Source organism: Ailuropoda melanoleuca, chromosome 14 (assembly GCF_002007445.2).
Source record: "Ailuropoda melanoleuca isolate Jingjing chromosome 14, ASM200744v2, whole genome shotgun sequence".
Classification (NCBI taxonomy): domain Eukaryota; kingdom Metazoa; phylum Chordata; class Mammalia; order Carnivora; family Ursidae; genus Ailuropoda; species Ailuropoda melanoleuca.
Genome location: NC_048231.1, coordinates 30762767 through 30884662, shown reverse-complemented (window position 1 = coordinate 30884662; position 121896 = coordinate 30762767). Strand labels below are relative to the sequence as shown.

Genomic DNA, 121896 nt, shown 5'->3' with positions numbered 1-121896 from the left:
AGGAGTCCGACCAGGCAATGATTACAGGGAGCAGTATTCCTGGAATAAGCAGCAGAAGCAGGAAGGTGTGAGAGTGTTCTTGAAAGGATACAGAGGTGGGAATGACGAGAACCAAGGGTGGTGGGGAGGCAGCAGACGAGCAGGCCAAGGGGCTGATGACACTGCAGATTCTGTCAAAAGACAGGGACCTCAGCAGAAAGGGGGGGGCGGTCTTCTGAGCCCACCTGGGAAGGGAGTTAGGCATTAATGGAGGGTCTGGCAGGCTGAGCAGAGCTCTAGTCTCTTGAGGAAAAGACAAGACATTTTTTAAAGGGCTTTTATTAAATTCGCCCCACACAGCGTCCCTTGCCCCATTGCCAGAGCCCCCGGGGTGTGCCTGCCAGGGAAACGGCTCCATGGGTGTTCTCTGGTGGCTGAAGCTAGGCTTGTCCATGTAGATGCGGAGCTGGCCCTGCTGGGTGGTCCTGGTGTCGGAGGGGCTCAGAAACTGCAGGGGTGGAAGGGAGGGCGATTGTGGGCACTGGTAGCTGAGGGCAGGCTCCGGTGTCGGGATGGCGGGCTTGTCTCCTCAACACACACCCTGAGAGATGGTCCTGAGATGCTGGGAGGGTCCAAAACATCCCAGCTCCGACCCGGGGGCGCGGTGGGCAGCTGTGGCCAGGCCGCTCCCCCCAAGGACGGTCCTGGGGAAAGTGCGCCCTTCCTGGGGAAATACCGAGGAGTGGGTGGCATGGGGGCGGGGCAGAAGGCCCGGCCTGCAGGATGTGGGGGAACAGGGGCCAGACCGGCGCTCTGTCTGCTGCAGCTGGCGGGAGAGTCCCTTCCCTCTCTGAGCCTCATTTCCTTTTCTAACGAAGAACTTGGCCTCTGGAGGCTCTGACTATCCGTGAAGCACGCTCAGCCTTCATGCTTCATAATCTCTTCTCGATTGTTCTGCCGGGTTGGCCTAGGCACACTCAGGATGTTGCAAGCGTGACACGTGGGCGTCCCATCCACCTCGAGAGAGTGTGTGTGTGTGTGTTCAGATGGGGGGGCCCCTGCATGCGTGCGCCTGGGGGTTGGTGAGCGAGCGGGAGCCAGTCTTTACATGCTGCCCCCCTTTACAAACAGGGGCCGGGGGAGCCCGGGGCCTCACAGGAAGTTGGGCTCCCGCACCACGAGGCAGGGCGGGCCCCCGCTGCCCCCGCCGCCGTCCACGGGCCGGTACACGAAGTGGAAGTCGCGCTTGGGCTCGCTTCGCAGCAGGTAGCCCTTGATGCGGTGCGGCAGCGCCTCGTCGGCCAACTGGAAGCAGCGCCCGTCCACCAGCACGAAGAGCCGGTGGTCCTGGGGCTGCAGCACCTCGAACTTCTCGGCGCACTGTGCGCACAGCGCCTCGGCCAGTGTGTCGGCCCGCGACGCCAGCGTCCGCGACTGTTGCTCGGGCTCCAGGTACGACACGCAGATGAAGTCCTGCGGGGCGAGGCAGAGGGGGCTGGCGTCATCCGCGGGGCCCAGTGGGCGTCTCGCCTCACCCCCACCCCGACCCTGGGCGCTGGAACGGCGCGGAGGAGCCTAGTGGCGTTGGACAAGTCCATTGCCTTCTCTGGGCCCGGGCTCTTCTCTGTGCACACAGGGGACTGCAAGAGCGGCCGTGGGGTTGGAAGTCGGGGCCGCTGCGGCTGACCCGGCTGTGTGACCCATGGCCCAGATCCTTCTGTCTCTGAGCCTTACCTCTCCACCGGCGGAGCCCGCCTTGCCGGGTGAGTCAGCGGGGGATGGCTTTCGGCAATGAGGAGTGAGCGCGCCCCCTGGTGGCCAGCCGGCGGCGGCCTCGCCGTCATTATTCATCCGAAACCCGCTTCCTCAACAATTCCTCCCCACGTTCCCCCCGCACCCCCACCCCAGGCCCAGTGCTGGGGCACCGAGGCTGGCATAAATAAAATCGAATGGGCGGACCCCAGGCCCAGCAGCCCACGGTGCAGCTAAGGCTAAGGCTGGCGGAACTAATTCAGCCCTCCGGGCTGGAGAAGCCTGGGGATGGGGGCAGGGCGCTCCGAGGAGGAGCAGAGGGGCAGGAGGGGCAGGAGGGGCAGGAGGGGCAGGAGGGGCAGGAGGGGCAAGAGGCTTAGCGAAAGGGGCAGGGGCGCTGGGCCCGAAGGCGGGTTTAGGATGGATGGAGAGGGGCACCGCAGAAGCTAGGTGGGCAAGGGTGACGCGATGCCTGCGGGGCTGGGGCTGGGAACGCACGCACAAACCTGAACAGCATCCACACCTTCTTCCACCAGCCCCAGAGGGAGGGCCGTATGGTGGAAGGAGGGGCCCTCGAGTCCCGGCCCGGCTTTAATCGGCTCCCCCTGCGTGACCTTGACCTCCCTGAGCCTCGGCTTCCTCAACTGTGAACTGGGATAACACCCGCCCTTACACCTGAGCTGTGAGGAAGCCGACAGACTAGCTCAGGGCCTTTAGAGTCCCTCGTCCCCAGCACCCCGAGGGCAGGTAGGAAGCAGTGTGCGGGGCTGCCCCCTTGTGGAAGGCTGTTAACAGCACAGCTGTCTGATATCACTGCCACTTCAGGGTGATTTTAATTAGGGGTGCCCGGGTGGCTCAGTGGGTTAAGCGAGTCTGCCTTCCACTCAGGTCATGATCTCAGGGTCCTGGGATCGAGCCTCACGTCGGGCTCTCTGCTCAGTGGGGAGTCTGCTCCTTCCTCTGCCCCTCCCCCTGCTCATGCTCTCTCCCAAATAAATAAATAAATATAAAATTTTTAAAAGAGTGATTATAATTATGGCTACAGAGTGGTGAGTGCATATGAGGCACTGGAAGGAAGCAGAGGGTCGTGCCCCGCCCCCGACCCCAGACATAATGCTGAGGGGGTTCCTCATCCCCCATCCCGGGCCTCTCTCCTAAGCTTTGCCCCAGTGAGAGGCACCGATGCTCTGCCTGGCTTAGCACTGGGAACCTACAAAGTAGAAGCAAGAAGTAAGGAGTCCCGTGGTCACGCTTGGATCAAGACTGCCCATATTGTCAGAGTTGGTGGAGAGACATGTGTCCCCGGAGGGGATGAGGAGCAGTGGTGGGGTGGAGCCCGCCCCTACTGACTTATGCTTGCTCATCACCAGCTTCAGATCTCTTCCCAGTCTCAAGTTCAGTGATGCTAAGTTGGTAGCTTGAAATTGGCCGTGGTGGGAATATTTATACCACGGAAATTGACGGGAGATCAGAGCTGCTTTTTATCTCCCCAGAGAGCCAGTTACTAAACATTATCAAGACACCATCGATTAGAGGAGGCTCTTGGTAGCCTAGAACATGTACTGGGGAGACAAAGCACATCTGGTCCCCAGCCCATGTATGCTGATAGGAAAACTAAGTTCCAGAGAGGGGCAGGGACTGCTCAGGGTCACATAGCCAGCTAGTACAGAGCTGGGTCCAGACCTTTAGCCTTTTGCCTCCCAGACCTGGGTTCTGCCTGTTACAGAGGGGCCATCCTGAAAGCCAGGGGTGGAGTTCAGGTCCAGTGTGCTCTGGGTGCCAAGGGAGCGAGACTACAGAACTACTTACAGCTCTGAATTGTTGCCTGGCTCAATGTGTTTTTTTGTGTTTTTTAAAAGATTTTATTTATTATTTATTTGACAGAGAGAGAGACAGCCAGCGAGAGAGAGAACACAAGCAGGGGGAGCAGGAGAGGAAGAAGCAGGCTCCCAGCAGAGCTGGGAGCCTGATGAGGGGCTCGATCCCAGGACCCTGGGATCATGCCCTGAGCCGAATGCAGATGCTTAACGACTGAGCCACCAGGCGCCCCCTGGCTCGATGTTTTCACTCTCTCCATTCTGCACACACCCCAGTCCCACTCTGTCCCAGGCGCTGGGCATGGGACACCTGGGACATGTGAGCCATGGGCCTTCCCTTCCAGAACAGCTTCATATTTAGATGATCACGATATGGTGCGACATGTGCTATAATGGGGGAAGCAGCAGCGAGAAGCACAGAGGAGGGCATCTAACCTGGGCCGTGAGGAGTGGGGGACAGGTGGGGAGGTGGTTCGAAGAAGGCTTCTCAGAGGAGGACCTGTCAGAGAAACTGAGGCTGGGCAGTGGCAGCCAGTGCAGGAAGGGAGACTGACCAGCATGGGCAGAGGCTGAGCACCAAGAACTTGAGCTCGGCATGTTCAGGGAACGGGGGGGGGTGGTTAGATTGACTGAATGCAGGGTAGGGGTGTGGGGGATGACGAGCATGTAGGAGGCAGGAGTCCGGCCATGTGTGGCTTGAATACTGAGTGTGTCTAGAGAGAGCCGGCGGGAATGCTGGCTGGACTGGAGGGGCAGGCTAAGGGCAGACGACCCTGGCAGCAGCTGCTTTTGTCCAGGGACAAAAGCGGCAAGGTTGTAGATCAGCTCATGGGCTCCCCAAAGGGGGCCTGGCAAGACTAGATCCACATCTCCGGGCACAGCAGGGCACTGAGGAATGTAGGATAAAAGTCTCCTCTCAAGCCCCCCCCCACATCTGGTCTTGTCTGCTCACCTCAAACACCCATGGTGCCTGTGATACTCTTCTAAAGCCCTGTCCCCCCACCCCCCCAACCGGCTGGCGTCAGGCTCACGGAGCTGGGGGGGCACGCTACTGGTGTCTGCGGCATGGTCCCGCCGGCCCCCTCCCGCCCCGCCAGCCCGCACCGGCGTCACCTGCACGGAGGAGCGCGAGGCCCCTCCCACCCCGCCAGCCCGCACCCAGCGTCACCTGCACCGAGGAGCGGGAGGCCCGGGCCTTGTTGAGCGTGCGCCTGCGCTCCCAGCGGTGGATGGAGTCCTGCACCTCCATGCTGAGCTGCCGGGTCACCGTGATCTTGTCGTAGTTCTTGATGTGCTCCAGCGCCCCGTAGGTGGTGGTCAGGTAGTAGGATCCTGCCGAGACAAGGGTGTGGAAGCTGAGCGGGCTGCCAGTTCCACAAGCTTCCTGAAGTCCAGCACCCCTCCCCGCATCAGAGATGGTCTTTGGCTCCCCATCAGGGTGGAACTTATTTTTCTTTTTTTTTTTTCCCAAAGATTTTATGTATTTATTTGACAGAGAGAGAGAGAGACAGTCAATGACAGAGGGGGAGTGGGAGAGGAAGAAGCAGGCTCCCAGCAGAGGAGCCTGATGTGGGGCTCGATCCCAGGACCCTGGGATCACGCCCTGAGCCAAAGGCAGACGCTTAACGACTGAGCCACCCAGGCGCCCTAGGACTTATTTTTCAAATGAGTTTTGGCATGTTTTAAAATTTAAAGGACACAAAAGAAACTGATAATCCTGGATGTCTTTAGGGTGGGGGAAAGGGGTGGCCGGGAGACATCTCACCATAGAGTGATACGTGTGTGTATAGACAGACACACACATATATATGTCCTAGTCTAAAAAATACTTTTGAAAAGATGTAGAAAAGTTTCAGTTATGGTTATATTTTTACCCACGATTTTTAAAAATTTAAGGGGAGTAAAAAATACCAATTCTTCATTTCTCCATTCCTTTTTACTTCTTAAGTTAATTCACATGTGTTTCCTAAGGTAATTTAAGCATTGAGATACTTCGGATGGCAAAATTTACCTGAAGTTTTAAGATAAAAGACAATCATTTGCACAGTGCTTCCAAGTTCACTCTTCTCAGCTTCCTAGAGGTTTGAGTTAAAACTGTTAGCGAAGCACTGACCTCCCTGAGCCCTGTCACTTTAGAGAGAGAGAGGGTGGCTTAGTCAAGGTCGTGATGGGCCTGCCTCCCACTTCTCAGGCCTCCCTCCCAAGCCTTTTAGGGGCCAGGACAAGAATTTCTCTTCTTGGTTTTGTTTGTTTGTTTGTTTGTTTGTTTGCAAGGCAGGGGGAGGGGCAGAGGGGGAGGGAGAGGGACAAGCAGACTCGAGTTGAGCGGAAGAGTTTGATCTCACCACCCACCCTGAGATCACGAGCTGAGCCAAAATCAAGAGTTGGACACTTAACCAACTGAGCCACCCAGCCGCCCCCAGGACAAAGATTTCTGACACGAGGCTGATTCTCTTAGTGACCCATGCAAATTCCATCTTCTCTTTTTTTTTTAATGAATAAATGAAATCGACTTTTGTGGGGAAGGAACAATTAACTAAAAACACTCACTTCCCAGACTCTCTTGTAGCTCGGAGTAGAGGGCAGGAGACCCCATTCTGGCTACTTAGATGTAAGTGGAAATCCTTGGTGGTGGGGGGACCTTCATGGAAAGCCCTTTGAAAGGGTTGACAGAGCCTTGGGTTTTTGCCTGTCCTCCTTCCTCCTGCCTGGAACCCAGAGGTGAGGCTGGAGGCACAGCAGCAGTCTGCAGATCAGAGGTGACGGGCACAAAGACAAAGGCTCACATCCTCCAGAACAACGGAAAGAGCTGGGTCCGGGATTTCCTGACGACAGGACTAAAAACTGCCGTTATCATCAGTTGCTTATCCTAGGACTTTTCTTTTTTAAAAAGATTTTTATTTATTTATTTGAGAGAGAGTGAGAGCAAGAGAGATCACAGAGGGAGAGGGAGAAGCAGACTCGCCGCTGAGCTGGAAGCCTGGTGTGGGACTCGATCCCAGGACCCTGAGATCATGACCTGAGCCGAAGGCAGACCCTTCACTGACTGAGCCACCCAGGCGGTCCCCCATCACTCTGATTTTTAAACCATTATTAGTTACATCGTGAATTATCTGCAGCCCCATACATTCTTGTTACATTGGATGCAGCTCCCTCCATATGCCTACAAATTCCACACCAATATGGAAAAAGTTCACAGCCTGTCTGGGGAGGGTGTGCTGCTCATGTCAAAGCTAACATAGGACTTGGGTTGGCATCCCTTATCGGAGAAGAGCCAGCCACTAAACCACTCACGTGTCTCCCCTTCCAGTGGAGCTTGAAGCCAGCTGTGCCAGGAGCCCATCCCTGGGGCCAACAGCCCTGGCTGTCCCGAGACCCCTCTCCTCGGGCTGACATGCCTCCTAGGCCCTGCGTCCCATCCGTGATCGCGTCTCCCTGGCGGCTGACAGAGAGCGTTCAGTTTTGGAGTCGGAGACAACAGGCCGGGTCTGTGCCCTTCAGCACCCAGCCCTGTCATCTCCAGGGAGTTACCATCCTCTCTACGCCTGTTTCCTCACTTACTTTTCCCAGGATGTTGTGAAAATTCATCAATGAGATGAATACTGTTAAGTGCAGGGCTTAGTAACATGTGAGTAATGCAGGTGGTTAGTGACCTAAGGCAGAAGATGCCCCGGGGGAATGTCACCCTCTTGCAGCCAACTTCCCTTTGACTCCAGGCCGTCATGCCATGCAGTGCCTGCCAGGACCACTAGGTGGCAGGTGCCCCTCCCACCATGAGTTTGGGAGCTGGTTGGTCCCTTTGGGGGGAGTGTTGTCCTTTGATGGACAAAATTCACTACCCCTATTAAGATATTTGTACAGCATGGGCAGCCATCAGCCAGACTGCAGAGGGGACGTGGGCAAAGATGTCCAGGAGGGTGCTTCTAGGACAGGTTTGGATTTTCTGCTGGCTCCAGCCAGGCGTCCAGAGCGGCCTGGGTCTCCCCGTCTAGCTTTAACTGCCCAGAGTGGTGGAAGCTGCAGAGAGAGGCTAGAAGGGGGCCTGGGTCCCATCCGCCCAGCGTTCAGGCCCCGTCTACTTCTTATAGGAAGTCCCTGATCTCCCATGCCTGGTAAGCCCCCTGCAAAGCAAGCAGGCCCCGATCACTGGTCTTTCACCAAATCAGCAGCACTGGGGGACCCGCTGAAAGAACATGAAGGTCTCGGAGGGCACAGAGGCAGACTGGCAGGCCTTTCGTCCAATGCAGAATGCTAGAGCGCCCAGTCGGTTTGAAAACCCCAAATCCAGCCCAGCACGTGCACTTTCTCAAGCCAGAGAAGTTAAGTGACTTGTCCAAGGTCTCCAGCCGATCAGAGGCAGAACCAGGACGGAAATCCAGCCTGCAAAGCGCTCTTTCTATTACACCTGGGTTAGTTCTGCCCTTAGAACGGAGCAACTGAAGTTCTCACGAGTGAGGACTCCCCGAGGGCCGGCCCTTGCCCCAGGCATCTCTGAGCTCCTCAGAGCACGGAGGGCAGGGGCTTTGCCTCCTCTTCCCCTCTAGGCAGCCTCTTGTTTTTACCCGAGCCCCAAGGGCTTTGGGAGAGGAGCATCCTGGGTGCCACGAGCCAGCCAGGACAGGAGGCAAAGCTGGGGGAACTCAGGAACATTGTCCCCCCCGTACCTTGTGCTCTGTCCCTCTGCCCCTAAGCCCAGATACTTCAAGATAGAGGTCTACTGGCTGTCAGACTTGACAGGTGGAAGCCCCTTCCCAAGCTGGAGACCCCCACGTCCTCTCATTCCCCGGGGCCAACATCTGTGAAGCCGGGCCTGTGCTGGGTGCTGTGACTTCCCACTCTGGCTCTCAGAGCAGGAACAGAGACGGGTGCAGGGAGGCCTCCTGGTTTGTGCAGCATGACATAAAGTGTTCTCTGGCCCTCAGAGCTTCTATGGGCAGGGTCTGTCACCGCTGGGGGTGGGGGAGTGGGGCAGGGCTGCTGGGAGGGGCCAAGTGCAGTGCCTTGCAAGACCCTGCCCTGCCTGTGTCTTTACTCCCAGCAAACACCTCATGGATTCTTTAGACTCTTCCCATGGGGCCAGAGACTGACTTCTTTGGTTTGAAAGAGGCTGCACGGTATTCAGGGAGCCTTGAGTCAGAAACCATTAAGACCTTTACATTATTTACTTGTACTTGGCTTGTCTCAAAAACACTCAACATAGCCCAGAATAGACCAGCACTCCTGCCTGAAGGACCTTGGCTTTCCCACCCCAAACCCTGTGTAGGCTTCAGGAGCAGGAGGAAGATCCTAGAAGGCCATGGCAGGGTGGGGGTGGGGAGTGCAGGTCCATAAGGAGAGGGTAACTGGGCCCAGGATGTCCTTGCCCTGTCCCCGCTCAGTCACTGTACCTGGCCCAGAGCCCCATCTGGCCACAAGGATTCAGGCTGAGGATGGAGTAGCAGTCACCGTGACCAGGGCGTGGCTGACCACCACTGGGAACACGCCGGCTCGGACCATGGCAGAGCCCCATGGTCTCGCTCCGTCCCTCAAAGGGCTTTGGTGGACATTGTTTCTAGGGCCCTATGATGACCTGTGGGGGGTGGAGCCAGTCCTTTAACAGGATTTGTTAGTGATTTCTTCCCAGGGAGATCAACAGCAGTGTCCACTGTGGAAAATTTGAAAATCAGATAAAAAGTAAAGAGAAGGCACTCTGTGCTCTGGCCCTTCCACGGTCGTCTGAGCCATATCCTGCCCCACTGCGATATCCCACCAGCCTATTGCATTTCTTCTCAACATCCATCAGATGTGTCAGATGTGAAATATTTTCATTTGCTTATTTGTTTAATTTAAAGATTGAAAGTCTGACATCCTCCCTCTGCCAACTGGAATAAAATTTCGCAAGAAAGGGGACCTGTTGTCACCTGGCATAAATTAGAACCTCAGTCAATCTGTTGAATGAATGAATATATGGCCTTTTCCAGGTAACTACTGAGTCTTAAGTGCTTTTCTTATTGACTTATAAGAACTTTTTACATATTAAGGCTATTAATTTCTGGTGTGCTAGTTTGTAGAACACTTTTCCCTGGTTTACTGTTAGTGTCTTATTCTATTATGGTAATTTTTGACTCATAGAAGTTTTCCCTTTAGAGGTTACATGTATGGTAGCCAGAAGACAACAGCTAATACTCCTGCTGAGAGCTCTGGGCAGGCTGCTTACTACTCAAGGGCCAGTCCTAGGAAATGGGGTGCTCAGGGTTTGGGGCAATTCTGCTCACAGCCCTCTGACCCTCCTTGCCTCTCATTCCTTCTATTTTTTCCCCGTAGACTGTAGGAAACAGATCAGTGTCGTCTGGAGGCCTCTGCCCAGCCCTCAGCCTTGTGGTGCTTTCATGTGCGTGGTCGGGACTGGAGAAGTCAAGGAGGGAGGCTCATGAAGGCCTGAGGTAGAGACTCCAGAGCGTGGAGTTCAGAATGAAGCATTCATTCACTCTCATGAGACTATGTGCCTCGCCTGCCTTGCCCTGCACTGCGGACAAATGCCTGGCACACAGTGGGGACTCACTGAGTAGCTGCTGAATGGACAGATGAATGGGTGGGTGGATGGATAAATGGGTGGGTAGTTATGTGGGTAGATGGATGGAAGGGTGGGTGGGTGAGTAGGGGGATGGGTGGGTGGATGGATGGTTGGAGAGATAGATGGGTGGATGGGTGACGGGTGGGTGGACGACAGGTGGATGGACAGATGGACGGATACCCTGGGCAGCAAATAATTACTGCTGAAGGAAGCCTGGCTTCCACTGAATTCCTACATTCCCTGGAAGACAGGCTGTTCCAACTGCAGAAAACTTTTAATGGGGAGAAAAAAACAGTTCCAGACGTCCCAGAGCCCAGTCACAGTTCTACGTGACAGCTTTACATGCTCCTCTGAGTTTCCAGGAACTCACAGGACCAGCCTCGTCACACTATCACCCCAGAGACTGATAGATGCTAAAAATGCAAACAGATGCAAAGAAGAGCAGCTTATCTCAAGAACCACAAGGCCCAAGGGGAACACTGGAGCCCTGAGAGTCTCGCCCCGTCCTTTGGGGCTGACATCTCAACCCCTGACACCTCAGGGCTGCCTCAGAGCTGAGATCTGGGCGGGCCTGCCTCAGGGATTCGCGGTGGAGGAGTGGCCACGGCTAAGTGGGTGGGTGGAAGTGGTGGGAAGGACGAAAGGGGAAGGGAAACTGAGCGTGGGGTGGAGCAAACCACACGTCTGCCATCATCCTATTGGGGAGTGAGGGGCTCCTTGTCCATAGCGTCAAGCTTCGCTCGCTGACAGGGGACCTGGCCAGGGCTGAACGAGCAGGGGGCTGACAGTTCCCAGGGCCACCCCTGTCTAGGAACTTATCATCATTCCCTGCTCGGACTCCTTCCCATGCGTTTACCCACTGCTTCAGCCTTATCTTTCGTGCTGTTCCCTCTGTGAAGTAATGCCTTTCCCACTTCTTTAACTGGCTGGCTCCTAGCCATCCTTCAACACTCAGCTCGGGTATCGCCTCCTCCTGGAAGCCTTCCCTGACTGCGGAGCCTGAGCAATGGCTCCCATACACTCTGGGCTTCCCATCATTCCAACATTTGTCAAATAGTGGTGACAGGGTCTCTTTCCTGGCCCAGCTCCCCTGCTAGTCCTTGAGCTCCCCCTGAACAGGGCCCCTGTGTCTTGTCCCCAGGGCTCAGTGGACTCTGGCATCCAGGAAGTGCTTATTGGGCTGTGCCCTGGTGTGGCCCTGGTGTGGCTGAGGCCTGTGATATGCAAGGGGCCCCGGAGGCACGCACCCGGCCCCCGGGGGCCCAGAGATGGGCCGGGCTGGTGACTCACCCTCCCCCAGCTGCAGGGCGGGGTCCATGAGCTCCATCATGTACTCCACGTTGAGCAGCATCTCCGTGAGGTTGCTGCGGGCCAGCACATACATGAGCACCGGCAGGAAGTCGTCTGCCCCGTACGGCTTCCCTGGAAGGAGAAAGGACGCAGAAGGTAGTGAGCATACGGTTCCAGGTGTGAGCCATTCCCTGCCCTGGGGAAGAGCACGGTGGTTTGCTGGGTGGGGGATGGTCACCCCTGGAAGAGAAACCTTGCCGCTTTCTCATGACTCAGGACAGGGGCGACCTGGGATCAGCCTCCTCAGGGAGGTCTGAGGCACAGTCCAGGTTTAGGAAGAAGGAACCGAGAGAGACACCCTCCCTTGGAGTGGGCAGGAGCCAACCCCTCCCTCTTCCCCAGCTCTTTCCCCTCAATGCCCCCCCCTTTTTTTTAAGATTTTATTTTTAAGTAATCTCAACACCCAGCGTGGGGCTTGAACTCACAACCCTGAGATCAAGCATCGCACGCTCCAGCAACTGAGCCCGCCAGGCGCCGCTACCCCTCCTAGCTGCTTATTTGACAGTCAAGTTCATATCACACTTATTCACGGAGCCACCCAGACACAGCTGTCTTTCTAACAGTGATGTATTCTGGGAAGTTTCCCTGTCCCTTTTAACCATACGTCTCCCTCTCCACCTGCAAAACAGAAAGCCCTCCCTCAACCAGCACTATGTGGTTTTAAATTCCACCATTCAACCTAAGCAGGGCCCTTTCCTGAAGGGTTCTTTTAAAATGTAAATACCTCTGAAAGGAATAACCCATCACTGGGCACCTGGGCGGTTAAGCGGCTAAGTGGATAAGTGTCTGCCTTCAGCTCAGGTCATGATCCTGGGGTTCTGGGATGGAGCCCCACGTGGGCTCAGTGGGGAGCCTGCGTCTCCCTCTCCCCACCTCCTGCTTGTGCTCTAGCTCTTTCTCTCAAATAAATGAACAAAATCTTAAAAAAAAGGAATAGCCCATCACTTCTGCTTTTGTGGGACATGTTCACGTGGTTTAGGGCATCTCGACAGTAACAGATGCCTTGGGGAAGAGAGGAGGGTGGAGGGTAGACATCCAGGAGAGATGCCTTCCCAGCGTGGCTCTGGGCTGGCTCTGGAGACTGACCGTCTGGCAACACAAAGTCAAAGTCAAAGGCTGGCCATGGAGGGGAAGAATTCCTGCAAGGACAGAATTCCCTGGAGTCCTTCAGTTGGCATCTTGGCATGCCTCTGAGTGCACTGGGGAGAAGGAAAGCTTGGCTGAGCAGCTTTGCATGGTAGGGAATGGCCATGTGGGGTCCCCAGACTCAGCTGGAGGTGACAGAAGGAGAACTCCAGAAGGTTCCACACCATGGCTGTTGCCCTTTGTGTCCTGGATGAGATTTAATAATCAGTCCAAATACATGCCAAATAATTACAGTTCTTTCAAAAGGTGAATTTCTACTCGACACGTTTTACAAAGAAGTTGGGTGACCGTCGGAAAACACAGGATAAAACAGTAAAATCTGAATAAAAATGCAAACGTTAGGAGAACTCTAAATTACAAGAAGAATTGTATGCCACAGGTAAAACAGAGAAATGAATAAGCAAGGACCCATTCAACTGCACTTTTAGTGCCACGAGTTTGGCTTTGAGTTTCCCAGTGGCCAAAGTGAAGAGGAAAACCCAGTTACACCATTCTCGTTGTCCATGAAAAGAAAACACGCCAGTTTCTCGGGGGCACCAAGTCATTTCTCTAATGCTTAGGGTTAACACAAACATTTCCCATGTGGCTTCACAAGGGGGACGCGATCGGCAAGTTCCTTTGGTGCACGCGGGGGGCTTAAGTTGACTTCTCAATTTTCATTGCGTTGCCTCAAGATGCGGCTTAGGGCGAGCGCTTCCAGGACAGGAACGTGAATTTCGTAGCTCACCCGTGCGAGTTCCCCTCCAGTCCTTTTAACTATTATGTGAAGTCAGCGTTGTTTTGCCCGTGCAGAGGAAAAAGCCCTGAGGGTGATGAAGGGACAAGAGAGGAGCGGAGTCGCACCAGGCTGCAGGTACCCGAGAGGGGAAGGAACCCCGTTTTGTTTAGATCACTGGTGGGAATGTGTGTGGACAGCAGTCTGGGCTGTGTCCTCACGTCTACAGAATGTGAGCAGCAAATCCCGGTGGAAAGTGCTCCCAGTGAGTGGTCAGAACGACTTGGCCGCGGCCCACCTGATAGTTTGTTCATTCGTTCGTTCATTCATTCATTCACTTAAACCCTTTTACTAACCACCCTATTCCTTGGGTGTTACCTGCCCAGGTAATAAGATCTGATTTTTCTGGATTCCTGTGGGGACCAGAAAGATGTGAGTAAGAAAAATGCATGAAAGAGGTTTTGAAAGGCGTGGGAGAGCTCTGTATTGAATTTAGCAGCCCCTCGGGTGGCATTCTGTCCTGATGCCCAAGCCCGCGGGGGCCTCTGATAAGGTCTGTCCAAGAGGTGCCCCATCTTGGTTTTCCAGAGAACAGTGTGCCTTGTGGCCTTCCTGGCCACACTCAGTTCCTACATCTGCAAAATGGGGCCAGTAACACCAACCCTGATGGCCTTGCAGGGTTTTCAAGAGAATAAGATGAGAAAACACAAACGTGTTCCGTAGCTGTAAAGTGCTATGGAAAAGTGAGCTATTACGGACATCTCTGTTCTGCTTTCTCAAGTGGCCTCAGTTTTTCCATCTGTGAAATCAACAGGGTGGAGGGGCTGGTAATACACAGCCCTGAAAAGCAGAGTCACACCCACAGTACGAGCCTCAGCGCACTTCTTACCAGCTGTGTGACCTGGGGCTAAGCACTTCACCTCTCCGAGCCCATGTTTCTAGTCATGCATGATGGGACACAGATCGCATGACATGCTACAGGATTCCGGTGAGAACTGTATACGCAGATTTACCCAAGGCTCCCCCCCCACTCGCATGGAAAATGCCTGGCTAAAAGACACCCATTCTTTCCATTCTAGCTCTGTGTTCTGAGGCTCTCTGGATTACTTGTTTCAAGGTTTCCTGTCCCCTCCCTGCACCAAATGAGTCTGTTTTGGAGAAAGAAAGCTTTGCCCTCAATCCTTATAAGCCTGAGATACACCTTAAGGGTTCCCAGGGAAAGATCTTGTGCCGGGAGTTGTTTTTCATGTTGATAATTTGATTATCAGAATCCCGGCCCGCAGGAGAGCCTTCTCTTGCTTGAGTTATGAGTTGGGAACTGATGGGACACAGTCCTGTGGCTTTCGGAATGCCCCTATAACTCACATGCTGGCAGAGAGCTGATTAAACTTCCCTGGGTTCTTAGAACACCCATTTCTTCTTGCTGTTGTGTTAATAACTCAGCAAGGAATACAATCGGCGAGCTCATGTGCTTTTGAGCAGCGGTTCGCCACCAGGGTGATGTCGCCCTTCACGGGTCACTGGGCCGTGTCTGGAGTTGCTGTTTGGCTGTCACACTAGAACAGGGTGCTATGGACCCCAAGGCCAGGGATGCCGCCGAGCAGCCTATGATGGCCAGGACAGCCCTCCATGCTCAAGATGTATTCGGCCCCAGATGTCTACAGTTCCAAGGGTGACAAGCTCTGCTTGAGGGGACAGTGACTTTCAATAAGAGGTAGGGTCCAGCTCTGGCCCTAGGTTTGGGACTCAGAGGCCCTCTGGACGTGGCTCTGGACCCCGTGGGGTTGCAAAGTTGTTCCTTCTTCTTCTTGCCACGCTCTCCCTGAGAATCCTGGCCGACGCTCAGGAAGGGTTTTGGGGCCCATCTCCATGGTTCGCACCACGTTCTGTTTAGCCGGCCCGCTGCCAGGGCTCCCGTGATCCCATGACTGTCCCTCCAACTACCCGTGAGCCTCCCCTCTTTGTTTCCACAGTACGCAGCGCAGGCCATAGCAAAGGTGAGCAGGAAGCTGAGCTCCCACCAAGGTTCCCCGGCTCCAGTGGACCCTTACAAAGACCACTGGAGTCCTTCCCCACCAGGCTCGAGCCAAGTGTTTCATCATTTCTTAGAAACCAGCCCTTGCTGGGAACCCTCCCATTTCTGTCAAGGAGCCCCCGCACCCAGTCCCAGGATGCAACGCCTGGAAGTACCCCCTTCCTCTGGGGCTCTCAGTTCTCTGCCTCTCCCCAGGCAGAGCCCCAGGGGAATCTTCCTTCTGACTGCTTCCTGTGCTCACCCTTTGTGTTTTTCTGCCCTACTCCCTTACTCCCCTACCCTGCCCTCCCAGCAGGGTCTCTGTCCTTTGATCCACTCTGTCCCCGAACTCATCTCCTGAGAGTACGGCTCTGATCATGCTATTTCTCTTCTCAAGAACCATCAATGGCTCTCCACTGCTTAGAGAATCAAGTCCAGACCGCTTAGCCTGACGTTCCACAATTGGGCCCATAGACACCTGTCCAATATGACTGCCTGTACTCTCTTCCAGCCAGACCATTCAGTTGATGGCCTCAGAATGGGTCACCTGCATTCCAGGCCCTTGGGATTGGCCACGGTCACCTGGCGGCATGGCTTCTCCTTGCCTTCCACAGACCTGAGCCTTCCATCTCCCACCAAGCACTAACCTTTGTGGGACGTGCTAAAAATGCAAAGCATATTTTATAAACCTATCAGCAAGTGCCTAAAACAAGTCTGTGAGGTGGGTTAGATTCATTGTGCCCACTTTACAGACGAAGGAAGTAAGCCCCAGAGAAGGTAAGCTACTTACCTAAGGTCACACAGCTAGGATGCAGTGAACCAGGACCTGAATCCAGCTTTTGCTTACCCACAATCCCATGTTCCTGCTACTTCAACATTCTTTCTTCAAGTTCTGCCTCCTCCACGAAGCCCTCCTGGGCTGCCCCAGCTACTGGTGCTTATTCTACACTCTACTTTCCAACTTCCAACTCAGAATGGCGTTCTGCCTTCATCACCTTCCCACATGATATTCCTCTGTGCTGAATCATGGACCACATTCCCGGAACTCCAAAGGTACTTTCAATCCTCATGCCTTTGCACACCCACAGTATGAGCCTCAGCACACTTCTTACCAGCTGTGTGACCTGGGGCTAAGTGCTTTACCTCTCCAAGCCCGTGTTTCTAGTCATGCATGATGGGACACAGATTGCACGACATGCTATGGGATTCCGGTGAGAACTGTATATGCAGATTTACCCAGGGTGCTCCCACACACTCCCATGGAAAATGCCTGGCTAAAAGACACCCATTCTTTCTATTCTAGCTGTGTTCTGAGGCTCTCTGGATTACTTGTTTCAAGGTTCCCTGTCCTCTCCCTGCACCAAATGAGTCTGTTTTGGCGAAAGAAAGCTTTGCCCTCAACCTTTATAAGCCTGAGATACACCTTAAGGGTTCCCAGGGAAAGATCTTGTGCCAGGAGTTGTTTTTCATGTTGATAATTTCATTATCAGAATCCTGGCCCGCAGGAGAGTCCCTCTGCCAGGGACACCCTCCCTAGCTTTCCCTTACAAACTTCTCCTTGCCCTCTCCCACGTCCTCCCACACAGTTGGTCACTTCCTGCTACAGCTCCCAGACACCTTGACTAGTTCAGAGCCTGCCCTTTTTCTTGGACTGTGAGCTCCCTGAGGGAAGGGATGGAGGCTGGGTGAGCTTGGGCAAGTCTCTTAACCTCTCTGAGCCTCTGCCCCATCACTGCCTTTCTAGTCCCCAGAACAGGGCTTGGGTTGTTAGCCATTGACAGCGGACTGAACTGAACCACACGTGTGTTCTCGCTGGCATCCACTCTGCCCTGCCCGGGGTTGGGGCCATGGTCAAGAACACTAGGATCCGCCGTGAGTCTTAGTGGTATGCTGGGAAATGCCCAACTACTGGCTCTCCGAAGGAAAAAGTAAGCTCTGATCTGCAGGGTTTGCCAATTCCCATGGTCTAAATATTTCCACCGTGGCCCGTTTCGAGCTATCAGCGTGAACATGGAGGGGGAGAGATGCACATGAGTAGCTCTCGTGACATGCCCAGCTGACTCAGCTCACCACCGGCCTTGGATTCACCAAGCCCAATCTCACTGCGAGCAAACCGAGGTCCAGAGAAATTCCTCAAAGCCCTGAAGCCGGAGTCCTAGTAGTGGAGCTGTGACGAGAATCTGGGTCTCTCTTCCCTGATGTAGGTGAGAAATGTCCACACGGGCTCACGGGCTCTCTGACCTGATAGCAACTTGCGGACAAACAGAAGCTTCAAGCATTGCTGAAAGGCACCAGCTCCTCTCTGATATTCCAGGGGCTTGTTAGGGCTGCATTCTCCTTCCCATGAAGCCAGGAGCCCGAGGCATGAACTCAGCCCTGTGCACGGCGGGCGTCAGGCAGCACCCCTGGGATGCAGAGGCAAAGTTCCAAAACGATTGCCCGGGGCTCAGAACAACTGGCTTGCGTGGATCAGAGACCTCGTCCATTAGGCCCTGCTCCACCCAAAAGCCCTATGGGGCCGCAGCCAGCACTTCCTGCTTTCTTTTCTGCCAAAATCACATCTGTTTTCCACCTGGAGGAATGGGGGGAGCCGAGCACACTTTCAAGAGCTGGCTGGGCGCCTTAGGCCCATTTCATTGGCGGGCAGGTTTTGGAGGGGAGTTCTGATAAGAAATAAGCTGAATGTGCTCAGCGGGGTCACGCAGTCCGCAAGGAGCACTGCATTAGGACGCCCCCAACTGTGTCAGCTGCGTGATCTGGGGCCACTCACTCTGAGCCTCAGTGTTCTCATCTGAAAACTGGGAATAATAATAAAACTCCCTCAGACCATCACGCGGGGCTGTGGTGAGCATCAAGTGAGCGGCTGAATTAAAAATTAGATTTTGTCATCTAGGAAGAATCACCTAAAAGAGGAGCTGGCATATGTTTCTGGAAGGGACTAGGTCGCAACGATTTTTTTTTGTTTTTTTGAGGGCCACTCCATCTCTGTCCCCACTACTCAAGTTGGTGGTTATAACAAAAGCAGCCACAGACACTGTGTAAATGAGTGCGGGTGGCTGTTTCAATGACGTTATTTACAAAATCAAGTTGGGGGCCTGAGTTGGCCTGCAGGCTCCTGATCCAGATAGAGGAAAGGTGCCCCCTCTTACTGTAATTGCCCCTCCAAATCTGTTGACTGGCTCTAAGTGAAAGCGGTGGCTGATGCAACAGTCCTGGGGCAGACAAGGCTCATGACTGTGATGTGCTTTGGCTCGTATCCTCCTCCATGATTCCCACTTAAAGCCACTTCCTTCCTCCAGGAAGTATTAACCAAAGACCCCCTGCTGCCCACCAACCAGGTTAATGCCCCGATGATGGGTTTCCTCCACCCTGTCACTGCAGAATGGAAAAACAGACACTTTCCATTAACTCAGAGAGGACTCCCCTGACCTCCCACCGCAGAACGGTGAGCTCCTCTGACACTCCCAGCCCCTTCACCCGGTCTGATTCAGCCCGCCTGCTGGCCGGTTTCAGCATCTGATGACAGAGGTTAGCCTTCTGTCTCCTGATTTATTACCCGCCTGTCCTCACCAGAATGAAAGCTTTGTGAGGGCAGGGGCCCCCTCGTGAACACAGTTCACCTGCTGTGCTTCCCTAGTGCCCAGCACGCAGTTGGTGTTTAATAAATGTATCTGCTAAGTGAATGCGTGGATATCATTTGCCACCCTGCATGACTGACACTTGCTTCATGCTCCGTGTTCCCACTCAAATTGTGACCATCTTAAAAACGGGGACTGGGTTTTCCTGTTAACATCCATGTTGTCCAGCAAGGTTAGTCGGGATTGTTGAATGAATGCATTTATTTGCGAGAAACACAGGATGGGAGGAAGTAGAGAGCATCTCTAACAGGAAGTTTTCAATGTACATTTCCAGTGCGAGCCTTTCATGCAGGGGTATTTGATACAGAAATTGGCTTCTCTGCTTGATTCCCAGGGCAGGCAGCAGGGCTGGCCTGCAAATGGCCCCCAGGTAGGCCTGTGGCCTCTAGAGTGTTCTCTGCAACCGGTTTGCAACCCACTGGTCTGTTCTAACCTTGACGCTGTGCAGTTAAAAGGGCTGGAGACCAGGGAGCAGGGCCAATTGGGTNGGGGGGGCCCCCCCCCCCCCCCAAGTGTATGGCTGACATGAAGTGAGAAGCCAGTCGCCCACCCACGGAGCCCCCACAAAGCTACCCTGTTGGGTCATTTGGGCTTTCTGCAGATGCTGCCTGAGCGTCAGTTCTGCTTTGAGCAACACCGCATACTGGAGGAAATCACTCCAGCTCCCCAGGTTCCTCTTTGGGGAGCTCAGCCCACAAGCCAGTCCAGCCACACGGGGCCGTGGGCTTGGAGCCCTGCAGCCAAAAGTCCCAGCCTGGCTGGAAAAGGCATGAGGCCACCTGTGACTTAGGCTTGACTTCCCTGAGGTCGTCTCTGCCCCCGGACGCCCCGGAGAGGCCCAACAGTGCAGGGGTTCAGCCCAGGACCTGAATCCAAATCCCAGCTCTATACCACTCACCAGCTCGGGTATGACCCTGGGTGTGCTGCCTGATCTCACTGAGCCTCAGTTTCCTCGACTGTAAAATGGGGACAACAATAGCGTCCACACCTCGTGAAGTGGTTGGGAGGACTTAGTGTCAAGACAGGTGGAAAGAGATGCTCATAAGCTGGGCTCCCGGCATATGAGAAATGTCTGTGACATGGCTATGATGCGAGACAGGAGGGTAACGGGTCTCATCACCCTCATAGCACGACATCTCAGAGGGCCTGAACCCCATTTCAGGTGTGAGGTGTAACAGCAAGGTTATGCGGGGCACCTGGGTGGCTCAGTCGGTTAAGTGTCTGACTCTTGATTTCGGCTCAGGTCGTGATTTCAGGGCCGTAAGATCGAGTCCCACATTGGGCCCCGTGCTTGGTGGGGAATCTGCTTGGGATTCTCCCTCTTCCTCTGCCCCTCTCCCCACTTGTGTGTTCTCTGTCTCTCTCTGTCAAATAAATAAATAAATCTTAAAAAAAATAAATAAAAAAATTTAAAAAGCAAGGTTATGCTTTGCATCCAGGCCTGGCCCTTTCGTTTTCTCTCTCTCTCTCTCTCTCTCTCTCTCTCTCTCTGTCACCTGGACGTCAGTGCCCAGGAAGATTTACAAAGCCTCCCTCAGCCTGGATCCCTGAATGACTAATGGAGCAGAGCCCAGCCCCACCCCCACCCTCCTGCATTCGACTGGACTGACACGAGAGAGAAACTTTTATTGGATAAGATTGTAGAGTTTATCTGTTCGAGCAGCAAGTATTTTCCTTAACTAATTACCTACACACCCACCTATCTATAGCTATTTCAAAAAGACCAGAAAGAAATCCACCAAAATACTGTCTTTTTCAACATCAGCGACCTCTGTCATCAGAAATCACGTTAGATTTTTTTAACATTTTTTTTTTTTTTTTTAAATACCAACAGCCTGAACTCCCTCTCCGTCCTCCTGACCCCTGGTCAATGTCGTAGGCTCCTCCAGGTCCATCCTCCACCCATTCAACTCCCAGCCCCTGCTACCACCTGCTCCAGGAGCAGATTCCCAGCTGGCTCTGGCCAGGGAGGTGAACTGCCACGCAGGTGAACGGTGAGGGTCCCTGGAGGGTCCAGGACCCTGAGCCCACCAATTTGGCCCTCAGTTCTAACCACCTGGCTGCTGGGTACCCTGGCTCCAAAGTCTGGAGCCAGGTGCCGTCTCGTCAGGTGTGGTATCACGGTGTTCACACAGACTCTTGAAGGCACAGAAAAAAGGCGGCCTGTTGGCCCTCACTGGCCTCCTCCTATTGCCTGCTCTTTATCAAAAGAAGGTTCTTTATGTTCTTGTAGAGAGAACCCCGTATGCGTACACACCACACTCCTCCTTCCTTCCTCCCTCTTGCATTTTAGGGCGGGGCTCCTGCCTGGGCTTGACTCTTTTTCTCCCCAACAGCAGGGCCAGCCCTGAATGTCTGTTCTTGGACACTGAGAACGTGGGAATGACTTGTTTGTGAAAGCAGCAAGAGAAATGATTCTAGAAGTTCTGACTACTGTCCTCAAGCCTCATGAAGTCCATGAGGAACCCAGTCTGCTCCGTGCTGCAGGAGGGAGGGCCAAGCTTACCCAAAGCCACCTGTCTCCGCGAACACCCGCCCTGCCTGATGCAGGCCCCTGAACTTGCTATCCGTGGAGGAGGCACCTGATTGGGATTCATCAGGAACCTTGAGACCTGTCCCCAGGCTGGCTGCTGGGTACGATGATAAAAGCACAGGCTTCGGAGTGAGGAAATCCTAGCTTCAAATCCTGGCCCTTTTGTATCCGGGGCATGGAGAGCAATCGCCCTTCTGGGAAAGACGGCCTGGCCGGTGAACTCGGGCCTGTGTCTCCAAGCTGAGTGGTTTTCTGAGTGTTCCAGCAGGGTCTGCCAGCAGCCAGGCCACGGGGACACCACAGGCTACTTCTGCCAGTGTCATGTAATGGCTAAGAGGCACGCAGGTGGGACTTCTTCCCTGGAGAGGAGGGGGCTCATAGCGTTAGGAATGGGAGGAAAGGGCTGTTTTTTGCTTTAGGTGGGTCAGTGGTAGAGGGAGGCAGGACCTACGCCCCAGTTCTGCCCCTCCACGGGGGTGCTGATAGTTCCCAGGGCTTCAGTGCAGGGCTGCTGGTCTGCGGACCACACTTGGAATAGCAAGTCGCTAGAAGCGTCTGGCAGAAGGGAGGTGTGAGCTGAAGGCCTGGGGTAGGGAGGCCTGGTCCCCAGGTCACCGAACATCAAAGTCAGAAGCCAATTTTAAGAGTCAGTCAGGATCGGGTTGAAATGCATAACCTCAATCTAATCACGAGGAAACATCTGACAAACACAAAATGAGGAACTTTCATTAAAAAGAACCAAGGGTGGGGGTGGGGAGGGAAACCTGTATTCCTTTAAGATATCAACGCCATAAAAAAAACAAAAGCCACGGGAATGTTTCGGGTTAAAAGAGGTAAAAGACACCTGACAACTAATTGCAACACCTGACCCTAGCCTGTTTCCTGAACGGGAGGAGGAAATGCCAGCAAGGACCTTATTAGCTCCAGTGACAGCCTGGAATAAAGATGGCGGCTTAGGTAAAAACATCGTATCAACGTCAATTTACCAAGTGGCCAATGTTCCCGTGCTTATGCAAGAGAATATCCCCATTCTTAGAAAAATGTTTAGGGGTAAAGGGCCAAGATGTATGTCATTCCCCCTCAGATGATTCAGGAAAAACATTCTGTATGCAGAGAGAGTGTGTCAGTGATAGAGCAAAACAAGGTATTAACAATCCACAAAGGGCATGTGGACGTTCCTATTTTAATGCGGTATTTCTGTTCTTAAAGTTTGTGATGTCTGAAGTTACTTCCAAATGTAAGGCTTAAAAGCTAAACTATTTATGGGCGCCTGGGTGGCTCAGGTGGTTAAGCGTCCGACTCTTGGGTCTTGCTAAGGTCGTGATCTCGGGGTCATGACATCGAGCCCTCTGCCCGGCTCTGCGCTGGGGGTGGAGCCTGCTTTAGATTCTCTCTCTGCCTCTGCCCCTGCCCCACCATGCACTCTCAATTAATTAATTAAAAGCTAAAATATTTAGCAGCAGAACTAGTTATTTCAAACAAAATCCCACATTGAACTCCATGTGTAAAAAGGGACAAGGAGCCTCCCTCCCTCCCGCAAGGACAGGGAAACTATGAGCGCCCTTGTTCATTTCTGTTCTTTCCTGGGCTTCGCTTGCACACGTCCACTATAGCGACTGCCTTGCTTTCCTTTCCTTCTCCCTCAAAATTAGTCATTCCCTCCCCCATTCCTTACTCTCTGCTAAGTTTTTAGTAAGTCAATTCACCATCAGCAAAAATCATGGCGTTTGAAGTCCCTGCCAAGGGACTGAGCATTTAAAAGAACTGCAGGGGCCCCTGGGAGGCTCAGTGGGTTAAGCATCTGACTCTTGATTTTGATTCAGGGTCTCAGGTTTGGTTCAGTGTCTTTGGTTTTGGTTCCGGATCAAGCCTCGTGCCGGGTTCCTCATTCAGCGTGGAGTCTGCTTGAGGTTCTCTCTCCCTCTGCCCACCCCCTACCCCAAGCACACACTCTCTCTTTAATAAAAATAAATAAAACTTAAAAAAAAAAAAAAGAATTGCAGGAAGCCCAAGGCTTCTGAGTAACCTAGGACTTACTGAGAATGGAATTGTCCTTTTAGGCCCCAACTGTCTCCCTGATAATGCCTCAGGGTCTGTACAGCCCTTGGCGCTGATTTTACCCCAGACCCAGCACCGCCCCAGAAGAAAAGATTCCCCCAATTATAAGTTTAGATAGGGAAGGTAACTTCCCTGATTAACTACCAGACGCAGGGCTAGATGCAAATTTGCAGATTCAATAAAATCTCAACAGTAGCCCTATAAGGCGGGTATGGCTGTGCCCATTTAACAGGGGGGGAAACTGAGGCTTCAAGCACCTAAGTGACCAGAATATAGTCACATAGCTGGGAAGGAAACCTGGATCTTTCCCTTCTACAGCCCTTCGAGGTCCCAGGCCAGCCTGTCTGTCGTCTCTCTGAGGCTGCTTGCAGCAAAGGGTCCTTCGGGGCTCTGTCTCCTCTCTGGCTCGACCTGGCTGTATTGCTACTCCCTCCCCACACTGTCCAGGACGCCCCGAGCTCCCCCACCCAGCGGCCACAGATCTGGCTTGCTTCTCACTCTGAGAAGGTCTGGGAAGGTCCTGGCCAGCTCTTTGCCATACTGTGATGGGGTCTTAACCTTGAGCTTCCCACTGCTGCTGGGAGGCACGCCGGGCACAGCTCCCAGGCTCCACACCTCTGGGACCGAGCAGGTCGAACTCCAGAGCTTAGGGTTCTACAGGCTGCTTGCTGCCCCTCATCTTACTTCTTTGGGGGTTTTTAAGGAATTTACTTGGCCGTGGAGTTCACGTGCTGGATGGTTCTCGGGTGTCCAGATGGCACAAGACCCCCGGTATTGAAGCCTGACATCTGCCCATGATAATGAAATCTCCACTTCCCCATCCGGTCTCCACTATAAGGCTCTCTCTCTCTCAACCCGTTTCCACCATTCTGCTGAACGGTGAATGGGAAGTTATACCTTAACATGGGATCTGCTTTCAGGGAATAATGTTCCTTCTAAGACTGCAATCGAACACAGGTCTGTGTAACCCAAAAGAGTGACTCCAACCTGGAATTGTGGCCAGTAGGAGGCCTGGGAGGGAGCTTTCCTGGGGGAGGGGGACTTGCACCATCCCTCAATTGCTTTTTGTTGGCCTATGGCCAAACAGACCTGCTCTTCTCCAAGGCAGATGGAGAGAAGCCCTCGCCTAAGACAGCCAGCATCGGTTGGGCCTGCTATGTACTATGCATTGAGGTTGACGTTTTACATATGTTGCTTCTAATATTTACAAGTGACTGAGTATGGCTTCTGAACCATTAGGGGTCTGAGCGTCCCCTTTGTAAAACAGCTTCCTTGGGTGAGGAAACTGGGCTTTAAGGGGTTAAGTAAATCATTCAAGGTCACGCAGATAGTAAGTGACAGATCAGGAATTGAAACCCAAGTCCGTGTGACAACAGACGTCACAATCCTTCCACTCTCCATTACTATGGTTGTCATGTACAGTCACACAGGTTGCTCACTACACAAGGGCATCCAGCTGAAGAGGAGATCCGGGCATGAAATCCAGCCACCATGCTGTTCACTAAGGTGTGCCCCATGGTGTGGTCATGCCTATTCTTGTCTGTCTAGAGGAGTGCTGTGGTAAACTGATTATAAACGGTCCCAACAATCCCCTTCCCTACATCTGTGCCCCTTGCGACGTTACTTTGCAGCTCTTCCCATCAAGCAACTTGAGTTCTGTGCCCCTTGAATCTGGGCTGGTCTTGTGAGTAAATACGCCAGTGAAATATGTCCGAGTGGCATTGTGCCAATTCAGACCCAGGCCTGAGGAGGCCTTCCCGGCTTCACTTGCTCTCTTGGACCTCAACTACAGGCTAACCTGCCGAAGAAAGAGAAATGTGTGGCCCCGTAACCTTCATTCCTGACCAGTCAATAGCCAAGCAACCACCCAACATGCGAGCAAGGCCCTCCTAGCCCAGCCAGCCTCCAAACAAGCCCCTCTGGCCACTGCCCCACAAGGCAGTCCAGGCCAGCTCTGGCGCAGACAAGCTCAGGCGTGCCCGCCCAGATCAGCGTCACTGCCACACCTCCTGGTGGGCACTGATAAATGCAAACAGATTGGAGTGGCCGTTATGCGCTGAATTGTGTCCCTCTGACATTCATAAGTTGAAGTCCAAGGCCTTGGTTCCTGGGAATGTGACCTTATTTGGAAATAGGGTCATTGCAGATGTCATCAGTTAGGATGAAGTCACACCGGAGTAGGGAGGGGGCCCCTAATCCAATGTGTCTGACGGCCTCAAAAAATGGGAAGTTTGGACATAGACACCCACAGGCAGACAGCCACAGTGTTGCCACAAGCCAAGGAACTACCAGAAGCTGGGAGAAAGGTCTGGAACACAGCCTTCCCTCGAGCCTTCAGAGGAAGCATGACCCTGTGACACCCTGATCTCCAACTTCCAGCCTCCAGAAGCGTGAGACGATCGACGTGTGCTGTTTCAGCCCCTGCTTGTGACGCTTTGCTACAAGCAGCCCTAAGACACTAAGAGAGAACCTTCTCCTGGTCAACACGAACGCACACTGTGCTTGGCTTCCTGGCCTTCCTCCAGAAAGCTAATCATGGCCCTCCATCTGACCCCCAGGGAACCCCTGAGAGGTGCCCAGGAATTCCATCCCCCCACGCCCGGTCCTGCCCCAACAGGCCTCGGAACCTGGAAAGCCTTCTCTAGTGCCCTCCAAGGGCTCCGGGGTCCTTGCCGGGGAGCGGTCACAGGCCCACAGAGTATTGCTGCTCGTCGAGAGAGCCCTCAGCCCAGGCTCCTCTGGCTGCCCACCTACCTGGGTTGCCGAGGGCCATGGAGTCGTAGATGAGCTTACAGGTCTTGAGCAGGATGGAGATCTTCTTCTCGGGCGAGTAGGCCTTGTGCATGCTGGCAAACTTCTGCAGGATTTTCTCCATGACGGGCACCTCCGGCACGCTGGTGGTCACCCCCAGGTCAGTGGTGGTGGTGGCCAGGACCACCAGCTGGTTTTCCTTGAGCTGCTGCAGAGAGCCATCCTTGCTGTGGATCTCACGCAGGCACGAGTTGATGGCTTCTTTTAAGGGCTTTAAGACACACTTGTACAAGGCCGACTCCACAATCGCTTCTGTGGGGGGGCAAGAGCGGGAGGGTGAGAGACCCAGCCAGCAGGCTTTGGTGCCCAACGGTGTGGCTGTCCCCATGTCCCAGCCCCTGGAAGGACACGTTCAGTGCCCCAGCAGCTACACCTCGCAGGGGGCAGTGTAGTACATTCAGCAAAAGCCACGCTGCGAAGACACCCATACGGGAGCCCTCTGGGACTGAAACATTGTATCCTAATGCTTTTCACAGGGCCTGGAACGGATGACACTCTCACAGGGCTGCCTACCAATGCACAACTTCGAAGGGCACTATTTACATGGAAGTTGTGCAGTATACAACCTGTGCAATTGTACATGGAGGGCCCGGGTGCCCAGTAAATGTTTGGTAGAATTGTTCTTGATGTTGCTCTTTGAATTCTCAAATTCACTTGCCTCGAGGCTCAAGAATACAGTATATCCAGAATCTGACTTCTCCCCACTTCCACGGCCACCACCTCGAGCTGGGCTGCCATCATTTTTCCTTGAGTTACACGAGTAGTCTCTTGCCCTGGCCCCTTTTCATCTATTCTCAACTCAGCAACCAGCATAATCCTGTTATGGTATGTTCGAGTATGACATTCCTGTGCTCAAAAGTCTCCAGTGGCTCCCACACCACGCACAGTAAAAGCCAGAGTCTTCCCCCATGACTTACTAGGCACCCCCGCCCCCCGGCCTTGTAGTCTGTTCTCACGTATCACCTTGCCTGCTCCCCTGTGTTCACGCTGCTCCAGCCACCCTGGCCTCCTTGCTGCTCTGCTCCTGCCTCAGGGCCTTTGTGCCTGCTACTCCCTTTGCCTGGAGAAGTCACTCCACAGCTATATACTTGACCTCTTCCTTCGCTGCTCAAATGTCGTCTTATCCAAGAGGCATCCTGCTCAGCTAATGGAAGGGGATTTAGTCGGCTTTGATCTCACGGCAACTCTGCAACATATACGCTATTATCCCCTTCTATAGATGGACCAACTCGGGCTCCGACGGTGTGGGTCACAGCTAGGTGGGGGCGCAACAAGAATTTGACCCTATGTCTGACACCATGGTGATGCTTGTCTGCTTTGGCTGACAGTAGGGAAATGTTCTTGGGAAGTCTTTTTGGCTCTATCCCATCCCCAGGGGAGAGCCCAAGTCCTGTCTGCATAGGGAGACACCGGAGCTGCCCTATCCCTGGGGGGTAAGAGAGGGGCCCACACTCCTATGGTTGAGTCTCAGTAGATAACGCTCCCTTGCCACGCAGGCCTGGGCTTGGCCCCCATCCGGGTTTGGGGCTGGCCCTTGCTGTCCGGGGTCCTCATCCTACCACCTCCTTCTTCCCCTTGGCTTCTCCAGCTCCTGCAACAGGAGGACATGCGGCAGCCTTAGTCTGCCTCAGCCCACTCCTGCCCATCCTTCCAGGCCCGTAGTGTGACCCCACTGCCTCTGCGGCTAGAGGTGCGGGGACCCGAAGGCAGGGACTCACGGGGGGCGTCCCCAGTGCCTCTGGTTCCTGCGTGACCTTGGCCAAGTCCCTTCCCCTGGCAGAGCTGTTTCCTCATCTCCAAAGTGAGGGGGTTGTGGCCCGTGCCCCCGGGGGGGGGTGGTTTGCATCTCGGAGGGCCCCAGGAGCTGCAGAGACGGGCCGGCCCTCCGCAGCCAAGCCCGGTGGTACATCTTTTGCCTCTAATTGCTCCTTGTGATTCGTCTCCCTCCTGAAATCAGGAGCATCCCGGGCAGGACGGGGGCCCCGCCGGCCTCGCCTGAGCCTGAGGCTCCTGCGCCGTCTCCCCGGCACCGGGGCAGAACCCTGCAGTGAGAAGCAGCGCAGCACAGGGGTCACTCAGTTCGCGGCACGGGGGGACAGTCTGGATCAGCCCTCCCTCCCGCCCGCTCCCAGCCCCCGGCCCAGGACTGACCTAGCTCCTCCTCGGGGTGCAGGGCGGGGTCCACCAGGGCCTTGAGCTCGGTGCTCTGCAGCAGGTAGCTTTTGAGCTGGGTCATCATGGTGCGGATCTCCTGCAGCATCTCCGTGCTCGAGGTCTGGCGCGCCATCATTTCCAGGCTGTACACTTTGTAGTCCTGCACCAGGTTGCCGAAGTACGAGGCCTTGTCCTGCGCCAGCTCCACCACCTTCTTGTACAGCTTGCGGTTGTTGGACAGGAACGCGTGGAAGACATTGGTGAAGCTCGCGAGGCTCAGGCGGTGGCGCGCCTTGCCCAGGATCACCGAGGGCTTCTTCTTCCCGCCGGAGCCGCTGATCGGCTCCAGCTCCTCCTCCGTGCTGCTGGTGGAGTAGGAGTCCTGGTCTGTGGCCGAGGCGGACACTCCCAAGCTGTCCGAGAGGGAGGCCAGGGAGCCCTTGAACTCTGCCGTGCTCTGGGGCCGGGCGCCGGCCGGGGCGTGCGGGCTCTGAGTCCTGGCTTGGGAGACAGGGCTCTGGCCTTCTCTGGGTGGACCAGGCGTGGGTTTCTCGGGGGCTTCCTCCTTTGCGGAGGACTCGGTGCTCTCCAAGGGGCTTGGAAGGCCTGAGGCCAGCTGCCGGGAGATCCGTTTCCTCCTGGGGGGCGGGATTGGGGGTTGTCGGATCTTCCTCGGCGGCTCTGGCATGCTGCCCGGATCACTGGCTTTGGCCGCTGCTTCCTGACCTTGCTCTGCGGTCCTCTGAGGCCTGTCCCCGGGACTGCCTGAGGTCCCCTGGGGAGGCAGGCTGAGTGGGGATGCCCTGGAGAGACCTGGCTGGTCCCCCTCTGCGGGCATCCCCCTGTCCACCTTCCCTGCGCTCGGGTCCTCCAGGGAGACCTTCTCAGAGATGCGGCGTCTGGGAGGGGCAGCAGGGAGAGTCTTCTTCGCGGGGACTGGAGGCGCGGGGGTCTGCTGCAAGGGGCTAGGGGCTGCCCCTGGCTTTATCTCTTCCTCCCTGAGGGGGCCCAGGCCTGTGGGGGGGCGTGAAAGCCTCTCACAGGCTGCCATGGGTGGCTGGCTTGAATGGTCGGGGGGGCCTGGGGCATGGGGTGCAGGGTGGGGCAGACGCCGGGGGTGCTCGAGGAAGGGCCTCTGGAGGCGGGGGAGCAGCCACTGGGGGGGAACTGGGCAATGGACAGGCCAGAACAGGAGCGGGGAGTGGAGGAGGCCGGTGGGGGCCAGAGGCTTGGAGCGGGGCTCCCGGGGGAGGGGGTGCTGGGCGGCGAGGGGCCCACTTGGAGGTGGGTGAGGTAGCAAAGGAGGTGGGAGGCAACGGGCGCGAGGGGCAGCTTCCCGGGGGTGGCTGGTCGGCAGGCAGGGCACTGCCGCCACAGTCCTCGATGAAAATCGGATTCACAAACCACAGGCGGTCATTTCCTATGGACAGCTCAATTTCACACGAACAGTTCTCGTAATGGGCGGTGGACTTGAGGCTGGAGGCTGGGGGCGCTCCGGGGGCTGGGTCTCTTGGGGGCTCCGCGGGGCTCCCACCGCCTCGCCGGGGGTTCAGCGAGGAGTCCCAGAAGCCTGTAGAGACAAGAGAGGGAGAGGCTGATCAGTCCTGAAGCCAGGCGCTGGGGGTGGCGTTTTTGGGCGTGGTGGGGGCAGGGCTGGTCCCAGCGTTTGCTTCACTGCTCTGAGGGTTGTTTCCCCTCTTGGGCTGTTTTAAACCTCTCCCACCACTTCCTGCCTCGAGAGGGGAAGCCCCGTTTGATGTCCCAGGCTCTCGGGGGTGGGGCTTGGACCTGGTGGTGATAGGCTCAGCTCTGGCTCTGCCCCTTGGCATGTGAGAGCCCACCAGGAGAGCACCGATGGCACGGGTGCAGGCCCACGTCGGGGGCAGGGGGACAGAAGGCAAGGGGTTCCGCAGCCGACTGGCTGGGTGCCCTGGGGCAGGTGACTTGACCTTTCCAGGCCTCGGTCTCTGGTCATCTCTAGAATGCGGGACCCCCCAGGGAAGGTGCTTTGGGCCTGTTTTGGCTAGCAGGGTGGCCGTGTGCAGGAGGGACGAAGTACGCACTGTGGCCAGTGAGCTCAGACCTGACCATCCAAACGGGGAACACTGGCCCCACTGCAAAATGGCTCGGACTGTCAATCTCTATGTTAAAATAGGCAAATGTCCCATGCCCTCCGTGTGTGTGTGTCTGTGTGGTGTGAAGGGGGGTGGGTCAGAAAGTGGGGGGCCCTGCACTGCTGGCTCTCGGTTCCAGCACAGGCCTTTCTCCTGACTCATCCCTCACAGACGGCCCGTGGCTGTGGCCACCAACGCAGGCCTGTCCCTCTCCAGACAAGGCTGGTCAGCACCAGGCTTGCACTGGGTAAGGGGCATGGGACATCCCAGCGGAAAGGGCACGGGCGGTTGGCGAACTCAGGAATTCTTGAGTTCCTGACCTCTGGGTACCAGCTTCTATCGAGGGTCTAGCTCGGGATCCTCCAGAAAGGGTGCAGAGTTTTGGGAGTCACTTCAAATGGGTCCAGGCCACCCTGGGCTCACTCCAGCCGCTCCTCAGGAGAGCAGCAGGGACGCCAGTCTCTTCAGCCTCTTAATTTTAGAGCCTGAGGGTGCAGAGTCCCTTGTTAACAATGGGGCCAGGCCTCCAGCCTCTCACCCCAAGCTCCTTACTTCTCAGAGGGATTCATCACTAAGAAAACTGCCAAAAATAATATCAGGAGCAAACACGCATTGGATTCTGGCTGTGTAGGCAACTTGCTTTACGTGGGTCATCTCATCCACCCCTGACCACAGGCCTTTGGTGTAAGTCCTAACATTGTCCCCAGAGGACATGAAGATCAGAGACCCAGACAGATGAAACAATTTGCCCAAGGTCACAGGTTGGTGAGTGGAGGAACCGGGATTTGAACCCGGTCAGACTAGTTCTAAAGCCTGTGTGCTCAGCGCCCAGGTTCTGTGTCTTCCTTCATAGGAACTTGCAACACTTCCCATCTGAGTTGCTCTCCCAGGGTCGGAGTTGACAGCGTGGTGTGCGCCCCAGAACTGGGGATGTGGTAAGAACACAACAGGCTCTAGACATCGAAAGAAAGGGAACATCACAAGATGGCCTTCGGCAGCCATTGTGCGCCTGTCCTGAGACAGGCACTCCCAGGATGTGGGCACTTGCTGCCTTGCTGGCCTGGGGGTGGCAACTCCAGTCACGGGGAGCAGGGGACAACCCAGGACAGTGGGGCTGCTGGGACACTGACTGAAAGTGAGCATGTGCCTCTCCCGGGAAGGAGAGTGGGGCTCACCGTTCAGCCCTGTCCTGGGCAGAGACCCATCTCTGGAGCAATAAGGATGACAAACTTTCACATGAACTGTTCCCCATTCACAAAGCTCTGCCTGAGGACATGGAGAGCCCGGGGTGGGAGGGGAGCCCCTGGGCTCTCGAGTCCAGGCTGTTTTTCAGATTGTCTGGGCTCTGCACTTTGCTCTCCATGACTGATCCACTCTCCTGGGTGCTTCAGGCCAAGCACACAAGATGCTCGGGCCCCAAGGGGCCAGCACCTGAGGCTCTGTGTACCCTGTCTACACAGCACCAGTACCAAGTTGTCTCCTTGGAAGTATGCCCAGCAAGGAGAAGCCAGTCCGACTCAAAGGTGAACTGGCAGCAGCTCCTCGTGTGAGCCGAGGCCCCTGATCCTCACCTCCAAGTTCTCTTAAGCCCTTCCTTTGGGGAAAGATGAAGTCATGGGGCAGATGAATGAACGGAACTGCCCACCTACGCCTGGACATTCTCATTGCTCACTTAGACCCTGGCCTTAGCCTGCCCACACCCCCATCTAGTCTCCTCCTTGAGACACGAAGCTGGGCGCAGAGTAGACCCTTGGCTGCTCTGTGCTTGGAATCGAATCACTGCCGACCTTTTAGCCTGGCATTCGAGGCCTGTGGGATCTGGCCCTGCACGTCTTTTCCAGCTTCACCTACTGCGTAGTTACCCCACTCACTCCTTCTTGAACATGTCACAGGGCTGTCCCACCTTAAGGTGTTGGCTAATGCTCTTCCCTCTGCTTGGACTCCTTTTCCTACCCTCGCTACCTGGCACACTCTCGCTGTCCTTCACGACCCAGGTCAAATGTTACCTGTTTGGTGGAGCCTTCCTGACACATTCAGACCTCCCGTATACTCCTCTGTGTTCCCCCCAGCTCTGGGGGTCACCCTGACCCTCGTGACTAGCACTGGGATTGGAGTTCTTGGGTTTTGTTGGACTCCCTCCCACCCCTTCCAGGCTACCAGTTTCCGCAAGGTAGCAACAATGCTTCATTCATCTAAGTATTCGCAGAGCCTAAGGCACTCTTGGCACAGAGGAGCAGAGGAGGAGCTCAGCCCCTTGGCTTAGCTTCGCCAGAGGGGACAGGCAGTCGGGGTTCTGAGGAGGGGCACGTAGGCAAGGTTCATTTTGATGGTAACACGGGGATGACCTGAAGGGGGGGGTGGAGGAAGTGGGGGGGTGGTGGCTGCAGGCAAGAAGACACAAGAAAATGGGAGGAGGTGGGCAAAAAGAAGGCCGAGGAGCTCCAGCCAGCCCCACAGCCTGCCTCAGCATAGCAAGGTGGGCCCATCACGCACAGAAAGAAAAAGAACACATTTTCCACTGCTTACATGTGGATTCTGGCAGGACCAGCACAGATAATGGGGTTCAGAGCAATGGGCCCGGGGCCTGGGTGACAAGGAACTGCTCCCCGGCCCCTAAGATAAGCCTGCTGGTTACGCTGTGGCAGGGCAGCCTCAAAGCCAACGCCACTCTGAGGGGTGGGGGACGCTGGGACCGAGGAGCTACATCCTAGGGTCTGGGGGCCTGTCAGGGAACCAGTGCAGGCCTTTATGCTAAAAAAAAAAAAAAAAAAAAAAAAAAAAGGGGGGAAGTAGGTAACTTTCTCTGCAGCCTGCAGAATGCCAAGGCCAGAGGAGAAGCGGAAACCAGTCATGCAATGCTAGTGGTTGGCAAAGCGGGGGGCACCCGGGCCCACTGGCACCATGCCAAGCCTCGGCTCAGCTGCCAGAGATCCCCTGAGCAGCCGTGTCTTCCCTGCCTCCGCGCTGCCCCCGGACCAAGGTGACGTGTCGCTGGCCCAGCAGCATCCTGCAACTCGGCTGGGGATACCTCTTGCCAGGTGTCCACTCCTACAATCCTCAGAGGGCCCAGGCCGGGCCAGGTACTGGGCTGTAGGCTCTGAGGGCCAAGGCGAAGAAGGTTCACGCATGGGGAGCCCCGGATTAGCCGCAGGACGGAGAGGAGATGAGTAAATGCAGGAAAGTATTCCAGATGCCATGGAAACAGCTTGAAAGTACAACGAGTTTAGCGAATAAATATTTTTGTGGCATCCCAAGGACAGGCGGTTGGACACTCACGTTGTCATTCACACTTGGGTTGTGGATGGGTGTTTAATAACCAGGAAAATTCTCATTGTAGAATGTAAAAGACAAAGCAAAGTCCATGCAAACTGGCTAGAGCGACAGAACAGGTGCTTGCTTCAAACATGCTTTAAACATATTAAGCGGATATATACCTCCAACGTGTCTGAGACCCTCTGCAAATCTAACTCTTATTGACCATGGCTTTCTCTACGTTCCTCTTCCACTTAGAATCAACTGCATGTAATTTCATGCTGGATTGCCCCCTGTGTTAGTTTTGTGGCCCCAAGAAAACACTTCTAAGATAGCCTGCCCTCTCGAAAGCCGGCCTTTCCAAGGCCGAACCTGGACCTTCTGAGGTCAGCTCATGAGCCATGAGCAAGCCCTCTGGGTTATCACATGGTGCTGACCCTGCAAAGAAAGAGCTGTTTCAGCAGCATCATCTCCGCCAGAGCAGCCAGGCTTTGCAATGATTTGGATAGTTATTACATTCTGCTCATTTTGTAAAAAGTGAGTAGAACGCCAGAAAAAGTAAACTGCAGACACTACTGATAGGAGACACAGTCTCACGACATATTCCAAGGGCAAGGTCAGCGGGTGGGGTGCAGCTGACGTTAGAGCCGGGAGGGTGGGGGTGGAGGGGAGCAGGGGCCAGCAGTTGGGGCGGGGAGGCGGCCATTGCTGCCCGCAAAGCCCGGCTGACCTTTTGCTCTGTTTCTTGGAGATTCCCCAGGGTCCCTTCACAAAGTCCCCTTTTATCTACACTCATTCAAGTGGGTTTCAGTTCTTTGTCAGGAGAACGCCTCGTCTACAACGAGAGATGCGCAGGGCACAACTCCTAGTGTGTCTCCTAGTGTGTCCCGGCCTGGGCATCTTTTCTTTGTGTTGCATATTTCGTGTCAGTGCTATAGGTGAAGGTCAGTCCAGGGACACCTGCCTGTGGTGTAATCTCTCCCCGGTTTTTTTTTTTTTTTCTTTTTGTAATGCAAGTGCTGACTTCAGCTCTGCTGGCTGAGGCATCCATTTCGAAGAGGTATCCTTCGATATCTTGAATAAACATGTGGCTAGTCACAAGACTAGACTAATAGCCAGGCTGCCTTCCTCCACCAAGGCTCCTCTGCTTTAGAGATCTTGGTTGATTTAGATAACTGACCATTTGGGCCACTTGTTGTTTTTTTCTCTTCCGGCGCATTAAATTCCCCTCCCATGTTTTCATTTCACCAATTGAGGGTGAGCCTGCGAAGCCCTACGTCCCCACCATCAGCCCCAGTAAAAGCAGAACCCCAGGCCCGCGTGATGAGGGAGCAGAAGGCAAGCTGAGGGCAAAGCACAAGCTGACACCCTGCAACACCCCCGCCCCCCCCTGCACTCCCAGGTGGGATAGGTGAGACATTCCTCAGGCACTCCCAACTGCCCTAAAACTAAGGGGAGGGAAGCACAAATGGTTCACGGATAGAGATCACAGTCCTGCACGACAGGAGTCTCCCTCAGTTTACCAATGTCTTAGTGATTTAGAAGGAAAATGCATTCCTATCAATAGCCTAACTTCCAGAGACCCGTAGACTCAATTTCCTGGAGCCCTAACCTCCCCCCCTTCCATGAAGGATACAGGACATGAAGGCAGAAGGGAAAAGAAACAAAATTAAATTCCTTTATGACCTGTAGCCCGTTGACAAGGGCCTGAGACCGGCAGAGCTTGACTTGCCTCCTGGTAACTCCCAACTGTCTAATGTTAGTGCCTTACTAGAAGGAAAAACAACTTAGCTTGACAAGAGCCGGGCGCCCAGAATCCCGAGAGCCTTCCTTAGATATGAGTCCTTTGGGACGCCTCCTTTGTCCTTACCTCCTCCAACTTGCAAGTGTATAATCAGACACTCCTCGAAGCCCCAGTGTGGCAACCCTTCCTGTCCATGGGTCCCGTCCCCATGTTTTAATAAAATCACTTTTTTTTGCACCAAAGACGTCTCAAGAATTCTTTCTTGGCCGTTGGCTCTGGACCTCACCCACATTCCCAAACGACACGTGTGCTTTCTCCCCGCGACCTCACCATGGGGTCCCCCGGGTGCTGTGTAGTTTCCAGGTCGTGTGAGCAATAGACTTTTTCTTTTCGAAGTCTCCTGATGGTTGTGTTGGTCCAGCCACAGCATTGGGCACTGATAGGCTGAGAGCAGCACACGGCTCTTGACCGAGCCCTGTGGCAGGGCCAAGGGCTGAGGGGGCAAGGGCTGAGGCAAACAGCCCCCTCCTGTTGGAAGTAAGCCTGCCCACACCGAGCCCATGCATCTCATGTTCTCTGCTGACTTGGTCTCAAACTGGCCTCTGACACCTGACCCCTGCAAAACAACAGAGAAGGTCGCAGAGGGGCAGCGGGGAGGCCCTGCGTGGTGTCAGAGAGGCCTTGGCACACATCCCAGCTGTGTGCTTTCCTGCCTGGCCCACCCTGGACACGCTTCTCAGCTGTGCTCGGACATGACTGTGTATCTTGAAAATGGGGACACAAGGATGACAGGAAGACAATGCCAAGCCAGTATGAAGCACTGAAGGTGTCGTTATGCCACTTCAGACCTCAGGGGAGAGGCCACCGGGGCCGTGCAAGTTCCTAACCCGTCCTGCATCCCACACCCACTGCACAATCAGGTTCCTGTCACCTTCCTTCTGACAAGGGTGGGACTGGAGCCAGGGCCGGGGTCGCGCTGGTGCCGGGCTCTGGTCAGCAGACAAAGGCCTGGGTGTTTGGGCTCAGCCTTTCCCAGAGCCTCGTCTTGGCAGTAGGTCAGCCTGTGCTGGCCCTGACCAGACCCAGCTCCCCCAGACCCCCGCAAGGCTGTGAGTCAGACCTTCTGGGTGGCTTGTAAAAGGTGCCCCTTTGAAAACTGGGAGAATCTCCCCGCGACAGGGGCTCGGCAGCCTGGAGAGGGGGACGGGTGGTCCCACAGGAGCTGGGACTCAGCCCGAGGGGCTGCCCCTGTACACGCTGGTCAGCAGTCCTGAGGCCCCACGTCCTAAAGCCCTGTCCCCTCCCCTGAATCTCGGAGGGGACTTACCCAGGCCCAGGTTGGAGATGGTCTCGAGGTCTGTGAAGCTGCTGGCCTCAAGGATGGCCTGGGGCAGCCTCAGCGTGAAGGGCAGCAAATCTCTGTGGAGACAGGAAAGGCCAGAGGTCATGGCAGGGAGAGGGACCCTTGTGTCCATTCTTGGGCCCCGGCAACCCTGCTGGCTGCTGGGGTCTCCAGGCAGACTGGAAACTTCCCTGGGGCTGAGGGGCTGAGCCCTGTGGCTGAGGGAGCAACCGGTCTGATCTAGTCCTGGGCCAGCGCTGAGGGACCCGCAGAAATGGGAGACTCTTCTCCCTGGTCCCTGGTTTTCCTGGCCCTTGGGAAGCCCAGGTCGCTTCCTCTAAAGGTGCCATTCTGGGCAGAGTGACCCAGCCCTTCCTGCCTGCTAACCATCACTGCTCCACCCTGAGACGGGCAGGGAGCACATAGTCAGGCTTCCCAGATGAGCACACAGTCAGACTTCTCCAGGGAAGGCTACCAGTCGGCCCCTCTGGGCAGGTCAAACCCAGGCCCAGACCCAGACTGCGCCCTCAGCACTCATTCCCACCTCAGGCCACCACTACCCCAATCTCTACCTTTGCAGGATGGCACGATTCAGGCCCATGTTGCCTCAGTTTACCTGATTGGCTGTCTGGCCTGCCAGCCGGGTTTCTAGTGGCTCCTGGGTCTCCGAGTATGTTGCTGTGGGCAGCAGAGTCATTCAGCTGCTCTGGTGCCCACCCCCACCACAGGACAATCTCCCACACTCCCTCAGCCACCTCCTCTGTGTTCTGTTCAAGATGCTGCAAGGACAGCTGGGGACCAGCTCCAGCCCAGAACTGTGGCCTCCAGGGCCCTCTGGGCCTGGACCCTGCTCAGCCTCTCTTGCCAGTTCCTCCCTTCTGCCCACCACAGACCCCTCCCTGACACTCAGGGGCCTCCCGGCTGCCTCCCCAGGCGGCATGCTCATTTTCCTATGGGGAGTGTGCCTTGCCCATTGCCACCTCTGAGCTCATCCTCCCCGACATCTCCTTAGACTCTGCAGAGCCTTTGAGGCCCTGGACCTCCTCCTTCTCCAGGACCCAGTTATGTTCACGGATTTCATCTGTCCCTGCTCCCCGCCACATCATCCAATTCAGCCCTTCCCCCGGGGGCCACCTCTGCTGATCCAAGGAAAAGTACCCACAGGAGGGGGTGTTTGCTGGTCAACTAGTATGTGCCAGGTACTGGGCTGGGTATTTGCAGGCCTTATGTCACATGATATTATCACTATTTTAAAAACGATTTATTTATTTGTTTTAGAGAGAGAGAGAGGGAGTGGGGGGAGGGGCAGGCAGAGGGAGAGGGAGAAGCAGACTCCCTGCTGAGCGGGAGCCCCAACACAGGGGCTCAATCCCAGGACCCTGAGATTATGACCTGAGCTGAAACCAAGAGTCAGACACTCAACTGACTGCACCACCCAGGTGTCCCGATATATAGCAATCAGCTATCACTACATCGAAGCAGAGTTGCGTAGGCATTAATACCTTTGTATTACTTAACTCCGGATCAGAATCCCATGCGGGAGCGGCTAGAAATGCAGATCCCCAGAACTATGCATGTAGGTTCCCAGGGTTGGGTCTGGGGCTGGGCCAGGAATCCATATTTTTCACCAGCTCTCAAGGGGTGCCTCGATTCGACCACCTGCTGCAGCCAGGCAGCTCTGCCACAGGGCACACTGACGGGGAGCAGCAGCATGGCTCATGGCAGCTGAGGAAGGATGTCTCCACAGCTCCTGGGCATGGCATTCAAGGCCTCCCCTCTCATCCCCACCCATGTGTCTGGTTCTCCCCATGCAGTCATTCCCAAGCTTCCCACGCCCAAGTTTTTGCCTGTGCTGTTTCCTCTACCTAAAATTCTCTTCCTGCCCTTCCTTGCCCGGCCTCCGATGTCACGTCTTCCACACGAAGGCCCAGACCCTCCTATACATGGAAGGCGAGGGCTGTGGGGAAGCAGCACGTGCATCCTCTGGGCCCCAGGCCTGTGCAGGGGGTCGAGAAGAAGCCCCCGGGGCTCAGGAGTCCAGGCGAGCTTGGGTTCAAACAGGCTGAGAACTTAGCTGTGCGACCGGAGCTGGAGACACCCCCAGCCTCAGTTTCCTTGTCTGTAAGAACACACTCGACAGCTATGGAGTGCTTACTTCATGCCAGGCCTTCTGGCAAGCCCCTTGCAAGGATCTTCCTGTCCGACCCCTAGCACAACCTGGGGCCAGCAGGCATCAGTCCCTGAAGTGGGTCTCCAGAGGGGAACACCTGCCCCGCAAGGCCGCGGTAGGGGTTAGAAAGGACTCCGCTGACAGAGCGCAGACCAAGCCTGACTCAGCACAGACCCCCACCTGGACCCGTGGATGCCTCTTTCAGCTCTGCCCACCCACGGCTCAGCCTCAGTGGGGTCTGGCCCTGAGGCTGGCACCTGTGGCCCTCAGCGGCTTGTCCTGGTATGCCGGAGCCTCACTGCCTGTCCCACTGGCCCTAGGGAGAGCCCCAAATGCCTCTGCCATGGGGCTGGCTGGCCGGGCGGCTTGGGGTACGAAATCCAGCCCCGTTGGCTTTAATGCCTCCGAGGCCTCTTAGGCTCCTGAAAGCCCCCAGGGTTCCTGCTGAGGCTGGGCTCCTCCTATAATTGCATCCTTGCTGGCTTCTCTCCCTGCCCCGTCCTGCTCCCCCTTCCTCCCCGCTGCTCTCTCCTTAGGGGCAAGTCCTCTCAACTCTTGCCCCTAAGAGAGCCCCAGCTAGGCTATTACTGTGCCCCACCCCAAAGCGGCTGAATCAGCATCTTGGGGGAAGCCCAGAGGTCTGTATTTTTAACCAGCTCCCTGGGCGACCATGGGACTCTGCCCGGTCTGGGAAGCCTCTCTAGTTCTCACACTGGGCTACCATCCAGCCTGGAGCATTAGGGGAAGCACCCTGTGCCTTCCTGCGTCAGGGGTGGGGGCGGGGGGGGTGAGGGGCAAAGGAGTACGTGCCTCGAATGAGTGCTCTGGCGCTGTGTTGTTTCTTCTCGGCTACCATCCCTTTGACAGGTGAGGTAACCACAGCCAGGGGAGGCCGGGTGACAGCCAGGTACCGGCCTGGGGCTCTTCCTCCCACAGCACCTCACCCCTTACAGATGGCCTTGGCGCTGACACCAAATATAGTACGTAGACACCCAGGCATATGGGCTCTGTGCCCTGTGGTCTCCTCGCGCAGTCGAGGGCGGGCAACCAGGGACCTGCTTCTCTGGGACGTAGAGAAACAGCAGCCAGAGGCGGAAAGGTTGGGAGGTGACGGTGTGAGCTTGGCGACTATGGCTCCAGAGCTCTGCGGACACAAAGTCACTACCCTCCATGGAAATGGAACTAGAGCACCGTCTGACTGCTGGGCAGTGCGCGCTTCTTTATCCTCTCCTCCCCCGGCATCCGTCCTAACAGGTATTATCATTCCCATTTCACAGAAGAGGAAGTTGAGCCTCAGAGAGATTAGGTAACGAGCTCAACTGTGGGCTCTGCAATTATGTCATCATCCATTTATTCATTCAAAGCACCTGGTGTGGGCCAAGCGCTATGCTGGGCACCCTCTCCTGAGATAAGAACCTCTCAGAACAGGAACAGTCCTGTCTGCCTGAGCGCTTGGCATGTCACAGCACACCACGGCCCCAGGGCCCTTGGCTGCTTTGCCTCGCAAGCCCAGAGGAACATGCTAGATCATCCGAATTATCGTGGGTGGCACGCGGTGGGGCGGTCATAGCAAAGCTCACGGACCTCGGAGCTTTACGTACTTTGAATCTCGACCCCGCCATTAACCAGCTGCGCGACCTGAGCAAGTTCCTTCTCTTAGTCTCAGCTTCCTCATCTGTGAAATGGTAACTTCTGGAAGATTTATGAAGGTAATGGGTAGCCCAGCGCTGGGTCCCTGTGAGCCCTCGACAGGTGGCAGCGGCTTGCAGCTGCTGTTACCAGCATCACCTTTCCTGCCCGTTGGAGCCCAGGAGGGTCCCGCTAGGTGGGAGGGCTGTTCTGGGATGAGTGTGGTTTTCACTGAGCGGCAGCAAGGATGGGTCTCTCTGAAGCATGGTGATGTGGGCTTGGAGCCCTGAACGCCGAGACATCCTGTCTAGCCCTTGTCAAGGCCCTGCAGCTTAAGCCATTATGGTACCAAGATGTATTTTTACGTTCCTGTTGACCTGAAACCAGTTCTGAGTAAACAGAGCAGCTCTGAGGGTGGCGACCAGTCACCCACCCGACCCAGCAGCTACTTAAGAATCACAGGCTCTGTCCCACTGAGGGGTATCAGCCCTTCCTGTTGTCCCCACAGGAAGTGCCATCTGCCACCCCTGCAACAGGGCGGGTCAGGTCGGCACAGGGCTCCAGGCTGTCCTGGACGCTGGAACACAGGAAGCTGGGGTGAGGGGCAGTGAGCCAGGGGGCAGGGGGTGATGAGGGAGGGGCCCTGAGTGGCCAGGCTCTGTGTGCCTCAGAGCCCACACCTTCCCGCATGGTTACCAGGGCAAAGCCAGGACTGTCCCCTTTGTCTGCATCCTCTGGGCTGCACCTTTCCCTCTGGGGGCCTCCCTGGGACCCTCGTCCCCACCCAAGGGTGCAGGAACATCTGGTGCACCCCGATGTCCTTCCGTGGGCCAGGCATACTCACCTACTGACACAGTAGAATGCGATCAGTCTGAAGACGTCCTCGAACACAAGAACCGAGCCTTCCAGGTACAATACTGAGGAGAGATGACAAAAGCCTTGGGTGAGTGTCCCTGCCAGACAGAAGGAGGCTCTCTGAGGGTGGGGGCCACGTCTGCCATCTTTCGGGGGGTCCCGGCACCTGCTACAATGCCTGGCATCCTGCAGCCTCATACACATTGGCTGCCAATCAGACCATAGGGGAGTGGGAAGTGAACTTCTGTGGTGTTAATCCACCGAGATTTCGGGCAATTATTATAGCAGCTGGTGTTATCTTTAACATACAGTCATCATTTGGGGGCAAAATGACACAGAAGACTCTAGATTGTAAAAGGAGAATTAAACATTTAATGGCTCGGGGTCGTCTCGGCCTGACGAGGAGCTGTGAGGGACCAGCAGGAGGCAAGTGGTCCAGATCTTTCTTGGCCCCAGGAGATGCAGGGATGCCGGCCTGGGACCACTGGCCCTTTACCCAAGAACCCTTGGACCTATTAGAACCTTACTTGATTTGGCCACATGGGTAACCCAAGAGTGAGGGTGACCCCTTTATATTTTTCAGCTCTGACAACAAAGAGGGATCCATGCATTTGCCCAAGATCCCATCCCACGGTGGATATGGCTCCTTGGAGGGGCTGGGTGCTGGGTCATGCCTGAAAGGGGAACATGGCACCACACCACACCCTGTTTTGGACCCTCAGGGCAAAGGGCCCGGAGAAGCTAAGAGATTTGGTTGAGGTCCGCTGCCCATCTTGGCTGCCATCACCCTCACGACTCCTGACTGTCATCCCACAGTTCCATATGCCCAACAGGTGATGCTCCCTGTACTGGGGACCCCCACAGTGAACTTTCTTAGGCATCAGAGGCACCGAGAAACTGAGCGTGTCACACTTCAGTTCCAATTTGCTAAGGTTCTTCTCTCATTCGTGTGGTGGAAGAGAAGGCAGGACCTGAGTTCCAGGACTGGCTCCAACCAGGAGCTTAGTTCCTCCCGCTGCAGAGGGAAGGGGCCTTTCCCACCCTAAACACGCCTGCATCTAGTTGACAGCCGGCTGTCCTGTTTTTGCTGCATTGGTGCTCTGCGAGACGGGCATACACGAACCAACATGTTTTGTTCCAATAGCTTTATTTTTATGTTTGCTTCTTTCAACATACTAGACACTGTGCTGAACAGTTAACATGATTTTTTTAAAAGAAGTTTACATTCGTTGTCTATTTATGGCCAAGAAATAATGGTTTCCCATTAGGATAGATATAAACACTTCAAAAGGGTGTTTGAAGAATAACACTAAGTCGATTATAGGACCAGTGGTACTCGGAAAAGTCAGAAACATCAGCTCAAGGAATAACCACCATCTGTGAATTAATAGCGGTGGAGCGGCCTACAGCGCCACCTAGTGCTGGCATCTGGTCCATCGCCCACTCTCTCAAGAAGTGACTGGGCCAAGGGAGCCCAGGGCCAAAAAGATACCTTGTAGCCTCAAGGGGTATAGAGAGCTCCGTCTATAAAGTGGGATCCACTGGGAGGGCGTGCTCAATAGTGAGCAGCTTTAAGATAAAGTCAGCCACGCCCCCTTCTGTGCTCCCAGGCACTTTATGTAAAGCCATACTTCCTTTAGACTCAGTTTACCAACTGTGTCCTTGCTGGTCAGCAACTGGGAACCAGAGCTCATTCCTTATTGTGGCCCAGGGCCCAGCATGGGTCTAGACATAGTGGCCCAGTCACCTTTTTACTGTTAAACTTATTGTTCTGTAAAATCATGAGCAGTGATGAAAGCTCTTGTTTGTTTCTTTATAACTTGACCTCTTCTGCCCTAGACCCAGGCGCCTGTCACATCCCTCTACCCTATCCATACACTGATGGTGGGAACAGCCTCCATTCACAACAGGGACTCAGCTGGGGGAGCTTGCGCATGCCAGGGCCAGGGGGTGGCCCCAATCTGAGTCTCCCCCAGTACCCAGCACAGTGTGTGGCGTGCAATTTAAGAGATCAATACATGTTTATTAAATATCCATCTGGGAGGGAGACGCCAGAAGGGTAGAGGCCTGGGGATGTTCTGGCTGGGATCTTAGGCCTTCCACTGCATGGATCGACCACCTTCCCCTGGAGGAGTCTGAAGGGACACCTCAGACTTGAGGGAATCCTCGCAGACAGCCTTATACCGTTCTGGAGCACAGGCTAACGCTCATGGGTAAGAGTTAGAAAATCCTTTGTCCCCATGAGTGGTGAGTGGGCTTTGCTCCCAGGATGGCCCTGGGTTCTGTGCTGTAGCGACCTGGTGGCTTGTGTGTGGGTGCCCGGGCCCAACTGCCTGAATGTGAACATGCATCCATCCTCTTATTGCTCACCCTCTCTGTGCCCTGGTGTCTTCAGCTGTAAAACAGGGATAATAAAGTATCCACCTGTTATGGGTTAAACTGCATCCCCCAAAAAGATATGATGAAGTCCTAACCCCTGGAACATGTGAATGTGACCTTATTTGGAAATAGGGTCTTTGTAGAGGTCATTAAGTGAACGTGCGGTCACACTGGATTGGGGGCGAACCCTACATCCCATGAATGGTGTCCTTATAAAAACACGTAAAGACACGGGACACAAACACACAGAGAGGAGAAGGCCAGGTAGAGATTCAGGGAGATCAAAACCAGAGCGAGGCCCCTGTAAGTCAAGCAAAACCAGAGTGCTGGTTCCACCAGCAGCTAGGAGAGAGGCGTGGAACAGATTCTCCCTGATCCGCAGGAAGAATGAACCCCGCCCGCACCTCGATGGCAGATTCTGGCCTCGGAACCACGAGAGGACCAATGTGCGCTGTTCTAGGCCATCCCGCCTGTGCTACTTCGACACAGAGGCCCTAGGAAACTCACGTGCCTGCTCGTAAGCAATACTCACCCACGGAAGCCGCTAGAACGGCGCACAGCACGCTCAGTGAGGGTACAGGATTACTAAACCCTAAAGTCTTTAAAAAAATTTTTTTTTAAAGTTATTTATTTATTTGACAGAGAGCGCACACAAGTGGGGGAGCAGCAGGCAGAGGGAGAAGGAGAAGCAGGCTCCCCGCCTAGCGGGCTGGATCCCAGGACGCTGGGATCATGACCTGAGCCGAAGGCAGACGCTTAACCGACTGAGCCACCCAGGCGTCCCATAAACCCTAACTTTAAACAAGTAAGTCGATCGCGGTGTGAGGTAGGGCTGGAGGTGGAAGGATTTTTGTGCCTTTGCTTGGCATTATTTTGTATGGCTCCTGCATAGAAAACTTGTCCCTTGGCAGGAGTGGGGTGGGGTGGGCATTTTCCTCACTTTGTCCCGTCAACGCAGTCCATATTGCAGCCTCCAGGTGTTTGCTCATGCTCTTTCCGGTGGACGAGGATCCCTCTTTGCCCTTCACTGACGTCAGGATCCACCTTCCGGCCCAGAGCCTTCCCTGGGTGTCCCGACCTCTCCCGTGGGAAAGCTGCATGCAAGAGGTGCTCTGTAAAGCACACGCTTTCCCCGCAGGGGAACACCGACTGTGTGCTCACCTTGTGATCTGAGGCTGTGAGACTGTGGGCCCGTTGGGCGCAGGACCAGGTCTTACTTTCCCTGTCACTGGCACTGCCCCCAACCCTGTGCCAGGCACACATGAGGACTCCAAAGAGGACGGCTGACCAGGCCCTCTGGGGCCGGGATCAAGAGTGGACCACATTTACAGAGACAAAAGTAGGTGGTGGTTGCTTAGCGCTAAGAGAGGGAGAGGATATTAAAGGTATGGTTTTCTGGGAGAGGTTAAGATGGCGGAGGAGTAGGGGACCCCTTTTTCAGCCGGTCCCCTGAGTTGAGCTGGATAGGTACCAGACCAGGCAGGAATATCCACGGAATCAGCCTGAGACGCAGGAAGATACATCTGGATCTCTACAAATGAACATCTCCAGCGCTGAGTATCGAGGTACGAAGCGGGGAGCCGTGAAACCGCGCACAGATATCGGAAGCTAAACAGAAGGGGGAGGGAGCCGCCGTGTCAGGGCGCCGGGAAGCGGTAGCCACCTACAAGGGGGAGCGGACAGACCGCGGACCCGCACGCTTGAGACAGCAGGCTGAGAAGGGAGCTCCGGGAGCGCACGCGGGACGGCTGGCGGTTGGCGGGCCACCTGCACGGGGGAGCAGGCGGACTCGCGGACGGCACCCGCGAGACAACAGACTTAGAACGCGAGCTCCAGGAGCGCGCGCGCAGGGCGGCTGGCGGGCCACCTGCACCGGGGAGCGGGCGGACCGCGGACCCGCACTCTGGAAACGGCAGACTGAGTCCGTGAGCCGGGAGCGTGCACCACCAAGCATCTCACGGAGCTCCGGAGCTCCGGTGTGCTCACTGGATCGAGGCTGAGACCGGGAGCTCCGGGAGCGTCCGCGGGGCGGCTGGCGGCTGGAGGGCCACCTGCACGGGGGAGCAGGCGGACTCGCGGTCAGCACCCGTGAGACACCAGACTGAGACGGGGAGCTCCGGGAGCCCGCGCGGGGCGGCTGGCGGCGGGCGGGGTTGGAAACACAAAGGACAGAGACGTGCCGGCCCTGGAAGTGAGGGCTGGGACGCCGGGTGTGGGGCGCACAGCCCGGGATGCTGCAGGGTTGAGCAGCACCAACAGAAACAGAGTTAAAGTGGCCAGAACATCAGTGGAGAACGATCCGCGATCCCTCTGTTCTGAGACAGAGGCTGAATTTCAGCCGCTGCTGCTCTCTCAGAAGAGGCATAGCAAACCGCCAGGGAAAGCCGCCAGAGAACAAAAGCCCGGAAATACCGGCTCACAGGGTGCCCATCCCCATCCCCCCTCGCAAGGGACACAGAGACTCTACCCAAACAGGGTTTTCTGAGTACCTGCAGGCAGGCCCCTCCCCCAGAAGGCAGGCTGAAAAATCAAGAAGCCCACAACCCGGAGCGCCTGAGTGGCGCAGTCACCAAGCACCTGTCTTCGGATTAGGGTGTGATCACAACGCTCCGTAAGGAGTCCTTCATCGGGCTTCTCCACCGGGAACCTGCTTCTTCCTCTCCCACTCCTCTGCTTGGGTTCCCTTTCTTGCTGACTGTCTCTCTCTCTCTCAAATAAATAAATAAACTCTTTAAGGAAGAAGCCCACATCCCTAAGATCTCTATAAAACAAGGGCGCACGGCCTGGGTCCCAGTCAACACTTGGGCTCTGGACAACCCTGCAATCTCTCTTCATCAGAATGACGAGAAGGAGAAGTCCCCCCCAGCAAAGAAAAGATAATGAGTCTGTGGCCTCTGCCACAGAATTGGCCTCGGCCACAGAATTAATACATATGGATGTATCCCAATTATCAGAAATGGAATTCAGAGCAACAATGGTCAAGATGATGAGTAAACTTGAAAAAAGCATCAGAGAAAGCGTTGCTGAGAATATAGAATCCCTAAGGGCAGAAATGAGAGCGAATCTGACAGAAATTAAAAATTCTATGAGCCAAATGCAGTCAAAACTAGAGGCTCTGACGGCCAGGGTCACCGAGGCAGAGGAACGCGTTAGCGAATTGGAGGATGGGTTAGTAGAAGAAAAAACGAAAATAGAAGCTGGTCTTAAAAAAATCCACGCCCACGAATGTAGATTACGGGAGATTACTGACTCTATGAAACGATCCAATGTCAGAATCATCGGCATCCCTGAAGGGGTGGAGAAAAACAGAGGTCTAGAAGAGATATTTGAACAAATTGTAGCTGAAAACTTCCCTAATCTAGCAAGGGAAACAAGCATTCGTGTCCAAGAGGCAGAGAGGACCCCATCCAAGCTCAACCAGGACAAACCTACGCCACGGCATGTCATAGTGCAATTCGCAAATATTAGATCCAAGGATACAGTATTGAAAGCGGCCAGGGCAAAGAAATTTCTCACGTACCAAGGCAAAGGTATCAGGATTACGTCAGACCTGTCTACAGAGACCTGGAATGAGAGAAAGGCTTGGGGGGGCATTTTTAAAGCTCTTTCAGAGAAAAACATGCAGCCAAGGATCCTTTATCCAGCAAAGCTGTCATTCAGAATTGATGGAGAAATAAAGACGTTCCAAAATCGCCAATCATTAACCAATTTCGTAACCACGAAACCAGCCCTACAGGAGATATTAAGGGGGGCTCTATAAAGGTAAAAAGGCCCCAAGAGTGATACAGAGCAGCAAGTCACAACCGATACAAAGACTTTAAAGAGAAATGGCATCATTAAAATCATATCTGTCAATAATCTCTATCAATCTAAATGGCTTAAACTCTCCCATAAAACGCCACAGGGTTGCAGATTGGATAAAAAGACATGACCCATCCATTTGCTGTCTACAAGAGACTCATTTTGAACCCAAAGATGCATTCAGACTTAGAGTAAGGGGATGGAGTACCATCTTCCACGCAAATGGACCTCAAAAGAAAGCTGGAGTAGCAATTCTCATATCAGATAGACTGGATTTTAAACTAGAGGCCATAGAGAGAGATACAGAAGGGCACTATATTATTCTTAAAGGAAGTATTCAACAAGTGGATATGACAATTATTAATATATATGCCCCCAACAGGGGAGCAGCAAGATACACAAGCCAACTCTTAACCAAAATAAAGAGACATATAGATAAGAACACAGTAATAGTAGGGGACCTCAACACCCCACTATCAGAAATAGACAGAACACCCTGGCAAAAACTAAGCAAAGAATCAAAGGCTTTGAATGCCATACTCGACGAGTTGGACCTCATAGATATATATAGAACACTACACCCCAGAACCAAAGAATACTCATTCTATTCAAATGCCCATGGAACATTCTCAAGAATAGATCATGCTCTGGGACACAAAACAGGTCTCAGCCAATACCAAAAGATTGAAATTATCCCCTGCATATTCTCAGACCACAACGCTCTGAAATTGGAACTCAACCACAAGGAAAAACCTGGAAGAAACTCAAACACTTGGAGGCTAAGAACCATCCTGCTCAAGAATGACTCGATAAACCAGGAAATCAAAAAACAAATTAAACAATTTATGGAGACCAACGAGAATGAATACACAACGGTCCAAAACCTATGGGATACTGCAAAGGCAGTCCTAAGGGGGAAATACATAGCCATCCAAGCCTCACTCAAAAGAATAGAAAAATCTAAAATGCAGTTTCTATATTCTCACCTCAAGAAACTGGAACAGCAACAGAGGGACAGGCCTAACCCACTGACAAGGAAGGAGTTGACCAAGATTAGAGCAGAAATCAATGAATTAGAAACCAGGAGCACAGTACAGCAGATCAACAGGACTAGAAGCTGGTTCTTTGAGAGAATCCATAAAATTGACAGACCACTGGCAAAACTTGTCCAAAAACAAAGAGAAAGGACTGAGATTATTAAAATTATGACTGAAAAGGGAGAGGTCACGACCAGCACCATTGAAATTGCAAGGATTATTAGAAACTTTTATCAACAGCTATATGCCAAAAAACTAAACAATCTGGAAGAGATGGAGGCCTTCCTGGAAACCTATAAACTACCAAGACTGAAACAGGAAGAAATAGATTTCTTAAATAGGCCAATTAACTATGAAGAAATTGAGTCAGTGATAAACAACCTTCCAAATAATAAAACTCCAGGCCCAGACGGTTTTCCTGGGGAATTCTACCAAACATTCAAAGAAGAAATAATACCTATTCTCCTAAAGCTATTTCAAAAAATAGAAACAGAAGGAAAGCTACCAAACTCATTCTATGAGGCTAATATTACCTTGATCCCCAAACCAGGCAAAGACCCCCTCAAAAAGGAGAATTACAGACCGATTTCTCTAATGAATATGGATGCCAAAATCCTCAACAAGATCCTTGCTAATAGAATCCAACAGTACATTAAAAGGATTATCCATCATGACCAAGTGGGATTCATACCTGGGATGCAAGCATGGTTCAACACTCGCAAATCAATCAATGTGATACATCATATCAACAAGAAAAGACTCAAGAACCATATGATCCTCTCAATTGATGCAGAAAAAGCATTTGACAAAATACAGCATCCTTTCCTGATTAAAACCCTTCAGAGTGTAGGAATAGAGGGTACATTTCTCAATCTCATAAAAGCCATCTATGAAAAGCCTACTGCAAGCATTATTCTCAATGGGGAAAAGCTGGAAGCCTTTCCCTTAAGATCAGGAACACGACAAGGATGCCCACTCTCGCCACTATTATTCAACATAGTACTAGAAGTCCTTGCAACAGCAATCAGAAGACAAAAAGGGATCAAAGGTATCCAAATCGGCAAAGAAGAAGTCAAACTGTCTCTCTTTGCAGATGACATGATACTCTATATGGAAAACCCAAAGGAATCCACTCCCAAACTATTAGAAGTTATAGAACAATTCAGTAAGGTGGCAGGATACAAAATCAATGCCCAGAAATCAGTTGCATTTCTATACACGAATAACGAGACTGAAGAAAGAGAAATTAGGGAATCCATCCCATTTACAATAACACCAAAAACCATACGTTACCTTGGAATTAACTTAACCAGAGACGTAAAGGACCTATATCCTAGAAACTATAGATCACTTTTGAAAGATATTGAGGAAGACATAAAAAGATGGAAAAATATTCCATGCTCATGGATTGGAAGAATTAACATAGTTAAAATGTCCATACTACCCAGAGCAATCTACACTTTCAATGCTATCCCGATCAAAATACCGAGGACATTTTTCAAAGAACTGGAACAAATAGTCCTTAAATTTGTATGGAACCAGAAAAGGCCCCGAATCTCCAAGGAACTGTTGAAAAGGAAAAACAAAGCTGGGGGCATCACAATGCCGGATTTCGAGCTGTACTACAAAGCTGTGATCACAAAGACAGCATGGTACTGGCACAAAAACAGACACATCGACCAATGGAACAGAATAGAGAACCCAGAAATGGACCCTCGGCTCTTTGGGCAACTAATCTTTGATAAAGCAGGAAAAAACATCCGGTGGAAAAAAGACAGTCTCTTCAATAAATGGTGCTGGGAAAATTGGACAGCTACATGCAAAAGAATGAAACTTGACCACTCTCTCACACCATACACAAAAATAAACTCCAAATGGATGAAAGACCTCAATGTGAGACAGGAATCCATCAAAATTCTAGAGGAGAACATAGGCAACAACTTCTATGACATCGGCCAGAGCAACCTTTTTCACGACACATCGCCAAAGGCAAGAGAAATAAAAGATAAAATGAACTTATGGGACTTTATCAGGATAAAGAGCTTCTGCACAGCCAAGGAAACAGTCAAAAAAACTAAGAGACAGCCCACGGAATGGGAGAATATATTTGCAAAGGACACCACAGATAAAGGACTGGTATCCAAGATCTACAAAGAACTTCTCAAACTCAATACACGAGAAACAAATAAACAAATCATAAAATGGGCAGAAGATATGAACAGACACTTTTCCAATGAAGACATACAAATGGCTAACAGACACATGAAAAAATGTTCAAAATCATTAGCCATCAGGGAAATTCAAATCAAAACCACACTGAGATACCACCTTACGCCAGTTAGAATGGCAAAGATAGACAAGGCAAGAAACAACAATTGTTGGAGAGGATGTGGAGAAAGGGGATCCCTCCTACATTGTTGGTGGGAATGCAAGTTGGTACAGCCACTCTGGAAAACAGTGTGGAGGTCCCTTAAAAAGTTAAAAATTGAACTACCCTATGACCCAGCCATTGCACTACTGGGTGTTTACCCCAAAGATACAGACGTAGTAAAGAGAAGGGCCATATGCACCCCAATGTTCATAGCTGCATTGTCCACAATAGCCAAATCATGGAAGGAGCCGAGATGCCCTTCAACAGATGACTGGATTAAGAAGCTGTGGTCCATATATACAATGGAATATTACTCAGCTATCAGAAAGAACGAATTCTCAACATTTGCTGCAACATGGACGGCACTGGAGGAGATAATGCTAAGTGAAATAAGTCAAGCAGAGAAAGACAATTATCATATGATTTCTCTCATCTATGGAACATAAGAACTAGGATGATCGGTAGGGGAAGAAAGGGATAAAGAAAAGGGGGGTAATCAGAAGGGGGAATGAAACATGAGAGACTATGGACTATGAGAAACAAACTGAAGACTTCAGAGGGGAGGGGGTGGGGGAAGGGGATAGACTGGTGATGGGTAGTAAGGAGGGCACGTATTGCATGGTGCACTGGGTGTTATACGCAACTAATGAAGCATCAAACTTTACATCAGAATCAGGGGATGTACTGTATGGTGATTAACATAATATAATAAAATAAAATTAATTATAAAAAAAAAAAAAATAAAGGTATGGTTTTCTGCTTTTTTTATTGTGTTAAACTATAAAAAAGTACAATGTAGCTTTTTAACCACCTTCGGGGTACAATTCAGTAGCATTAAGTACATTCACTTGTGCAACATGGGGCTTCTTTCTCGAGGTGATGAAATGTTCTCGGACCTACTATGGTGAGGACGGGCCACTGTGAATGCACCAAAAGCCACTGGACAGAGCATCCTAAGTGGGGGAATTATAGGATGTTGAATATATTATATAAATACCTCTCAATAAAGCCATTATTTTAAAAAAAAGAAACCTATACACCAAGCGTGGACTGAATTTCACGGCCTATGGTATGTTTTTCTGGAATTTTTATAATAAGCATATATGACTTCAGTAAGCCGAGAAACTGTAAAGTGTCTCTGCATTTTTTTCTAATCTTCCAAAATTTTCTGTAAATTTTTCTCTAGAGCTGATTGGTTTCCAGTGTCCTCTCAGCTGATGCCACTTTAGAGGCCACTCACAGCCCTGCCGGGCACAGCTGACAAGCCTCCGTGCCACCCACTGCTGAGGGGACCACACTGCCCCTTACCCTGCCAAGCCAGCTTCAGAAAGAGCCTCAGGAATGCCTGGCGGGCGCTCTGCCCTTGGCAGCAGCTGGTGGCCGGGAGCCCAGCCAGGGGGCCCCTCCCAACAAAGATGCTGGTTCCAGCTGGTCACCTTGGACAAGCGCCAGCAGTGAGCCCCCCGCTGGGTACAGTCTCCGGGGTCCTCAGCCGCAGCCTTGGTGGGCACATGCCAGGGCCCATCTAATGCATTTCTCACTCAAAGGGTTAAGACAGGAGAAGGGGTCCCCATCAGTCACACCTGGTACATCCAGAGGCGACAACAGGTGACAATGACCGGACACCACTTCTGCTTCAAGAAAAGGCAATCTAGGGGCGCCTGGGTGGCACAGCGGTTGAGCGTCTGCCTTCAGCTCAGGGCGTGATCCCGGCGTTCTGGGATCGAGCCCCACATCAGGTTCCTCCACTGTGAGCCTGCTTCTTCCTCTCCCACTCCCCCTGCTTGTGTTCCCTCTCTCGCTGGCTGTCTCTATCTCTGTTGAATGAATAAATAAATAAAATCTTTAAAAAAAAAAAAAAGAAAAGGCAATCTTTTACCTAACGACTCACCATCGGGGCTGAGTTGGGACAGGATAGAGATGCCGGGGCCATGCACACCGGCTGGCTTCTAGCATTTAAAACCTCAACATCCAAGTGAAACAGTCATGAAGTCCAGAAAACTAGTAGAAGATTTTTTCTTTTTTTAAAGAAATTCCATTCATTTGAGATTGGCTTTTTCCCCTTAGTATAATTTCCTCCAGGGTTCTCCAAGTTGCTGAGTGAATCAACAGCCTGCTCCTTTTTACTGCTGAGAACTATCCTGTGGGCCAGGCTGACACATTTGCTTGGCCATTCACCCACTAAAGGGCATCTGGGCAGCTTCCAGTTTATAGGGTTTTTTTTTAAGATTTTATTTATTTATTTGATAGAGTGTGCACGCACATGAGTTGGGGTGGGGGAGGGAAAATGAAGGAGGAGAAGCAGACTCTCCACTGAGCAGGGAGCCTGACTCAGTTCCAGGACCCCCAGATCATGCCCTGAGCCAAAGACAGATGCACAGAGCCACCCAGGCACCCCTCTAGTTTTTAGTTATTACGCACAAATCTGCTGTGGACACTGGTGTACATGTTTCTATGTGAACGTGCATTTTCCTTTCTCTGGGGCTCCCAAGAGACCAATTGCTGGGAATATGGTTAAGTCCGTCATCACATTTCAAAGGAACAGCCAAACTCTTTTCCTCAGTGTTTAACATTCCCTCCAGCAATGTGGGAGTGACCCAGTTTCTCCTCATGCTTGCCAGCTTGGTGTTTTCGCTATTTTTTATTTTAGCCGTTCCGACTGGTGTAGAATGAGATCTCACGGCCGTTTCAATTTGAATTTCGAAAGGACACGAAACATCCTTTTGTTGATTATTTGCCATCTGTATATCGTCTTTGGTGAAATGTCTATTCATGTCTTTTGCTCATTTTCTAATTGGACAGGTTCTTTCTAAAATGTTGAGGATTTTTTTTTAAACTGCTTTATTAAGAGATCATTCACATACCACACAATTTGCCAATTTGAGACACACAATTCAATGGTCTGAGGGCATTTAAAGTGCAGGGCAACCATCACCACAATCAACTGTAGAACATTTTCATTATCCCAGAAAAGAGACCCTGGACCCACCAGCAGTCACTCTCTACCCCTCCCAGCTCCCATCGCTCCTGGCAACTGCTAATCTACTTTCTGTCCTGACACATTTGCCTCTTCCAGACATTTCATATAAGTGGAATCATACAGTGTGTGGTCCCCTGCATCTGGCTTTTTTCACCTAGCACAGTGTTTTCAAGGCTTGTCCATGTGGTAGGATGGGTCCTTCTTCTTTATGGCTAGATGATATCCTATTGTTTGGATGGACCACATTTTGTCTATCCATTCATCATTGACGGGTGGTGTTGGGCTGTTTCCACTTTTTGGCTACCACAAATAATGCAGCTGTGAACACGTGCATGCAAGTTTTTGTGCAGACATACGTTTTCATTTCTCTGGAGTAACTCTTCTCAGACTTAGAAGTGGAATTCGGGGTATTACGGTAACTACACAGGTTTAAGAAACTGCCAACTCTTCTTCCAAGTGACTGCGCCATTTTACATTCCACCTGCAACATACGAGGCTTCCAATTTCTCCACCCCTTTGCCAATCCTTTTTGATTACAGCCATCCTCGTGAGGATGAAATGGTCTTACTGTGGTTTTGATTTGCATTTCCCTGATGATTGGTGATGCCAGCCTCTCTCCTTGTGCTTACTAGCCTTTTGTGTATCTTCTTTGGAGAAATACCTATTTAAGTTCTTGGCCCATTTTTTAATCGGGTTGTTTGCTGTTTTGCTTTGAAGGGCTCAATCAGAGCTCCTCTCTAGCTAGGACATTTTCATTACGTATTCATTTATGACAAATATTTATTGTGCTCATGATCTTGATAAAAAGGGTAGCTGGATATAGAAACTGAGAGGAAGGCTCACAGGTAGAAGGATGACAGGGAATTTGCCAATGGTCTGGCCCCAGGACCTATCCAGGACATCCTGCTGAAGGATAGAGATTCAAACAACCAGCTCATTCTCTTCTGATGATTGAAAATTTCGTTGGGTGGGGATGGGAGACATGTAATTGATTTCACCTAAGAGAAAACATTGCGTGTGGCAAGGTCTCAATATGCATGTTTATGGAAAGAGCACTGGATGGATGAGAACCACCCCAGGAGGAAAGTGTCCCCAGAGGGATGCAGGAAGGACCATGGGTTGGCAGGAGAGGTGGAATCACAGACCTCTCCCAGGGCTCACCGTTGGTGAGAAAAAGCCATCACTCCCAACCGGGGGGATCCAGGAAGTGGCCCTCATCCATAGCCTCATGTGACACTGCTGAGCCAACCTTCCCTGAAACCTATCACCTAGAATGGGTTGGAAGACTGATCCTAATGGATTCTCATCTGCTTCCTAAAAGGCACACTAGATGGCCGAACGGGGTCCCCAACAGGAAAGGCCAGGGGAGCAGATGCCGAGAATAAAAAGCCACTGTGATAAGACGCTGGGGAGTGGTTCACAGGTGGGGAGCAGGAGGGAGAGTCAGCTGCAGGCCTGGCAGGTGCGGCCAGACCCACCCGTCCATGGGCCCCCCAGCCCTCTTCCCCTCTCAGGAGGTCACAGTTGCCTTCTGGCTCCCGGGCCACAGTATGGTTGCCATGGGAACCCCCACCTGGCACGTTGTGGCTGAGGTAGGAAGAGGACTGTTTTCTGTCCAAAGGCCCAATTTTCTGCAGTGGATGAAAACACTTTCCCCTATTCCCAGGGTGAAAGTGGGGAAAATTGCAATTTCTCAGTCCGGGGGCCCTGTGGCTCCAGGCCCAGCTCTGGCACCCCCCTGCTTCGAGATGATGGTGCAGTGCGGCTGCCTCACCTGGAAAATGGGAGACCAGCCTGCTCCTTGTCTGAAGGAAGGGTGCCGCTAGACTAGGACTTCTGCCATGGCCGGTTCCAGCAGAAGGAGAAGCCGCCAGAAGAGAGAAGAAACAATCCCATGGCAGGCAGCAGATCTCCTGTGCTTTCTGGGCAGTCGTGCTGCCCGACCATACAAGGACTGGAGCACAGAGTGCTGCAAACTCTCGGTCCTGCTCCAGGCAAAGCCCAAACGTGGATAGTACCGGCCAGGCATGGGCTCCTGGTTCCAGCGGCCACACATCCCGAGCTCAAAGCCCTCACTCTCAGACACTTGCTTTCTCTAACTGCCGAGTGAGCACGAGAACCTGAGGCCCTCCTTGGCCCTCTGGCTCCTCACGCAGAGGTCGGTGCCCCGCAGAGGCGCTGAGGGAGGAATAGCAGCCCCTGTACCACAGATAACACAGTCTGAAGGTCTGCGGAGGGAGGGCGGGGACCTGGGAGAGGACGACAATTTGAAAATGTGCTGGAGACAGATCCCTTTCTCTCTCCCTGCCTGGCACGGATGGTCCAGCGTGGACACCTCAGCCTCTGGCTCATAGGCTGGCCTGGAGTCCCTTCACCGTCTATTTACCAGCCTGCCTGAGCCTCCCTCTGTAAAACTGCCATCCCCCCTTGCCCCGAAGCTTCTCAGTGTAAGATCATCCTCCCTTAGCTGCCCCCACCACATCTCCATCAACCACAGGCCCCTAGGGGGAGGGTATGAGCTGCAGGGAGGCTGACAGGGAAAGGAGCAGGGAGGACCTGCCAGTCATAGTCAGGGGTCCAAGAAGGGGGCTGCTTCCAAACGCTCCTAATGCCCCGCTATAGGATCTTGCAAGGGAGCAGAGAGGTGCCTCCTCTCTAAGGTGGCTGCAGCCCTGCACTAAACTGCACAACTTGAACACCCGCTAGATTTCAACCCCCATTTAACTCACCAATGAGGGACTTTTAGGCAGTGCACAAGCTATGCAACTGTCCATGATAGCCCTGGTTATGAGTCATGGCCATCTTTGCTGGTTGTGGTTGGCATAAGGAGCAATCTCCTCTTGATTTCATCTTAAGAATTTTAAGATGAAAAAAGTACTGCAATGTCCTTTTACTGAGTTCTATACCACACCCCAAATTTGCTGAGGCCAGAGACACGACCACACCCAAATCTTCCTCCTAGTGGATAGGGAACCATTGAAAGCCAGAATGGAAGGGCCCTCAGACACGACTCTGGTCCAAACTTCCCCAGGCATAGATGGGGAAACTGAGGTCCAGAGAAGGTACATCATCATCCTGTGAGAGAGGATTAATTTGGGTGCTTTCCAGAGTTTGACCATGGCACTCTCTGGAATCTAGGTTCTGATTCTGATTGCTGTGGTTCCACCTCCTTCTCCCAAATTCCCAGCACGGGCTTTGAGCCTCCTGATTAAAAACAGGAGGGTAGAGTTTTCAGGTTTCAATAATAGCAATAGTAATAATAATATTATCTGCCAGCCTCTATTTCTAATCACCATGACAACTCCATTATCCTCATTTAATAGGCAAGGAAACCGAGGCTCAGAGAGGTTAAACAAGAGGCCCACAGGCCACAGTCACGACGAGGTGCAGCAGCTCGGGAACCTGGTATATGAGGCGCGTTTGTTCCGGAGAGGAGGCATGGGGTGGAGGGAGGGCATCCCAGTACTTCCTACTGGAATGCACTCAACGTGTCCCTGCTTTAAGTAAGTCAGCTATCAGAGACGCCTTCCCATGGGCCACATATCTCCTCCCCTGTCACCAGGCAGGCCCCATGTCACCCTGGGGGAAGCCTTCCCAGGAGCAACTACGGCCTCCCTCCCGGCGGCCCTGGTGCTGGGTACACACCTCGCCTGAGAGCATCAGTCCACCACTTCCTCTGTGTTCCCAGGCCTGACTCCAGCCCAGAATGAAGCTCCCGGGAGGGCGGGAGGCAGGTGTCCCTCCTTTTCGCCGCCCCACAGCCGGGACCTTGCCAGGACGCTACGGCAGGCTTAGCGGGCTCTGCCACTGTGAAAAGCACCCCCTCCGAGCCCGGGCTGGCAGCCACATCTGCAGCAGCTGCCGCTACGCTGTCCAAGCCGTGATGGAAGATTCCTTTTCTTGGAGGGTGCTCTGCCATATTTAGCAACTGTGTGTCTGAGGCTTTAAGTCTGGGGAAAGGAATACAGAACCAACTGTCACGAAGCAGATGGGACCCTGCCTGGGGACTATGCATAGGCTCAGACGCCAAAACAGAAGGGGAGATACTGGACAGATGAGCGACCTGCCAAGGGTCAGGGAGACGACAGAGGAAGCAGACAGGGAGGGGTTTGGGGAGAAGGTGTAGGGAGGGATGGAGGAGAGCGGAGCAGAGGCAGACCGTCTGCCATCAGGGGGTCTAATTACCCACAGACAATGAGCTGCAAGTCTGGGAAAGCCATCCGCCAGCTCTGCTGCTCACACTCAGGGGCGAGGAGACGTCTTTGATGGTCCCCAGCAAGAAGAAATGCTTTGCTCTGTTGGGCTGAAGGAAGACAAGGAGGTGGCCTACGGCACCACCCTGTTGGCGAGAATAGCCCCGAGTTCCAGAGAAGGACTCATCAAGAAACAAGCCAGCCAGAGAAAGACCCGGCTTTGACTTCAGGATCTTACCCCTGAGTTTGCAAACTTACATCAGAGGTCCAGAAGAAAAGTGACCACCACTTAGGGAAGCGGGGAGGCCCAGAGAGGCTCAGTGGTTTGCCAGAGGTCACGGAGCTAGGAAGTGATACCAGGACGTGACTCTGCCGTCTGCGTGGAGCACACGCCTGCTGGTTCTGCAGACCCCGCTGTGCAGGAGAAACATAACGCAAACGACACGTGCAGTTCTGAAGTTTCCCGTAGTCATAGTAGAAACAGTAGAATCAGCTAAAACGAATCCTAATACTATATTCTTTTTTTTTTTTGAAGATTTTATTTATTTATTCAACAGAGATAGAGACAGCCATCGAGAGAGGGAACATAAGCAGGGGGAGTGGGAGAGGAAGAAGCAGGCTCATAGCGGAGGAGCCTGACATGGGGCTCGATCCCATAACGCCGGGATCACGCCCTGAGCTGAAGGCAGACGCTTAACCGCTGTGCCACCCAGGCGCCCACTAATACTATATTCTATTTAACCCAACATATCTAAAATATTATCAGTTCGACAAACCATAAACATAAAAACTTACTAATGGGATATTTTACATTTTTTTCATACTAAATATTCAAAATCTTGTGTGAATTTTATTATTATTTTTATTTATTTTCGAGAGAGAAAGAAAGAGTACAAGCAGGGGGGGTGGAGAGGGAGAAGTAGACTCCCCGCTGAGCAAGGACCCTGGGATCACGACTTGAGCAGAAACCAAGAGTCGAACACTTAGCCGGCTGTGCCACCCAGGCGCCCCCAAGAGGAACAACTTCTATGAAAGCCGATGCAGTGCCTGGCACACAGTGAGTCTGGAACAGTGCCTGGCACATGGCGTCCCTCATAACGGGGCTAACGGCTACATAAGATTTCTGGGTAGGGCCTCATTATTGGGGAACTGGGTCTCACCTGGGGGCTGCTCAGAGCAGTCCTGGACTGGGAACAATGACTACATTAAAGAACATTCCAGCAGGGGAAGTTCTGCTGGGGCAAGTTCCGTAAAAGTTTCCCCTGTGAAAACCAAGAGCAAGACAAACAATAAGCACAACAGAACATTTGCAATCAGATCGGGACTGCTGATAAAAGCAGTGCAAACTATTCACTGATTCTCGACAGATAAAGGGAGATGGACACAAGGAGCCACGGAAGACACCGGTCCGTTTCTATGGAACTTTGCAGAAAGTCCCACCTCTGACTTCTTCCTTAAATAGCTGGGGCAGAAAGAAGAAATGGGCGGACAGGCATAGTAACGTGGCTTCCCGCCAGCCCAGCCTGGCTGCTTGGACACTGAGCAGCACGTATGTCCCTCAGCGGTGGCGACAGTTTATCAGCCAGGTGCTCGGGACGCCTGGGGCCAGGCAAACAAAGAACAGGAACACCTCCTCTCTGCGTGGGGCTCTGCCCTTCCAAGTCATTTCATTTCCATCTCTTGCCAGGTGAGGTGAGGGGTCCCTTCTCCTAGGAGCCCCAGAGACACTGAGTGACTTGCTTAAGGTCACACAGGAAGTTACTGGGGGAGCCAGATTAGAACCCGGTTCAGTGACACCCACCCGTGGCTTTGCAGAGGCTCGCACTGGCCCTTTAGCTGCCCCTCTTCCTAGGGGTGAGGCCGCCCGGGAACTTCCAGAGCAAAGCAAATCTGGAAGGTGCTCCAGAGGTGTTCAGTGGTAGCGACTGGCTTTCTCTTTCAGGAGAAAACACCAAAGCTTGGAAGAACATCTCCTTATGAGTCCTGACCATGGATGGGGTAAACCTCCCGGAGCAAGCCAAGCCTCCTCCACCCCGGTCTCCGGGAGAGCCACAAAGCACTCCCAGAAGTACCTTGCTTTGTTTCTTCCATTCTTGCCCCAAACTACTCAGCTTCCCCAGCAATCCTTTTAAGAGGAGAATCAGAAGGGGGAATGAAGCATGAGAGACTATGGACTCTGAGAAACAAACTGAGGGCTTCAGAGGGGAGGGGGGTGGGGGATTGGGATAGACTGGTGATGGGTAGTAAGGAGGGCACGTATTGCATGGTGCGCTGGGTGTTATACGCAACTAATGAATCATCGAACTTTACATCAGAAACCAGGGATGTACTGTATGGTGACTAACATAATATAATAAAAAAATAAAATAAAATAAAATAAAAAAGAGGAGAATCTGGGGCGCCTGGGTGGCTCAGTCTGCCTTCAGCTCAGGTCACGATCCCAGGGTCCTGGGATCAAGTCCCGCATTAGGCTCCCTGCTCAGTGGGGAGTCTGCTTCTCCCTCTCCCCCTGCTCGCACTCTCTCTCTCTCTCTCTCTCTCTCGCTCAGTCTCTCAAGTAAATAAATAAAATCTTAAAAAAAAAAAAAAAGAGCAGAATCTGGTCTTATCATGACCCTCAGCAGATGCCAGCTACATATATACAGGAATAAAAGGATGGCTGGATGGAGTGTTCCTCATGCATTCCTGCCTGGTGTAGTTATGTTCACGTATGTTTTCTTGTCTGTTCCTCATACCAATTTCCTTGGAGCCATAATTCACTCCATTTGTGGTTGAAAGTGAGGCCCAGGAGTCAAACACCTTGCTTTAGTTCACAGAGCTAGTTCAGGGGGAGAACAGAACGCAAATCCAGACTTTCTAAGCCTAAGAACCAGGCCAACGGGGAAGGCGGGCCGTCAGGGAAGGGGGACGGCAGTGAAATTTTCGTGGGTACTTTCTGCACGTAGTTCCGGTTCACTGTCACAATGAGTCCATTTCACAGTTGAGAAAACCAAGGCTTGGTGAGGCCGAGTTTTGAGCAGCATTGCCAAGACCTCACAGCTGATGAAAGCACTGGGGTGGGACTTGCATCTGGGTCCACTGGGTTCCGAAGCCCACCCTCCCTGTCCTCCTGGGACCAAGGCAGCTGTCTGCTCAAGCGTGAAGTGTTATAAAGCAGTTGATCAATGGCCCAGTGTTTGCTGAACACTTGCTATAGCCTTGCCCTGTGCCAGGCTCCGGGGACCACAGATACTGTATCACACCCTGGAAACTTCCAGGCAGCTGGGNAACTCCCGGGGGGGGGGGGGGGGGGGGGGGGGTAGGTAGGTGGAAAGGAGATAGGAAAACATGGAACAGAAAATAAAGGCCAAGAGGAATGGGGAAAGCACCCAAGCATAGGCAGAGGGGGCTGAACTTGGTGAGTATCAGGGAGGGGGGAGAGAAGGAGGGCAGGGCAGTTCCCCATGGGGGTGCAGGGACTGGTGCTCTTTTGGGGGGGGCCTCCACACTGTGATAACCTGGGGGAAACTGCCCCAAACAGGCATGATCAGGCAAGGGCACACTGAAAACTTCACTATCCACTCAAGCAGAGGGCCTGGGAGAGTGGTGGGCCTGGGGAGGATGTGGACGGTCCGAACAGGTGGGCGCCCCCTCCCCTGCTATTTCAGGGCAGCTGGGACAAACGAACGCCCACTCCTTGCTGGCTGATGTCCGACACTCCACCGCTGTCACATCAGTACTGTTGCTTTTATTCCTTCTGAGAACTGAGATACGCACCCTCATTGCACTACTTTACCGGTGTTAGTCTTTCACATGTTAGTATAAATCTGTTTATTGGCTAGAGAGTTTCCAGGCAGCAAGTTGTCATAGAAGGTGGCAGAGCGAGGCAGAAACAGCTAGAAAGGAGCCATAAAGGCAAAAATCTTGAGCTGAGATAATACACACCCCCTGCTCTCCAGTGACAGAAAGCCCAGGAGACACTGAGGCCTGGACCCTGACCCCTGACACTTCTGTAGTCACCCCTAAAAGGGGGGGGGCTGCACAGAGGCCCCTGGCTCTCTGGAACACTTGAATTGGACTGTTTCCCCTTAAGACATATTTTCGGAAGCTGCCCCTGGAGGTGGCAGTCCCTGTACACACAGGCCACCCACTTGGGCCTGACACTGGCAGGATACCCTCACCCCCACAAACCCACTTCCCTCATCTTCCCCTTCTCTTGCCTCCAATGCCCTGTGTCCTATATCTTTCTCCCATCTGAGTCAAAACTTCCCCGTGTCCCACTTGCTCAGGGCAAAACTAACTCCTGGCAGTCCCGGGGTTCCTGGATCCCAGAGAGGGGGTACAGCACCCCTGGCTTCCCCCACTGAAAAGGCCTCCCCCTTCTTCCCCTTTCCTTAGCCTCACTGGCCTGTCCCAGATCCCCCAACCACAGTCGAGGCCCTTCCCTGAGGCAGGTCTCCCAAGCCCTCCCTCCTCCTGCCCCGTGCTGCTCCTGGCGGGGCGGACGGTCCCATCCCGCACCCACACAGCCAGCTCCCTTCAAAAGCGCCAGTCTCGTCAGGGCACCTCCTGCCCCCAGTCCATTCATGCCTGCCCCGGGCACTGCAAACTAGGTCCCCGACTCCCGGCGTGGTTGTCAAGGCCCTTGGTGACCTGGCCGAATCCCACCTTCCCAGCCTCATCTTTGATCTGGCTCCCCACCACCTCACCCCCACACAGCGCCCCCTTTCCTGATTCTCCTTCCTGCCTCTGAGCCCGATGTGGGCTGTGGTCACTGCTGAACAGGCCTTGTCCCCAGTTTCTCATTCTCACAGTGATTTCCCAGCCTCCACGGCCCAAGGAGGCCTGGATGATCTCCTCCAGTCAAAAGTCATCAATTTTGATGCCCCCAAAGTACACAGTTGACATTCGAGCACTTATGACAGCCTGGCCTGCACTTCTGATGGGGTGTGTGTGCGCGTGTGTGTGTCTGTCTGCCCTACGGCTCCAACGTCAGGAGCTGTGTCTTATAGAGCCCATCGTAAGGGTCTTTCTCTTCAGAAGCTATTCAGCACACATTCAGTTAGTTGCCAAGTTGTCAAAATATTTAATAACTCAGAGGAAGCCCGTAATAAACTGTTTAAGTGAATAAAGGGAGGCTAAAAACTGTATGGACCACCATGATTCAAAATACACTGGGGTGGGGGATGGGCGAAATGGGGGATGGGCGGAATAGGCGAAGGGGATAAAAAGCACACTTACCTGATGGGCACTGGGTTATGTAGAGAATTGCTGAATCACTATATTGTACACCTGAAACTAACACAACACTGTATGTGGACTATACTGGAATTTAAAAAATTTTTAAATGCATGGAAAGAGAAAAGGAAAGAAAGAAAGAAAGAAAGAAAGAAAGAAAGAAAGAAAGAAAGAAAGAAAGAAAGAGAAGGAAAGAAAGAAAAGAAAGAAAGAAAAGAAAAAAATTCACCAGAGTTTTACAATAAGGTTCTTGGGAGTTAAATTATCCGATGGTGTATTTTTTTTTCCTGGGCCAACCCCAATTCTGGAGGCCAAAAAGGGAATGGCTCAAACCAGAAAGAAACAAACTGTGGTTAGCTTTTAGCCCAAACCTCCCTGGGTAACGACCACTGCTCCGTAAGAGGAATGAATCAGCTTGTTAGCGGAGTTCTCTGGGAGCCAGGCATTGCAGAAAACAATGGTTTTGAGGTGTAAGTTGATGTTACTCAATCCCCATAGCGAATTGTAACTGCTGGTCTTTCCTGAGGGCTTCTTCCCCGCACACGCGGTGATAGCTTTTCCCCGGAAATAGCCCCGTTCCGTCCAGGAGGCAACACGATCATGTTAGGAAGTGACTCCAATTCTGACCTCGGTCCCAATGTGTCTTTTCCCCCTACAACACCAAGCAGTTCTCCTCCACCAGCTGGGCGGCCTACAATTCAGCTCCATTCTGGCACTGTCCACCCGGAGGTGGTGTCGGACCCCGCAGGTTAACGGCTGGGTCCCCCTGGGATCGCCCCCTGCCCTGCCCCTGCAGATGCCAATTTCAACCCCAGGTGGTCACCCGTGCTGGCCACCAAATGGGGACAGATATGTTCCGATGCCTCCCTCCTTGGGCTCAGTTAGTTTGCTAGAGCGGCTCACAGAATCCAGAGAAACATCTTACATCCTAGCTCACCAGTTTCTTATCAAATGATGTAACTCAGGAACAGCCGGATGGAAGAGCTTGCATAGGGCATGAGATGTGGGAAAGGGGTGTGGAGCTTCTGTGCCCTCTCTGAGCACCCCAATCTCCTTCAACCTCAACATGCACCGACCCCAAAGCTCTCTGAACCCCATCCTTTGGGTTTTTGTGGAGGCTTCACTATGTCGGTATGACTGATTCTGTCACTAGCCTTGGTGACTGATTCACCCTCCAGCCCCTCCCTGCTCCCTGGAGGCCAGGGTGTGGGACTGAAAGGGTCCACCACCCTTGCATCACATGGTTGGTTCCCCTGGCAATCAGCCCCCCCATCCCCCTCCCGTTGGGCCTCGTATAAACCCTGGTGTGGTTGAAGGGACTTGTTATGAGTATCCAGACAGCTTTATGGCTCCTAACACTTAGGAAATTCCAAGGGTTTGAGGAGCTCTGCACCCAGAACTGGAAAGGAGACCAAACATATATTTCTTATTATAAATCCTGATAATACAGTCAATACATGCTGTTGAGTGCTTCCCACGCGCCAGGCAATACTGTCGAGTCCCTGCATGGATTCCCTCTTCTATCCCCCAGCAGTGGTGCCGAGAAGTTCCCATCTTGCACACGAAGAAACCGACGCACAGATTAAGTCGCTTGTCTGCTGTCGCAAGGTGACAGGGACAGAAGAACGCTGTAGAACTCTCTGCCATCCCACACGAAGCACAGGCTCTCAAGAGGCTTGCTTTGACCAGCGCGTAAGACTCGCCACAACCCAGCCTGCCTCCCTTGATAAAACAGCAACAGCTTGCCTCGACCTCGATGTTAGTAATAACCGTTCCTTACCTTTTTATGGACTTAATAAATACACTATGGTCAAATACAGGTTAAGTCTCATCCTAGGATAATGGTCCACTGGTGAAGAAGGGGTCAAACCCAGCAGCAGCAATGCAAATCTCCCGTATGGACCTCAAAGGCATTCTGGATGACACTCTGACCTGTCCATACACACAGATCTCTACTGCCCAGGAAAACTCATCTAGAATGTCTCTCCTCCTTGGTGGAACAGTTCCCCAGTCCAGTGGTGATAACCATCAGTGCCAATCAGCACGACATCCACCACACTGACCCATGAGGTGGGCTCTGCTCCTAATTGCAAGTGTGTCTACCAGCTTCGACTACTTGGCCTAAAACCACAGACCTCAGACTGGGAGAGCTCCTCAGAGCAAGAAGAAAACCTAATGGCTTGGCAGGCCAGCCTTTCTAAAGCCAGGGGGTCAGCCAGGGTGGCAGGGAGGATGGTGGGGCCACCGAGGAAGTGGGGCCAGTGGCTCAGACTGAGTGCCAGGCAGCCACTTTCTGTAGGGGCCAGACCACACTCTGCGTCACTGTCTGATGGTTCCCCTTCTGGAGTCGGGGCCAACTGGTTTCTTTCCTTCCTTCCTTCCTTCCTTCCTTCCTTCCTTCCTTCCTTCCTCCTTCCTTCCTTCCTTCCTTCCTTCCTTCCTTCCTTCCTTCCTCTCACCCTCCCTCCCTCCCTTCCTTCCTTTTCTTCCTTCCTTTCCTTTCCTTTCTTTCTTTCGTAGCCAGCAGAAAAAAACGCCATCGTGTGAATGTGTCCATGTCACTATCTTCAAGGATGCAGATGAATGAAAAAGTAGCTCGTGTCCCTGCACTTGATGCTTAACTTGGGCCATGAAGGGGCAGCTGGCCTAGCCTCCATCCATCCTCTGGCCTGCTCCTTTGTCCCCTGGGTCCTCTGCTCCAGGGCCTCTTCTGCTGGTTCTCTGCCCCCCTGCCTGCCACACACAAACATCTGGGCTCTGAGGGTCCCTGTGAAGCTAAGTGGCAACGCAGACCCTGCAAAGCCTTCTTTTCCCCTCCGTGCCGCCAGAGGAGGGCTGAGGGTGTAGCAGCCGGTGACGCTTCTTCAAAGGGGTAGCAGCCCCGCCCTGCGGTCCCCAAGCCAAACAGAGGACAGCACTGCAGTTGAGGGCTGTTTGTCCCCACAGCACCACCAGCCCCACCTACCGGGTCGTTGTTTTGTGAAGAAACTCTTAACAAGGCACCAGAGGACCCTCGAAGCACACAGAAGCCCAGAGGGGGCTGAAGTGAGCCTTTCTTGTTCAAAGCAAACAGCAGGGCCACAGAAGAGGCTGACCACCCATGTTCGGGGGATCCCCTCGTCTCCCTCCTTCGCCTGAACGTGTGGGGAATCCCAACAAAAGGCCCCAGTTCCAGACCTGGGCCTTCCCCGTGCTCACTTCTTCTCAGGCTGACCCCCACTGCGGCCACCACAGCGACAGGGGGACTCAGAAGGCTGGTGGCTCCCTCCTCCCATAAGGGACTGCAAGGCGGGTACACAAGGTGGATGGGATTTACCCAGAGCCTGGAACCCTCTGTGTAGGCTCATTCCACTCTTCCTTTTGGCTTCATCTTGCAGAAGGATTAATAATAGTTATAATAATAATAATAATAATAGTAAAAAAACATGATTATAACCCTCTTGTACTCTGTGTACTATCCTAAGTACTTTATTATTATTATTTTTTAAAGGTTTTATTTATTGTTTTGAGATAGAGAGAGAGTGGGTATGAGCAAGGGGAGCAGCAGAAGGAGAGGGAGAAGCAGACTCCCAACTGAGCAGGGAGCCCGATGCGGGGCTCACCCCAGGACTCTGGGATCATGACCTGAGCTGAAGGCAGATGCTTAACCAACTGAGCCACCCAGGTGCCCCTGTCCTAAGTACTTTAGACACACTAACTCCTTCAATCACCCCAAGAGACAGACACCATTATCCTCCCTATCGTAGAGACCTGGAGAAGTTAAGGAAGGCCTGGAGAGGCGACACAGGTAGTAAAAGGCAGAGCTGGGATTCAAACACAGGCGGTGTGGCTTCCACAGTCAGTGCTCAAGCACCATGTGAAGGAGGCAGGTACGGAATGAGGAAAAGAGAGCAGGAAGGTCAGAGCATGAAATCAACATGGACAAAGCAACACATTACCTGGTCCTTTCTTGCTGTTGTCTGGGTTCCGGGGTCTGAGGTTTGGGGAGCAGTGGAGTAATATAAAGAAAGAGCAGAATAAAACACGTACAAACTTATAGATAACGTCTGTGTAGTCACAGGGCATGGACACAAATCGTGATTGGAAGAGTTACGTTACACGAAGGAATTTTGGTTTGAGTTTTGATGGTATTTTCAGCAAGCTGAGCACTGAATGTTTAAAAGTTTAAAAGTGGGAGGGGCGCCTGGGTGGCTCAGTCAGTTAAGTGTCTGCCTTCAGCTCAGGTCATGATCTCGGGGTCCTGGGATCCACATCGGGCTCTCTGCTCAGTGGGGAGCCTGCTTCTCCCTCTGCCCCTCACTCCACTCGTGCTCTCTCTCTCTCAAATAAATAAATAAAAATCTTTAAAATGTAAATGAATGAATGAATGAATGCATGTTTAAAAGTGGGAAATGAGGGGCGCCTGGGTGGCACAGCGGTTAAGCGTCTGCCTTCGGCTCAGGGCGTGATCCCAGCGTTATGGGATCGAGCCCCACATCAGGCTCTTCTGCTATGAACCTGCTTCTTCCTCTCCCACTCCCCCTCCTTGTGTTCCCTCTCTCGCTGGCTGTCTCTATCTCTGTTGAATAAATAAATAAAATCTTTAAAAAAAAAAAGTGGGAAATGAGATTCTACCACATGTTCCTGGGAGGAAGATATGAACCGGGGAAGTAAGCTGCCTCCATCCCTGGGTGCCCTGGTTTGTCCCCCAGGCTCCTAATTGGAAAGGAGACACTGCAACCAAACATGACATCCTGGTTCCACTGGATAGGACCTGTGCATCCTCCGAGAAGGCGCCCCATCAGCCTGCTCTTGAACAAAGCTCCCTCCTTGCACTTCTAGAGCACCTGGGATGCATGCTCGGGACATCACCCCTGCCCACCTTCAGCTACTTGCCTGGCCCTCAGGTTTCTAAAGGGACTCTAGGTAACTGGGGCCTGGGCAGGCAGGTCTTTGAACCCAGCTGATGGCCAAACTTACACTGGGGGTCTGTGCACCTCCAGGCACCTGCTGACAACGTCTGAGAAAGGGCCCAGGTTCTTGGAGAGCAGTAGGAGCCCCAAACAACCTCACCTCTCTGCTCTCATTAGAGGGCGCTGTATATTGGTTTGGGAAAACTATAACCCTCCTTCCTCTTTGAGATCCCAGCACTTTCTTCCCTGCTGGACACTGAAGGACAGGGGTCACTGGGGTTTGCTGTCTAAAGTAACAACCCCACCTACTCTACCCCCTTACACACTCCTCACAGTTCACTAGGATCCAAGTCCTCCGCGTCTGCCTGCGCACACGCCTGGACCACATTTCCCAGTCTCCCTTGCAGTTGTGTGTGGTCATGTGACCCAGTTCTAGCCAATGGAATGCAAGCACAGGTGACACACCCACTTCCTGGACAAGACTTTGGTAAGACCGGCCCACAAGCTTCCGGCCTCCTATTGGCTGGAGTCCACCGTGGGAACCAGGAGTCTACCTGCTCCTGCAGCAGAGTCTCTGTCGGTCAGGGTCCCTGAGAGAGCCCTCCCCGCGGTTGAGGAATTTTGCACAGGAGCAGGACACTAGCCTCTTCTGGGCTTAAGCCATGGCACTTTCTGTTATTATTGTGGCAACTAGCTAATCCTCCTGCTTCCATGCTCTGCACAGACTCTTCACCTCAAGGTCACCCTGTATTGTTACTTGTTGATTGTCTCCTCCCTCCACCTGAATGTGAGCTCAGAGGGGCAGGGACTGTGTTTCATCCCCTGCTGTGTCCCCAACGGTAAAGCAGCTCCTGACATAGGACAGACACCCAATCACTCTGCTGAACACACCATGAATCAGGGTCTCTATGCCAAGGCCCCCTTATAGCAAGAAAAGCACCCTGTTTCTGCTTTCACTTTCTCGTCCACCTCTGGAGCTAGAAGATTCGCTTTTCACTGAATACCCACTGGTCACCCTGCGGGACCCAGCCTGTATTCTCTCCACTTTGGGGCCCTCCTGGAATCCTTCCCACCGTGGTCAGCATCCCCTGTGTCCCTCAGCCAGGCGTTCTTCTGCAGTCACACTTGTCACACTGTACAGCAGCTGATGTCTGTGTCTCTCCCACCCCATCACGTCCCCACCCCCCAGGTAGATGGGGAGACCCTTGAGGCCAGGGCTTATTCATCCTCCCAGTGTTGGGCCAAGTGCTTCTTGAGAAACAACTACTCCAAAATATTCAATAAATATCTCTAAAGTATTTATTATATTTATATGTTATATCAGTATATAATATTTATGAGACACTTAATACATATTTTAATGTCTTCTTTAACTCTTTTCACTCTAACTAAAGGTAAAAAGCTTCCCACAACCCCAGGGATTTATAAGAGGACCTAAGCTGATGCCTGGAACATTCTATAGATTCTTCTAACTTCTAGGCTTCTTGGATCTTAATACCTTAATACCCATAGGGGGCCTGGATCCTCTCATTGCATATCAGTACAAACCTGCCCTTGATCGGAGGCCCCCAAACATTTTCCCACCGGGGCCCAGGCCTGCTCCTGGCAGCCCTGTGCACACATGGGATTTCTGGCTTCCAAAGTGCTTGCCCATTTGACCCTCACAAAGGCGTTGTGACTCAGGCAGGACAGTGACTATTATATGCATTTGACGGATGAGAAAACAGACTCAGGGAGGTTGGATGACTTGTCCAAGATCATGGTTGGTGTGTGTGCTGAGCTGTCTCTAGGACCAGGGGCCCAGTTCCTCTCCTTTTCTTCCTTTTCTCCAGCCTGAACTAACAAGAAGAAACTTCACAGAGACCACGAGGAAGCCAAGCCACCACGCTGTGATGTGCGTGAGCGGAAGCTCATACTGACTTGAGTGATAAACTGAGCTCACAACAAACTTGGCCAAATAACTTGGGGGGACTGAAAGTTTCCCCCTTCTTCTAATTTTAAACCCCTCTGGCCGGCTGGGAGTGTCTGTGGTTACATGGTGTAGCATCGTCTGCTGCCGCTGCTGTGTGGTTGGGGCCAACACAGGAACACAGGTACTTACTCGATTTTTCTTCTTTAATGGTGTATTCGAGCACCTCGGATGAGCCCTCATTCAGGGAAGGGAAGTGGACACACAGCACCAGGTGCTTCAAGCCGCTGTCCCGACAGACCAGGAACGTCTGCAATGGAAGAAGGGAGGGAGCTCAATGAATCGAAGATTTGGGTGAAGGTCAGAAGGACAACAATGGGATGGAAGTCATCCAGAATGTTCCAGAAACAAGGAGGCAGGGTGGGGGAGTCAAGCATCCCTCAGGAGAACTGCAGATTCTGCCCTAAGAGCCATGTGTCACCTGGCCCATGGCCCCTGGCTCCTGACTCTTCATTTCTTACATGCCCACCGGGGGGGGGGGGTCCCGACTAAATCAATGCTTCCCAAAGAATTGTGCTGTAGACACAGAGTTTGGTGGGGGGTTTAACATGCAGGTCCCTGTGCCCCAGCCCTGGGATGCTGGCTGGGTGGGTGGGGCCCAGAATCGGGGGATTCTGATATGGGTGGTGGTCTTGCATTCGCACTCAGAAAAGCTCTAAGACACGGGGAGTCATGCTGATTTTCAACTCACACCCCAGCATGTACGCTCACCTCCACCCTCATCCCCACCCTGGGGTCTAAGCATCTCACATTCAGGCTCCAAGTGCCTGGGCTGGAGCTTGGAGGACCGGGAGTCTGGCCGAAGTTGCTGAGGGAAGGTTGGGAGCCATTGGGACATCCCTGTGGACGTGGCCCCAGTCGTGGGAGGCTCTGGAGAACCACTAAGACGGCACTTCTTTCCCTTCCCCAGCAAGGCACACTGTCCTCCATCCCGTTCGTGACGCTCCCAGTTCCCTGCCATTGTTACTCATCAGTAGCTGACATGTACATATTGCCTCCCTAGTCGGCCTCGAGCCTTAACCCCAGGTGATTAGATTCCTTCTCACTTAGTTCTTTTATTAAAGCTACGGGGGTGGGTGTTATTATTATCCCCATTTTATAGATGGGGAAACTGAGGTAAAGAGAGGCAAGTCATGCCCAAGACTACTAGGTTAGTAAGTACTAGAGCTGGGATTTGAGCTCAGGCCCTTCCTCTCAGATCCTGGGCACTCCACCACCCCTGTATCCCCTGGACCCGGCCCAGAGAGGCTGCATCCCTTTGGGAGCAGTGACAGCATGAGCCCATGAGTCAGTGAACTGTGGCTGAAAGTTTAGAGCCCCTCTCCTGGAGCACGGCAGGGTGGACAGAGCATGAGAGCCTGGAGCGGACAAGGGAGGACAAAGGAGGACGGGAGGGAGGCTTCTGGGGGTGAAAATGCAGGTGGGATGCTGCCTGCAAATGTGCCCCAGCCTGGAAGGGGGTCCTCCCTAGAGGATGCAGTTGGAGGCTGGCTCACATCTGGGAGCTTCTGTACACAGAGAGGACGCCTGCACCCCCTGAGCAGCCTCGCCCTACCCTGACCTGATGCATTCACCCGAACCTGATCTCACCCCAGGAACACACTGCCCTTCAAAGAAAAGAAGTCACCTGGCCGCTCCTTCAGAGGTCCAAGGTCAGGCTGCCTTCTGCCCCCCAGGCCAGTGGGAACCAGCAGTGTGTGTGGGCCCTCGAGGGCAAGTCTATGTGTGGGGGTGGGTGAGTGTAGTGTAATAGAAAGATCTGGTCTTTGTCCCCGGTTCCTGGCACAGAGCTTCAAAAACCCTTGGAACTTCCTGGGTGACAAGTGTCTTTTATTATTCATAATGAGCTGCTTTTGACCATACCTGAGTTCACACTCACAGGTGACTCATGGTGGGCCCCTGGTGTAAAAGGAGGGGCTGGCCACAGAAAAGCCAGCCAGGGGAATAGAGGGTTGGAACTTCCAACCCCACCTCAACGTTCTCCGGTGGGGAGAGGAGCTGGAGCTGGAATGGCCGACACGTTCGTCCGTCATGTCTATGTGATAAAACCCAGCAGAAGCCCTGGGCGCTCAGGCTCCGTTGGAAGTTCCTGGTTGGCGAACACATAGATATGCCCAGATTCCACTGGGGGAGGGTATGGGAGCTCTGGGCGCCCCTCCACCCCCCAGACCTCACCCCTCTTTGTCCCTGCCATTGGCTGCTCTGAAGTTGGGCCCTTTAGAATAAAAGGGTCAGCAGAAATACAGTGCTTTCAGGAAGTTCCCAGAGTTATTCTAGCGAATTGTCAACTCCGAAGGGGGGTCATGTTTGCAGCTGAGTTAGTGTGGGTAGCCTGGGGACCCCACTTCCATCTGGCACCTGAAGTCAGGGCAGCCTTGTTGGGGACCCTGACCTTGAACTTCTGGGTCCTGCCTGCACTCCCGGTAGTTAGTGTCAGGATGGGGCTGAATTGTGGGACACCCCATTGGAGTCGGAGAATTGCTGTCAGAGCCCAGTGAGTGAGTGAGTGAGTACGTGTGTGTGGGGGGGGGGTGGTGAGTATGGAATGAGTGAACTCTGGGCTGCCCCAGGGCCTCCCACCTGGAACTCTGGGAAGGGAGGTCTGAGCTGGAGCTGGTGGCATGCCCAGGAAGGCCAACAGAGCAAACCGGGACCCCTGATCCTGAGCTGGGGTGGGAGCTGAGGCTGGTGCCCCAAAATGAAACCAAATTGGAGGGTTTCTGTCTTTGCAGGGAAAGCAGACCCTTTACACATGTGGTGCCTGTGTGTGGGGACACCTGCCCGTGTAGGTCCCTCGCTCAGAGGCCACATATGTAGCAGAGCTGCCTCTCTCCGACCTCAAGGGTCAGGAATGGCAGAGGAAGGAGGGCCTGTGTTTTTCAAACTGTGGGTCAGGACCCACGAGTGCAAATGCCACCAACTATTTTTATTTTTTCAAAAATAAAATAGAAGAGAATAGAAGATAAGAAGGATACCTATGAGAAGGATGGACTCTTTGTCAGAGAGTGAGAAAAACAGAGAGACCTACAAAGGGCCAAGGCTACAGTCCAACATGGATTTCTTTCTTACTCTACTGGCCCGGCCTTCTTCCTTGACGATTTTGACCCGCACTCATCTCTCCTAGGTTGACTGCGATGACCAAGCATGGTTGCTGGCCTCACCCGGGGACCTCCCTGACACTGCCCCGCAAGTTAATTGGCTCCTTCATGCCCAGCACGTACTTATTTCTAGATTTCTTCACTCTGCTGACACATCCGCCCTGTGCTCCACCCTTGTGTGCCACTGAGAGAAAGACAGAAGATAGGAGCCCACGGACAGGAACTTCTCCAGCTGGGAGGAGAGTCAATCTGTCACAATCTGTATTTTTCCTGGGCTCCCAGAGGTCCCTGAGGCAGCTGGTTATAAGCTCTGTGGCCCTGGGTAATTCTGTGGCTTCCCTGAGCCTCAGTGTCCTGATCTGTCAATGGGGAGAATGACACAGAAAAGCACCCAGTGGGATAACTGGGTCTCCACAGATGCTCCCTGAGGATTAATTCTCACATTTGCCCCCTGCCCCCCACAGCTGGCTTTTGTTTTTCACTCTCCCAGTCTCAGGCTCCATGGCGAACTGGGGATCGGTCTGCCACTGGTGTTGATTGTGAAAAAAACCCAGGAGGGATCTCCTTGGGAGAGCGGTTCAGCCATGGTAAGGAGCCTGAGGCTGGAACAGCGGCTCAACATGTGCTCTGTGCCACGCTCCTTCCTTACGTTTGGCCCCACTCACTCCTCACCGCAGCCCCGTGAGGTAGGTACCTACTATCCATCTTTGACGGGGGGAAGACTCAGGACACAGAGAGGCCGGACAAACCCAGGGCCACGCCGATGGGAAGCGCAGAAGCAGGGCGCAGACCCAGGTGTCACCGGGAGCACCTCGCTTCTTTATTGCTATCATGTCTGTGTCATCTACTCATTGGGGGGTAGGGGTGTGGACAGGGGTGGAAAGTCCCCCAGGCTGGATTCTGACCGGTCCCCAATTCTGAATGCCCAACACCCATCCTTTCTGCACGGCCACAAAGCCTCAAGCAGCACTTCCTTCTACCATGGCCAAGCCCTGGGGCTCTTATCTGAAAAGCCAAGATAAGGTCCTGGGGGAAGATGGGGGGGTGGGGTGGGAGAGGCTGTGAGCTAGCGGGGGCAGGATGGAGAGGGAAGCTGGAGGAGACCTCTGACCCTTCCTGCCTAGATGGCCATGAGGGAGGGGGACACTGACAAGGGTCTGCCTGGGCCACTGTCCTTTAGAACAAGAGAGTCTGTTCTGTGTTCCCCTTTCGGGAGGTTTAGCTGCTCAGCTAGTCACAGGGTCCCTTTTGGGAAAGATCCACAGACAACACCCCAGACGCAGTGTCGCTGTGCAGCAAAGTGAGGAATAATGCATCGTGACCCCTGCAAGGCTTTCTAGGTCACGGGCAATCTCCTATGCTCCACCTCGACAGGGTCCAGCCAAAGTCAGTGCCAGGGGGGAGACCGTCTGTGTGAGCTGTCTGTAAACCCCTCGCTCCCACCCTCACGGGGTGGCCTTGGCTTATCCTCTAGGGAGGATCTGTCCACGACAGTGGTTGCGAGTGAGTGTGCAGGAGGTGGGCCACCCAGGGTTCCTGCTCCAACACCCTCGGGGGTTCTGTGTGCAAACTCTTCAGGCCCCCTTTGCTTCTCTTTCTACCCCCCGCAGCTAGCTTTGGAGAGATGCAGCGGGACCCCAATCCCAGCTCCGCTACACACTAGCTGTGGGCCCACGGACAAGCTGCCTTTAGTTCTCTGGGTCTCAGTTTCTTCATCTGAGCACGAGGATGATAATATCCATCTCTCAGGGTTGCTGTGAGAATTGCTGACCACGGACATCAAATGCCTGACACCGAATGTGCACTTAATAAAAAGTATTTACAATCTTTATTATTAAAGTAGACTGCTCTCGTTTACTGAGCACTAAACCACAGGCTAAGATTTTGATATGCATAATCTCATTTGATAAATAATTATTAGTAAGATGATTATTATGTATCTTTTTCCAAAGGGAGAGATAGGAAGAAGGGACTCACAGACCGTTCTCCCATGTGGTAGATTAAAAATGGCCACAAATTCTTTGCTGCTTCTCGCATCAAATTTTCCCACAGCTGGAAGGGGTAAGCCTTGCGACTTGCTTTGACCAAAAGAACGCAGCCGATGCGGCATGGTGGGGTTCTGAGCGTAGGCTGTAAGAGGCAGTCCGCTTCCATGCTCACCCTCTGGGACCAGAGCTGTCACGTGAGGACCCCAGAGTGAGTCTGCAGGGAGTCACGTGGCTCAGCCAGCAGCCAGCACCAAGGGCCAGCCACGTGAGTGAGCCCACCTCAGGCCAGCCAGCTCCGGCTGAGCTGCCGGCTGACTGCGGCTGCATGGCTGACCCCAGGTGAGACCAGCAGTAGCACTGCTCAGCGGAACCCAGCCCAGACTGCTAACCCACAGAATCGTGAGCAAATCAAATGGTGACTGTTTGAAGCCACTGAAGTTTGAAGTGCTTTGTTATGCAACCGTCACCCACGATAGAGCCATCGGGGGGTATGGACATGAGCCCCATCCTTTGGGTACCCCCTCCTCTCTTCCTTCTAGGAGGTGTTGCGGATGAGGTCCAAAGCTCGGAGAGGTGGGAGTTTGAAAGCCAGTGATGTGGCCAGCTCCCCACTCTCCAGCCAGAGGAACCAAGACTGAGAGATGAAAGAGAGCTCCTGAGGTCACATCAGTTGTTAGTGGCAGAACCAGGACAAGAACGCAAGGCCAGTGACCCTGAGGCCACGGTTGTGAACCACCACAGGTCACGTCCTCCGACCCAACCAACCCAGAGTGTCAACTGAGCATGCGTTCTATGCAGGCATCAGGCTAGAGAGTTCAGATACTTTGCAACAACTCACTCCCTGGAGCTTGGAGTATTTTACCCATTGTACAGACGGGAAAAGTACGAGGGGAGGAGCAGCAGAAGGAGAGGGAAAGGGGAACACTCAGAGCAGTGGGCCTTGGGGCCCTTCCATGGACGACTTCGGCCCGCAGGCTCTGGAGCCCGATGCTCTGAGTTCAGTCCTTAGCTTGGCTATCGGAGCTGTGTGGTCTCTCTGGGGCTGCTGCTTCCTCTGGAAAATGGGCTCATAAGAGTCTCTGCCAGGGACAGTCGCCATCAGCTCCCCAAGAACTAGTCTTTTCCCTTTCTTGCCAACTGAGCCCAGTTCCGATCTGGGTGCAACGTATCCTGCCTCAGGAGGATTCGGTCAAAGCCAATCATGGCTACTCTGCTCCTTTTTGCCATTCACTCCCTCTCCCAGCCTCCCTTGCAGTTAGGGGTGACCAAAAAGGCATCTAAAAAATATTCGTTCCCTGACAAAAAGACTGAGGCTAGGAGAAGAAAGTCTTTTGCCTATGACCTACTGCTTTTGAATGGCTGAGACAGCTGGAGCTGCAGCTGCCATTTTGTCACCATGAAGTGACAAATAGGAGGACAAAAAGCCCAACACTTAAGATGGAGAACAGGAAGGTGAAAAGACCCTGGGTTCTAAGGACATCACTGAGCTGCTAAACTAACCCTGGACCCCAACTTCCAGATTTCTCATTAGATGAACAATAGTGGCTTTATGGCTTCAGCTACCATAGGCTGGGTTTGTTGTTACTTCCCAGCTGCCCCAGTGCCTGGAATGATTGTTAGAACTGCACCGGGGCCTTCAGTAGAATGCCTGCTACATAATAAGCCTCGGTATATGGTGCCTCCCTTCCCCAGTGCCCCTCTACCTGCCTAGAGTCCTGGGAACACATGGCACAGAACCCACCCCCCCCCGCAAGAAGGTAGCATTCCTATCCTCAACAGTTCATGGACGGCTCCATGAGTCGGAAAGGAAGCATGGTGAGACACCAGGCACCCAGGACAAGGACCGACACCCTCCTTAGCAGCTCCAGACTTCAGGCAGTGTGAAGGGATAAGGTCAAGTTGGGGAGTGAGGGAGCAGGAGGTGACAAGTGCAGCCACAGGGGCCTTTTTCGTCCCCCTGCAGTTCAGTCATTCCGCTTCCCTCCCCCACTGCTCCTAAAAGTCTTCCCCGATTAACCAGGCCCCCAACAAACCTTGCTGTGCCCCAGTGTCCTCATTCAGCCTCCCCCCTCTGTGGGACAAACACAGACTGGTGCCTCGTTGAGCCGACATCTGAGTCAGCCCACTCCTTCTATTCCCTCCCCCCTTTTTGTCAGCTTCCCCAGTGCCCTGCATTAGGAACTCTTAAAAAGCAGAAGAACCCTCTTCCCCCAATTGTACAAACTGACTGGGGCATGCCCACTATGGGGGTTCAGTTTTCTTTAAAGAGCTAGGATTCTCCCTTCCCTGCCCCCCAAACAACCATGGGGTAGTGGTCAGAGTGCGGGGCTGCCAGGCAGGACACTTGGTGTCCCTCCTAGTTCTGACCCTGGTTTGTTGTATCCTTTGGCAAGTCACCTCCCCTCTCTGAGCCGGCTTTTCCAGTCCAGTGAGGGCAGGGGGCTGAAGGGTCCCAGGACTCCTTTCTTCTAGAAGATACTCTCCCAGATCAGCACCCTGAGGTCTTTCCCAGAGCCCGAGAGGCGGGCATTGAGTTTCCCGGGAAGTGACTGCAGTCTACAAGGTTGGAACAGCAGGCTGTACGAGCCTCGCCCTGTCTACCCTGAGCCAGGGTGGATTTTTGGAAAGACCAACTGATTTCCCTAACAGCTGGGACAGAGTACGCTTAGGGAGAGAATTATGCAGCCTCTCCAAATAAATATATAAAAACCCAAAGCCCAACACACCATAATGATTTTACTTCTACTATCCATTTTTGGCCTGGACAATCCAGAGCGGTCTGCTTTTCTACTTTGGTTATTTTAGGACTATTTTCCAGCTGCTTGGGGGAAACTTTCCAATCATGCCCATCAGAACAGTCACAGAAGTGGCTGGCTCCTCCCAGAGGCCTGAAGCTCCGGAGCTGCTGGGCCTCCGGAGGCCAGTGGTCCAGTGGGTCAGTGTCCAGAGCCCACTCTGGACACCTGTGGCCCACCTTTCCCATTACTTCTAATGAAGCGGTACATGGCACGGAGTGGAGTTTCTCAATCACCTAGGGAGCTTTTAAAACATGCTGGTGCCTGAGCCCTACTACAAACCCCCCCCCCAAAAAAAAAACCCAAAAAACCCAAAAAACAAAAAAAAAAACCCATAAAACAAAAAACCAAACCAGCCTTTCTGGGAATGAGGCCGAGACATGTTTCAAGCCTTTGAAGGCAGTTGGTTGGTGGGTTCAAATCACACTTCGGCATTTAGCAGCCGCATTACACGGGGCAGGCTCCTTACCATCAGGGTTGAGGTTCCCCACTTATAAAATAGGAAGCCTGCCCCCTGTTCTGCAGGGCTGTTGGAAAGATGAGAGACGGTGCTGAAGGCACAGCAGACTTGTGGGAACCGTGCCTTCTCTCCCAGCCCCAGCACCCAGAAGGGGCGAGAGAGGGGCTACACTGAGGCTTTTGCCAAACTAACCTTGAATGGAATTGGCATTTCTTGGGCTCACACCTGGGGAGGGTGCCTTGAAGCACCTACAGGGCTGGTCCATATCACCATACCGGCTACTCCAACTCTTGAGCTCACCCCCCCACCACAAAAAGCCATGATTCTTTCATTAAAAGCTATCTTTTGTCCTCCAAGCCATGGCACTCCAGTAGCAAAAAACAACACCTAACACCCAGATCTCGCTTTCTAATATGATTCTCTAATAAAAGGAACCGGGGCTCCTTGGAGAAATGGCTGATTCTAGGACTGCGGCAAGAAATACACAAGACAATCCTGGAGCGTGTGGTGTCAGGAAGTAAGGAAGCATTCCCAAAACCCAACACACACATACACGTGCAAAGATGGCTGTATGTCAACGGGACACGGGCAGCAACTAAGGGAGCTCCTGATGCCCAAAGCTGCAGTAATCCGAGCAACAGAATCATAATCAAGTGGCACTGATTTATGACCCAAAGCAGAAAGGCCATACCCACGAGTCCATATGGCTACAAGTAAATGATGGAACAAATACACGAGTGGAGAAGAGACACAACTCTTGTGCAGAAGAACTCCAAATAATTTATGTAGATAGTCAAGGACTCCCCACTCCCTGAGGGTGGGCTGTGCACAGTGACTTCCTTCCAAAGACAGCAGCATAAAAGGGGCGATACGGTCACTTTACAGAGGGGAAAGCTGACAAGCACCTGGGCCAGGTGATCCAGGTCAACACAACAGTCATGTTGATAGTACGTACCTCTGACAGGATGTGATGGGAAAGGCACTTTTCTTTTGTGGTCTTCCACCCCCAAACTCATAACCCTAGTCTAACTACCAGATAAATCCCAACGGAGGGACCCCCTACAAAACACATAAGATACCTGCATTCCTCAAACTGTTGAGGCCGTCAAAAAGCAGAGACGGTCTGAGAAACTGTCACAGACGAGAGGAGCCTGAGGAACCACGATGACTGAATGTCAGGTGGCTCCTGCATGGGGTGCTGTAGCTGAGAAAGGACATTCGGTAAAAGCCAGGGGCTTTAGTTCGTATGCCCGTATCAAACCTGCTTCATTAATTGTGACAAATGCATCCTACCAGTGTTAGATGTTAACAGCAGCAGAAACTGGGTGAGGAGTATTTGGGAACTCCTTATACCGTCTTTGCAACTTTTCTGTAAATCTAACATTTCTAAAATTGAACTTAAAAAAAAAAAAAAAAACACCGTTGGGTGCAGAATGAATAAAGGTGGCTTTTTCGTTGCCATGTTTCTAGATACACACAAATCAAAAATGGGCCAGTATGTTCCCAATACCTTATCAGAGAAGCAGGCTGCAGGGTGGGGAGATGCGGAGGGGTGGAGCGGGGGAACATGGTCAAGGTCACAGAGATATTGGGGGGGGTGGGGGGCAAAGAAGCCAGATACCTGGTCTCCTGACCATTCGCCTCTGGACAGGAGGAAGCACCCTCCTCATGGTGGGGAGGTGGTCCAGGCAATCTCTGAAGACCCTTCGAGCTCTCACAGCCTGGGGGCCACCTGTGATGTCTGCAGCTCTTTTTTCCCCCCATTTTTTAAAGTGCTTTTTTAAAAAAGATTTTATTTATTTATTTGGGAGAGAGAGAACGCAAGAGCAGGGGGAGGCACGAGGGAGAAGCAGACTCCCTGTTGAACAGAGAGCCTGATGCAGGGCTCGATCCCAGGACCCTGGGATCATGATCTGAGAGCCAATGGCAGACACATGACCGACTAAGCCACCCAGGTGCCCTGTCTGCGGCTTTAAAAATGAGGAAAGCATTGCGAGGGCTGAGTTGTTGTGTGGGATGACGTTACCCAGCAAAGGGCCTCCCTGAAGGTCACACCTCTCCCTAGTTGTGTGGCCTCAGGCAAGTGAGGGAACCTCTCTGCGCCTGTGCTTCCTCAGCAGGAAACGAGAATCACACCGACCACCTGACAGAAATCGCTGTGGGGATAGATAAGATTGTGCAAAGAACAACTCTGGGTAAAAGTCGGCCAACCATTCTTATCAGAGCATGAACTTCGGGCTTTGCTTCTGCTTGAAAATACAGATGGGACCAGTCGGGGGTAAAGGCAGAGAGGGAGGGGGCAGGGAAGGCAGAGAAGGCGCATCCGCTCAGGGCTGTCCTCAGGGCTGGCCCGGCCCCTGAGGCCTCAGGGGGTCCCTGAGCGGAGCAGTGTGCGGGCCTGGCCAACCCCCTTAAAAAGGCAGTCACCTTCCATCTTAACCGTAGCTGTGCTCTCACTCCTGGGATCCGATGCGGGTGTCACGTTAGGACCCAGCCTTGGAGAAGCTTTCTATTTGCCATACTCAGCTCCCAGATGGTAGGGAGCCAGCTCTGTCTGCTCCCCAGAAGCAGCCCCACCCTCCCTGCCATCCCTCGTTTGTTCTCAGGAACGATCAGAGCCAGACCTGCTGTGCACCTAGGCCTGAGACGCCGGTGTCACGAGCCACACGCATGCAATGTGACTCTGCTCCCTCGCCACTCCGGTTGGTGCCAGTCCCCCCAGTCATGCTGCCTTCCATCCCCACGTCCCCCAGCCCAGTTTCTGCCCACTTCTGGGGCTCGGCCTGTGCTGTGCCAGCACCCACCCACTCTCCAACAGACCCTCTCTGCTCCCCCATCCCCGTCCCGCCCATCCATCCTGCAGGACCCAGCTCAGCACTGCCTCCTCCAGGAAGTCTGCCCACATCACCCCAGAGCTCGGCATCTCTGGCCACAGTCAGATCTCATTCTCAGGGCAGAGAAGAGGTACTGGAACACGAATCCTCACACCCCATGGCCTTGAACTCATGGCTCTCAGGAGTCAGTGGATAGGAACAGCTTTCTAGTCTCCTGGGTGGGATGGCCTCAAGATGTGTGTTCACACTGGTTCCCAGAATGCTCCAGCAGGATCCAGCTCCCCTTGCAGCCCATGGTAACGGGCAAGATCACATACCTTTCATTAGCTGCCTCCATTCCCTGTCTTATTTCCCCTGCTGGCTTCCTAGGGTCACCTCCCAAATAAACCACTTGAACTCAAATCCTTGTCTCGGGGTCTGCTTCTGGGGAAGCCCAAACTAGGGAGCTCCGCTTAGCCTCAGTTTCCTTATCTGTAAGTTGGGAATAAGAGCAGATTCAGAGGCCTCCCAGGATTATCACAAGGATTCAATGAGATGACATCACACAGGACTTGGCATTAAAGCCAGTACAGGGCCCAGCGTCAAGAAGCATTCTTCACGTAGAGCCACTCTTGTTACTTTGATTTGACACTTCCTGAAGACAGGGCTGAACCCTGGGGCAGAGCAGTCAGGACTTAGGCCCGGCCCAGCTTGCCCTGAAGATGCACTTGACTTTCCTAGGATGGGTCCTCACTGTCTTATCCACCCGCATCTATATCCATGCCCAGGACACACCTCCCCTAGTGACCAAGAAAGCCCCAGGAAATGGCCATCCCTCCACATCCAAACCTTGCACTTGGACCTCTTTTTGAGCCGCATCCCCCCAGGAAGGGTGGGAAGCCAGCACCTAAGGGGGAAGTGGGTAATTCACTGGTTGACTGGACACATTGGGAACGTTGACTGAGACACTCACTGGCATGAATCCCTGCTTTTATTTTCCACACAGTTTCATCATCTGCTCCGAAGCCCTCAGTCAGCTCAAAATAGAAAACCTTTTGGTGGTGAGGGACGAAACAAAAGAGCTTGTTTTCTTGAGGATGATAGCCTGCCTGCCCCCAGGGGCCCCTCCCTGCTCACCCCTCCAGAAGGATCTGCAGAATCCCGGGCTGCCCCTGGTGCTGTAGTGGGGCTGGCCTGGCCCGCAGGGCACCTGCCACTATACCCAGAGGAGACCCGCCCCCCCTCCCCCCCACCCCCCGGGTCTTGGCAGAATTCTGCTGGGCTGTCTGGCCTCTACGGTCCCTACTCCCTGTGGTAGGGGCCTCTGTGGCAAGGGGAGGTTGGAACTTTGTTGGAAGTCCCATAAGTTCCAGGAATTCCAATTTTCAGGTACAACTGCTTACTTGATGGATTTTTATCTAGTCCAAGGTGAAGGAATCCACTAACCAACTGAGTCCCATGTGGGCGGGAGCTTGCACTCTTCTCCGGACCGCAGTGCGCACAGCACGATATCGGCACTGAAAGTGAGCCCAGCAGAAGCGCCCAGCGGCTGAAATGGAGAATTCCCTTTGCACGTGAAGGTACAACATAGCCCCGGAGCGGCCAGGCTGCCTGGGTTCAAATTCCAGCTCAGGCACTCGCTCACTGAGTCAGCTGGGGGAGGTCACTCAGCTTCTTTGCGTCTCAGTTACTCTTCTGTAAAATGGGCCTGATTGGAGTGCCCATGTCAGAGGGCTGCTGGGAGCACACACGGTACTGATTCACGTGCACACATTCGGGGAGTGCCTGGGACACAGTGCTTGGTGGACCCTGACTGCTGTGGCCAGGGCGGGGCGGGGAGGGCTTCTGCAGAGACAGACCATGCGCTTTGAGCAAACATGGTTTCTGCGGAGGACGGATGATTGCCGGGTCCAAGGGAAGGAGGCCCGGGGCCTGGCTGCTTTAATGGACACGGGGCTTTATGTCGGGGCGACGAAATGTTTTGGAAGCAGACAGGTGCTGCTTACACAGCACTGTGAACAGACTAAATGGCGTGCTTGAAAACCGCTCGTTTTCTATGATGCGAATTTCACTTCAATAACAAACAAAACTGAAAAAAGACTTCTGGGAAGTAGGTTAGGGTAAAGAGAATAGGTGACAAAAACTTTGAGAAGACTCTTAACTTCTGTCCAGCTTGATTTTTTTTTTTTTACAGTGACTACACATGTTTATCACTTTTATAATTAAACAAATTAAATGTTTTTTTAAAAGGAAGTAGCATGTAAGAGAAAATGCGTGGGGTGGGTGGCATTTGATGGGTTCTGACTCACATTTCACTATCTACCTATCTTTCTTCCCCTGTGACGCTCATACTACCCGGACCAGAGTACCTTCACTAACGAACCCATTTCAAAGTGAGAAATGGAGCCTGGCTCCAGAAAAGTTTTGCCTCCATCACACAGCCCCTTGTTCTCATACACCACTAAGGGGGTGTAATATGATTTCTCAGGTGTCTCCAGCTCTGATCCCCTCTGGTCCCAGATGCCTGGCTGACTTCTCCAAGTGTCAGCCCTGCTTCTCAGGTGCCCCCATGCTCAGCCACAGCTCCCTGTTCTCCAGGGGGGACACCTGGTTTCCAAAGCCAGAACCAGATGTCCCGCCAGTCTCTCACTCCTGAGTTCTGGAAAAAACTCCCCAGTCGAAAAGCTGACCAACCCAAGAAAGGAAAGCAGATACAGGCAGATACGGGCAGCTGTGCAGAGGAAAGCTGCTTAGGTGGGAGCCCGGGCGGCTCCTTGCAGCTGTGCCTGCCCACCACCGGCCGCAAGGTGAAGAGAACCCGACTCACCCCAGCCGCCTCCTGCAGCAGGATCCTGGCTGCCTCGGCCCGGCTCAGGCCCAGCTGCAGCCACACAGGGCATGTCTTAATGAGCTTCTCCAGAACGCTGATGCCCCGCCGGGGAAGGCAGTTCTTCGGAATGACCAGCGGACAAGGCCCCATGCCATCTTCCTCCTCCTCCTCCTCTCCCTCTCCTTTGCCAACATCTGGAACAGGACTGAGAACAGAATCAAATGATCAGCCCCTTCTGCGGCCAGCCCAGAGAGCAGTGTGTAACACACGCAGATTCAATTCAACGGTGCTCATTCATTTAGCATCTACGAGGCCAGCAGTCCTCTGGGGGATTAAAAAAATAAACCGTGATCCTCACCTTAGGGTGCCTATGATAAAGCGGGTTGGATCTACACAGGAGCAACCAGCTGAAGCAGAAGACTGGGATAAATATAACAGGAGCACCATGCGACAGAAGTAGCTAATTCCAACCCACTTTGGCTTCAGGGAAACGGGGCATTTGAGCAGAGCTCTGAAGAGGATTGCTAACCAACTTTTAAAACGAAGTGTAATTTACACACAGTGAAATGTACAAGTTGTTAGTATACATCTAGAGAGATTTTTATGTATGTCTCTATCCACGTAACTACCACCCCAATATAGGGTGTCCAAGAGTGTAGCCACTAGCCACATGAGGGTATTGAGCTCTTACAAGTGGGTTGACGGAACTGAGACCTGCTGTGCGTGTAAAACACATGCAGGATTTGAAGTCTTGATATGAAAAAAAAAAAAGACTGTAAAATAGCTCATTAATAATATTTTACATTGATTATGTGTTGAAATGATGATAGCAGATTGAGTATATTGGGTTAAATAAAACATCATTAAAATTAATTTTACTTATTTCTTTTTACTTTTTTCATGTGGCTACTAGAAAGTTTAAAATTTGTGGCTTGCATTATATTTCTATTGCGCTGATACAGACATTCCGAAGGCTCCCTCGTGTCTCCTCCCAGTCAATACTCTCTGTCCCCCCAGGGCTGGGATGTAACAGGTCAGGGAAGGGGAAGGAGGACAGTCACAGGCCTGAGAAAGAGCAAAACCCAAATAGAGGTGCCGTTTAAGAGATCTTCGACCCTCCCCCAAATGCTCGCTCCACCGACCCCTTATACACACTGGCAGGTCAGTTTTGATTCCGAGGAACTAAGTCTCAGGGTATCTGCAGGGGTGAAAACCTTCATCAGACAGAGGGGGTTAATTATAAAGGTAGGAAGATGCAGCTGGTGCCGCCCTTTTGCCTGTGTCCTTGGTTAGCGTTGCTGTAAGGAGCTGCCCTGGGGAGGGATGAGGCCAGGATGAGCCCCGTTAAAGGTACAGAAGAGTGGAACCAGGTGGTGGGGGAGAGGGGGTCAGAGGGCTACAAGACCCAAAAGTCCTGAGGAGGGAACAGCATTTCCCAAAGGGAACGGTTGGGTCCTGGCTAAAATTCCCTCCTGACACCCCCACTCCCAAACCCTCCGAGAAGCCTTCCTGCTCACAGATGGTATGTGAGCAAGGATGCTTGTGTAGTTCCCCTCTGGGTCCACATAGTAAAGTGTGCCCAGTCACCAGGACAACAGGAGTGTCCGAGGCAGCTGTAGGCACCGCGGGGCTGGGAGGGGCAGTAGGGCAGCCCCGTGGATGTCCACAGGCTATGGAACTGGGGCTCAATGGGCCTCATTTGGAGTTCAAGTCCAGGGCAGCCCAGCTGATACTGATGTAACCTCTTCCCAGGCCCTGAAGTATGGTCATAGCATCTCCTTTGGGAAAGAAGTGAAAAGGGTGGAGGCCAGAATTACCCAGAGAAGAAGCACCCTGGGGCCTGTTAGTTTCCTCTAACCCCTCCTTGGAAACACAAAACTATCTTCTGGCACCAAAAGATTCCTGATCATCTTCAAATCTCCTCACTTGGCCGGGGTGGGGGGGGCCTCCCCCAGGAGCAGATTGGGCTCTCATGGCAGCTGAGAGTGAGCGCTCCCATTTCCTCTCTGCCACCAACTAGGCTTAGGCCTTGGTGAGTCCCTTCCCTCTGAGTCTGTTTTCTCATCTGTGCAATGGGCAGGGGGTGGGCCGGAAGATTCCTCCATTTACTGGGTGGCCCTAGGCAGGGCCTGGGCTTTGGGGACAAAGGTCCTCATCATCTCATTAGAAGCAAAGCCATGATCAAACAAACAGGCTCTGGGAGAAAGGATGGGGTCGGTCTCCCACTCACTTGTACTATGAATATTTTTTGAGGGCCTGCAAGCTCCAGATGTTGCTCTAGGAACCGGGTTAGAGCAGAGAACAAGAGTAACAACAAAACAAAACAAAACAAAACAAAACAAAAACAACAAACCTCATCTCTAGGAGAGAGGCCAGATGACAGACAAGGTGAATGAGTGACCTAGAGTGTGTCAGGTCGTGCTGAGCTGGAACAAGGATGCAGATATTTGGGAAAGAGCAAAGGCCTTTGAGCTAGCTGACCCAGAGAAACCTCGAGGAAGCCTCGGGGCTGGCAGGTGCCGGGGCTAGGGGGTTGGGGGCATGGGGGCAAGGGGAGGCCAGAGGGGTAGTGTGGGGGTCCCCATAAGGATACTGCAAACATTGGCAGAGTTGACTCTAAATCCATGTATATAAATACCTTCCCTGGGCTTCTGGGCCCACAGAGAGTCTTCAAAGATCCACAGAGAAAAAGCCGCTCCCTGCCCCCAGCTTCCTGCAAGTCCCACCTGCAACCTGAGGACAGGGTGACCAAGGAAAAACTGTCCAGGCTCCAGTGTCATGCAGACCATGCCATCTCTCCCTTGTGATCACATCCCTTCCTGCTCTAAAACATTCAATGGCTCCCACTGTCTAAACGATCCAATCCAGTCTCCTAATATTGTAGGCATTCCCTTTCTGAGCACATTCCCCCCCTTAACTCCCCAACAAAGGGCTGCCCTCCATCGCCTCGGCAAAACCTGCACTTCCCCACCCGGCGCTCCCGCTCAGGCTGCTCTGTCCATCTGTGATTCTTTCAGGTTCCCTGCTACCTCCTCCCAATATTTTCTCCAATGCGCAGGCAAAAGTTTAGCGGGTTGGACCAGAAAGCAAGAAACACAAAAGGAAAGATGGATAAATTGAACATATGAAATTAAACTTGCACCCACCAAAACACCTCATGAAGAAAAGGAATACTAAAACCACGGGCGGGGAGAAAATATTTGCAAAACATACATCTAACGGAGAACAAGCAAGTTGGTGCTAAAAACGGGCAAAAGATTTGAAAATACCTCCAATAAGACATCCGAATGGTCAATAAGCAGGTGAAAGACTACTCGACATCATTAGTCATTAGGGAAATGCAAATTAAAGCCACAAGGAGATACCACGACACAACCACTAGGATGGCTAAAATTAAAAAGACTGACAACATCACAGGTGGGAAGGAACCAGAACTCCCCCGCATTACTGGAAAGAATGTAAACTGGTACAACCACTTTGGAAAAAGGCCGTTTTCTTATAACCCTAAACATACACCTGTCCTATGGCCCCGCCATCCCACTCCTGGGTATCTATCTCCCAAGAGAAAGGAGAGTGAATGTCCACGTAGTATCACAGCAGCTTTACTCATGACAGCCTGAAACTGGTCCAGGTGTCCATCAGTGGAGAAAGAACAGCAGACAGTCATACATCACCCAACAGAAAAGGAAGCGCTGATCTGTACAACCACGTGCATGAGCCTCAAAAACATGCTGGAAGCAGCCAGACGCACAAGAACACGGACCGTATGGGTCCATTTGTACGAAGTTCTAGTGGTGCACTGAGGTACGTGTATTTACATTTTTTTAAATATTTTATTTATTTGACAGAGAGAGAGAGACAGCCAGTGAGAGAGGGAACACAAGCAGGGGGAGTGGGAGAGGAAGAAGCAGGCTCCCAGCGGAGGAGCCTGATGTGGGGCTCCGTCCCAGAACGCCGGGATCACGCCCTGAGCTGAAGGCAGATGCTTAACGACTGAGCCACCCTGGCGCCCCATGTGTATTTAGATTTTATCATCTGGAAATTTTACACCAAAACAATATAAAAGAACAATAAATAAATACCAAACTCTAGTTAATGATACGTATGCTAACATATTCAGGGGTGCCCGAAACTGTCTTTGAAATGCGTTAAAAAAGTAAGATGGATTCATGGAAAGATAGAGGTTTAGATAGATATGTAATAAAGTAAATATACAAAAACATAAAGGGTAAGTTGGAGAGTAGGTGGGTGTTCCCTGCAAAATTCTTTCGACTCTTCTGCATATTTAGAATCTTTTTTTTTTTTTTAAGATTTTATTTATTTATTCGACAGAGATAGAGACAGCCAGCGAGAGAGGAAACACAAGCAGGGGGAGTGGGAGAGGAAGAAGCAGGCTCACAGCGGGAGCCTGATGTGGGGCTCGATTCCATAACACCGGGATCACGCCCTGAGCCGAAGGCAGACGCTTAACTGCTGTGCCACCCAGGCGCCCCTAGAATCTTTTATACTACACTGCTGGGGATAAAGTTTTCCCCATCCCTTAAGAGTCATCCAGAAGAAGCCTGTCTGCTGGACTAGAAGCCCTGGGTTTGAATCTAGGCTGTGTGACCTCTGGCCAGTTATGCTACTTCTCTGGGCTTCAGTTTTAATGTCTGTAAAAAGGTAGTAATAAACCTTACCTAACAGGGTCATTGTAAAAATCAGCAAGACAGAGGTGGGTAGAGTGCTTCGCACAACTCAGTAAATGTTAACTATTGTTTTTCCATCATTCCACCCCTCCAGTTGGGATTCTCTCACTACAATTCTTCCACTTTGCAGCCTTGATTTTAGGACTTAGCACATTTGATTAGCGTGACAGGGTTGATGTCCGTGTGTTGCACTTGGTTTGTACCCAAGACAACATCTGGCCCCAGAGGTAACCCGCAAGTTCAAGTGCTGTGTGGGTTCAGCAACAGTCCCCAGCAGTTTGAGCTGATGTGGCCACGCTGTTCCATACCAGTAATCACAGCAGTGAAACAAGACCCAACAAGGTGTCAGCTCTGGGTATTTCTACCTCTCCCTTTCTGCTTGCACCCAACAGCCCAGCCCCAAGCTCCATCATCGGCATGGGCATTTTGCAGTCACAAGTGGGTGGCCAGACAGCTCAAGTGACCCAAGGCCCAATGTCAGCAAGGATTCAGGGATCAGAGGGTCTGGCCTCATGGCCCTTCTTTGGCCTGGTCAGAGCAAGTGCCCTTGTCACTTTGTCCCTTCAGGGCTCTCATAATTCTGTGACTCAGAGCAAGGTCCAAAGCTCCCCCAGCCTCAGCTGCTCCTTCTCTAACTGGTATCTGCTGGCAGAGCAGGTGACCCGGACACCCATGTCCTCCCCCTCTGCAGCCAAACTCCAGCGAAGGCCCTGCAAAGGCAGCCACAGGAACCTTGGGTAATGAACGGGACCATGAGCAAAAAGTAACGAGCCTCAGAAACTTTAGAGCAACTCCACAGGAAAAAGAAATTGTTCACAGCTAGTTTCCCTCTGCTTGCTGATGGGGAGGAGAGCTCCACTCAGGGCCAGCTGTCCTTGGACATTCTGTACTAGGTGCATGGGCACACGGGTGACATGGGGAGCTGGAAAGGAGGGGGCCCTGGGAATGCAGGGCAGCAGCCTGCCTGTTTGATGTACAAGGAGCCCACAGCACGACCATGTGTGGGTCCATTCTAAGTACTCCACACAGTCCCTTAACTTGGCTGACCTCACGTCTATATGCCTGGGTTGCACTGTGTCCCCCAAAATGGTCTGCCCAAATTTTAACCCCTGGTACCTAAAAATGGGACATTGTTTGAAAAAAGGACCATTGTGAATGTAATTAAGTTAGAGATGAGCTCATCCTGGATTGAAGATGGACCCTAAATCCAGTGGGAGGTGTCCTTATAAGCAGAGGGAAAGTCATGGAAAGATGCTGGAAGGCCACACAACGACAGAGGAAGAGACTAGATTAGAACATCTCGAGCCGAGGAGCGCCAAGGGCACACGGTCACCACTAGAAGCTAGGAGAGAGGTGTGGAACGGAGTCTCCCTCAGAGCCTGCAGACGAACCATCTCTGCCCACGCCTTGATGTTGGACTTCCGGCCTCCAGAATGGTGAGAGGATAAATGTCTGTTGTTTCAAGCTGCGAAGTTTTGGTAAACCACCACAGTCCCGGGAAATGAATACCTGATGTCTAAAAGTCCCATGTAAAGATGAGGACACGGAGGCACAGAGAGGTTAGAGCTCACCCAAGGTCACACAGCCAATAAGTGGCAGAGCTGGGATTTTCAAACCCCAGGCAATTTGGCTTCAGAGTTTGTGCTTCAAACCACTACCCTATTTGAGCTCTTGAAGAAATTTAAAAAATTTTCCCCGTGTATCTGTATCCCTGTAGTACACGGCAGAGTACAAGTGTTCAATAATGTTTGTAATATCACTTGGAATATCTACAGACACACATATAAAAATACACAGAAAAATAACTTCCAGAAAGCTACATAAGACATCATTAAAGACAGTTATTTCTGAGAAGTTCGGGGGATTTGTCTCAATTTTTTATACTGATTAAGCATAATTATATGATTAAAACCCATCTTAAATAATGTGTGAAGATAACCCTGTTTGTCACATAAATGAACGCAGACAGATGGAGAGCTGTTGGCTTTGGGGGGTCTCCCAAGCCCGGCTCGTATCCCAGTTTTGCAGACTCGTGGGTGGGGCTTGGATGCCTTATTCCAACCACTAAGACCTCCAGCTTCCTCTTCTGTAAAATAGGGAGCAAGTACCACCAGCTGAGAGGATTCTCCTCAGAGCAAAGAAGAGGTGGGCAGGCACGTGGCAAGAAGGGGGGAGCACTCCGTGCGCGATGATCATCATGGGAGTCATTAAGAGTTAACCTCTAAAAGCCATAATTGAACTGCCGAAAGGGTTCCGGCACCCACCCTAACCTTCTGAAGTCCGAAACCCCGTCCTCCCTTTTGAAGCAGCTCCTATTTCTCCAGCTGGGACAGGATTGTCCGGAGGTCCTGGAGGGGAGTTTCCCTGTCTGTGACTCTGGTGGCCCCGAGAACCAGCCATGCCTCAACACTTGCAGGGTGAGACAGGACAATTGCTCATGGCTGCCCCCAACACCCCATCCTTTTCCTCCTCCTCCATGCCGACCGCTCCTCGGGGAAATCACTCCTGCACAGACAGGAAGGGACGTCAACGTCTCACCTGTGCTCTCTCCCTACAAACTCACAATTAGAGGGTCAGCGGACAGTTCACACACTCCGCACAGCACAGGGATGAAGAACTAGGACTCATTCAGTCTCTGTCCCAGCCCCTGCCATGCCCTGGTCAAGTGACCCAAGGTATTGAAACTCTACCGGCCTCAGTTTTCTTATCTGTGGAACGGAGCTGGTAACACCTGCACATGCTTAACGTGCATCAAACAGCACCTGGCACAGGGTAGCACTTCAAATAGGTCTTTATTCTCGCGGGGGTAACCACGTATGCGGCCACACCCTGTTTCTCCCAGGGACACCGGTTGCTATGACAGAGAGATGGCCTGAGATAAGCGAGAAGCCAGCCCCCTAAAAGCCGCCGGAGCACCAAGAGGGTAAAGCACCGACGAGAATGAAGACAGGTGCACCCGTTCTGAAAATGACTGTCAAAATCCAAGAGGGACGGGGATGCTGTAGCCCAGGCCCCGCAGCCCCTCCCAGGACACACACGGGCACAAGGAGACAATGATGATGGCGCTACAGTAGCCTTGGCAGCGATCACAAAAGGGGAACGACGCACGGTCATCTGTAAGAGAATGGGTCCGTGGGTTGTGATCCCACCCACCCGGGACTATCACACACCTGCTAAAAGGCTACAAGGCTACACGGTTAAATCTCCAAATGCTGTTCCGTCCCCGATTTGGGTGCCTCTGCTGAGATACATAGGAGAACGTCCCTGTGTTTGGGAAACGCCCACTAAGATATATGGAGATAAAGAGGCAGTGTCTGCGACTTGCTCTCAGAAGGTTCAGGAAAAAAAAGGAGAGAGAACGAGCAGGTGTGACAAAATGTTCGTAATTGGTGACTGTGGGTGAAGAGTGCACATACAGGAATTTGCTGTACTCATCTTGTAACTTTTCGGGGAGTCTGAAATTACATTAAAAGAAAGAGTTTTAAAAATCCTACAAACCTGATGTGGAGTGAAATAAGCAAATTACTGAAGGAACGGAAACAATTAGGTATAAAAACACACATGACAGTTGTGTGTGCTGTGTGTGGACGCACACGCCCCAGCTTCAGGGTGAAGATTACTGCCCAGGGGAGAGGGAGGCAATGGGATTAGGGAGGGGTTGAAGGAGGCTTCAGCCCGCTCTGTAACCACTGATTTATTCTTAGGAGATCTGAAGCAATATGGCAAAATGATAGGATTTAACAAAACTCAACTATGGGTACTCAGGGCGTTGTTATGTTTTCCCCTAGATTTCTATGTGCTTGAAATATTTAATTAAAAAACACACAAAACTCCCACACGCCTTCCCCCAAGATCCCAGCACCTGTCACAAGCTGAGGGGATACAGGGTGGGAGATCCCCACATACCTAAGCCTACCCCGCCAGAGCAATTTATACGGGACACTCCCGCTTTATTTTGTTTATTTATTTATTGGTGTTTTAAATAAGTCAATTCTGGAGGCTGAGGGCCCGTGCTGAAAGGCAATGAAGATTAAGCCCAGCCGGGGCGTCTACCAGTTCGACCCAAGAATCAGGCCCCAGGGGACTTTTGAGGAAATCTTCTGAGAGCTGCCACAAGGTCACTAGAGAAGAAGCCAGAGGTCACTGGGGCATTTCTCTGGCAGCCACAGGACTGAGGCCAGGAGCAGCAGCTGATGCCAGCAGGAATGATATTCTGGAAGCCTGAGTGATAAGCAAAGCCAAGCCACTCCGCCCTGTGAGCCTCAGGGCCCCCCTCTGTAAACAGGGAGACGAGGCCACCTACCTAACGGCTGTGTGAGGATCCCATGGGGCAGCGCCAGGAAAGACTCCAGCCACAGCTGACACCTAACAGGTCGTCACTCCTCGAGGGGATGGGGCGTTTGGGGACAGTGCCACAGTAGTCCAGATGCGCAGTGAGCGATTTCCGCGGTGCCAATACTGCCACCATTGCCGGTAACAAGCCTCTCGCAAAGTTCCTCAATAGCTACCCAGAGGCCTTTGTGAGCCTCCACGCCACTGCCTCTACGTCCAACGATCCCCTAACACTGGAGTTCTCTCTGTAGCAACCCCAGGACAGAACTGCTGGATGGGTTTGAAGACCTCCAATGACAGGGTGCTCACGACCTCACTGGGCAACGCACATGAGAAGCAATTCTCAATTTCTATTGAGATGAAATGTGTTCCTCGGAAATCTCTCGTTGCTTTCTCTATACCGCACAGGGCCTTGGGGACAGCTCACCCCGTCCCCATAGAGCCCTTCGGCTGTAGGAAGGGGGCTGGCACAGCGCCTCCCCCAGGTCTCCTCCCTGGGATGAACGGCCCCACTCCTGCACAAGGCCGCGAGGTAACATTATCAGCTGCTTCCCTCCACTGGCGGGCACTGAGCCCTGAGCCGGGTGTATCACACACTCTGTCTCTGTGAATTTGCACAGGGAGGGATTTGTTTTTTTAATAACATCTTAATGTATACAATTCAATGGTTTTTAGTATAATCACAGAATTATGCCGCTATCAGTACAATTTTAGGACACTTTGATCACCCCAAAAGGAATCCCATACCCACAATGCAGTCAATATTTCCTCCCAATACCCCAGCTGGTGGCAAACACTAATTTGCTTTCTATCTTTATAGATTTGCCTTCTGGATATTTCATAGATGGAATCAGACCACAGGTGGTCTTTTAGGTTTGGTTTCTTTCACTTGGCATATATATATTTTTTATTTCCGGGGTAGTTAACATCCAGTGTTGTATTAGTTTCAGGTGTACAACAGAGCGATTCAGCAACTCTCCATAGATCACTCAGTGAGCATCAAGATAAGCACACTCTCAATCCCCATCGCCTGTCTCACCCATTCCCCACCTAGCTCCCCACTGGTAACCTTCTGTTTGCTCTCTACAGTTAAGAGTCTGTTTTCTCATTTGCCTTTTTTCCCTCCCGACTTGGCATAATTTTTAAGGTCCAGCCATATTATCCCAGCACAAAGGGTGTTATCAGTACTTCATTTTTTTTTCTTGGCATGTAATATCCCATCGCATGGGCACACCACATGTTACTTACCCACCAGTTGATGGACATTTGGGTTGTTTCCATTTTTTGGCCATCATGAGTAGTGCTGCTAATTCTCGTGTGCAAGTTTTTGTATGGACATTGTTTTCAATTCTCTGGTACATCTAGGAGAGGAATTGCCAGGCCATAGGGCCACTCTATATTTAGCACCTTGAGGAACTGCCAGGCTGTTTTTCAAAATGGCCACACCAGTTGACATGCCTACTGGCAGCCTACGAGGGTCCCCATCTCTCCACACGCTCATCGACACATGTTATTGCCTGTCTTTATTTTATAGCCAATAATGGGTATGAAGTGGTATCTCATTGTGGTTTTGATTTGCATTTTCCCTGATACATAATTATGTTGAGCATCTTTAAATTATGGACTCTCTCTATATATTCTTTAGAAAAATACATCTTCAGATCCTTTGCTTGTTTTAGAAATACATCATTTGCCTTTTTATTATTGAGCTGTAAGTTCTTTATATATGCTTGATAAAAGTCCCTTATAAGATCTATGATTTGCAAATATTTTCTTCCATTCTGTGACCACCTTTCATTTTCTTGGTGAAAAGATGAAGGTGTCCTTGGAAACACGAAAGTTTTTAATTTTGGCAAAGTCCAATTTATCTGTTTTCTCTTTTGTTGCTCGTACTTTTGGTTTCATATCTAAGAAACCATGACCTAACACAGGATCGTGAGTTTGTCTTCTAAGAGTTTTCTAGTTTCACCTCTTACACTTAGGTCTTGGTTCCCTTTTGAATTAATTTTTGTGTTTGCAGGAGGTAGGGGTCTAACCTTTTTTTTTTTTTTTTTAAACTTAGATATCCTGTTGTCTCAGCACCATTTGTTAAAAGATTATTCTGTTGAATTTTCATGGCACCCTTGTTGAAAATGAATTGACTGTAAATTATAGAGTGGTTCGGAACCCCCTCATCACACTGTTTTTCATCCTTCTGAGCATGCTGGGTCTCCTCTGTCTTTCCATTTTTGAAACGCAGAGTCTCAAACAGGGAGATGAGTCCCCAGGTGTGTCCTGAGCAGCAAAGAAAGCAGCATCACCGTCACTTGCCACAATCTAGATGTTCTACTCTATTAACGTTACCTGAGACGGCATCCGCTTTTCTCCAGCTCCCTACGCAACACTCTGGGGAAATGGTGGGAAATTTTTTTGTGTTCTGAGGTTGAGATCACATTGTGGAAATGAAGGGAGATAACACGTTTATGAGATGAGGAGTGACAGGACAAATGCTGTATTCATCAGGAGAACAGGTATGATATGAAGGAAGTGGCACTGAGCTCACACTCAGGAGACCACGTTCTCCTTCTGTTGTTCACTGTGTGACCTTGGGTAACTCACTTCCCCTCTCTAGGCTCAGTGGCCCCTTAGGTCCAATGAGCAGGCTGAACTAGATCTGGGATAGCAAGGGGGTTGGATGTCCACACGAAGCCAGTTGACCGGCAGCAGCTGCCTAGACCGGTAGGCTGGAGGCTCAGCAGAGAAACAATGCTGGGATCTCCTGTGATGTCTGCCACAGGCTCTGTACTGGAGACAGGCGGTAGCTGGGCTGTGCATTTACTGACATGGATCAGACCAGGGATGAGGTTCCTTCCAGCTCGATGAATTCCATAATTCTGGACTCAACTGACCCTTGGCTAGATGCCACTGGAAGGCTTCTCTTCCTAGCCGGGCTGGCTCTGCCCCAGCAGACAGCCTGAGAAAAAGCAGGAGGACAGCCCAGCTTCTCTGTGGCTTCCTTTCTGCCAGATGCTTTTTCCTCGACGTGTGGAAGCCGAGCCACAGCTGCTGCCTGACTTCCACCTCCAGCACAGCCCTTGGTGCACCCGGGACCCAAAGCTCAGCTCCAGGCTGACCATGGCTGTCACGTGGGGATGGGAGAGAAGTAGCCAGTTTCAGAATCAGAATGTCTCACGCACAGAATGTGCAAACACGCAGCAAAGGCCTCCAGTCCAGTTTCACAGGCTAAATAATTACAGGAGGCTCTGGTGTGTTCCCACTGACACTTGGGGCTCCATGGACAGTATCTGGAAAAGCGTGTTGTGTGGAAGTTCCCTAGCTTTCTCTCCACCCAGAAACCAAAAGGCCTTCCACGACGAGGAGGGACACAGGGTGCAGCTTGAGACCCCTGACCCTTGGCGGGTTGGCCCCAGGGAAGCTGGGATGAGGCTCTGCGGGCCCCTGCCCACAGCCTCTCAGAGGGGAAGTCAGCTTAAGCAGGTTTTCCGGACCCCGGAAGTGCTGAGAACGGGTCAGGCTGTCTGAGTTCGCACGTCACAGCCCACATCAAGGGGTCTAGCAGGTCAAAGGCCTTCAAACTTTCCACACCTGTGTGTACTGCAGACCTCTATCACTTGGTGTGTGTCAGGCACTGCCAAGCTCCCAGCCCTGCCTTCCAGGCCGCCTGCTGGATCCTTCTCTGACCCCTAGTGCTTCCACCTGCTCAGACTGAGCTCCTCCTGGGCCCTGGTGGAGCCCGGAGGAGGCACCGGCTTCTGTGCTGAGCCCTCTGCCGGCCGCTCCCACTCTACCAGGCCTGCTCCCAGACCCCATTTCTCAGAAGCTCTGACTGCTGGTTCCCAGCTTCCCAATGCCTGGCCTTTGGCCCTGGCCAATCTGTGCTCTTGAGAGCCTTGGGCACCCACAGCCTCTTGGGAACCCGGGCCAAGTTCTTCCACCCTTCCTCTGTAACTTCCTCTGCTCATAGGTCCCAGCCCCTTTCCCTATCCCAGCCAGCCCCTTGAACCCAGCCGAACCTGACTCAGCCTGCTGGCCCTGCTGACAACCTCCCCCCACACCAGTCCCAGGCTAGGATGGTCCACTCCCATCAGGACCCAGCTCACAGACGATAATACAAATTCTTTCCAGGGTGCTGTGTGCAGTTACGTTCTGTGTTGACTAGTGGTTTAAGCATGGGCTTGGGGAACCAGACAGCCTGGATTAGAATCTCACTTGGTGACTTTGACAAGTGACTAAAGCTCTCTCTGCCTCAGTTTCCCTATACCTAAGATGGGAAACATAAGCATTACTACCTTATGGGATTGCTGTAAAGAGTTCAGGATAGTGCCCAGAATACAGCAAACATTCAATGAGGTTATTAGCATCCATTCATTTATCCAATGAGTATTTACTGAGCATCTACTATGGACCGGACAAAATTCTAGACTTATCATAATAATTACAAAAATAATCACACATAGTGAAAGAGCAGCTGACATTTCCCTCCCCCCACAAAAAAAAAATTCTTAGAAACTTCACTGAACATGGAGATGGCTACTGGAGAAGACAGGATTTGGGGGAAAAACTTCCTGACTGGGACTGAAGCGAGAGGCAGTGGGGATACAAGAACCCAGGTCACCAAGGGCAGTGGCAGGCCCATGTGCATCTGTGACACACATATGTTGAGATGGGCTGAGGTTGCCTCTGTAAAGACACACGGGAGAGGGATCAAGGGGTGCCCTGGGTCGGGGACTGGGAGGCTGGGGGTGGAAGGGAGGTGCTTCACTGTAGAGCTCTTTGTACCTTTTGAATTTGAACAATGGGACTCTATCACCTATTCAAAAAATAATTAAAACAATTTGTAACTTTCAAAAAGAAAAGTTCTCCTTAAGGGGATTTCAGATATTGAACTGAGTGGGGTTCAGTACAAGCAGACCTAGAGAACACTGCTTTCTTGTTTTGGCTAAGATGGCGCATTTAGGTCATTTCCCTTCTAGAATCTATCTCAACGGGATATTTTAAAAGTACGAAAAGGGCGCCTGGGTGGCTCGGTCAATTAAGTGCCGGCCTTCAGCTCAGGTCCTGTTCCCAGGGTCCTGGGATCGAGGCCTGCGTTGGGCTCCCTGCTTCGGGGAGCCTGCTTCTCTCCCCCTCTACCGCTCCCCTTGCTTATGCTCTCTCTCTCTCTCTCTCTCTGTCTCTCTCTCTCAAATAAATAATAGATTTAAAAAAGACTTTTGTAGGGGCGCCTGGGTGGCACAGCGGTTAAGCGTTTGGCCTTCGGCTCAGGGCGTGATCCCGGCGTTATGGGATCGAGCCCCACATCAGGCTCTTCTGCTGTGAGCCTGCTTCTTCCTCTCCCACTCCCCCTGCTTGTGTTCCTCTCTCGCTGGCTGTCTCTATCTCTGTCGAATAAATAAATAAAAAATCTTTAAAAATAAAAAAAAATAAAAAAAAAATAAAAAAGTCTTTTGCAAAAAAGTACCATAAAGCTCCATGGACAAATGTGTTTCTTTACCGCAATGTGACTTACAGACATCAAGAAGTGAAATCAAACGGCGAACAATATCGCTTTTCACTGCCGGTCTCCTCCCCTGCCCTCACTCTGTGATCCAGGGCCGGTCATATCTACTGCTGCGTGCCCAGGCTCAGCACAGAATAGGTGCTCGATGAAATTTTGTTAATGATTGAATGATTGAGGAAAGATTAGTACTGTTGGCAACATCCAATTATCTTTGACCTACAAAAAAAGCAATTTTTTTACAGATTTTATTTATTTATTTCAGAGAGAGAGATCACCAGGAGGGGGGAAGGGTAGAGGGAGAAGCAGACTCTCTGCTGAGCAGGACCCAGGATCCCAGGACCCTGGATCATGACGTGAGCCGAAGCCAAACACTTAGCTGACTGAGCCACCCAGGTGCCCCTGAAAGCAATTTTAGATATTCAATCTAATATAAACACTGGAATCATATATCTATATATAGATGCACGTGTGCAAAATGATGACTGGACAAAGATACTCCCTGGGTTGACTGTGGCATTGTCCTCAATGGGGAAAAGACTGGAAACAATCTAAATGTCCATCATAAAGGGGCGAGGTAAATAGATAGATTTCAGGCAATGGTTAAAAAAGGAATGAAGGAGCCCTCTGTATACTGATATGGAAAGGTTTCCAGGATATGTGGTTAAATGACAAAAGCAAATACAGAACTATACGTATATTGAGCTCCGTTGTTGGAAAAAAAAAGATTATTTGTATTTGAATAAAGAAATTCTGGAAGAAGATATGAGAAACTGTAACTAGTTGGGCAAGGGTGGGTACAGGCACAAAGGGAACAAAGGTGGTAAGAATTTTTTACTATACATCTTTTTAAAAATACATTTTTATTTTGAATCCTGTGAATATATTACATACTCGAAAATAAACTATTTCCAGAGATTTCTATGCATCAGATATTGCTCTATATTAATTATATTAATCCTTTAAAATAACCCTATAAGATAACTCTGGTTATCATTCCCATTTTACAGAGGGGGAAACTGAGGCACAGAAGATAAGCCATTCACTAAAGCTATGGAATTAGTAAGTGGCAGAGCTGGGATTTGAACCCAGGTGGTTTCTGAGTCTATAGTCCACATTCTTTTTTTTTTTTTTTTAAAGATTTTATTTATTTGACAGAGAGAGACAGTCAGCGAGAGAGGAAACGCAAGCAGGGGGAGTGGGAGAGGAAGAAGCAGGCTCTTAGCGGAGGAGCCTGATGTGGGGATCGATCCCAGAACGCTGGGATCACGCCCTGAGCCAAAGGCAGGCGCTTAATGACTGCGCCACCCAGGCGCCCCTATAGTCCACATTCTTAATCCATTCTGCCAAACCCCTCCAGATTCCTGCTTATGATATAAGATGAAACATGGAACATTATAAACATGCAAGATGAGAACAGATGGAAGGACAGATCTTGTCCATGGAATGCCAAGGTATGAATTCTACACACTGATCTAAAGAATCAATGCAATTCCAGTTCGATTCCCAAAGGTGTTCCGGGAAGAGGCACATGGAGATGGCTAAGGGCCAAGGGTATCCCTGACACACTTGAAGAACGGGGTAGGATTTTGTTTGCCGGGTACCAAGACTTATTCTAAAGCTACAGTGGTTAAGATGGCGTGGTCCTGGTGCAGGAGAGACACGTAGGTCAGCAGACTAGAAGAGTCCAGAAACAGACCCACACATGCACTGTCCCTTGATTTCTGCATCGCCACAGTAGCACACCGAGGAAAGGGCAATCCTTGCAACAAAATGTGCTGAGACAATGGGCTATGCACACGGGCAGAAAAAAGAAACATGACTCTTCTTCACAGCAAATACAAAAATCAGTTCCAGGGAGACTCTGTCCTGACCTAAATGTGGAAAGCAAAACAAAAAGCTTCTAGAAGAAAATAAAGAGTGCCTTCATAATCCGATGGAAGAGAAAGACTTCTTAACCAGTACATACACACCGACCTTAAATAAACGGATACATGTGACTGCATTAAAATGAAGACTTTCTGTTCATCAAGACGCCATTAAGAGAGCAAAGTCGAGCCCTCAGCGGGAGAAGATCCTGGTAACTCGCATAACCAACAACAGGCTGATGCTCAGCCGAAGCACAGACCTTCTGTATATCAATAAAGAAGACATGAGACAAGCAGAAGCAAATAGAAAAATGAGCAAGACGCTTGAACTTCACCCAGAGGATTTCCCAATGGCCGACAAGTGCGTGAAGCTTCTCAACAGCACAAAGAATCTAGGACTCTGGCATGACAACTCCAAGAGCCCCCCAAGAACGGCTGTCACGAAGAAGACCTGCATTACCGAGGGCCCTGGAGGACAGGGGAGAGCCAGGGCCCTCCTGCTCTGTCCGTGCGAGTATAAACTGGTCCAACAGTGGTTGTTAATCCCGAGATTAAGTGACTTCTTCCTCCTTCTTTACCCTTGTCTGTACTCTCTTACGAAAATCAGAAAACAATAAGCAAACACTTCAGGGGCATAATAACAATGGAGGAATGGATGCCCAGGGGCGAGTCTTCCCGAAGACCATCTGCTCATCCGCATCTCCCTGTCACAGACAACATGGCACTATGCGTGGGGACTCAGACAGATCACCCCGGCCCCGGCCTGGCCACACCTCAGCCACCCGGGACAAACCAAGGGGAAGGGCTTCTGTTCCTAGGGACAGACCTGGCCCCACCCTCCCCTTACCTGTCGCCCTCTTACCTTCCTCTCATCTGGAAAACATGGGAGATACCACCCTCATACCCAGAGGGCCAAGTAGCTGGGCAGGCCAGATGGAATTCTGTGGGAGGAAAGGTGGATACCCAGACATACAGAACTCAAAACCGGTTCAAAGGAACCAACCCAATTCCAAAAATGATTTTCCAGGCAGGAGAGTTTTCCCAGCTTCCGGTGTGGTCAGTGCTGTGCGAAGAACGGTGGATGATGACGGAAATGTTCTATGCCTGCCCTGTCCAGTGTGGTCCCCATCAGCTGCCTGTGGCTATGGGGTACTTGAAGTATGGCTGGTGAAGACTATTACTTCATTTTGTATTTTTTAAATTATTTTTTAAAAGATTTATTTATCTATTTGGGGGAGCACTGGGGGAGGGGCAGAGAGAGAAGGAGAGGGAATCCCAAGCTGACTCCATGCTGAGCACAGAGCCTGACATGGGGCTTGATCTCACAACCCTGAGATCATGGCCTGAGCTGAAACCAAGAGTCGGATGCCCAACCGATTGCACCACCCAGACGCCCGTGTTCCTTCATTTTAATTAATTTAATTTGTAAAACAGCTCCGTGTGGCTAGTGGCTCGTGTACTAGACAACACAGGTCTAGACTCATACGGTTTAAATCTTTTCAGTACGTGTGAATTCGTGTACTACGTGGGGATTTGTTTTTATTTTTTATTTATTTTAAGATTTTATTTATTTGACAGAGATAGAGACAGCCAGCGAGAGAGGGAACACAAGCAGTGGGAGTGGGAGAGGAAGAAGCAGGCTTACAGCAGAAGAGCTTGATGTGGGGCTCGATCCCACAACTCCAGGATCACGCCCTGAGCCGAAGGCAGACGCCCAACCACTGTGCCACCCAGGCGCCCCCAGGGATTTTTTTTTAATTAGAAAGAAGAAAGAAAGAAGATAAACAGGAAAATTATATGCATGTCGAAAATTATATGCACATTATTACCATTCGCCATTATTCTGTTTAGAAAGCTCTTCAAGGGGAGGATTCTGCTCTGGGTCACCTGTTCCAGGGTTTAAGGACCATTCTCTAGGGGGCCGGCTGCAGGTCTGGCTTTGCTCACAGATCCCAGCCCACTACTCCTTCCCCGAACTTCTACAAAGTTCCCAGAGTCCTTACCCACCTTTCTGCTGCCTGTCCTTCCCAAGGGAGGACCTGGCTCAGAAAACAGCTCTGAGAAGGTGTGTCCTTTGCCCCTGCCAACCTCCTTACCTCCATGAGCACCCACGACACGTGGTGGCCCATGTGCCCCACCATGACCCCGGCCTCTGGCCCTGCCTCTTGCTTACTCAGTGGTTCCCCATTATCTGGGGGAAAAAGGAAGGAGAGTGCGGTGCTCCCTTCCCCCACCTGACACTGGGGCCGGGGAGGGAGAGGCAAGGGGGGAGAGCAGCAGCCCATGGTGGACATGACTCACCCCAGAAGGAGAGACAAGGGGCCTCTGTGCCCTCAGGCCCCTCCTCCTGCTGGATCTCTGCTGGGATTTCCCTGTCCTGAGCTTCTAGGGGCCTGACCAAATTCCACTCTGTGCCTGGCCTTCCAATGTCGGTAAAACGAGATTGAGAGCAGCACTGACCCTACAAGGCATTGGGAGGACAAGATAGCCTACCTCATCCAGAGTTTAACAAGGGCTCAATAAATGGTCGCTGGTGACATTACTCATCCTGGACAGCGGAGTGGTGCAGAAAATGCTCTGCCGGGAAAAGGGCGCCTGGGTCTATTCTAGCCTCTCCTATGGGCTTGCTGTGTGTCCTTGGACAAGTCTCCCTCCTTCTCTGGGCCTCGGTTCTCTCAGTCGTGAAATAAGTGGAAGAATACTCCCCCTCTCCCTCACCACTTCAGGGGCTTGCTGGAAGGGTGAACCGCGACCACAGGGTATGGGACGAGCTTCGACAAAGTGAACCCCATTTCTAAACTGGAGGTGGGGTCAGGTACGGCACCGACCCAGGGCTCCAGGGCCAAATGCAGTGCTGATGCTCGAGGCTCGCCTTCCCTCGGACACTGGCAGAGTGGGGCGAGGCTGCAGGCTGCGGACGTCGGGCCCTGACAGCACCTTGCAGGAAACTACTGCAGCCTCTCGTTCCTTCCACCCCTGGTGACACTGAGTCACCCTGCAACCCACCCAACAGTTGTTGTGACCACATTTCCTCTACCGGGGGTAAGCAAGTCATGTGAACAAGCCAGCCTCACTAGTCCTGGTGCCTCTTGGCAGCTGCCACCTCCTGGGCCCAGCCCTACCCTGAAACACAAACGGAATGCCCCACTCCCTGCCTGAAATCCCACCCTTCGGGCTGCATCTTGTTTGGGTTTTTGCTCCCTGCAGCCAGCGACGCCCACCTGTCCTTGGCAGACTTCACAGTGGGCACAATCCCCGACACCTTAGCATAAGGGAAGTCACTACCGCGGAGTTTTCCAGAGTGGGAAGCTGGAGGAAGCCAAGGATGCTGGTTCATTAACTTTGGGGGCTGTGGGGGGGCACTGGGGTGCACAGAGTAAGGAGCCAGAGGGAGCCATCCTGAGGCCTGACAGGCACACGCCAACCTACCCAGGTTAGACCGTCTCCCCGTGACTCCCAGGCCAGGGGTTCCAGGGTGGGACTTGGCCAGAGGATGACAAGGGAGACACTAGCAGGTGGGACCGGGTGTACCTTTCCGCACCTTGCAGGTTCTTCAGCTCGCCCATCCAGATAGGGCCAAATCAGGGAGGTGGCGAGGAGGTTACCCCCTCAGAAGGTAACCTCAGAAGGCTGGGGAGGGTCCACAGCATTCCTTCCAGGCACACCTGGCTCTAGGAGAGGCAGCAAGGACCTGGGACCTTGGGATGCACGGAGTTCAGGGGCTCAGGACAGTGGCTCTGGACTCAGACAACGCTGGATCCAGGTCTGGGCTCTTCCACTGACTGCTGAGAGCTCTGATCGAGTCACTGGTAAACTGGGCACTGTAACCCCAGCCTCCTGGGGCTGTGATAATGAACTCAAAAAAAGCTGTCAGCAAAGGGGCCTGATGTAAACCCTCCAGACATAACTGCTGTAATTATTAGGGTCAGATCTATGAATGCCAAGAATCCTCGCTTTTTATTTGCCTTGATTGATATGCTGCTCCTTGCAAAGATTCTTTTTTTCAAGATTGATTTATTTGAGAGAGAGAGCATGCAGGCATGAGTGGGGGGAGGGGCAGAGGGAAAGCGAGAGAGAGAATCTCCAGCAGATTCCCCACTAAGCGCGGAGCCCAACATGGGATTTGATCTTACAACCTTAAGATCATGACCTGAGCAGACACCAAGAGTCAGATGCCCAACTGACCGAACCACCCAGGCACCCATGCAAAGATTCTTCTATTAGAACCACAGAATATAAGGGGCGCCTGGGTGGCTCAGTCGTTAAAGCGTCTGCCTTCGGCTCAGGGCGTGATCCCGGCGTTCCGGGATCGAGTCCCACATCGGGCTCCTCCGCTGGGAGCCTGCTTAAAAAAAAGAAAAAAAAAAAAAAAAGAACCACAGAATATGAAATACTAGCACTGACCACTCCCCTTCTTGGAAACTCTCAGGTCTTGAATTTCCCTGGAGGGGAGAGGACTGAGGCTCGGGGCCAGGAGGATAGTGCCTATCCTAAGGACTTGTGCGTTTGAAGAAGAGACCATACATGAACAGGGCACTTGTTAATCCAGAGGAATGAGCTGCTCAGCAGCGGAAGTGCAGACGGCGCAGGGGAGCGAGTTGGGGCCAATTTACCTACACGATGTAGATATAATCGGTTCTCATTTTTTGTGGTTGCTATGTTCTGTAGTCACCGTGAACACTGAGTTAGTGAATACCGAACCACTCCGTCCAGGGGAAACACAGGGTTAGGTGAGGTTCCTGTGAGCCGCTGGTCACAACATTTTCATCAACTGATCAATACATAACCTTCCTTATGTGCCTTTCTTTTTAAAGACACTTTACTTAATATATATTCTCGATGCATGAATGCTGAACTCACAGCCAACAGCGCATATACCTCGCCTGAATGAAGCCTCTCGAGCACACGCCTTTTCTTGCAAGGCCATCACAGTGTTCTTGCATCTAGGAGCGCTAGGAAGCACTTCAGCTCTGTGGTTGGGGGACACTGTAAACAGTAAAATCACCAACAAAATGCATAAAAAATGTGAAAACCATGGCACTCAACAGACAACGACAAGGACCCTCGTTTGAAGGGTAAGAAACAAGAAGGCAGCGTCTCGCTTTATCTGGCCTCAGGTGGGAACGTGCATGTCAGAGGATCCCAGTTTTTTACCATGCTGAGCATGTTTGCAAATGACTTCTGAGCTGCTATGATTCAGGGGTTACGGAGAACGTGCAAATAGGGAATCTGAGAGTCCTGAGGGTTGACTGCAAACGTTCCCTCGTTAGGCCAGCACCAGTCATGACCTGGACATGAACCCTGGTCTCCAATCAAGGTTCTCCAACAGACCTTGGGAGCTGCTGCGGCATCTGAACAAGGACCCACCACACATCTCCCTGTGGAGCCCAAGCCAGGCACTTGCTCACCTCCAACCAGGGAGCTGCTGCGGCTGCTGGGGGGACAGCTCGGTCAGTTCTTGTCGGAGGGGGATGGTGGATTTGGGAGGAAAACAGGAGGATGAGATTTGTGGCAACTACAGGAGAGCCTCTGCCAGCCCCCAAAGCTGGGGGTGCCCCGAAAGTCACTCACCTGGGCCTCTGCACAGACTGAGCAGGTCACCTGCACGTCTTTTTTTTTTTTTTTTAATTAAAGAGAGGGAAGGGGGGAGGGGCAGAGGCAGAGAGAGAGAGAGAACCTTAAGCAGGCTCCACGCCCTGTGTTGGGCTCTGCACAGGGCTCGATCCCATCACCCTGAGACCATGACCTGAGCTGAAATCAAGAGTCAGACGCTTAACCGACTGAGCCGCCCAGGCGCCCCTCACCTGCGTGTTTTTATGAAGTTCCTACTGTGTGTGGCCACCATGCCGCATGCCATTCACAGAGCCTGGCACACAGTGGGGCTCTGTACCACCGCACAGCGTGAGTAGAGGCAACAATGACCAGAGAGGTAAAGGAGGCCCCTCATGTTCTCCCAGCAAGTTGGGGCAGACCTGGGACAGGGCCCAGAAGACGGTGTCACCCATGGCCCCACAGAGCCACAAGAGGCACCACAGACTGGCTTGTTGCCAAAGGGATGAGTGAAGCAGGCAAGAGCGTGTGGAGCGGAGGCCCTGCAGAAGGCCAGTGACCATGGTTGAGGTTTCTTGAACACCTACTATGTGTCAGACTTGGTTCAAGCCCCTTACAGGTAATAACTCACAGAATACAACGGCTCTGTGAATTGGGGACTATCAGTATCCCTGTTGTACAGCTGAGGAAACAGGAGGAGAGGAGAACTTGAATCCGGACAGTTTGCTCCTGGGTCCGCACCCCTACCTGGTACACTGTAGTGTTCCACCTGTCAGCTCCTCGGGTCCAGACGGTCACGCTGAGCTCCAACAGCCAGCCTCTTTTGGGGAGGTGGACCTCAGGCCTCCACGCTGGCGTGGCACCCACCCTGGCCACCCCCAGGCCCCGGGCATTCTACAGTCCAGTGGGCCCACTTCGCCCCACCCCCACTGCCAAGACATGTGGCCAGGCCACCATCGCTGCTCACCTAGACCCCTGCTGTGGCCTCCTTTTGGTCTCCCCACGTGCTGTTCCCCCACCCCACGTCCTTCTTCACACGGCAGCCCGAAGGCAAGCGGGCCCATGGAGCTCCCTACCCAGAACCTATACCCTTTACGCAAATGTCGGCAGCGGCTTTGTGTGTAATTGCCAAAAACTGGATCAACCCCAATGTGCTGCCATGGGTGAATGGATAAACCAGCGGTGACGCGTCCACAACGACGAGGTCCTCTCATCAGTACAAATGAACACAGCGCTGAGACGCAGCCACGGCCGGATCGCAGATGCATTCAGTTAAGTGAAAGAAGCCAGGCTCACGGGGCAGCGTATTTAGGACGTTCTCGAAAAGGCAGAACGTAAGGCCCCAGAAGAAATGAGTGACTGCCAGGATGGGGGGATGGAGGAGGGGCAGGCTGACTATAAAAGGGCACAGAGGAATTTTGGAAAGTGACAGCCCGCTCCGTGTCTTGGTTGTGGTGGCAGTGACACAACCATCTACGTGTGCCCAAGTGTATGGAAATGAACACAAAAGAAGGTGAATTTTACCGTACGTTAATTTTAGTTTGTTACGGGTTGAACTGTGTCCCCCCAAAAGATATGTTGAAGTCCTAACTGCCAGCACCTCCTCATGTGACCTTATTTGGAAAGAAGGTTGTTGGAGATGTAATGAGTTGAGATGAGGTCATCCTGGAGCAGGACGGGCCCGAGTCCAGTAGGACCGGTCTCCTTGTAAGAAGAGACTAGACAGAGACAGACACACAGGGAGCAGATGGCCGTGACACCAGGAAGCAGAGGCTGGGGCGCAGCTGACAAGCCCGGGGACTCCACGAGACTGCCCAGGCCCCCAGAAGCTGGGGAGAGCAAGAAGGGGTCTACCCAGTCTCAGGGGGAGCGCGGCCCTGCTGCCACCTTGATTTTGGACTCCTGGCCTCCAGAACTGTGAGAGGATGAATTTCTCTTGCTTTAAACCCCCCCTAGTTTGTGCCACTTTGTGACAGCAGCCCTAGGAAATGAATTCAGGGCTCAGTTTTTAAAATGGGGAGCACACCCATCTCCCTCTCCATGGCCTTCAGGATACAGCCTGAGAGCTCTTGCTGTCTGGTCCCCTCTCCTGCACACCCCATCCTCCATCCGTGCAGAGTGCAAAGGGCAGGCACACTGAGCCCGCAGCAACCCCCAACATGGCCATGATGGCTCCCCACTTGAAAAACTCCCAGACATCACTCAGCGTGTCTCTGCCTTCCCCAGGAAAGCTCTCCCAGACACCCCCTTGTCTGAGCAGACACCCCTCAGCCAGCAGGGACCCCAGCACTCCAGGCGGCCATCCCGCATCCTGTAGGCACAGCACTGCATGTCACTCCCGTGTCCCCACAAGACAGAGGGTCCTTGAGGCAAGGATGAATCGTCGGGTCACGGCTGGACCAGCACCAGGACACTGTGCTGGGTGGGAGTCAAAGGGCCCAGCGCAGCCCTGGCCCAGGCCCTGCAGAAATGAGGCTGGGGGCTAGGCCAGGTGTGCCTGTGGGCCTCTGGTTTCTCCAGCCACAGCCTCTGCTCTTAGGGCCTCCCACCCAGGGGGGCCCCCAAAGATTGTCCAGTCACCCCCTTATTCTACTGGTTCCCCACCCCCCCAAGCTGCAGGCCTCCCTGTGGCCCCCTTCCTTCTCCCAGATGCCCTCTGTCCCGGTAACCTCCCCCCACCCCTCTCCTTGGCATTAACCTACCATATATTCACTTGAAAAACATTTCCCAAGCCCTGAGCTGGACACTCCCCACCACCCCCAGCCCTCACAGCTCTTGCTCAGCACGCTGGGCCAGCAATGACACATGCCAAGATGAGTCCCTCTTTCTGCCCTGGGGAGCTTATAGTCTACTGGGGCCACGGAGAGAGAATATGCTGTGACGGGCGCAAGGAACAAGGCTTCGAGGGTGGTGATGGGTCTACTGCTGTCCGGGGTCCCTGCTAGCCTGTGCGGTTCCTCTGTGTACATTAGAACAAGGTGCCCTTCCTCCCCATGAATGCAGGCAATCTTCTCACCCCCCACCACTTGACATTATACATGGCTTGGCAAGAAAATGAAATTTTAGCCCCCACTGGTTTCTCTCTCAGCCAGGTGTCCCTGTGCAGTGAACAGCCTGCACAACTGTATATAACAGCCCTGGAAGCTAGACAGCCCAGAAGGCTTTTTGCAGGGGGTGGAGTGTGCTTAGTCTCTGAGGCAGGAAAGAGCTCACATTTTCCAGAGGGTTAAGGGAGAGGCAGCCAGTGAAGACTGATGTGCCAGCCACCCCACCCCCACCCCCATCTCCGATGCCTCAGGCAAAAGAATGGCCTAGGCACCTTCACAGAGCCTTGGAAAGAGCCTGGGTCCAACTGTGAGGCATCAGGACAATCACTCCCCCTCTCTGGGCCACAGACTCATCTGCAAGTAGGGGCTGGATTGGGGGTTCCCCAGAGCAACACCGATCCCTGACATCTGACGATGCGGGCCAGGGATGCAGGCAGCTTTGGCTTGTAAAAAGAAGACCCCTGACTGTCTTTCAAACCCCCTCCAGGGACACTTGCTCAGCCTGTCAAGGCAGCCCACCCCACTCAATCCCAGGCCACACGCAGGGGCTCCCAGACGCAGCCCTGAGGGCCTCCTCATGCCCAGGGGGCGATCCTGGGCTGTGCAGGGCGGCTCAGAGCAAGCTCTTACAGGCTCCGAATAAGCCCGTGCTATCCTCGGGAGGGGAAGCCAAACCGGGCCATTTCAGGACAATCTTTCCCGAGCCCAGGCAGAGAGGTAAGGTGATCGCTCAAGACCTCCAGGGGCTAGTGTTCAGCACAAACCTGTCCTGTCGCCCAGCAAGTGCCCAATAAAGAGGCAGTGAGTGGGGCACCTGGGCGGTGTCCCACTCTTGATCTCAGCTCAGGTCTTAATCTCAGGGTTGTGAGTTCAAGCCCCGTGTTGGGCTCCATGCTGGCTGGGTGTAGAGCCTACTTAAAAAAAAGGCGGAGGGGGGCGCCTGGGTGGCACAGCGGTTAAGCGTCTGCCTTCGCCTCAGGGCGTGATCCTGGCGTTCTGGGATCGAGCCCCACATCAGGCTCCTCTGCTGTGAGCCTGCTTCTTCCTCTCCCACTCCCCCTGCATGTGTTCCCTCTCTCGCTGGCTGTCTCTATCTCTGTCGAATAAATAAAAATTAAAAAAAAAAAAAAAAACTTTAAAGATGAGGCAGAGAAGCGTGGGATGGAAAGAGTAATAAATGGGTTACAAGTAAGTCTTGGACCGACAGCNGGCTCAGTTGGTTAAATGTTTGACTTTTGATATCGGCTCAGGTCATGATCTCAGGGTGCTGGGATTGAGCCCTGCGTCAGCTCCCTGCCCAGTGGGGAATCTGCTTGTCTCCCTCTCCCCCCTGCCCCTCCCCCCTGCTTACACACACACACACTCTCTCTACAGTAAATAAATAAATCTTAAAAAAAAAAGAAGAGGTGGTGGATGGATGGATGGATGGATGGATGGTTGGATGGATGGATGGATGGAGGCAGCCAGCAAGGACACAGGCACTGCTCAGACTGGATCTGGCCTTTCTGGTGCTGGGGCGACAGAAGACTCTATCTGAGAAGGAGCTGCAGAAGGTCAGCACAGGGAGGGTTAACCTTCGAGAGTTCTCTACGGCGGAGATGGGGAAACTGAGGCTGAAAGAAGAGACACCATTGCTCAGCAATATTTAACCCCATCAAAGTCCAGAATTTGGGAGTCAGAACTCAAACCAGAGTAATAAGTCTGCAGCTTCCGGTGAAATCTAAAACTCACGAACACCCAAGATGAAGAAAGTGTTTGCAATCTCGTCTTTGAAATAACAGCCTTGGTCGACACAAAACTGCCTTTTCTTTCTCCTCCTCTTCCTCCTTCCAACGTCCATTAGGAATGAAGACCTTCAGGCAGCCCTGCAAAGCAGTGGTATCACTGTTGACACAATCTGGTACTATGTGACAAGAGAGAAAACTTTTTATGTTGGATTAAGTTCGAGTCTGAAAATCTAAAAGAACAGTGATTTAAATAAGATAGATATGTATTCCTCTGTCGTATAAAAGTCCAAGTAAGTAGTCCAGGGATGGGATGATGCTCCAACATGTCTAGGAACCTCCATTCTCAAATTCACCTCAGAGTCCAAGATGGCTGCTTCAATTCCAACCATCACATCTGCAATCCAGCCAACAGGAAAGAGGAAAGGACAGAAAGGCATGCCCCCTTCTCTTTAAGGACATCTCCAAACAAATTACACTCCCCATTTAAATGTCACCATCTTGAATTTAATCATATGGCCACACGTAGCTTCAAGGAAACTGGGAAGTGTTCAGCTAAAATTTTCACCCAATTAAAATTCAGGGGCCAATCAACAGGATCAGCTTTATACCCTTGAATTCAAGTACTCCAGGATGGTGATACTTCTCAAGGAAACAGTCTCCAACTTTAGACCCACAGAGGTTTCCAGGAGCTTCATTCAAAACAGAGGGGATTAGAAAGAAGTTAACATGTCAACTCCAACCATTAAAATGGTCATAATATGATGAGGCCATCCAAGATGATATGTGGGTAACATATGTCCACAGCCCGGTATGTAAAAATGCATACAGGAAACACTCAGTGAAAAAAGAGGCACACAGACTAACATATACGCACAGATCAAAACTGTGCCCACAGACCAAAATTAAGTAAACATGCACTCAGACTGGGTGTAGCTTCAAAGAGAGAAAAATGTTTGATGCTTTAAATGTCGATATTTTTGTGTGTCTGTGTGTGACCTTTTTCAGGTATATAATAAACTTTGGGGGGGAATCAATAGTGCACCCCCCCATATCCATACAGGTAACACCTCTCAACTAATCTCAGCCCAAACAGCTAAGAACCAACATCCTCTCACGTAATGGTGACGACAACCCTGGGAGGCAGGGATCCTCCTTGCTCCACATGGCAGAGGAGAAGGAGAAAGGTGTCCTGACAGGTACAGGGGCAGTGATTTGCCTAGGGTTGCCCCGCTCTAAGTGGGGGAACAGACCTATGGTTTTCACCACCGTGGTCAAATCCAAACTCTTCCACCTGCTGCCATCTGGGCTCCAACTCCCTTTCTAGGTTCATCACACACAGAACTCTTCCTCCCTGCCCCGAGATGAGGCTCTTGAGGGCTCCCCCACACAACCTGTCCTTCCCCACCTTCCTGCTTTGTGCTTTTCTTCTATCTAGGAGGCCCTTCTCTGCATATGCCTGACTTCAGCTGTTAAAATCCTACTCATCCTTCAAGACCCAATCCAGATGTCTCCTCTGCCAGAGAGTCCTTCCTGCTCACTGTAATTCAGGTGTAACAGAACACAGGCATGATTTTATATAGTGACCTGTGATTTAATTATGTGCATATTTCTCTTATTTTCTGTAATAGATAAACTGGAAACTCCTAGATGTTTAACAACTGTTCAGTAAATGGACAGATGGATAGATGAATGAATGGGTGGACAGATGGATGGGTGAATGGACTAGTGTTTCGATGGGAGAATGGGAGGATGGATGGATGAGTATAAGGATGGTAGGATGCATGGGAGGATGGGTGGGTGGATGGAAGGATGGGTGCATGGATGGGAGGAGGGGTGGATGAGTGTATGGATGGATGAATGGATGGATAGATGGCTGAGGATGGATAAAGAAGATATTAGTTGAGAAAAGAATCTCAATATATTTTAGATGGATGTTCTGTCAAAAATGTCAAGAACAGAAAGAAGCAAGCATAATAAATGAATAAATGCTATCATCAGATGCCATCTGTAGAAGCTAAGTTCTTGCTCTGAATTGCAATATCCCTAGAGAAATTTACAGTATCCATCTGACATTGATTGAGATTAAGGAAGCTGGAGACAGGAAGGCTAGGGAGAAAGGTCCCTGGTGAATCCCTTCTTAATAGCTTGTTCCTTTAGCCAGAGATCATCGGATTGTGAATTTCAGATGCAGAGTCCTTTATTTCTTTAGTCTCTGGAGGGGGTGAAAAAGCACACTTACAGACCCAGGGAACAATTTAGCTGTGGGACAACCTATGCGGAAGAAGGCTTCTCTGCTACTGCTGTGGTCCCCTTTCCCCCTCCTGGGCTGTCCCTCTCCATCCCCCTCTCTCCTCTGTCCATCTTCAGAAAACAGGCTTTTTCATCAGCCCTGATACCTCCTCTCAAGTGTCAGTCAAGGAGTTGGGGTGGTGTTGACAGCTGAAGTCCCATCTCTTAACTAGGGGATAAAAAGTTCTCGGCTTTGACAAAGATCCCAGAGTCAGTGAGGAAATGGGGACCACCTTCATGGGGGGATGTACCCCATAGGATGGGCCCCTCTAGGGCAGCCTCTCACCATTGGGCTCAAAGGTCCCCACCCTGGCCTCCCTCTCCTAGAATCCTTACTGCCCCTGGGCTCCAGGTTTGTGGGTGGAGCCAGGCTCTGGGGGAACCGTCACTCTGCCTGGTACCAGGACAGAGGGTGCAGGGGGGCCTGGCCCTGGGGCTGGTGCCCTTAGCCCATAGGATGTGGCCTGAGTGTGCACTGCCGCAGTGCACACAGCAGCAACAGGCCTTGACCACAACCGCTCTCTAGGCCGTTTCTTTTAAAAGGGAACTGACACTTCATAGCAGGCTGGTTTGTTCTTTCAAACAAGTACAGACCAGGGTAGGAATGCTCCCAGGAATTACTGGCAAGATGGGGGCAAGGAGCTCTGCTGACTGCCAGAGTAGGTTCTGACCACCAGAAGTTTCGACCACCAGAGCTGTTTAAGCCACTGGGGCAGCCTCCTCAAGCTCCACCCCAGGACAGGAGATGGGCCTGAGGCAGCAGAGGACTTATTGGCAGGTGGGGCGAGCGGGAGGTGGCGGCCATGATGGTGGCTTCCAGATTCTTCTATCAGAGGCAGAGGCTCACAGCCAGGCAGGTACGCAGTTAGTAAGGCCCTCCCACTGCCCTGTGGACACTTAGGCAGAGGGGAAGTTCCTCTGTACCCACCCATCGCTTTTTTCTCCTTCCAGGCCACGCTGACAGGAGGGAAGGGTCTGGGTTCACTGTATAACACTGCGTGTGGGGGAGGCAGGTACACAGTGTCATCTGCAGCCCCTCCTGCACAGGGACAGGCTGGCCACCTCAGGGTAGTGCTGGGCCTGATACGGGGCGCCCCTACTCCAACCTCAGCCTGCCCAGCAGGGAGCCCCCTCTCTCGGGGCCTCATCCCTTTCAAACCCTGACAGGACAGACTTCCCACCAGGAGCTCTGTGACATGAGGCTGCCTGTGATCTCCTCAGCCTCTCCCCAGCTCGCACACAAAATGGCCAGAGCAGGGGCCACCTCACAACCCCAGTCACACTCAGAGACGCCACTCCAACAGAACCTTCCCGACCCACCGTCCAGCCAGCAAGTTCTACCAGGATACCAGCACCCCAGCCCCAAAGTGGGCTTCCAAAACCAACGCACTGTTTTCAAAAATGGCTTTTCAAAAATAAACCCACAGAAGCGCAAAAGCATTTCCTTCCAGGTACTCGGTCAGGGTGATGACCCAGAAGTTTCCTTTCTGGGTCTTCATTTCTTTTGAAAGTGTACCCATACGTTCTAGACTCTTCCACAGGCTGCCCTTCCAGCCGTCAGAAGGAAGAAAGGCTAGGTCACCTCCAGCTGGCACGTCAATCCCCCGAGTTCCAGTATTACTCTAGGATATCAGCTTCTGCTGCCTTTCAGCTGGTACTCGGGGCATCGCTGAACGTTAGACCAAGCAGGGACCTGGAGATCACTGGGATCATTTCTCAGACGGGGAAAATGGGGCCCAGAGAGAGTTAGAGACTTGCTTCCTACAGTACCCTCCCAACTCCCCACAGGGACGGGGCCCTAGAGACATCCACCAGCCCCACTACCGTCTCACAGTGTGCAAGCCCCCAGGCATCTTCCAAATCAGCAAAGGAGGATCCGATGAGATCGACTGTCTGACTGCCAGGTGTGGCGGGGGCAGGAGTGGGATGAAGGGAACACAAAAGGAATCAATCCCACTGAAACCATGAGAGCAGCATTTCTCAGATCTGCCTTCTGCAATCTTTTATTTTGCCAAAAAGACATGAAAAACTAACAACCACCATCAATCTACCCAACCATTTCATAGAAAGGAGGTTTAACGCGGCAAAAATAAACAAACAAACAAACAAACAGACCCTAATCTCAGAATAAAAGACAGTTCTGCCCAGGAAGAGACAGTCTGGCAATCTCGGCTGATACACACACAGACATACCACCCCCACCCCCACCAGCACCCTATTTTCCTAGTTTCTCAGTGTACCACAGACCTGCTCTTGGGACGCAGTGACCCAGCCTGGGACCCCCAGAACCCAGACACCCAGCTAACTCCACTCTTTTTGCTGAGGACCAATCATCCATTGGTGATCCAGAGCTGGCTTCAACTTCTCCCACCCTCCCTCCCAGACAAACACAGGAACGCAGCTAGAATCAGGGCAGCCCAGCTAGGGAGGATAAGATGAAGGGATTGGGGGCTACATAGGGTCCCTACCCTCTTGTTCCAGAGTGGGGCAGGGGTGTGGTGGCCTCAGGGGGTCACCACCTGCTGCAGACGGGGAGATGGGCGCCTGACCTCCCAGTCCCCGGTCCCACCCTGAGGTCTGTGCTGTCTCACAAATAGTCGAGAAGTTCAGGCGCTTCCGGACACAAAAGAGAGGGCTGCGAGGCAATTTTTAGAATCCTGTTCAGTATATCATTGTCCTCAAGCATTTGTGGAGCGCCAGCTGTGTGCAGGACAGAACGATAGGAGAGTAAAAGATCAGATCCCTTTTATTTGGAAGTTTGTAATCTAAACAAGAAGATGTGACATTAAAGGGGTTTCGGTGTCTTGCTAGGTAAACAAGTAGTGCACACAAAAAGTTTTTGGGGTGTTCAAAAAAGAGAAATGTCCAAGAGCTGCGTGGGTGGAAGGCTTCATGGAGGAGGTGGCAGCATCCCAGTGGGAAGGAACTTTGTGGGCAAAGGCGGGAGGCTATGGCAACTGTCCTACGTCAGGGAGGACAGAGAAAGTAAAACTGTGCGTTGGCTTCACGCAGGGCTAGAACGGTGTATGGAGGACAATGGTGATGAGGGGTTAAGGGGGTCACGTTGTTTTCCCCACTCAGCCTGAGAGACCTCAGCAGTGGCTGGACGGCTGTCTTCTGTCTCTAGCAGCAAAACCCATTCCACCAGAAGGGCTCATTTGGTGGGGGTGTGGGGAGCGGTAGGATGAGATCAAGGGGAGATCTACAGTTTAGAAAAGTCATTGGGGCACCTGGGTGGCTCAGTCGGTTAAGTGTCCACTCTTGGTTTTGACTCAGGTCATGATCTCCTGGTCGTGGGATCCAGCCCTGCGCCAGGCTCTGTGCTCAGGAAGGAGTCTGCTTCTGATTCTCTCTCCCTCCACCTCTTCTCCTCCCTGCGCACTCTCTCTCTCAAATAAATAAATAAAATCTTTTTTAAAAAAAAGAAAAGTCGGGGCGCCTGGGTGGCACAGCGGTTAAGCGTCTGCCTTCGGCTCAGGGCGTGATCCCGGCATTAGGGGATCGAGCCCCACATCAGGCTCCTCTGCTATGAGCCTGCTTCTTCCTCTCCCACTCCGCCTGCTTGTGTTCCCTCTGTCTGGCTGTCTCTATCTCTGTCAAATAAATAAATAAATAAAATCTTTAAAAAAAAAAAAAGAAAAAAGAAAAGTCATTAAAATCGTGATTCTCATCTTTAGCTTCAGTGTTGAAGAAAACATGCATGTTTTGGACGCCCCCAGGGCATGGGGTAAATGGCAGGTTCGGGGTAATAGTTACATAGCCAAAAGTTCTAGAGCTGGCCGCCAGCGCTACAATCACTGTCTCTAAGCCAACTTGCCAAGACCAAGATGACTCTGGGCCCTCGCTCCCTTCTGAAGGTGACTCCTGAACGGCGGCAGACAGCTGGGGGCACACAGGAAGTCTGGGACTTTTCTGAGTCACTTCCCCCAGGTTGGGGCTCTTTCTGGGCACACAGGTGCTTCAAACCCCTAGAGTAACCCAGGCCCAGGGGGTGAGCCCCCTTCCTATGCCAGGCCGTTTCCATCAATGGCTCCCAGCCAAGACTTACCTCCCCTGTTCTGATAACTGAGGGGTAGACCCTCCCCACCAAGAGCCCCCCCAAACTTTCCCACCTCCAAACTTTGCTCAGACACGTCTCCCCTCCCTCTTCAGTGCTGCCTACACAGTTCCGCTCATTTGTCACTGCCTGGATGGCATGAACTGGGGATGGCATGAAATGGGGATGACCCTCACTCAAGAGACAGATGGAATCCATGATGGGACGGGAACGACAGAGTTTGAGACTGCCTATCAACATTCCTTCCTTCCCTCTGCTCTGGCTCCTTGGCTGGGAGGCACTGTGGAGCTCCAGGGAGGCCTGAGACCACAGTGAGGGGCACGGGGTGGGTCTTCCCTTCAAGTATCATACCTAGTTTTGGTGGGTTTCCATCTTCTATTTCCTACCTCCTGGATTAAAATGCAGGTGTCTTCACAGGGTTTGAAGCTTTTAAAGCTTTCAACCTCAGTAAAGATCACTACACAGGGACCCAGGCCCAGGATAGGTCCTGTCAAGTGGTAGGGGAGATGAGAAGGGGGTGCCTCAGAGACAAATGTGCTGAGACTCCCCTGTCCCAAGCAGATCCTGAGCCCTCACCCCCTACATGCTTCCCAGCCAGTGCACTGGGGGTTCTCAGGGCCCAGAAGTGCAAGCCTGAGCTGGTCAGGTAACCCTTCGCTGCCTGTGGGCCACAGCCTCTTTAAGGGTCTGGAAGGGGGTGGGTTTCCCAGCTGAGCGCCAGCCAGGACCCCCTGGGAGCCTTAGCCCCTGAAAGCAAGGAAACAAGGAAGCCCAGTCAGTGAGCAGAGCTGGAGCTGGGATCTGGAACCCTGAATTCATCACTGCTCTGGGTGGGCCCCAGCCCAGAAGAGCCCCCAGTCTTAGAGCCTGGAGTGCTTGAGGGACTCTTCTCAATGGGTCTGGCAGGACCCCCATGATGTCAGGCACGAGGCACAAAGCCAGGGCTCTCCCAAACCCTGGGGCTTGGCCCAGGCAGCCCCTTGCAGGCCCAAGGCTCAGGAGACCCGATTTCCAGGCCCAGCCCCACCTGCAGCTCCTAAGTCCTTGGCTAAGTCATTTCCTCTTTCTGGGACTCCTTTCCCTTGTCCGTCAAATTAGGGGATTGGATTAGATCCAAGGGTGGAATCCTTTTTCAAATAAAATCTTAAGCAGACTCTCAATTTATCGGACACAGAAAAGTGTGGGCTCAGAGTGTCCATGTCCGCAGTGACCCCTGCACAGTTTGGGACCTGGCCTCTTGGCAGGTCACAGCTTCACCAGCATCACCCTCAATGCCTCTCCTGCTCCCACCTCACCTCCAATTCATCAGCAGATCCTGTGGTTCCAGCTTCTCCCCTCACGGCCCAGCCCCCCAGCCTGCAGCCCTCGCTCCCTCTACCGAAGAGCTTCCTTCCCCGCAGTTTCCTGACTCTGTTCCCCCTACAGCCTGTCTGCAATAGGGCCCCAGTCCAAATCAGCTCACCTCTCTGTGCAACCCTATCTGTGGCCCCCAGCACTCTCCAGAGCCGTTACCCCACCAGACCACCTTCTGTCCTCATCTTCCACACTCTACTCCAGGTTCCCTGGCCTCAGGGTTCCCGACATGCCAACAGCATCCCCCAGGGACTTGCCTTACTCTCCCCGACTCCCTTCAGGCCTCTCCCAAATGCCACCTCCTTGGCGTAGCCTTCCCTGACCACCTGCTCCAGAACAGCCCCTCTGGGATCCCCATACCCCTGGCCCTGATTTTCTGTTTCTTCTGGGAACATCAGCTGCAAGCAGGCAGGGGCTTGGTTTAATGCTGCCCTCCTCCCCCCAGTGCAGACACTATTTGTCCAACAGAAGGAGAAAAGTGTCTGCACCGAAGATACTGGGCAGCCTGTCTGCCTTTTCTTTCTCCCCAGCTGACATTTTCAACAAGAAGTAGATAGAGCTTGCTTGCCAAGATCTTCACACTCCTCTTCCAGGGGGCTGACACCCGAGTGACAACATCCTAGCTCCCGGAGGATGGGGGTGGCAGGCATTCTCCTGGCCGTCTGAACATCAGCTCCGGCCAATGAGAAGGAGGGGGCTTTTGGAAGCCAAGCAGAAAGAAGAATCCTCAGCCTAGGACTCAGATCGCAGCCCTGAGTGGGTCAGCAGGGTCTGGGGGTGGCCTGGGGGTGAGGAGTCATATTTGGGCTGGAACACAGGTGGAGGCGCAGCCCAGGCAACCGGGAGTGCATGGGGGTACCCCTGCGAACTGCCTTATAGGACTTGAGAGTCAAGAAGGACCGGGATCCCAAGGGGAGGACAGGGTCTCATATGGTAGAAGTTAGCAGGAGGCAGACTGCAACTCAAGTTCAGGAATTCCTTTCTTAGGTACGTGCCTGTCAGGACTGCCACCATAGTGGCAGGCTGTCTGTCCCTGGAGGTATGCAAGTGCCTTCCAGGAATGCTGTCAAACGGATTCCCGTACCAGGTCCAAGGTTCAGTGAGATACTTGTACAAACCCTTCCAACACAAAAGGTCCTCTTAAATAAAGTGTTTTTAGCAACAAACCGATATTCCTTAGAATGTGCCAGCACTGTTCTAAGCAGGCCTGAGCTGGTGTGTTAACCCTTAGCTGCCCAGAGGCAGCTGCTTAAATATTAACTCAACCAAACCTCGTAACAATCCCCTGAAGTGGGTGTTATTATTATCCCCCATTTACGGATGAGGCAAAGGCCAGGTGTCTTGTCCAAGGCTAAACAGCAGGTAAACAGAGAAAACTACTATTATCAAAAATAACTATTAAAAGAGCTTATAGGCAAATGTGCAAAACTTTTTTTTTAAGATTTATTTATTTTTAGAGAGAGAGAGCAAGAGACTGCACAAGTAGGGGGAAGAGCAAAGGGAAAGAATCTCAAGCAGACTTCCCCCAGCAAGGCTGACCCAGGACTTGATCCTGGGTCCCTGAGATCACGACCTGAGCCAAAATCAAGAGTCAGGCACTCATCAGAATGAGGCTTGCAGGCTCTCCAATGTGCAAAACTCTATGCATTACCTGATTTAATCCTCGAAACAACTGTGTGAGAGCAGTTACTATTTTTTATCCTCATTTTACAGATAAGTAAACTGAGGCACAGAGAGCTTAAGTAACTGACCCAGTAGTGAACAAAGAAAGGCAAGAGGAAGTGGGTGAGGCCAGGTCATTCCTGGGGGGGCGGGGAAAGGGAAGCTGGAGAGGTCAGGACCCTGGCCCCCCACCTCGCCTTCCTCCCTGGGAAACTCCTCCTAGCTCCACCCTGCAATACTGGGCGTGGTAGATACTTGCCCCTAAGGGGCCCCTTCCCCAACATAATTTCCAGTTCGTCCCACCGGATGACATTTGTCTTTGCAGAGATCACTTCCAAGGGAAAGCATCCAGGCAGAATTTCCGGGGAGGGGCAGATGGGAAAAGAGGGAGGAGGGAGGCATTCAGATAGAGAAGAGTTGAAGGGCCCCTTCTTGCCACCCCTCCCACCAGAATGGGAACCAGTCACCTCCGGCTGCCCCCATCCAGGCTGCCCCCATCCAGGACCGCACAAGATCAGCCCATTCCTCTTGGTTTACACAGTGGAGAACTGAGGCCCTGGGAGCTGATATCATGGAGCTAGGCCGGGCAGCAGCTGGGTATCCAACAATAAGTAGGCCCGGGATTTTTGGACCGAAAAGCCAGGAATGGCGGCCCCAGGGGGGCGCCCACAAACCTTGGCACCCAGAAGGTTCTAAGAGGCTTTCCCAAGAAACTGCCTCCGGAATTGGAGCCTCTTCAACCCCCTAAAGTTTCCCAAGACGCCCGCTGGGCGGGGCGGGGGAACCTTCTCCCCGAAGCGCAGTCCTGAGCAACGTTCAGAAGCAATTTGGGGTTCTTAGGTGGAGGTAGGGGACCTCAAACGAGGCACTAGAGACCCCTCCTGAAAGCCAGTTCGCAAACAAGTTCGGCTTCGCACACGCCAACCTGTGTGCATTGTCCCCCGCCCCGGGATCCCGCAGACCCCCGCGCAGCCCGTGCGCCCCGGACCCTCCCCAAGCACCAGGCTCGACAAAGGCCGGTCCAAAGGTCACCGTCCCCGGGCCCACCTGAGGGACAGGGGAGGGGATCCCAGTGGGTCGGCGGTCTAGGCGGTCAGCTGCCGCGCGGCGGGACCCCGGCCCCCCACCCCACGCCCGGCTGGGCGTCAGCGTCTGAGGACGCGCGCGCGGGGACGCAGGCGGAGCGGCGGGTGCGGGAGGCTGGCGGGATCCGGACCCCGAGCGATTGCTTCTGCAAGCAGTTCAGGCGGCACAGGAGCCTGGGGAGGGGGCCGCGTCCACAGCCCCTCGACCCCAGCTCTGACAGGTAGAGACGCCCTTCTAGCACCCGCCCGCCTGGCCGCCTAGCCGCCGAACGTGCCGGCTGGTTTTCCAGCG

At 52.5% G+C, this 121896-nt stretch overlaps 1 protein-coding gene and 1 long non-coding RNA gene across 2 annotated transcripts; one reads left to right on the top strand and one right to left on the bottom strand.

The window, feature by feature from the left end:
* Positions 1–300: 300 nt before the first annotated feature.
* On the bottom strand, positions 301–105792 carry RIN3 (Ras and Rab interactor 3). Its single transcript, XM_034643225.1, has 11 exons — positions 105713–105792; positions 84447–84654; positions 70598–70715; positions 41616–41688; positions 36958–37049; positions 29678–30090; positions 28518–29640; positions 26310–26618; positions 11392–11523; positions 4717–4880; positions 301–1452 (listed from the first exon to the last, which is right to left on the bottom strand). The coding sequence occupies exons 1-11, from the start codon at positions 105775–105777 to the stop codon at positions 1132–1134; spliced, it is 3018 nt and encodes a 1005-aa protein (XP_034499116.1). The 5' UTR covers positions 105778–105792; the 3' UTR covers positions 301–1131.
* Positions 70460–75360, top strand: LOC117796113. Its single transcript, XR_004620482.1, has 3 exons — positions 70460–70589; positions 73590–74249; positions 75174–75360. It is a non-coding gene; the product is annotated as an uncharacterized LOC117796113 (long non-coding RNA).
* Positions 105793–121896: the final 16104 nt, after the last annotated feature.

Coding starts and splice junctions, on each gene's coding strand:
- RIN3 (XM_034643225.1), bottom strand. CDS start 105,777: ATGCAAGAACACTGTGATGGCCTTGCAAGAAAAGGCGTGTGCTCGAGA. Junction 30,091..36,957: donor CATCTCCAACCTGGGCCTGG/GTAAGTCCCCTC, acceptor TTGTCTCTACAG/GCTTCTGGGACTCCTCGCTG. Junction 11,524..26,309: donor CATGGCCCTCGGCAACCCAG/GTAGGTGGGCAG, acceptor TTCTCCTTCCAG/GGAAGCCGTACGGGGCAGAC.